The sequence below is a fragment of the Podarcis filfolensis genome (genome assembly GCF_964270895.1).
Source record: "Podarcis filfolensis genome assembly, chromosome: 1".
NCBI lineage: Eukaryota > Metazoa > Chordata > Lepidosauria > Squamata > Lacertidae > Podarcis > Podarcis filfolensis.
In genome coordinates this window covers 98062367-98206545 of record NC_139604.1, presented here as the reverse complement: position 1 = coordinate 98206545, position 144179 = coordinate 98062367, and the positions used below count along the sequence as shown (strand labels likewise).

The 144179-nt window shown below is 42.0% G+C and overlaps 4 protein-coding genes and 4 long non-coding RNA genes across 11 annotated transcripts; 2 read left to right on the top strand and 6 right to left on the bottom strand.

Annotated features, from left to right (window-relative positions):
- Positions 1-1206: 1206 nt before the first annotated feature.
- GJD2 (gap junction protein delta 2) lies at positions 1207-8079 on the bottom strand. The gene is made up of 2 exons (XM_083619491.1): positions 7774-8079; positions 1207-6104 (listed from the first exon to the last, which is right to left on the bottom strand). Exons 1-2 carry the CDS (start codon positions 7842-7844, stop codon positions 5261-5263), a joined length of 915 nt encoding a protein of 304 aa, XP_083475617.1. The 5' UTR covers positions 7845-8079; the 3' UTR covers positions 1207-5260.
- Positions 8080-13973: 5894 nt separating this feature from the next.
- On the top strand, positions 13974-20888 carry LOC310766621. Its single transcript, XR_014550284.1, has 2 exons — positions 13974-14732; positions 20266-20888. It is a non-coding gene; the product is annotated as an uncharacterized lncRNA (long non-coding RNA).
- Positions 20889-29521: 8633 nt separating this feature from the next.
- ACTC1 (actin alpha cardiac muscle 1) lies at positions 29522-39626 on the bottom strand. Of its 2 annotated transcripts, none has more exons than XM_083618746.1 (7): positions 39488-39626; positions 38084-38232; positions 35708-36032; positions 34207-34368; positions 33332-33523; positions 30039-30220; positions 29522-29866 (listed from the first exon to the last, which is right to left on the bottom strand). In XM_083618746.1, exons 2-7 carry the CDS (start codon positions 38210-38212, stop codon positions 29723-29725), a joined length of 1134 nt encoding a protein of 377 aa, XP_083474872.1. In that variant the 5' UTR covers positions 38213-38232; positions 39488-39626; the 3' UTR covers positions 29522-29722. The 2 variants fall into 2 exon arrangements, with proteins under 2 accessions (XP_083474872.1, XP_083474873.1); XM_083618747.1 differs by having other exon boundaries at positions 39195-39533.
- A 6832-nt stretch (positions 39627-46458) lies between these two features.
- LOC310766239 lies at positions 46459-54279 on the bottom strand. 2 transcript variants are annotated; one of them, XR_014549969.1, is made up of 3 exons: positions 54128-54279; positions 52386-52528; positions 46459-46824 (listed from the first exon to the last, which is right to left on the bottom strand). It is a non-coding gene; the product is annotated as an uncharacterized lncRNA (long non-coding RNA). The 2 variants fall into 2 exon arrangements; XR_014549970.1 differs by lacking the exon at positions 46459-46824 and adding an exon at positions 47999-48358.
- Positions 54280-54311: 32 nt separating this feature from the next.
- On the top strand, positions 54312-61880 carry LOC310766346. The gene is made up of 2 exons (XR_014550086.1): positions 54312-54409; positions 61567-61880. It is a non-coding gene; the product is annotated as an uncharacterized lncRNA (long non-coding RNA).
- LOC310766234 lies at positions 57266-63163 on the bottom strand. Of its 2 annotated transcripts, none has more exons than XR_014549967.1 (3): positions 62894-63163; positions 61108-61175; positions 57266-58004 (listed from the first exon to the last, which is right to left on the bottom strand). It is a non-coding gene; the product is annotated as an uncharacterized lncRNA (long non-coding RNA). The 2 variants fall into 2 exon arrangements; XR_014549968.1 differs by lacking the exon at positions 62894-63163 and adding an exon at positions 62155-62509.
- Positions 63164-71703: 8540 nt separating this feature from the next.
- Positions 71704-127664, bottom strand: AQR (aquarius intron-binding spliceosomal factor). Its single transcript, XM_083610681.1, has 35 exons — positions 127425-127664; positions 124892-124948; positions 124351-124391; positions 123242-123277; positions 121241-121361; positions 119603-119743; positions 118424-118492; positions 118018-118118; positions 117476-117552; positions 115708-115772; positions 113951-114067; positions 112676-112789; positions 111605-111708; positions 110766-110868; positions 107286-107406; positions 106643-106784; positions 106083-106261; positions 104425-104592; positions 103370-103539; positions 97466-97707; positions 96446-96586; positions 95559-95628; positions 94002-94112; positions 91941-92050; positions 88678-88813; positions 87627-87836; positions 86234-86371; positions 85265-85336; positions 84544-84731; positions 82779-82950; positions 82128-82298; positions 80537-80622; positions 79657-79831; positions 78902-79015; positions 71704-72222 (listed from the first exon to the last, which is right to left on the bottom strand). Exons 1-35 carry the CDS (start codon positions 127533-127535, stop codon positions 71956-71958), a joined length of 4440 nt encoding a protein of 1479 aa, XP_083466807.1. The 5' UTR covers positions 127536-127664; the 3' UTR covers positions 71704-71955.
- A 5759-nt stretch (positions 127665-133423) lies between these two features.
- On the bottom strand, positions 133424-138546 carry ZNF770 (zinc finger protein 770; the record flags this gene model as incomplete). The annotated part of the gene is given in 5 exon segments (XM_083590685.1): positions 133424-133545; positions 133548-133652; positions 135162-135318; positions 135322-135443; positions 138543-138546. Coding segments are annotated over 5 exon segments (510 nt in total).
- Positions 138547-144179: the final 5633 nt, after the last annotated feature.

The following is a 144179-nucleotide window of genomic DNA, read 5'->3' as shown; positions in this document are numbered from 1 at the left end:
ATATAATATACAGTCTGGGAAGTATATGGACAACTTTTGCCAAATGACATTCAAAACAGTTTTTTCTTATATTAGAGATAATACAAGAATCCTTGTACAGTTCCTCACTAATGTCTGTTATGACACGGGTTAATGTCTCACACAGATAATTTGATGGAGGTCACGAAAGCAAGGACACTGTAAAGACAAGTCAGCCTATATCCTGTCTGCTTTTCTTTCTTTCTTTCCCCCCCTTAATGCCAACAAATCCTTCTTTCCCCATTTTGATATTTTGTAAATTTCCTTAATCTTCTTCTCATCATAACCCTTCATCCTAATACATTTTCTGCAATCCTGACCAATTTTCAGAGCATCCAATTCAAAACACAGTACGTTATGCATTGATTATTCAAGCAGGAGATTGCAATGCTTTGTTGTTGTTGTTGTTGTCATTGCTTTATGCTACTTAATTATAGTTAAAGGCAAAATTAGTAAATCCCTTACAGGTTCCCAATAAAAATTAGCTTTAAAACAAACAACATAAGCGTTTATCAAACAATAAATGTTTGTCTGAAATTTGAACTCCTCTCTAGTTCAAGAAGCAACCTCTCCACCCCCACCCACAGCACACATTTTAAGGTTTTCATTCAACAGAAATGTACCATAAGCATAGCATCAAATCTGCTTAGAACAGATTTGTATTAAGTTATATTATGAAGCCTCCTCAGAGCAGGGAACATCACACTGAATGTAATGAATGGAGGAAAAAATGAATAGATCAATTTCATTGTAGTTTGGTATGGTAAACTTTTGAGTTAACTTTACTTGGAAGCAAGTTGTACTGATTTATATGTGCCTTCCAAAAATTGGTGCTGAAGCAGCTTGTAACAGAGCCTAATACCCTAACTCTTCCCCCCCCTTGTGTTCCTTCCCCCCTCCTTCCTTCCACACAGGCATCCCGCCCTCCCTATCACAGTTTCCAAACTAACCACGGTTGGTGTTATGTGGGTATTTATGGCCACCATGGTTAGCTTAACCCAGAATTTCCAAATCTGCTTCTAATCCCAGCTGCAACTTGCTATTGTTTCTGCCACTGAAATAAGATTCTGTTTTTGTTATATACATATGTATTTATTGGAGTTTTTAGCAAAATTTATGGGGTTGTGAGTTTCCATGAACAACAATACTGTAGTATTCCATGCACGCAAACACTTTTGCACAATTGGCTCATGTTAATATTCCATTTTATTCCCATCCATTTGCATGTTTCCAATCTCGTAAACAAGATGTGCATCGCCTATATAAAAGCTGCTGTAGTGAAAAATAAAAGTCACCGGCATTGCTTTTTAGTATTTACCCTTTTTGTGCTTTTCACTAAAAGCATTGAAATGTATCGTCTGACAGGTTTCAAGGCATGCCTTCACCATTATTTTCTACATATACTACCGAGAACTTAAAACATGGACCTAACACTATGGAATCTGTACACATTTAATTATGCTGAGCATGATCCAGAACTAGTGAAATCCATTGGTATTTAGCCACTGACGTCAGTGAGTTTAAGTAGGTTCTTTCTACACAGCCTATTGTTTATTGTGCATTACAGTTTACTTATTATTTTACTAATACTATTACTACCACTATTACTGTGGCTAGTGTTGCTTCTGTTAATACTACCACTACCACTGCTGCTGCTACTAATACTACTACTATTACTACTAGTACCAATAATGTAATTCCCATGTAAAGGAGCTGTTTAAGGTTATCCCAGTGGTGTATAAAAAGAAAATCAGATTTGCCTATGTATAAAAAATATTCTTTAGGAGTTTGTTATACTACCGATGGAGATCTTTAGCTGCCATGTTTGCCTTCTAAAAATAACATTCATGCTCTGCAGTTACATATTATTAGATAGTAGGAGTATGCACTGAAACAGTCACAAGTACTTTCAAATGGAGGGAAGGATCCATGATCAATTAAAAACCATTCATTTTAATGAAACGATAATGAAAAAGGCATGTTTTAAAGCAGCCCATATCCTTCCTCTACCTCACATGTTGAAGCAACCTCATGATGACCATTATTTATAAGAGACAGAAAGAGTTAAGCAGCAAATTGGCACTGCAATCCTAAATGCACTTACTTTAAAGTAGCACAAGCTGATTAGAGTGGATGACCTGATTCACACATGCACCACTTGTTGACTGGCTTGCATGTGTGAATAGTTCATACAACATAACACAGCTGCTGGGGCGTTTTAATACCACTTCAAAGCACAACACTTTTCAGTGGAGTCGGGTCCCAAACTGGTAAGTGGCCAGTCTTCAGGTGTACAATGTCCACAAGGGACATACACACATGTGTGAACCAGCCTGGCATTACATCCCAGCAAGTGTATTTAGGATTATTGATTTCAGACTCAATCCACCAAGTGCTGCTCCCACATTAGCTTCACTGAAGTAAGAATGACATTGTTCCATGGACTGGGATCCAACTTCAGCACTTCAGCTTTAGTCTGATAGAAGTAGCTGCCTACAATAAACAACTATGGCATTGAGTGGCATGCCCTGAATTTTCCAAGCATTTTCACAATTGCAATGACATCTCTGCACTGAAAGGTGGTCAGATTTTACAAGCGTAAAGCACAATACAGTGGTCAATGGGGTTTTGTTTCAGAATTCTACAAAGAAATGTACATTGAAATAAATGCAAACTGACTGCCGAAGCTTGTCTGTTTCAACAGGCAAGCATATGTTCATGTGAAGCAAACAATGAAGACCATTCTAAAATGGAAACAGCCTTGTTTTCATCAATAACAATAAAATGTGTTCAGTCTTAACAGTTTCCTATCCGTTAGTTATGGATTACTCAGCTGTGCCCTGAGCTTTTAAGACCAATCTAGTCCACTGGTTATCCCTGTCCTTTGTGCTTCCCAAGCAGCTCAAGTTGCCTTGAACATTTAAGGAAAGACACTGTATAAATAAATAAACAATAGCCCTGTGTAGTTAGTTACACATGGCTAGTTGCACCAAAACGCGGGTGGAAATGGCCGCATGTACATTCTATTGAAAGCAGACGACATATCCATATTCAAATCTGATTTTACTCCCACCCCAATCCAGAGGAGGAGATTCCTTGATATGGACTGGGCTGGGCCTGATTTTAGGTTGACAAACTAATGAGGATATAAAAGAAAGCTAGATGTGGATTAAAACCAATTTCACTCGCATTTCAAAAGTGTTCTGTCATGGAAAGCCTGGTGTGTCAGGGATAGTTCGTATGAAAGGTTGGGAATCATGTGCACCTGCTTCACACATTACAGTAGAAGCGGGGGGGGGCAAGAAGTGTGAGGCACTCCTTCTCCTTTCCCAACTTCCAGGCAATTTGTGAATTGGATCTCAGATCAAGATGATATGCACAGTTACTGCAATGCACCATGCATTTGATCATACAGACAACCCAGTGAAAATGGTCTGAGCCTTGAATAAGTGCCAATTTATCCAATTAGATTGTTTATGGGATGGCCTCCGTGACCTATAAAGTCCTGGTGAAAGCAGGGGAGGGGATCCCATTCACATACAGGGGATTTAACATAATGCAATCAATACTTTGAAATATTATGATTTCTGTAATCTAAATTTTCCAGGCTACTTAAAGTTGGTTTCAGTGACATTTTGGGTTCCCAAAACAAATTCCTATGTGTTTATGTACTTGTGTGTGTGACTGTGTGTGTGTGTGTGTGTGTGTGTGCAGACAACACTGTCAACGTCCAGGTAGTTGAAATTATATACTTGAAAAGCATACTTCTCTGTCCCTGAAGGGCTCACATTATGAAAAATGATAAGGAAGTTAAGGGTAAAGAGAGAGAGATTATATATAATATTCACACACACATGCATATACACACAAATAGTAAAACCTGCATTTTCTGGATCATGCTGCATCTCCTACTTATCCGAATCCATTGCCCTACTATAGCACCATGTCATTGTAAAAAACAACAACCCAAAATCATATAAATGTTTCATATCCAAATGTTTTGGATATTATCCAGGCCATGAATATAAAAGAGGCTGTAATATAATAATCCCTATGTTCTAGATAGATATCCATATAAATTTCATCTTCATATAACAATGCAATGCTAGTAATATATATTTATATATAGTATGTATATATAAAAGAAAGTTAACTTTCTATTTTACAAAAAGGCAATTATTTTATTATCAATATAGTTATCAGCTGCTTTTTTACACCATTGCAGTAACTAAAGGAAAGAGGAAAGGGAAAGCTTGATTAAAATAAAAAGTAGATATAAAACCCTGTGGTTTCAAGTTGGGATCCCTTGCCAAGCCTTTGACTAAATACAGTTAAATTCTTTAACTTCAAGTATGGCACTTATATAAATAAGAGCAAAGAGGCGGTGACATATATTCACAGTTAATAGCGATAAATTCTACTCCTTTGGTATATGTGTCCAAAAAAAAAACAAACCTGTCGGTAAATACATAACTTGGCTGAACTTTAGATCAATCATTTGTATGCATATAGCAGGGAGCTGTGGTTTATTTATTTGTTTATGAATTTGGTAGATCACAACTAGCATAATAATGATTAAGGTCTCTGGTGTAAGTAGGCAGGCAAAGAAAAAATAAATAAATGGCAAAAGTATTTTCAGCACTACCGTTTCTTGTGTAGTTGATTTTTGTACAAAAACAAGGATAGAAAAATGCTAACCATACACAGTAATCAACTGTGTGATGCTGACCATGTAAAGTCAGGCATCCATCAGATGAAGCTCATGGATGTACTAACAGGCTTTACGGTCAGATGCCTGGACAGTGCAAATCTCTCCCTCGGCTTTTATAGACATGCTTGCAAATGAATATTGCTATGACCCCCTCCCCAAACCCTCCCTCAAGAAATGGCTCCCTTGCCGTTTTTCAATATAACATTCTAGACACATTTCCCATCAATTAGGAAAATTTTCTTGTCCTCGTGACGGTTGAAAAGATGCTCCAGTCAACAAATAGCAATGGACCACTCAGGGGAGGAAATAACTGAGCTGTAAGGCCAGACTGAAGTTGTTGTATAGCTGTTCTCTTCATCAGTCTTTTATTTAGCACACAGTTTTGTATCTGGTTTAGAAAGTGCAGAACAAGTACCTTAACGGCTTTCTTGGTGGTTTGAGGAAATGATTGCTTCAGCAATGTCCTTTCCCTAACGCTAATGCGCGGTAGGTCAGTGATCCCCAGCAAAGTCTTCTGGTTCTGCCACAGCCTCACACGTAAGCAGAGTCACTGGACTGAGTCCTGCCAAAGTTAGGCACACTCATACGTGGCAGGTCTTTGTTTCTGATTTCATAAATGGATTTCCGTTTCGCTTGCACTCCCCTCACTGCCATTTTGATCTTTCTCCAGCCCAAGTGGTTGAGTTCGGCCAAGTTGAGCACCACACAAATGCCACTGACGGCAAACATGAAGACCAAGAAGACTGTCTTCTCAGTGGGCCTGGAGACGTAACACTCCACTTCCTTAATGCAAGGATACCTGTCACATTCGTACATGGATGGGACATTGAATCCATACAGGAAATACTGTCCCACCAGAAACCCAATCTCCAGGGCATTTCTGAAGACCACCTGAATGATATAAAACCTAGAGATGCCTTCTTGTCGCCTCATCTTTGACTTGGTGGTTCTAATAGCTGGGTTGGGAATTTCCTTTACTTCCAAGCAGTCAGGTTCTGCCTCCTTGGTGGAGTTCTCTGTGTTCTGCAGCACCCCATTGACAATGGTATTCTTGATCTTCTTGCTGTCATCCCTCTTCATGGAGTCCTGATCCCTGTCCAAAGTGAGGAAGACAGTGGAGTACCTCCTTTCCCTCTGCTTGGCAGATTGGTGAACAGAATACGTTATAAAGCATAGGCTAGGAGTGCACACCATGATGATCTGAAATACCCAGTATCGGATGTGAGAAATGGGAAATGCTTGGTCATAACATGCCTGGTTGCAGCCTGGCTGCAAGGTGTTGCACACAAACATAGTCTGCTCATCGTCGTACACAGTTTCTCCTACAATGGCCACAATAAGAATCCTGAAGATCACCACCACGGTCAGCAGAATCCTATAAAACAAAGGTTAGATGAGTGCACATTTACAGGGCAGAAGAGGAATACTGAAAAAAATCACTACTATTTTAAAGAAAGCACATAAATGGAGTATAGCTCTGCTGGTGGCCACTAGCCAAGCTAGTCGGAAGCACAACTTCTGTGTTCAGAGACAGTGTGATTATTATATGGTAAAACCATAAAAGTCACGATGGGTGTCATAATCTTGCTCAACTTGCTCCTGTCTGGCCACAGTCAGAGATATCCATTAGATATGTATTAGATGCCCTAGAAGGCATTGCTGATGCCCTAGAAGGGGTTCAGCAATCTGCCTCTGTATATTCTTCCCACAAACAAGTGTAAATATTTTTATTTGCAAAGACCTCTCCAGGATATTACTTGTTATCCCCCCCTTTTTTGCTATTTTTATTTACACTTTCTCTATGGCTGTGCACTAGCTTTTAGGAATCATTTTTATTCTACATTAATTTGGGCACTTTTAAAGTAGTGAATGTGATTCACAAATTTATAAAATAACCAAACCAATGCACCACCGGTCAAATCCAGCATGGCATTTCTTATATTCTTTGAACTTAAAGAGGTTAAGAAAACGCAGGCTAATTTCAATCATTATGGGGAGCTGTCCAGTGCTGATCGTGTATCTCATTCAACCTTCTCAAACTTCTCCGCTTTTCTTGAGTGGCTTGACCAAACAAAAAACAAAAAATGATTGCCTAAGCAATGTCCTTATCCATACGGATGTTTACAGCAAACAGAAGGAAATGCTTGCTTGGTTTATTTGAGCACAAATCTTACTTTGGCTTATACAGGGGAGAATCTATAACCACAATGACAGTTCTAAGCAGCCAGTTGTGTGCGTGTTTTTCTCCTGTACCTCAAGTGTCCGAAAACAGATGTCGGTCAAATAAAAGAGAGTGGCACCTCTCCCACTTTCTATGGTATGCAGCATATTGATCAAACCATAAATGAGAGGAGGGAAGCAAATCAAAGGTAAGGGAGCTCACTTGTCCTTACTTTACCCTTGCATTTTGCCAGCTGCAATCACCAGCTAGATAATAATATGACTCTTTGAAAGTGACTCATTCTAAATATTACTATTATTATTATTACTATTATGCCACCTAACAGCAAACATCATCCACATCTTCTGTCTCCTTTAAATGTGCATTCAGTCATTCGCTTTTCTTTTTTAATGAATAAGCCGACGGGGGTGGGAAGGGAAGTGGGGGGGGGGATGGATTATATCGAAGGTTAAGAGAGTCCCGTGCACTAGCAGTGAACTCTGAAACAAAGCAGTGAAGGGTTTGGAGGGAGTGGGGGGGGAGAGAGAGCGCAGTCCTGTGCGGTAGCAAGTTTGCCAAAGAAATAATTGGGAATGTCGAAGGGGGTTGGGAATGGGGGTTGCTGGGAAATCCGGTGCTTCAAGGTGTCTGGTTGGGCTGCGGCTTCTCCCCCCCCCCAACTCCCCCTTCCTGGAAGCCGGTCCCGCAGGAATCCAGGGGACTTCCTTCCAGGGCGATGCCATTTAGGATGGCGGGCAGGGAGCGCGCGAGGGAGCGCAGGGGAGCGCAGCGTCCCGGTGGAGCTCCCCCCGCCGCAGGAGCCCGGCAGGGTCAAAGAGGGCGACGGCGAGGGAGGCGCGCCGGGAGCCGTCGGGCCGCTTACCTCCCTATCATAGTGGAGTGCTGCTGGACGGCGGCTTCGAGGAGTCTCTCTAGGATGGTCCATTCCCCCATCGCGGTTCATCGGGAGGCGAAGGCTCGGGCAGCGGCGGCGGCGCAGGAGCGGCGGCGGCGGCGGCGGCGGCTGCGCTCCGTCAGCCACGGCGGCGGCGGAGACGCGCGTTCCCGGCCCGAGCCGCCCGGCGTGCGCAGGGAGGGACGCTGCCCCACGGCCGGGCGGGCTGCCTGGCAGGCGGGGCGGCTGCCGCGAGCCAGCCTGGGCGGCGATCGCCTGGCGCAGCGCAGCCCAGGCGGAGGTCGCCTTCAGTGTCTCGCCGCCCGCCTCCCGGCCGCCTTTAAGTAGGCTCTGCTTGCGTCACGGCCAGGTTGGAGGGGAGCAGCCGAGCGGCGGCGCCACAGCCCGAGAGGGATCGCCAAAGCCGCCCCCCACACAGCGCCGCCGCCGCCGCCCCCGAGGACCCTTCCAGCGGGCGGGGTGGAGTGGGGTGGGCGCCCATCTTCCCCAGCCCGCCCCCCGACGAGAGCTGCGCCTTTGGGGAGGGGACGGGCAGAGGGATGGGGGGCCCCGACGACGCGCCTCGCCATCCACGGAACAAGGAGGAGGTAACGAATGGCGCGGAGGGGACTGGGGCCTCGGGGGATCCCGAGACGCTTCGCCAGCCTCCCCGGGGCCGGATCCGGGCGCCTGCCTTTCTTCCGGGCGGCCGTTTCCCGGGGACTTGGCCTGCGCCGCGTCCTTGACAGGGGAAGGCGCGTGGGGAGGGAGGGAAGGAGGGACGCTTTCCTTGCTCGTCGCCAGCCCAGCTAGACGGGAAGAGGAGGCGAGTCGAAGGCGCAGCAGCCTCCTTTGCGCCGGAAGGGAGGGGAAAGCAAGATCCCAGCAGATCAGGAGCTGACACCCCCCCCCTCCCTCCCCACGGTTGCCGAGCAGGACGGACGGAGGGCCGCTGGGGACGATCGCTGCTCCGGACGCCAGGTCGGGGGGCGCCCTCGACGCCGAAGCGCCCTCTCCCCTGCGGAGAATGGCGCCTCTGCTTCCCCAGGCTGGGCGCGTGAGAAACCTCTCGCACGGTAAGAGCGCAAAGGCCGCCATCCTTTCCTTCGTCTTCCTTGGCTCTTCGCTGCAGCAGCTCTGGCAAAGGGAGACCCGAAGAGGACACGCGTTGAACGCGCAAGGAGCCTTCCTGCCCTGGGACTGGCTTGCCAAGTGGAAATGCCAGTCGCCAGCACCATCTGGGCACACCTGCTGAGGCCCCAGCAGCTAGGAAGGCCCACTCAGGAGGTACAGCTGGGCCTGGGGAGCTTGGGCCCCACTTGGTTGGAGGGGGTGCAACCTCATCTGCAACTTGCAGGTGAGGGCAGGTCCACACCGTGCGCTTTAAACGATCTTTAACAGATGCTGCGCCCCCCCCCCCAGAATTCTGCGCTCCATAGTTTGTTATAGGTACTGAGAGTTGGGAGGAGACCCTCACAGAGCTACAGTTCCCAGTACCCTTAACAAACTACAGCTCTCAGGATTCCTGGAAGGGGACTGTTAAAGTGATGTAAGTGTACTTTAAACGTGTGTGAATGTGAACTGAGTTTTGGTGGCAGCAAAGAATGGCCCAATCAGCCTGGATGTCGCTGAGCCCTCTCTGCACCACCCAAAGGGAGAGCACAGGTGAGCTCGAGAAGCCTCAACATCATAAGAGAATAAGGCAGCTGGATCAGGCCCAAGGTCCATCTGGTCCAGCATCCTGTTTCCACAGTGGCCAACCAGATGCCTGTGGAAAAACCTCTTGAGTGGGGAGGATGGCCCATTAGGAATAGGGGCATTGCCCCACCAATCTCAGTCACTTGCCCATCTTCTTCCTTGCAACCAGGCCAAGGAGTAGCACTGCTGGTCCACTTCCTCCTCCTTAGTCTCAGTGTTGCCCCTTGTAGAATTCAGCAGGGAGGAGAATGGGGACATTGCCTGTCATTGCTTCTGACTCCACCGACCTGTCCAGGTGTGGACACCAGCTGCTACTGCCTTGGCTGCAGGCAGGTGGAGGGATCAGTCACGGTTTGCCTCCTTCTCCCTCTGGGAGGTTCAACTTGCTCACACCCTCTGCCTCTCTGGGCGTGGTCTGCATGGGCAACAGGGCCTAGCAGGCTGCGCAGAGTGAGGAAGAGATCACCTGTGTAAAAGATCTGTGGCTGCTTCTTGCACCTCCTCTGGAGGTGGTGCCAACATCTCAGTTTGTTTACCATCTCCCTCTGTCTCTGGCTGGCATGGGGGGGGGCTGAGGGCTGCGCTTGCTGGGCCCAGTTTGCACTGCCATGCCACCAGGAGGAGAGAGCCCATGTGTGCTAAGCTAACAAGATGGTGGGCTGGCCGCTTTGGGCCATTTGCACACCTGCCTGCTCTCTCCCTCCAGGGACCTCCTGCGGAAAGATTAAAGGGAGAGCAGGTGGACAGAGCCTGCAGCTAGTGCTCTTATATTCTCTCGCTCTCCCTCCCTCCCTCTCTCTGCAGCGCCACAGGGCTCAGTCCCCTCACCCCACTGCCTAGAAAAAGGAGGGAGGAGAAAGCCACCAGCCTCTGCCTGGTGTGAGGAAACCTGGGTCCACTCAGGGGCCAAGAAGGAAGCCTCCATAGGCCAGAGAGAGAGCCTGGCAGGCAAGCATTTCTTCAGGTCTTCTTCCAGCTAGACTACCCACATGCCACCTACTATCCTGTGGGGAGGATTCCAGGAAAAAGGGGCAGGGGCATCATTGTCTCACCCCGTGGTGATACATCATCCACTGCCCCATGGAAAGGATGTTTTTTTAATATGTTGTTGTTTATTGTGCTTTCCAAATATGCAATTGACTGTTACTTGTAAGCTGCCGTGGTAGGATTTGTATCCTGAAAGGTAGGAGATACATAACTGTAAGAAATAAAGTAAAATTAAGGTTCAGCTAGCTCATATCAGCTTCTCCTGTCCTCCCTCTTCACACATCACATTTTAAATATGGATTTCTAAGCATGCACACCTCTTTTAGGTGCACATTTCCAAAGAGATGCCTAAAAAGGTAAAGTATGAATTCAGTAAATATATGTTTTGCTCAGTTACACATCTCACAGAGCTGTGATTGACTGAAGTTCCCTCCTGAGTGGACTTTCATTGGTGAACCCAGGATTGTCTCTTTGATGTGTGAAATGCTAGGGGCCAAAGAATCATTACTGAAACAGAGAGGTGTTTCGCAGGTCTGCTGCCATCGTTAGGTAGCCAAATAATATGCAAAGCACAAATACCAAGATTTAGATGGTATCATTTCAGTGTCTTTTAATAGCTTCATTTTTCTTTAAAAAAATGAGATTGGTGAGCTTCAGATTAGAGAATTACTCAGTGTACTCCATTTATATGGCACAGCTGTTTGCACTACACAAAATCTAGTAATTATTTGCGAAGGGGGCAGTTGTTTGTCCTTACAGGAGTGCAAAATGTATCTCACTAAGTCATTAGTAGTACAAATGCAACTAAGGGCGCATTGCAAATGTCATATTGTAAGTTTGATATGTACATAGCATGTACATATCTATGGGAAAGTGGCCTCATTTCATAATGTACTAGAGTGATGTGACATTGTTCCTTGTTATTAATGAACTCTCTCTGTGTGAGAGAGAGATTACTATATATCACATAAATAACAAGAAATAATATTACAATGCTTATCATTCCAGTGCATTAACAAGTACAATTTTTTACAAAAATGTTTGCAGTTATTTTCCACATAACATGTATGTGTGACCCTCCTTAATTAATTGCATTTGCACTACTAATGCATATTTATTTTCTACATCCCCTTATTACTATTATTACTTATGGGAGAATTCAACATAGTGCATAGCTGTCAATTCCCTTATTCCAAATAGGATTCCTTGCAAGAAAAGGGAAAAGTTGACAGCTATGACATAGCGCTAAGCAGATTGCTCCATCAGCGCAAGCGTTTCTGCTTTCCTGATGGAATGATCTGCCCTCTCCTCCCCCCTCCCCCCCCCCCGTTCTGGGGGTTCTCCCAACCTCCTGCCAGTTGGCGGGGTGAAGGGGGCACACAAGGAAGGAGAGAGGGGAAAGCCCTATAGTGCTAGTAGAAGTGCTTGTGCAAGCCTCTACTGCCAGGACTCACCAGCTGAATCTCATTCTTAGATTTCTTACCCACCCTTCCTCATGAGGTCTCGATATGTGTCACAACTATTTAAAAATGCAATCTTTAAAAAAGTTAAAACACACTGCAGGTAAGAGAAATGGGCGAGTCATAAAAAAAAATTGAGTCTCGGGTTGCAAGAGTCCAGCATACATCTTCAGCACCTGACCAAAACTGCATAATGAAGGTTCCAGATTCACCTCCCTGGGGAGGGAATTGCACATCTTAGAGGCTGCGACAGAGAATGCCTTCTTGTCATCCCTCAAACTCATGAGGGCAGCGGAACTGCCAAGAAAGCCCCCTCGACTGATCTGACCCTGAGAGTCTGGAGGGAAGGATCAGTCGTTCTGATATTTGGGGCCTAAGCCGTTTAAGGTGTTAAACATGAATGTGAGCACCTTGACTTGGGCCTAGAAATGAACTGGCAACCATCATTCTTTTCAACTAATTCTTTGAAGTCTGTAGCCACTTGGGACAGTTTGTGGCCTTTATTACCAGTGCTATTTTTTCTAGAAAAAGAGTACCAGAACTCACCATGAATGCCTCCCTTGTTCTCTTACAATGGCATTGGCGCCCACCTGAGAGGTGCCGGAACTGAGTTTTGGTGAGTTCCAGGTGGGGGAAAAGCCCTGGTTTTACCCATCTGTACAGTGGTACCTCGGGTTAAAAACTTAATTCGTTCTGGAGGTCCGTTCTTAGCCTGAAACTGTTCTTAACCTGAGGTACCACTTTAGCTAATGGGCCTCCCGCTGCCGCCACGCAATTTCCGTTCTCATCCTGAAGCAAAATTCTTAACCCCAGGTACTATTTCTGGGTTAGCGAAGTCTGTAACCTGAAGCGTCTATAACTCGAGGTACCACTGTACTTCTTTATGTGGCTCTTTTACATGCTTGTGGTTTCTCAGCTGGTTCCTAGTTTCACCCATTTACCTAATAGCACTGAACCACACGCACTAACAGACAATACAAATGAGTAAGTTACAGCTGGAAAGAAATGAGGGAAATCAAATCTAACAGCTTGCCGCAAAAACGCAAAATCAAAACTTCATTAGTTCTGAAAACCAGAAGCGGCAGATTATACTGTAAGCAGAGCACCTTGAACTCTACATGCCGGTTCCTACGCCATGGGGTGAAAGACTTTTAATGCATAGCCTTGCAGTAATTAAACTTTATGGAACCTAACGGAAGGCCTTTCCAAAAAAAAATCTCAGATCTTTATAGCTTTAACGATTAGAAGAATTTAATGTGCATTTTACAATACCTGTCACAATTAAAATCCCATATCTGTGCTACATCAATGCACCAATATACCAGTTCATTAACTTCATTAATTGAAAAGGTTTCCCTTTTAAAAATGTACGGCTGCGGATTGGCTGGAGTGTGTGCAAGTAGACGAAAGGGGGAAATGAGTCTGTTGCAAATTAGGCATTGGAGTGAGGGTGTGTTCCTGGGCACGAGACAGCATCAAACAGACCAACTGCCATATGGGTATCTATGTATCTGAAGAAGTGTGCATGCACACAAAAGCTTATACCAGAACAAGCTTAGTTGGTCTATAAGGTGCTACTGGACAATTTTTTATTTTTATTTTTGCCATATCAGTGGCAGTGGAAATGCTAAAAAAGACAGAGCACAGTGGCTTCAGGGCACCCACAAAGCACCTCTGACTGGCAATAATGGCCGAGCCATGCAGGTGCATAGTCTTATCGCTGGTCTGGAATGTCACTTTCTGACCATGAAGTTTTTAGTCTTTGTGGCTAACAACAACAATGTGAGGATTAATCAGTTTGCTGAATACTGTTAGGCTAAGTGTCTCCTTGGGACGCGGGTGGCGCTGTGGGTTAAACCACAGAGCCTAGGACTTGCCGATCAGAAGGTGGGCAGTTTGAATTCCCGTGACGGGGTGAGCTCCCGTTGCTCAGTCCCTGCTCCTGCCAACCTAGCAGTTCAAAAGCACGTCAAAGTGCAAGTAGATAAATAGGTACCGCTCTGGCGGGAAGGTAAAAGGTGTTTCCGTGTGCTGCTCTGGTTCACCAGAAGTGGCTTAGTCATGCTGGCCACATGACCCGGAAGCTCCCTCGGCCAATAAAGTGAGAGGAGCGCCGCAACCCCAGAGTCGGCCACGACTGGACCTAATGGTCAGGTGTCCCTTTACCTTTAAGTGTCTCCTTACAGTTCAGCAGTTCTCAACCTGTGTGTCCCCAGATGTTGTTGGACTACAGCTCCCATCATCCCTGAGCTCTGGCCTTGCTAGCTAGGGGTGATGGGAGTTGTAGTTCAACAACATCTGGGGACCCACAGGTTGAGAAAGGCTGGGTTAGATGAATATCATTCTTAGGGGAATCAGTGCCTTTTCACTTGTTCATAATTCTGGGCAGAATTAAGCCCCCAAAATGGAATCGGTCACTCTTTTATGTCTCTTATAAGACCTTCAGGTAAAGAGTGGATTATAAATGTTTTTAAAAAGAAAGAAAAAATGAATAAATCTATCAGACGTGCTTCTGGTTTTCTCCTTTCAGATGTGGAATCCATTCCACGTATATGAGGGTTTTCTTGTCCAGAGCTGCCCTCTCATTGCAGGGAATGGAAAAGTCTACTCTGACAGGAGCTTTGTATGCATAAGGACTTCTAGGTTGGAGCAAGACAAGGTGTAAGTTCTACATAGCACAGCTGTGGAAGCCAGACTAGGTCTGGAGAGATCCAGGTTCAGATTCCCCGCTTTGTCATGAAGCTCAACATTGCTCAGCCCAACCTAGCTCAGAGGGTTGTGTGAAGATAAAATTGGGGCAAGGTGAGATCCATGCATGCTACCTTGAATTCCATGGGAGAAAGGGAGGGCATAGATGCAAATAAAGAAAATTAGAGAAAGTACGGTAGGAGTTCCTCCTCAATGTCCATGAAATGAAATGCGACCTCTTCACATTTATGTTTTAAAAACCCCTTTAAGAGTCCCTCCGTTTCCTTGAACACAAGGAAACTGATCCACCTCTCTGACCCACCCACCCCCCAAAAAAAAATTGGGGAAGGGGGGTGGCAGCCTCCTCTGCTTCTTAAGTGGTTGTGGGCTTCCTTGGGAAGGATCCCTGTTGGCCACACTGGAGGATTGATGTGGGAGGGTGGACTGGATAGAAGCTCTTGATTCTTGAAAGCTTCATAACTAATTCATAATAATTATACAGTTTTAGAAATAGGTTTGTTGCCTTTTGCTTGCCGCAATATGTAGCCCATTGTATCTCAGAAAACTTTCGGTTGTGAAGCAGTTTATAAATCTGTAAATAAATAAAAATAACTGTGACTTTTTAAAAACAACAACAGCCTTTTAATCACATGTAACTGAGTCTCACAACTTGACTAGAGACATCCAGCTTATGACGTGGCCTTCTTGGATAAGTTGTGTACTCTTGCTTGTCATAAATAAATAAATCCCTGCTCATCTGTCTGGGTTTCCCCAGCCACTCTGGGCGGCTCCCAAGAGAATATTAAAAACACGATAAAACATCAAACATTAGAAACTTCCCTAAATAGGGCTGTCTTCAGATGTCTTCTAAAAGTTGGATAGGTGTTTATTTCATTGTACACCAAACACATCCTTGCTGCCTAAATCAGTTCAGTTCCTAACTGAAATCAATTCAAAGGGGTGTGTGTCTGTGTGTGTTTGTGACGACATGGTTCAAACACATCCAGAGGAGCACTTGATTGGCTCTGCCAATGAGTGCCACCACACCAAAGCCCTACTGGCTAGTCCAGCCTCTAGTGCTCTATACGTTTATCATTGTCTCTTAAATCATTGGCGTACATTCTGCGAGGACTTGGTTTAAGTTTGAATGTATCTGAAATCCACAATAAAATGGGAGTCAGACTGCCCTGCTCTGTAAGCTGCCAAGGTGAAAATAAAGGACTGGGAAAGGTGTAAGGCATGTGCAGAACGGAAGTGTCTATAAGCACTCCATAAGGATTTAGCAGCCTAAGAGCCCAAAGTTCTCCAACCTGCTGTGCTGTCCAGAATGTGTGCTTTGCTGAATGTGGCACTTTTGTCAGTAAATCAGCCTACATTTTATTCACAATCCTCTAGGATTAAGGTTAGCTTGATCTTCTCTGGCTTACAATGATCTGTTTCTTAATGAAGCAGCAATATTGTTTGCAGGGTCAAAGCAGTCCCTTTTAACATTTTATCAATTGTACTCATGCTGTTTAAAAGTCAAATCCTCCTTTATGGAGAGGGAACTGGCTCTGGTAAAGAAAAGGAGTGTGTGAGTGTGTGTGCATATGCCAAATTTGTGTTCCTTCCCAGATATCCAAAAGAAAGTGTATGTTTTGAATGTTTGTGATTCATAGAGGACGCCCAAGGGATTAATGATTATTTCTTTTTAGTGTAGATGCCAATGAGAGGTTGCTTTGTCTCTAAGGAGTTATGGGTCAACCTGCTTCAGAGATCTGGCTTATTTATGCTACCTTCATCAAACAGCCCTGTTTAGGGAAGTTTTTAATGTTTTATTGTATTTTTAATATTTTGTTGGAAGCTGCCCAGAGTAGCTGGAGAAACCCAGCCAGATGGGCGGGGTATAAATAATAAATTACATTATTATTATTAGTAGTAGTAGTGGTAGTAGCAGTAGTATTAGTATTATTATTAACAATTTTAGCCAAAGAGCAGCCAGAAAACCACAGCTGAAGATTCCCCCAACCAATGGTATCAGCATGAAAGCATATCTCATAGAATGAATGAATTTTCCAAAGCACTGACATGAACATTTATTTTCCCCAAATTTCACACATAAAAGGCACCTTAAGCTGTTCTCATGGCATGGAGAGGCTTGTATACAAGGAAAGCTGTGACTGAAGCACAGTGTCCCTTGATGTCGCGCATCACTGGTATTTGAGTGATCCAACATTGCAACGCTAAGCTATTTGTAGCTTTGAATATGAGTGGGCTTTGTAGAAAATCAGAATCTCTCTCTTGCACACATGCAGAACCTCAAGCGGCAGCACGGGATCTTTCCCAAAGTATTCTGATTTTGTGTAATGATTTCAAGTATTACAGCTTTTGAAATCACAGGAGTGTCAAAGAGTGAGTATGAGGGTCTAGACATGAAAGGATCCTTCTGTGCACCTTAAAAGTTTGTTAGCCTACCCTACCATCAAGGCTGTAATAAAAGGTACTAGATCCTTCAGTCTCCCGTATTCACATCAAAGGGGAGAGGAAACCCCATACATGCACAAGGAAATTCTATATGTGCAGAAGCTCTGTGTGTGCAAGCACAGGGGGCTCTAGATCAGAACAAATGGCTTTAACCTCCCAAATGCCTAACCGCTGCAATTTGTAAAAGTCATAGGATGTTATTCCTTTGTTCTAAACTTCTACTGGACCCAATATGCTTTATTTCAACTTTACCTCCTCTGAGGCTTTTGTTTGCAGTTATTTAGCACTTTGTGAAAAGGTACAAACCCTTTCCAAATATAACCCGTGCATTTCTTTCCTTGTGCTGTGTAATTGCACTTGGGTGCTTTAAAATAGCACCTCCAAGTGCAAGACGTGAAGTGTTTTGATGAACTTTCTTTCAAAGACTAATGCTAGCAGCTTTGCAGACAGTGTTTGGTTTAATCCACAACAGCTAAATAATTAGCTGCTGAACTGAAAACACCCATCTAAGATCTCAAAACCATCTGCTCTGCTGTGTTTTCATCTGGTGCCTGCGTGTGTATTAATGACATGATTGCATCAGATTGTACCTTTTATTCATAAAATCATATGAGGACATCTGCTGCTATCTGTGGGATCTCAGTTCTTGAAGAGAGCACATTTCACGACACACAGTGTTTCAATGCACAATGTTACTTACCTTGCAGAGGACCTGAGCAATTTATTCTGTACTCGTAAACTCTACTCTTGCACGCTAATGAGCTTTGAAGAACCTGAGCTGATAGCTCACAAATGAACTGTTGCAACAGTTGCATTAACCTTTGCAACATCAGAGCTATTAGTAGAGAGAGGGGAGAAATCTGATTCAGTTTGCACGTAAAGGCAAATTTACACTTTCTGAAGCAATATGCAGACCAACACTCAACCATCCTTTGAAGTGTGTGTGTCTTCAAATTTTGCAATGCAATTCTTCAGACAACAATGTACAAAATTGCACAAAATGCACATATGGGCTGAAGTGCACACAACCTTAGTTAAAATAACCTACAAAACCTTAGTTAAACCTTAGTTAAAATAACCTACAAAAATGCATTATATTAGTGGAACGTGTGCAAAAATGTGTAGATAGGAGTAATTTTTACTAAAATACTAAAGGTTTTTCAGGATGGCCTAAAAAAATGAAATTGCAAATAGATATGGAAATGTGGGGAACTGTCTTGCCAAATGCGAGGTGGTTCTTTAAAAAAAAAAAATCATAAGCAATGCAAAACACAAGTGGCTGAGAAGAAGATTTTATTCCTAGACAGCAAGTAATATATACATACCAGGTATACACTTCTATCTGCCACTTGAAAGCCCTCAAGCGTAGCCAAGTGACTCCCCCAGGTAGTCTTAGATTGCACAGCCCTGTGGCCAATCAGTCCATGCACAAGCTTCTAAATCACTCTGCCCAAGCCATCTGATTTTATAGATAGCCACCTTCTCCCAATGCCTCACTTTCCAGTAACAATTTCCAACATTAAAGAGGGTTCCCAACACTAGCCTCCCAGACTGATTAAGGCAGCTGTGTGGGGGGCTTCACCTCCTTCCAACTGATTAGGACAGGCATGGCCAAACTTGGCCCTCCAGCTGTTTTGGGACTACAGTTCCCATCATCCCTGACCACTGGTCCTGTTAGCTAGGGATGATGGGAGTTGTAGTCCCAAAACAGCTGGAGGGCTGAATTTGGCCATGCCTGGATTAGGACATCAGAGGAGGTTTTCACACCTCTAATAATAATAATAATAATAATAATAATAATAATAATACCTTTATTGTCATTGTACAACCTGTGTACAATGAAATTAAAGGAGCCTCCCTCCCATAGCTGTCAACTTTTCCCTTTTCTTGTGAGCAATCCTATTCAAAATAAGGGAATTTCCCTTTAAAAAAGGGAAACGTTGACAGCTATGCTCCCTCCCCAAACACTCAGTCTCGTTGCACTCTGTGTGCTTATCGAACAACACACCACCTCACAAGTCAATTTCACTATGTTATTTTCAAAAACTTAACAGCTGCCAGGAAGGGGGGAGGAACAGAGGCCGGAAGGGTAGCCATATTAGACTCACTACTTCCCCAATATACAATTGGTCTTCTGGTTGGATTTCCCATATAGGAACTGAATTTAAGACTAGAAAAATGAGAAATGGAGGCAGGGCTGGCTCATCCATGAGGTAGACTGAGGCTGCTGCCCCAGGGGGCAGAGTCCAAGGGGCACCTCCGGGGGGGTGCTCTCCCCCTGCCACTGCCTCCAGAGAAGCAAAGAGAAGAGGCAGCTGTGGCTTCCAGGTTCTGGCAAGATTGTGCAGAGGCCTCCGAACGATCTGTCAGGGCTCTTGTGAGATCTCGCCAGAACTGCAGCTGTGCAATGCCAGTGAGCACAGCTTCAACGGCGGAAGCAAGGGAGGCGGGCGACATGCAGTGTGTGTGCAGGGCAGCACCTTCCCGTTTCACTTCAGTCGGCAAAACGGGACTTGCTGCCCTGGCCCCAGATGGCTTTGGGCCACTCAACCTGGTCTGTAGCAATCCGAGCCTGTCTCAACTTGACTCAAATGAGGCCCCTATCCCTCCAAATAGGCCTGAATCTGGTGCACAGTCCTCAAAAATAATCCCATGGGTCATGAAATGCCATTTTAGAAGGGGTATTGTAAGAAAGACAGAGCTATTCTGCCTGGCCTTCAGTCTGAATTAGCCTGATTCTCTATTCCCTTTTCCCTTTTCTTTTCTATGAAAAAACCCTTCTGGGACTCCACATTTAAACTCTTCCCTGGTCTCCTTGCTGGCCCTAGTAGGACCAACTTGGCCAGTTAACCCTGGTGATCATTTGATGTTTACTGACTGCGGTTTTCCCCCCCAAGATGATCCCTGAATTTTTGAATTTTATTGACATTGATGCTGCATTTATGTTGTATTTTATGCTGTTTTTAAGTCACATTTTAATCAATGTTTTATATTTGCTGCTAGCTGCCCTGAGCCTGGTTTTTGAACCAGGAAGGGCAGGGTATAAATAAACATTATTTTATTATTATTATTATTATTATTATTATTATTATTATTATTATTATTAGGCATCTGTAATACTCACTGCTTTGACATATGGAACAACTAACTCTTTTTATTTCACTTTGATGGACCTCTCTCTCAGCATTGAGCTGAGAAAGCACAGGGAAATGTGAGAAGACACGTTGGGATATTTCAGTATGAATTCGTTCACACACAGCATTGCTTTTGGACCTAGCGCAATGCCCTGTCTCCTTTTGTCTTCATTCAAATGCTGAATCTTGTACATGCTCCAGGCAGTTCTTACTTCAATATGCTGATTTAGGGCAGTGCTTCTTTCCCTTGGTTTGATGGTAACACTACCATATGTCTTGGGTATTCCTGGTGCCCTCTCTTCTATCCCCACATCTCTCTTATCACCAGTCTCAGAAGAAGAATTCACATTACATTAAGTTGCAAGGCAGTGCTGAAGCAGTCCGTTGAAATTACTGGAGCCACACTGCGACTGATTTGAAAGTGAAACATCTGTGGTGAACAAGGAGGGTGGAAATCAGCAGCTCAGTAGGGGACTCAGTTTTTGTTTTATTTTAAAATCTCTATGCTGTTCGAGGCCCTGGGGGGTGGAATTCTGCAATTCAAATGTAAAGGAGCAGAAAAAATGTCTATTTATTTCAAATGAAATATATGTAACCCTGAAACACATGTATATTGGGGTATGTGAATGAAATGATGTTTGACGGACGAAAATAAAGGGAGTGTGTGCCTTTAGCTGGGGCTAAGCAATACAGCACATGATTTCATCCATGATCCCTGTTTGGCTAAATGATTGTTGTTTGGTAGATAATTGGCTGTCAGGATCTTTAATAGAGAGGAAAATCTCTAAATTGGTGCCTGCGGTAGATGCAATTCCCCCTAGGAAAGCATTTCACTTAAACTGGGGCTGGTGGACTTTTATTCTTGTATTTCTGTGGGGGGTTTTCTTTTTAACAGAGCTCAATCGTATTTCATATATTTCACAATTTAATTCTATTTTATCTCACTTTCACCTTGCTTTTTCTCACTCAGTTAACTGAGAAACTTATTTGACTGGGAAAGAAAACAAATTTTAGTAGCTGAACAGATTTGACCACCTAGTTTGTGTGTGCACATCTGCTTTCCAGGAAGAAGGACACAGACAACACTCCCTGCACCTTCTTCTCCTGGGGCACACATCCTCTGTCTGTATATGGGTGCAACAATGCAAAAAAAAAATTGAGTGAATGAGAATTGGGGTATCTTTATAACTAGAATAGCAGTCTGCAAGGGCTCCTTCTCACCCCTTTAGATGGAAAACTGGAGACCTTCCCATTTAGCAACTGTGCCCTGGGAAACAAACACATGTCATTTGTTGGAACCTTTCTTCTGGTTTAGAACTACTGGCTGGTAATAACTTCAGCCAACCATTTCAAGAGGTGAGTTAGAGACCCATATGTCATGTGTTCCATCATAAGAAAACACACCAGGTAGCCATTTCAGATATAAGGTCAAAGTGTTTAATTAGTGAATTCACAGTGAGTTGGGTGGGAGGTGAAGAGCTACAGCCTTCAGGTCCAGCCTTTCCCTAAGACCATAAGAAAAGCCCTGCAGGATCAGGCCAAAGGCCCATCTTGTCCAGCATCCTGTTTTCACAGTGGCCAACAAGATGCTTATGGGAAGCCTGCAAAATAGAATCATAGAATTGTAGAGTTGGAATGGACCCTGAAGGTCATCTAGTCCAACCCATTGCAATCTCAGCTAAAGCATCCATGACAGATGGCCATCCAACCTCTGCTTAAAAACCTCCAAGAAGGAGAGTCCACCACCTTCCAAGGGAGTCCGATGCAATGTCAAACAGCTCTGGAGAGCCAGTGTGGTGTAGTGGTTAAGAGCGGTAGACTCATAATCTGGTGAACGGAGTGTTTGTTGTGGGGGAGGAAGGGAAAGGAGAATGTTAGCCGCTTTGAGACTCCTTAAAGGGAGTGAAAGGCGGGATATCAAATCCAAACTCTTCTTCTTCTCTTCTTCTTTTCTTACCATCAGCATATTTTTCCTGATGTTCAGTCAGAATCTCATTTCTTGTAACTTGAATCCATTGGTTCGAGTCCTACTCTCCAAAGCAGGAGAAAACAAACTTGCTCCATCTTCCAGCCCTTAAGATATTTGAAGACGGCTAACACATCTCCTCTCAGTCTCCTCTTTCCCAGCTGAACATACCCAGCTCCTTCAAGCGCTCCTCATAAGGCTTGGTTTCCAGACCCTTGATCATCCTAGTCACACTCCTCTGCCCCTGTTTTATGCTGGCCTTAATGCAACACTTGAGAGAAGGGAGTCAGAAGACTATTTTCAACTATGATAGAAGTTTGACAGAAGCCCTGATTTCTTAATGTAACAGTGTAAAGCATGCACAAGCTGTTTAGCATCTTTCATGTATTTTCCTTGAAGGCCAGCTCTGTTATGTACAACTGGTGTTCAAAGCTACCCTGTTTTGTAGCAGAGTGGCCCATATAATCTTGTATATGGGTTGCTCGGAGGCTGAATTCATTTACACATTTCCAATGCAAATGCGCCCTCAATTTTTTAGCTGACTGATGAATTCCTTGCTTTGGATATAGAAACTTTCCATTTTAGATGGCTTTGAGGTCTTCCACACTTCTCTATAAGAAACCAGCAACTCCTAATTTATGACAAAAATAGCTGAACTGTGGATTCTATTTTTTAAAAAATGAACACAATCACTCTCCTGATACGCCCCCTCCTGGCAGACTAATCATCTGTCCAGTGGTACTTGTATTGTTCTCAAACCGGGTTGTAGATTGGAAAATAGCTACTGCTATTTATTTCTTTACATTTATATTTTGCATTTATTCTGTCTTGGTATCTTAGGAGTCTAGGACAGGGTACATGTGGTTCCCTGATTGTCTCCCTATCAGGAGACAGAGCCGGTTAGTGTCATCAAGATGGATCACAGCCTGGGACTAACTAGTGATGAAACTACAAGGGATAAATGTCAACCTTTGGCCACTCCTCTGTGCCTCTGACACTTAGAAACTTAATAAACCTTCATGGCATCTGTTAAGCCTCTTTCCAGGCGTTCATTGAATGTGTGGTGGGAAGGGCAGTGAGACTGTGGCCGAAGTCCCTGTTTTGGACCAAAGTGAATTCCTTTTGAAGAGCTCCATAGATAGACCCATGGACTGACTTTCAGTTGTAAATAGGTAGGACCTATGGATTCTTTCAAAACAAAAGCACATGGATTTGGGAGGGGGTTGCCACTACAAACCCACTCCTTCCCCCAAGTGCATTCATTAAACATTGGAAGGGGGCTTCGGGAAATTATTTTAATATATTTAAATTCTAACAATTTAAGAAGGAAGGTGGTGGAAAGGCATTGTATGGTTCCCGAAGGAAAGCATATGTTTTCGTTGTTTCGCATTACTACTCAGACAAGCCCAATGGAACAACCTTATAGGATGCATTGTGACAAAGTAGGGAACCCCCGGGATATACTCCCCAATCATTTCCTATCATGTCTACATCCGGAAACCAACTTTGAAAATAGTTCCCAATTTTATCTAAGGTACAGAATCTCCTGTGCGTTTAAAGAGAAGAGCCTGATTTGTCCATACAAATATTATTGATGAGATTATCGTATTCCTGGGGGAAAGAGAATCATTTATTTAGATCCTTTTTACATAAAATCCATGGGATGTGGCTTCCCACCTGCTGCATTCCAGTGCTTTTCTTATTGTCCTCATGTGAATTGAGGTTGGGCTTTTTTGCTTGTTTTGCTTAAATTAGCTAAGATGAATTATTATTCGGTCTGAAGACACTCAAAGCAGCTTACATAGTTAAAAACAATAGAAATGCAAACAAACAAAAACTATCATAAAAACTATACAGTCGTCCCTTGGAAGTTGAACGGAATCTGTTCTGGAAGTCTGTTCAACTTCCAAAACATTCAGAAACCAAAGTTCGGCTTCTGATTAGCCGCAGGACGTTCGGATTCCAAAGAATGTTTGCAATCCGGAACACTTATTTCCAAGTTTGCAAAGTTTGGGAGACAAAACGTCCGAGTACCAAGGCATTTGGGATCTATGGCACGACTATACAATTAGAAACAGCAGCAGATAAAATAGTACGTTAAAAGCCAAAGTGCAGTGTGAAGACTAGAGAAAGGGCCAGGGAACCATAAATCAAAGGCATGTTGAAAGATTTTTTCCCCAAAAAAAAGCAGCAAATGCTAACAGAGAAGAGGACCAATATGGGTCTCCAAGGGGAGCGAGTTTCACAATCTTGGTGCCATCACTGAAATGACCCTGTCTTTCATTTCCATTTGTCCAATGTCACACAAGGATGGGACCAAGGATAGGGCTTTTGAATCTGACTAAGAGGGGAACTCATGAAAGGGCAAAAGTTTCCTAAGCTGACTTGCCCCTAAGCCATGTATGGTTTAAAAACTAAAATCAGCACTTTGAGCTAAGCCCAGAAATGAATAATGTGCATTGATAATTGGGTCTTAGCCCAATTTTCACACCGCAAAATGATAAAGGGTTCTTGTAGGAGAACTGATGCACCCATCTTTCATAAATATGACCAGCTTCATCCTTTAAGACAATGGACAATGCCTCCAATTTTCAGCCAACTCTGGCAGAAAATTAAAAAGTTAGACACGTTTTCTTTCCTTGGAAAATAAAATTTAAAGGTTCCCTGCACACACAAAAACCTATTGATGGATGTGGAGACTCAATCCACTCTGAAGGGGCTCATTTGCCTGAAAATTTCACCCATTTATGCCGAAAGGAAAGGAAAATATGGCCATTTTTTATTCCTTATTACAGTGGACGCTCGGGTTGCGAACGTGATCTGTGCGGGAGGCACGTTCACAACCCGCAGCATCCGCAACCTGCAGCGCTGCATCTGTGCAGGTGCAGGTTGCGATTCGGCGCTTCTGTGCATGCGCAAAGCGTGATTTAGCACTTCTGCGCATGTGCGAGTACTGAAACCCGGAAGTAACCCATTCCTGTACTTCCGGGTTTCGGCATGTCCGTAACCCGAAAACGCACAACCTGAAGCATCTGTAACCCGAGGTATGACTGTATAGTCATTGGGGACACAACAGAGCTTGGATTTAACAGATATAATTTGAACCTGAATGGAATTGGAACACACAGCTGATCTGACACAAACTGAGCTGCTTCCAAACACTGCAGATACAAGGCAAATAATGTGGTTGCTGCACACACCATACTACAGCCTGAATTCCATGGAAAATACCAAGCTGTGGAGCATGTGTATTTTATGCTGGCTTGGTCATGTCCACAGAATGGAAGATGGCAGGATCCCCAAGGATGTGCTCTACAGGAAGCTGGCTTCGGGCACCAAGCCCATTGGCAGACCAAATCTGTGTTACAAATATGTCTGCAAATGTGACATGAAGACTGGCAACATCAGCCCCACCATGTGGAAATCCCTTGCAGATGTCTGCAGTGCCTGGAGACAGACAGTCAGATTGTGCATCCATGACAGTGACCAGAGGAGGAATGACCACTGGGAGGAGCACAGAAAGAAGAAATGCCATGGTACACCTGCAAGAAGAAGAAGAAGAGTTTGGATTTGATATCCCGCTTTATCACTCCCCTTCAGGAGTCTCAAAGCGGCTAACATTCTCCTTTCCCTTCCTCCTCCACAACACTCTGTGAGGTGAGTGAGGCTGAGAGACTTCAGAGAAGTGTGACTAGCCCAAGGTCACCCAGCAGCTGCATGTGGAGGAGCGGAGACGCGAACCCGGTTCCCCAGATTATGAGACTACCGCTCTTAACCACTACAGCACAATCAGACACCTTCAGCTGCCCCAGTTGCAATGAAACACGTCTCTCCCATATTGGTCTATACAGCCACAACAGGTGCATTAATCCTCCAACAGTTTGACTTCACCCCTGAAGGCACACTCTTCCACTGTCTCCCAAGACAGACCGATGGCAGCTGAGCAACTGATGCGTTTTGTCTCATATTTACAGTTTTGGCATTTCTTTGGGAAGAGTGGCATATGCATATTTATAAATAAATGAATGCCGTAAATGAATTTTTGTTTGATCTGTATCCTAGTTGTGCACTGTTTTCCTAACACAAACAATTCAATGGAACTGAAATAACCCACCACCTTTGGACCAGCCTGCCTAATCTCCATGTTGTCCAGCCACAGTATGTCAGTGTGTTTACTTAGTGCTGCTTATGGCTGCAGGGGGGCGGGGGGAATGGGAAGCTCGGAGCTGAGAGCACATTGAGAGCTGAGGAGCTGCCGCAAGCTTTGTCATTAGGTAGAAAATGCAGCATGACAGACGTTATCAGGCCTTCCAAGGAAAGGCAGCCACAGTGCCGCAAATGTGCCTTTCCCTTACCTTTCTCCTAGCAATGGACAGAATTCCCAGGGCAATGATTAAGTTAATGTGCTATGAATAACATAGCTGGAGAGAGGCTGCTGCTGAATAAGAATAAATACTTCATGCCAGATACATCAGAGAAATGTCCAGTCTGCTCCAACATTTCCCCACCTGTAGCAGCTTTGCAGAACAGAACCCCATAGCTTTTCCAGCATTCTGCTCAATGGAGAACTTCAGTGGTTTACAGTTAGGAGAAAAGAGATCTGTAGTACTATGAAGGGAGCAGTTTGAACACTAACACACACTGTATACATACAGCATACACATTATATAGTGTTGTGCACAGCCCAGTCTTGGGGTGGTGAGAAGCTTCGGCAGTGCAAGCACCTAGCAAGACTTCCATTTTCTTGGAATGAAGGTCAGTAGAGGCTGTTGTCTCTTTAGGATATATGGCTTATATACAACCTGAACATAGGATGGAGGAACTCATTCAGTCATTCTCCACAAAACTTGCCTTCCCATTAGGTTCCCAGGGAGATCCTCGAGCTATAGCTTTGGGTCCAGCACAGAGCAAAACAAACCTATGCATCTCCAGCATCAACCGAAACTCTAGTCTCCTTGGTACAAAATTTCAGGTCAGGGAAGAACCCAATGACCCCCTCGTCCCTCAGTTGCTTCTTTTGGGATTTTAAAAATTATCTCTGGCTCTTTTGTGTGTGTATCAAAAGAACGCTAAATGGCTGAAATTTGCTGACATTGGTTACTACTCTGCCATTGACAATATCCTAGAAGAACTACACCCTAAGTCTACTTCAGTGGAAATTTTACAATGAAATGTGCACCAGGGATGTAATTTTGCCCCCAGGTGTAACTTAGGGATGTGCAAATCAATGCCCCCCCTCTCTCTCTCTTTGCATAAGTGGCCACCCCAGAAAACACCAGTATAATCCCAATGTAACCATGGTGTACACAAAATTTCCAGATAATTGTGACATGACTGTGAAATAGTGTGTAAAATACTTCTGCTACTTAAAGTAAAACCAGAAAAGATGGTGGGGATTCAGGATTTATTTAAATACTGTTTTTGAAAGTAAAAAAAGCTCTGGTGAGCCCACATCAGATTAAGACTGCAGATTAAGACTCCATTGGAAGTAAAACACTTTTCCCACTGATAGCAGTATAGATATGTGTCTGATAGGGTTAGATCCCCTCTCCTCCAACACTATGGCCCATAGTGTTTAAACTCTTTCTAATACAGTATTTTTAAATTGCTATAACCCACCCTGCGGCCTTTTGATGAAGGGCAGGTAATTTATAAAATAACAATACTGTTGTTTGGGGGAGTTTGGGAAGAGGGAAATCCCCCCTAAACCCCAAAATAAATGAATCTATTATTCTAATCTAGCTAATATTTGGGATATTGTAGGGGGAAATGCAGGCTACAGCAGTCCTGGGTGTAGCCTATGCAAATGAGCCTGAATGGGCTGGTTGAATGTAAGTCATTATGAGACAATTGACAGTCCATAGCAGTTCAAGAGGAATCCCTCAGGTCTGTGCAAAACCGGTGACCAAGGTGATGGGGAGGGGTCTGAGGAAGGAGGTTTGGGTTTTAAAGCAAGGTGTGCTTTGGCAGAAGAGGAGGGGAACAAAGAGGAGTTCTCCATGAGCTGCTGGAGAGGCCAGAACGCCATGCATAGTCTGGAAAGACAGAACCATCTTGGCAGGCTAGCTGAAGGCAGGCTGTGAGAGATGCCTTGGACTCCAGTGCTGCACTGCTGTGGGGAACAAGCCCCTCTTGAGATGACCATGCTGTAAGATCTGGACAATCTTCATCTGAATTCAGGTGTAAATATGTGAATAAATCATATTTCTTAAAGCTACGACAGCCCCTGCTAAGCCTTGATTCTCAATGGAAACATGAGCTCCTGGAACCCCCTGAAATCTTTATACTGCTCTGCAGAGGTTGGCATCCTTTGCAACAACAATAATAATAATTCCAAATTTCACACACACACCTGTGTTTTACTAACATTTAGAGGTATATAGTAGATCTGATTGCTGATCTCTGTAATCATCTCCATTTCAGCCTCAGCTCATTTCAAAGACCTCCCTTTCCTTAAGACTGATGGTGTCTCTAGGTAAAACTCTACAGATGGCTGCTAAAACATTTGTATGCTGTCCCTTGTAATCCCAACAGATTGTGAGTCTAACATGTGGAACAGGAGTGTGGCAACTGTGATTAAAAACAGTATATAAACTGTTGAAAAGCATAAAGAAATAGCCAGGCCTTTCACCACCTACTTTTGCTATTTTAATAGCACCCACAGTGGGGTGGAGAATTTCCTGGCTTGGTGCCAGACAGGAATAAGAACTGGGCTGTAAAAGCACCAATAACATTTTGTTTAAAACTGTAACTACTCCAGACGTTTGCTTCAGCACATCCAAGCTTTACAGTTCTTTCTTTCAGGGTTTGGCGTAGGCTTGAGAAGGTAGGGGAGGGCAAGTTGTCAGAAGAGATTAGTGTTTTCCTTTGCTCTGTCTTGCCCAAAGAAAATAATTGATGGGTATTTGAAGGATTAAGAAATCAACCCAATTTATTATAAATAACTCTCTGATCTTATTAACATAACAGAATTGGTTTTGCTGAGCATTGCTTAAGCTTTCAATGCTTAGATTACGCTGAGCTTTACTGGGGGAGAAAATTTTCCAAATCTAGTGATTTAATGCAAAACAGATTGTCACTCCTGTCCTATATATTTTATTTACCCCGGGCTACTGCTTTTCAAATATTAGCATCAAATATTTATCTGTTCAAGTTTCAAAAGGAAAGCAAAAATACATAGACAGATTGAATTAATAGGAAGAAGCTGAGCTTCTTGTTCCACCAAACAGGATCACTCTGGAGGACAATGATGTCTTGAACGCTAAGTGCCACAAATATATGTATATATTACTAATCAGCTTTTGGATGTCCACACAAAAGAAAACAGCCTGAAGAGCATATTTAGGTTGCAAGTCCCAGATCATGTTTATTTATAAAGCAATAAATATTCAAAGAAGCACAAATAAATTGCACGGGTGTGTGTAAACAAACTGTACAATAACTGAACCAAGTTCAGGAAGGATTACTGGAAAAAAAAGACTTCAAGAAGCATGTTGTCATCCTGAGTGGGAGATGAGTGGAGGGGGAGGGCAGGGAGATACTTAGAAGCACTTGCGGTGGACAATTGATGGGCCAGCCTCATCATACTCCTGTTTGCTGATCCACATCTGCTGGAAAGTTGAAAGAGATGCTAAGATGGAACCACCTATCCAGACAGAGTACTTCCTCTCAGGAGGGGCAATGATCTAAAGAGAGGGAAAGAAGCAAGGTTCTCAGTTTCCAGACAATATAACTGCTTGCATCATTGTTTCTGCTGTCCCATAAGACATCGACACACAACATGCATACACATTTTCAGATTTGGGTAAAGTTGAAATTACTCTGATTTTCAGTTTGGAACATGAAAGATGTGCTCACCTTGATTTTCATGGTGCTGGGAGCCAAAGCGGTAATTTCTTTCTGCATACGATCTGCAATACCAGGGTACATGGTAGTGCCACCTGACAGTACGTTGTTCGCATACAGATCTTTACGTATGTCAATGTCACACTTCATGATGCTGTTGTAAGTAGTTTCATGAATACCAGCAGATTCCATGCCTTGGAAAGAAAAGAAAATGTGCAGTTGTTGAATGACAAAGGTAGAAGAGATTTTATGAAACACTATTCGTAAGCAGAAAGCTACAAAAGAGAACTGAAAATACAAAAAGTCATTTTCTCATCAAGAATTTGCCATAAAATTGGGTAAAGTTTTTTTAAAAACCCTAATATCTGGGTTAATAAATAAGGTATGAAAGGAAAGGAGGCAGGTGGGATAGTTTTTAATAAAATAATAATAATAATAATATAAAAGGTTCAGAATGTGGCATAATGCCAGTTATATCACAGAAATGTAGCTTGTTCAGAACTTCACAGGTGTCACTGTGTGACATTTGGCTATATATAGGGGCTGTGGAAACACAATCACTGTGTTCACAGAAATGGTTGTTTATTGTGTTGCACTGATCTGTTTTTACATTTTTCAAGGCAACTTTAGCACACCAAAGCTTTAAAGCAACGTTCCAGGGAATGTTAAGATTGTTTGCATGAACAAAAAAAAAAGTGCTGTATGAACCGTTTTTGTGTCAGCATGTTAGATGGATATGCACAGCACATGTCCTCATAAATTTATACACAGCACAGTTTTTTTTAATGACTGGGCTAATTTGATTTGACATGATGCAATGTAAGACTGATAGCCCACATGGTGAGAACTTCAAGGCACAGTGGGTTATGCTAGCAATTGCATTTGAAAGTGGAGAAATGCAGAGCCTGTGTTTATGAAGGCGACAGATGATGAAGGTATGAGCAGGAGCTTAGCTGTGAGCATGGGGAGAAAATACATCAGAAGTAAGAATTTATGGGTTACGTTCCAATGTATTAGTTGACAGGTGGCTGCTTAAAGTGAACTGAAACTTGATCCTTAACGAAACGGCAGCTGACGAGCAGCTGCATTTAAACACACAAAACTTACACTATAAACACTTGCTGCATCCATCAGATTTATTTGGCAGAACAAGGGGAGATTACTATCTCAATCAAATCAAAGGTTGGTTTTAGGGAATAGGAATCTACCCCAGCCTTTCTGGAGCTTCAAGTTATCTTTGGAGCATTTACAGGGTGCAGTTCTCAGGCACTGCTCTAGTAGATCAATGGATCTTATGCGGAGTTGTCCCTACAAACTCTATTGAAGTACAAGGAGGTAAAACCTCTGCAACACGGGGTGCATCATGTCCTTTGTCTAAGGTATATACCATAAACCCTCAGAACTATGGCTCAAATAAAACTCACAAATGCAGTCAATCAAAACCACAATGCCAAGCTCCTAACACACAGTCTTTCCTCAAGCATATCACTTTCCTTTATTTGAAACTCGTCACTTGGATGTTACTAACATACTGGATCTGGCATAATCTGGAGTGCCATTCTATATTTAATAAATCATTGTTGCTGCTGCTGCTGCTGCTGGGCACTGGAAGGGTCAACAATAAATTAGCCATGGATACAAGTTTCTGCAAGGCCAGAAGACCTGCTCTTTATTGCGTTCAAGATTAAATTGCCAAGGAAAAAAATATATTTGAGGAGCATTTATTGTGATTATTTTCTTTTGTTGAACATCGCAATGTGATTGGCACAGGACAATCACTCCGGTCTTTAAAGTAAATGATGTTGTGCCTTTGGCATTCATGCCTGCGACACAGGCACATCTAATAGTCCATGGCAATAGACATTCGGGACATAAAACTAGGGAGCTAGTCAGATATGTAGATATTCCTAATGGATGTCTCCTCACCCCTCCCCAACACCCCTAGTGTAATTAGTTATTTTGCTGATGGAGAGAACCCTCACATGGCTGGATAATTTAATTTAATTAACTGAGAAGAATAACCAAGAGGATAAAGTTATTAGGCCTCAGACGCACATGTTTGTTGGACTAGATGCAGCAATTCTTCAGGATACACATGTCTCCTCCTCCTCCCCAAAAAGAGCAAACTCAACAAATGAGGATTTTTGCTGTGTGGTGAGAACGTGTGCCAAAAAAAAAAGGAATGCAGCAGCAGCTGATAGCCAGTTCCAATGCTACATTTTACTCCTTTAGTGCCACAGTTTGCTAGACACTGTCTAAACAAAGCAGTCCATCTCCTTAGACTTTGTTATCACCTGCTAAATACAATAAAGCCCCCCTAAACTGGTCCTTGGTCATCAACAAGGCTTACAGTGGGGATGGGATGGGATGCCATTCCACACAGACATAACTATGCGGTGGAGCCAATGTGGTGAAGTGGTTTTTGTCAGACTAGGACCTGGAAAACCAGGGTTCAAATCCACACTCAGTCATGAAAGCTCACATGAAAGCCAGTCATTGTCTCTCAGCCTAAACTACCACAAAGGGTTGTTTTGAAGATAAAATGGAGAAGGGCAAAACCATGTATACTGCCATATTGATTGAGTACCTTGGATTAGGGGTGGACTTTGGTAATATGGCGCCCTGAGTAAGGTCAGAATTTGGCACCCCCACCCCAATACTACTTATTTTCACAATAATTCCTTTTGGTACAGAAATCCTCCTTTTAAGGAAGATACCATTTATTTCTTATGTAGAAGAGCAGGTCTATGGATAGTCAAGAGCAGGTGCCTATTATTTTTTGCGGCTATAAAGTATGTGTTGCATGTAACTTGTATATTATATACAGTGGTACCTCTGGTTACAAACTTAATTCATTCTGGAGGTCCGTTCTTAACCTGAAACCGTTCTTAACCTGAGGTACCACTTTAACCTCCCACTGCCACCGCACAATTTCTGCTCTTATCCTGAGGTAAAGTTCTTAACCTGAGGTACTACTTCCGGGTTAGCAGAGTCTGTAACCCGAAGTGTTTGTAACCGGAGGTACCACTGTAGATAGTGCACTAGTTGTTCTATAAGTGTGATATGCCATGTAATCAGTGAGGTGCTTTCTTCCTTAACTGATCTTGTTGGGGGGGGCAGTTTGTTACTAGAAGTTTTAGTTCTATGATTGAATCTGGCCTAACCATCCCACTACCTTCCCCACCCCCCAATCGCCACACACACTTCCTTCCGTCAGGCACTTGTCAGTAGTAATGATCCTGAAATTTGTGAGGGATTCTGTAACAAAGATGAGGTTTGCATGTGGCATGCTTCAGGACACTTACCAATGAAAGATGGTTGGAAGAGAGTTTCTGGGCAGCGGAAACGCTCGTTCCCAATTGTGATGACCTGGCCATCAGGCAACTCGTAGCTCTTCTCTAGAGAAGAGGAGGAGGCTGCAGTAGCCATTTCATTCTCAAAGTCCAGAGCAACGTAGCACAACTTCTCCTTAATGTCACGGACAATCTCACGTTCAGCTGTAAAGGCAAAACCAGAAATTAATGGCAGAGAAGAGGAGATAAAGGCCAAGGAAAGGCAAGTGGGAACCAAGACGAATGAAAATATATGGGGGAAAGAAACCATCCCTTTCTCTGAGATGTTCCCTGCACTCAAACAGGAGTATAGAGATCTGTCACATCCTGGAGGTGCCTACAGCATCACTCAATAAACTAGACGGGTTGAAGAATTGTAGGAGAAGCAGGATTTGCACAAAAGCAAAGTCTTGCAGGTTAAGAGGAGAAAATGGTAGTGGGTGTGGCCCATGTGAAATCTGGCAAGAAGCACAGCTCCAGTCAGAGGATTAAAAGATTTTTTTAAAAAATCAATTTTATGTGACTTCGGCTATCATTGAATTTAATTCTTCTGAGTTGCTATTTTCAAGTCTTCTAAAAGTGGTATGTGTTAGTGTAGAATGTAGCAGAACTTATGTTTTAAAAGAAAGTTAAGCAGAATATTTTTGCATTAAATGTGCACATTTTATAATCAACATGTTTGGGGAGGGTGACAATGTAGGCAATGTATGTAGTTTGTTCAACATTTTCTTGCTGTGCTTGTGTGTATATATAGTCAAAACTTCATGGACAGACAGAAATATATATTAAAACAAACCTTTGCTCCCCCCCCCAACCCGCATTTCCAAGTGAGCCTGAATTGTGCTTACCAGTTGTCACAAAGGAATAACCACGTTCTGTTAGAATCTTCATGAGGTAGTCGGTCAGATCCCTGCCTGCCAGATCCAGGCGCATAATGGCATGAGGGAGAGCATAACCTTCATAGATTGGGACATTGTGCGTAACACCATCCCCAGAATCAAGGACAATACCTGTGAGATAGTAATGGCCAAGATCAGATAAGCCTCTACACAAACAAACCTATAGCGATGTTTTCAGGAGTGATGGGGCCTTTCAACAAGCAATTTAGCAGGTCAGAAGAATTTGTATGCAAATAAAGACTCAAGTGGTATAACAAAAATGACTGAGGAGGGAGAGCTTTCTTATTTCAAATAGTTCTCATCATCATTCCACAGACCATAATATCCAAGGCAAAGACTTCCTGAAATTCATCTTCAGCTTACCTTTTCTACCAGTAATGGTACTGTCTTCCATTACAACTATGGTAAGATATTTATTTTTTAATACTGAGAGTATTTACTACAGATTGTTTTTCCCCCAGCATGGCGTGCCCATGCTGTATTCACAAAATGGTGTCATTTATCCCACAAAGCTGCTATAACATATAAAGGGCCAAGAGCACCTGATCATCATCCTTCATCTTGGCTAGGCAATGGCCAGGTGAGAAGGAATCACATGACTGGCCTGCCTATATGGTAGGAGAGCCTTCTCTGAAGTGGTAACCCCTTTATGGAATCATCTTCCCTTCTTTGTGTTTGTTTTGGCACCCGCTGAAGACCTTTCTGTTCACCCAGGCCAGGCTTTTTAAATAACTTAATCTGGGGCTGAGTCTCTGTTTCTTAAAATCTGTTTTTAATTTTGGGAGTTTTGTTGTACTTATGTTGTTTGTTGTTGTTTTCCTTTTCAATGGCTTTATGTTTTATTTTGCATTTCAGTTGGCATTTTTTACTTGCATATTGTGAGCCATACAGATAATTTCATATTATGGGGTGACATTCAAATAAATTAGAGGAATCATAAAGAAAAAATGGGAAGGCGCCAACTGCAGGAAAAGAAGGGAGGAACTTCCCAGGTGCTCCTAAATATGTTTATTGGGCCCTTTAGTCTCCAGCTTGGTTGGCCTCCAAGATGGCGCCAGGCCCTATAGGATTTGGAATACATATACTGATGCCATAATGTTTACAGGGCTAAACCAGTGGGCTATTACCATGCCTGCAAAGGAAGAAAAAGATGGGGGGCTCTAATGTGCAATAGAGACTGAGCAGTATTGTAGGAACTACAGCTTTTTGAGAATCTAGCTCAGGGTTGGAGAAGCCATGGCAACTCCAGATGTTGCTGCAGTTACAACTCCCATCATCCCTGATTACTGCCTGGTGTTGGTTGGGGCTGATCCTAGTTGTGCTCCAACTTCTGTGGAGTCGCTTGTTCCCCATCCCTGATCTAAATTTAATGCAGAATACAAGGAGGGAGTGAACTTGGTTGGCTTAGGCGTAGAGAGACTGCTAAGCCAAACAACCAGTTGCTTTTTACCTGTAGTACGTCCAGAAGCATAAAGGGATAGAACAGCTTGGATGGCCACATACATGGCAGGCACATTGAAGGTCTCAAACATAATTTGGGTCATCTTTTCACGGTTGGCCTTGGGGTTCAGAGGAGCCTCGGTGAGCAGGGTGGGATGTTCTTCGGGGGCAACACGCAGTTCATTATAGAAAGTATGGTGCCAGATTTTTTCCATATCATCCCAGTTAGTGATAATGCCATGTTCAATGGGATATTTCAAGGTCAAGATACCCCTCTTGCTCTGAGCTTCATCACCCACATAGGAGTCTTTCTGGCCCATACCAACCATGACACCCTAGAGGGCAGGAGAGACAAGAAAACAATACCAGGCATTGTGAGACAGTGTAGCATAAAGGACAAAATGATTGACTTCAGTGTGAGACAAGCAGAGGAAACTTGATGAAAGATGGTGTCAACAATTCATCATTTAATTCATGTTATTAAAAGGTCATTTTCTTCTTTCACTTGGTTATGAAACAGGTATAAAATGTGGGTGAATGAAAGCTAATATATAAAATGTATTTAGGGTGCATTTGCATCACCTGTCATTTAGTAGTAGTTTACTAGTTTGTTCCAGGACTAACTGCCATAGTAAAAAACAACAACTTCTCTAGTCTCCTCACTGGCAGCACAACGTGGACATTACTCCTGTACAATATTTCCACATACTTCCCAAGATGAAGTAATTGATAGTTGGTTACTGTTGAAGTAAACTACTGCTGTTTGGCAAATGCAGCCTCAGAAATTTAAGGAACTGTGTTAAAGCATTTTGAAATTATACTGATGGCATGCTTCAAGTTCTTTCACTTGAACTGGATAGCTGGGTCTGGGTCATGCCTGTTTTTCATTGCATCCATGAACCTGAATGGGCCAACATAGTTCAACACATCACATTTATTAGCAAATACATCCAATGTTATGTTCCAGAAATCATCCCAAGTTAAAATTTAACCTTTCTATGGTTATGAGGAAAGTGGGTTTTTTAAGACTTTTACAAAATTTGCAGATCAAGGGTAGCCCTTCAGAGGACGGTGGACTACAACTCCCATCATCCCCATTCAGCATGGCCAGTAGCCAGGGATGATGGGATCTGTAGTTCAACAACGTTGGGTGAGTATGGAATAAGGATTGGCACTGCTACTACTTATTTGAGGAGACCCAAAAGTCATGTATTTATCATAGGTATGAGTTTGTTGCCAATCAACATACAAAACTTTAAAACTATTTTTCAACGGAAAGTGAATAAGAGAAAGTAACAACCTGGGAGGTAACGCAAAAAGGAAAGTAAGCAAAGGAATAAGATACAAGTGAGAAGTAAATACAGGATAGAAAAGGAGAGAAATGGAGCAGAGGATTAAAAGCAAAAGAAGCAATAGAATGGAAGTTTAAGGGGCCATGGAGTAGTAAGAGGACTTGGACATTATTGTTCAAATCTCTGGGTGATATGGAAAAAGTCACTATTTCTGATTGTAGTCCATCTCACAAGTCTGTTGTGAGATATGGAATAACCCCATTGACATTGACCCAAATTCCTTGGAAGGTGATTGGAATGCAAGTGAGGAAAATAGGATTATAGAAGCAGGGCATGCAAAGTTGCTTTGCAGCTGCAAACTACTGGGAGAGAAGGTTACTATTAATGAGCATTTATATAAGGTGCCAACTTTACATTTACATTTACAACATGCGGCACTGTGGAAGTGGCACTGTGCCAAACGGGAAGGTTTAGTTATGTGCAGCAACTATGTACAAGACAGAAACGGGGAAGACCGATTTATATTAGTTTTCAAATCATTTCCAGTTTAAAAAGTTGGAACTCGCCAATGGGGAAGAGGAATAGAAGATCAAAGCAAAAGGGGGGCAAGGAATTGAAGTGTTACTAGCAAGTAAATGAAGACGGAGCGGGGATTGGAATGTCAAAAACTGGAACATGAATTCAATCAATCTATTGCGGTCAATGACCAAGTACTGTAGAAAACGAGTTTGAGGAGCGCTGTGTCTCTTTATGCCCAATGCTACAAGTTTATGATTTGTGGGAGGCACACAAACTGATCTGCCAAACAGATAAAGAAGAGAAAAGTTTGCGGCAAGGGGATGGGGAGATTCACTGCAGCAGGCTGAAGAAGAGAAAGTGAGAGAAGAGAGGATTGCTGAGGGAGAGGAAAATCTGGAGAGGGAAAGATCGGAGTATACAGTGGAGCTAGGACGGGCTTAAAAGGAAAAGGCAAAAAGGACGCGTGTTCGCGTACACTGCACATGTATGCATTAGTTTGACAGTCCCCCGGCCAAGTCAAAGGAAAAGACTGGTCTCTCCTTGTTCTTGGGTGTCGTCGGGGGTGGAAAGTTTACCTGGTGCCTGGGGCGGCCGACGATGGAAGGGAAGACGGCGCGAGGGGCATCGTCTCCGGCGAAGCCTGCCTTGACCAAGCCCGATCCATTGTCGCACACCAGGGCGGTGGTCTCCTCGTCGTCACACATCTCGGGAAGGAATCAGGGAGCTGAAAAACACAAGATCGGCAAGTAGGGCGCGTCGTCCGGGCCGGGGGGCCAGACCGAAAGCGGCGGCAGCGCTAAGCAGAGAGCCCCCGAGGCTGGGTCGCTTCGCCCCTCGCGATCTCAAAAGACCCTTCACGTCTAAGCACGAAGAGACAAAACAAACAACAACAAAACTCCAGCCAACCGAAAGTTCCCCGCTCGGGCCGGTTCCAGGCTCCAGGCAACGGGCTCCCTTCCCCACATGCCACCCATGATATTCCTTGGCTGCGCTCCTCTAATTCATCCGGCGGGGCTCCAGTTACAACAGGTCAGAATGCCTTCGCGCCACGGGAGACACGACTGTAGTTGGCGCGGTCTACACATTGCTTAAGCAGGTGTCGTGTTTGGATCGCTTTAGGGATTTAGCCCCTCTCGAATTCAACACCGCCCGCCTCAAGCAATTTGTGGATCGCAGCGCTCTCCTATTTTCTTGTATTGACCTGTCTCCAAACTCGGGACCCTCATATTTTTGACTGAACGCAAATTTGGAATCCCAGTAAGGTTTTTTTGGGGGTGGCAGTACTTTCAAAAGTCGTTATTTCTTGGGATTCCCCTCCCTGCAATTGTACAAGTGGAGAGGGTGAAATGTAAAGTTAGAAATAGCGCTAATGTGGCGGCTAAGAGAGCAAACACAACATTTCTTTGTTCTGTCTCGGGCAGCGTGCTGCAAGCAAAACAAAACCACCGGTCAATTTTCCGAGGGAGACCAAATAGCTCAATCCTACACAGTTAACTCTGAGAGTAGTTGAACTTAAACCTGTTACTCTCTAGCCATCTCTTCCGTGCGCGCAAGCCGCGCAGCGCACCCCAAAGGCGATCCACAATCCGGATGGGAAGAGTAAATTTAAACCGGTCTTGCCTGGCGCTTCATTGGCTGAAACAGCGCGATCCTAACCGTAAGTAAGTCCTATTGAATGGGGCTTACCCCCAGGTAAAGCGGGGCTAGGATCGCAGCGCGAGGCTGCAAGCGCGCACAGCCCCATCGAACAAAGTGTGACTTGCTTCCAGGTAGATCTGTGCGCAGGGTTGCGCAGCGGATCCAATTCAATGCTTCGTAGCCCACCCAACCTCTCTGGATCGCACAGTCGCGCAAACACACGTCCCGTCGAAGGCAACCGAGGTGCTTGGCAGGGAGGCTGCCCTGAGGATGCCCAGCGCGGCTCCTGCCTTGCCGCATCCAGGCTTAGACGGCCGGGCTTGGTCAGCTGCGCTACTCACCAGCTCAACACTTAAAACTGCGCGGGGGTCCTGAGCACCAGGCTGGGTCCCGACTCGCAGGGAGCGCCACCCATTTATACTCGGCGGAGTGGCGGTGTCACTCTCCGGCTCCTGAGGGACCGGCCAGGCACCTTGTCCTTATTTGGTCGCCTTCACGCCATTGAGGAGCAGCGAGGCCATTAATGGAGTAGGGAAGGCAAAAGTCACAGCCCGGGCGAAACACTCGGGGCCCCACAGCCCATGTAAGGTAAGCCGAGGGGGTTTGTAGCCCAGCTGCTAAGGGGGATGGCCAAATAGGGAACCCTTTTGAAGGGGAGGGGGGCGAGTCTGTGTGTATGTGGGTGGGGGTGGGGGGGGGGGAGACTCATGCCAACCCACTTCTGGAGGCAAGTTAAAACACATATGCCTCCTCAATGAATGGAAATGGCTTTCTCCATCTTGGTGCGCTTAAAGAATCTCAAAGCTGTGGAAAGATCAATGAATTAAGCTCTCGCTGCCACAGTGTCTGGCATGTGTCACTGCAGAGGGTGGGGGTGTCGGCAACTAGACAGCGGAGGGAGAAGCTTTCAAAGGGCAGGGATGGATTCCTTCAGCAAGATGCGAGGAGCTTCCCCTCCCCCAGCCTAGGCCCCATTGCCTTCTGTGTGGGTTCCGAGACCACACATCATCTCTCTCCTCCACCCCGATTTTTGTCCCCACTGCACAACCCCACCCCATAAGGGGTTGTTAATCTATAACATTCCTTAAGCCGAAAGGAGGTTTCACCAAAATCAATTTCTGCACTTGGGGTGATCAGCCGGCGAGAGAATGTTTCAAACTGTCTATTAGACTGTTTGCACTGTTTTCAGAATGCTTTGGGAAAAGTTTTATTATTTATGTTTTTGCTGCCTTGCGTTCCTTTGTAAGGAAGGGTGGGGTAGAAATTGAATAAATACCTATAAGGAATGAATAAGTGGGTTCTGCAGCTGAATGTTTTCAGCATTTTCATTTCTCTGAGATCATTCCCTTCCGTTCCCACTCTACTTTCTGTCATTTGTCCCCAGCCAGCCCCCAAACAGCCAACCAGTACCCCATGCAGGGCTGTCTTAAACATATGCAGCGCCAGGGTGCAAAGATCTGCCCAGTGCCCCCCCAGGTTGCCCAGTCCTAGACGCGCAGGAGCATGGAGCTGGCCAGCCGCCTCAGCATCTCGCTGGCTCAGTTGCCCCTGAATTCGCAGCGCAGAGCCGCCCACGGCAGAAGAGCATGCCGCGGCACTCCAACCGATGGATGGGCTCTTCCCCGGACTTATTAACTCTTGGGCCCTGGACTCTCTGCCTGGTGCCCCTGAGAGCCCAGCGCCCGGGTGACCCGCATAGGCACTATGGGTAAGACGGCCCTGACCCCATGGCCACTGAGCAAGGTTTGTTCCCATTTGGCTGTTTTCAGGGTTCCCTCTCCCTTTGGTTCCTCCCCCCCAAAAAAGCACTTTAATTTGTACATTTGGAAACTTTGGGGATTCCCCCAGCCCTGCTAGCTACATAAGGAATAGTCCTCACATCCTGAACATTTGAAACACATTGACCCATTAACAAAATGTTAAATAAGTGCAACTGAGTATTTGATTTTGATTTTGTATTGTAAACTGTCCTGTGATCCTTGGATGAAGGTTGGTATAGAAATTCTATGAATAAAAAAGTAAATAAAAAGTGATGAATCACAAGTGGCTAAAATGCAGGTGAGTTATTTCCACGACCATCTGTGTTCCATTGCTATTAAATATTTTCGTGTCAGTGCGACATTTCACCTCATGGTGCTGGGCATTCCTGGCATTGTGGCAATGACCCACCCAGTGAAGGGATTTTGTGACATCATGCAGTGGCCATTAGAGCCAATGGTAAGTACATATTCGAGAGCTGATGTAGAGCCATGGCTTTTTAGTGCATGGTTCATTGGTTGAAAAGCCCCTGCTTGAAAGTCTAGGTCAGCCACAGAACCAGAGGCTGGCTTTGTGCAAACTGGGATGTCTCAGATCCAGGTCTGTAATAAGGGAGTGATCATCATATTGCTTTACCTTGCTATAAAGTTGATGAGGATGATGATTAGGGTGGTTAATGGAGTAAAAGACTTCATTGGCTTCTTATCTAGACCAATTTCCTATTCAGCGATCACATCCATACAGGAAGCTGCATGTAGTTTGTCAAATGGGACAGATGAAGGCATGAATTGATAACGTTAATTGAAAGTTTTGTCATGCCAGAGTAGAGTTCCATACAGGAAATTCTGTATTATGTGCAGCAGCTCTTGGAGTTAGGAAGTCCATAATCTAAGCCACAAGCTCATTCATCATAACTTTGCAATGTGTACAAGGAATTCATGAGGAAGGGAGAACAGAACTGTTTCACTAGCTTGGTTCCCAATGTCATGCGCTCCTTGGTGCTGCCTCTGACCTTCATGCACAGAGTGAAAGATCTGAAAAGTTGTGTGGACATAGGTGATTTTTTCCAGACCTGTGAAAAGGTCATCAGGGTGTCATATGATGTCAGAGGTGGTGCCAGTAGCATGGCCAGAGTCCCCTCTTATCCATCTGCTTATTATGCACACAGAGAGAAGGTCTCAGCAAAATCATAATGTATTTGGACTGTGAGTCCCTTGGGGACAGAAGTGTCCACATTTGGAGAAACTGCTGTAAGCTGCTCTGAACCCAGGGGACAGAACAGGAGATACATCTAATAATTTTTTTAAAATGTATTGCTAGATTTCAGAAATTTACACAGGACGTTTTCAACAGTACCATCCACATCAAATAACCTTTCATGGGGTTCTTAAAGAAAGAAAGAAAGAAAGAAAGAAAGAAAGAAAGAAAGTGTGTTTTGGAATTCATCAATTTCTTTCTTTTTCCTCTTTCTTTCATAGCCAGCTCTTATTCAGTAACAGCAGGTGAGCAGGCTGATTACTGAGACTGTCATGAAAAAGTACCTAACTAAGAGAGAAAGCAGCATATGTTTCTGACACAGAGTGCACTAGAAGTGTCTTTAAGCTTTGATAAACATGGGAAGAAAAATGCTTGCCTCCTGTAATTTGGCAAATAGGCAAGATGTGTGTGGCGGGGGCATGTTTCTGATGGATTGCATTAGCACATGTTCATTTAACCTTCCAGTTTTTGTCCTTTTTTGTGCACGTTTGATTGTTACTGCATAGTAATGCACACAAGGAAGATGAAACAGCTTGAACCGCGAACAAACAAACAAACAAACCAAAAAGCGAGCTCTGGTATTAATGAAATGTGGCAGTTGCTTCCCTGCTCAGTTGTTGAAACATCTAGATTCATAATTTGCTCCAGCGGTGGAATCTCAAAGATTCATCCCAACAATTTAAGGATTTTTTGTTGTTCTTTAGTTAAAAATAGAAAGACCGGAGAGGCAGTTGTTGAGTGGGCTTCGCTTGGTATGCAATGGCCCAGATTGTCAATGTGTATCCTAGAGGAACTTCATTATATGGCAGAGTACAATGTCCTTTGGGAACTCAGACTTTAAATTATCCAGACATGTCCATGTCTATGTGAGATATTTGGAAAGCAAGCATCAGGAAGGGGGAGAGGAGGACTCTGCTAGCTACTTCTAATTAAAGGTGTATGCCACAATGCACTTGTATTTTGCTGTTTTATCAGCATTTCCCACACAAAAATCTTATGTACACAACACACCAGATGTTGCAAAGCGGTGTGTGCTGTCATAAAAGAAATTACAAAACTTGCAGCTTTTTCAGATTATTTTCTCTGAAATACAATCTTACTGGGAACCTTAACAGCATTGTTTTGGGGGTATTGTAACCAAATAGAGTAATTAGGTGTTCTTTGACCTTATAACTGATGAAACACTGGGTGTGTAAATAGTCAATGAGGAATTTAGCTCAGGATGCTAATCCTCCTTTGGTTTTCTCCTCAGCCTATCCTCAGTGTTGGAGCTAATAACAATTTGCAAAGTATTAGAGAAGTTGTAACAAAACCCCAAGCACACTGGCTCCCCCTCAAAGCAGAATTGTATGGAGAAATGTTTTCAGTCTCTAGAAATATATAGATACCAAACTTCCTCTCACCCCAATGGAATATAAGCAATGGAGCCTTTCCACAGCACACAAAGGCATTTCTGTGGGTGTGTTATGGATGAAGATGGTGAATTTGAACTTCTAAAGCCATCACAGTGTATTGCAGCTGACAAATCAGTGAGTTTTAGTCTGTCCAAGCTTAATTTGCTTTACTGAAAGGACAGCAGAAATCAAAACTATCCATTTATTACCTTCAAACCCTTGGAAATATCCACTTATTGAAACATTCATTATAAAAGCTCTGTTGAGTAGAATGGTAAGTTAATGTGTGTAAATAAAAAAAGGGCATCTGCCCCCTTACAGCCTTCCCCAAAGGACCCAAATAAAACTCATTCCAAAATCCTACGGCTTCCTGCCATAAAGTGATATTACAGTGGCTGGTGAGCAGGAAACAAACAAACAAACAAACAAACAAACAAACAAACAAAAACATTACTTGAGGGTTATATAATGTTGGGATCAAAAAGGCACTGGAAGAGTCAGGTTTTTCAACTATGTTGTTGCATTATTCCTCTCACACAACAGGGCTTTCCCCCCTTTCTCTCCTTACCACCCCCAGGGCCCCCCTAAATTTGCTCTGAAGGGTTGGGAAAAACCCAGAAAACATTTAGGGGGCACACAAGGGGAGGAGAAAGTCCTGTCGTGCAAGCAGATCTTGTTCCCCTCGAGCATACCCCATTTAGCGCTACGTTGAATTCCACCCTTTGTTTTCAAAAATACCAGATCAGCTCTTGCCAATTCAGCACAGAAGAAGTTAACCTGATCATAAGGAGGTGAATGATTAGAGATTGGAATGGCCTGGAACATCTCCCAAAAGAGCTGCTAGGCATTTGTAACTAAAGTGTACAACTAATGTACAGCTTCCCTTCTTCCTGTGAGTTCTGAAGTGACAGATATCCACAAAGACAGCTGTTTTATTTATGGAGCCATAGGGCCTCAGGTGCTACCAGAAGCAAATCTTCTGTTCCATGGGAAATGCGGAAAAGCTGACGGCATACATATTCAAACCAACTGCTTTGACATGTCTGTATTCAAGAGTACATGATGAGGTCATGGGGTTTTGTCTACAAGGGACACTTTGGGGCATTTCCACTTGGATATCAGTATGAGAGTGTTGTATTGTCCATATTGGATAAAGCAGCCACATGTCGTGCCCAAAAGTTCTCCAGTGCCTAACAAATCCACCCCCCTTTTCCTGACACCTCCTACATGTTGAGGCCCCATAGCTCTGCATTAGTTCAGTTAATCACCTGGCAAAGATAGCATTTCTAAGAAAGCTATCTTGGGGATTCTGACTTTCAACTTCCTACCTAGCCACTAAATTTTGTTTCCAGGACTGTATATCTAAATTACCCTACCCTGTCATTGCTAAAGAGCACCATGACTGTTGACTACTGCTCGGCCTACCTTGATAGAGCATGGCATCTTGAACCTTCACATCAAGCAGGCAAGTCAGCAATGCAGTTTACATCCCCCTATCTCACATAAAGCTATTTGCCACCCCGGGCTCCTTTGTGAAAAATGGAGGGGTATAAATTAAATTAATAATGAATAGATGTAAATAAATTGATTCTTCTAATGATCAAACCACTCACTTCCAGGAGCCCCTAAATCTCCACCTACCCACCCTCAGAAGCCTATTCTCAGCATGAGACTCACTGTCCCTTATAAGGGATTATTCCCCTCTTCTTTAGAGCGACACTCTCCTTCTATGAGACATTAGATGAGTTGTCATCTTGGGGGCAGGGTTCCCAGAGGTGCCCTCCACAAGCCTCTCTCATCTTCTCCAGATCAGCTACCTTGACTAAGAGTTAGGAGTTCACTGCACTACTGCAAGACACCCACAACTTCTATCTAAATAAATTTCTTGTTAGACGAACTTCAAAGAGACACCACATCTGGCTTGGATTTTTCCTGCCTCTAGTTCTCATCCTTGCCATCTGGGACATTATTTCAAGACTGGGGGCAGAGTAAAGACTCACAGCATGATTCAAAAGGACCTACTCTCATGTATAAATAAGATCAAACAGGAGGAAATGGTGTATTTTAAGATGACTTGTTGTTATGGCAGGGATGGGGAATCTGCGATCCTCCAGATGTTGCTGGACTACAACTCCTTTCTTCTCTGACCATTGGCTACACTGGCTGGGGCTGAAGGCTGTTGAAGTCCAATAACACCTGGATGGGCAACAGATTGCCAATGCTTGACCCATGGTCTGGAACACAGGGATGTCTCTCTCCCTGAAATGGTCCCCCTATAAAATATAGGAATGCACAAATTCTTCTAGATACTGGCATAATCTCTAGCCCAGTTCAGGCATTTCCCCTTGCATGATTACAAGCTTCCAGGGATCTAAGAACCTTAGTTGAGACTCCTGCATTGCAGGGGGTTGGAGTACATGGGCGTCGAGGTCCCTTCCAGCTCTACAATTCTATGATTCTATGAGCTTTTGTGCTTAAAGCAAACTCTCCACTGCAGGTGGTTTCCTTAAAAGTCATGGAGAGGTGTACTGATCGGGCACCAATGATGCACCTGAGAGGCATCAGGAAATGTGTTTGCATCATGCATTTGTAATTGTGTGAGTTGGATTGGCAAAATAGGGCTTTCCAGTCCCCATAATTGGGGACTTGTACAATTTAGGGACATTGAATTTTCAGGATTTGGACCAACATTTACCCTTGTCTCTAAATTACTAAAAGGGACTCAAGCCCAATAGAATTGGCTAATTGCAACACCAACAACCAGTAAAGAACCACTTCACAGCCAGCATGTGTGCTTGTGAAGACCTTTCAGGGTAGGGTCCTAGTTTTTAAGTTATACTGGTTAGTATATTTACATGCCAAAAGCTAAAAGGATGGGTCAGGTAAAAATATCATAAAGCCACTTTTATAATGAATTAAGTACTTTTTAATGTGAATGGTCAAAAGAAAAGATACAGGTGGACTGTTAGTGCTAAATACATATAAAGGATGCTTGTGAAAGAATGGAATGCTAAAATGCTGTGAGATCTTTTCTTCAAATGATGGGCTTGCCAGTTCTGATGTTCTGAGCACACTCTCTTCCCAAATTTACTGCTTGCAGCAAAGATCCAGTGGCATCATCAAATCCTAACAGGGTAACCATTGGTGATGCAAATCCATAAAGGGCTGCCAGAGCCACACTCAGGGGCCAAGCAAAACAAACCAACACAGCCAACCAGATGATACTCCACAGAAGACAGCAGTAGTGAGTTGTGGGTGGTGGTGCTGGGCTGGCATAATAAAGAAACAAAAAGATTTCAGTCAGAAGCATTTTAAAATACATTTCTACACTGAAATCATGTAGCATTTTTTTCTTTTTTCTTAAAATGCTCCAGCAATGAAGTTTTTCTCAGGGTCCACACAATACCCATCCCTATCAAAATGCCATCCCATATTTCCTTCCCATTTAATCTGGGTTTACTATTTCCCAGGGATGGACAAATCTGTCAGTCTCAGTGTCTCCTTTTTCTAGTTTTGAGCTCAGTTCTCCACATTTCTATGTCAGCTGGCAAATTATTTTTCTTCATTAAAAGTCCTCATTAATTTTTTTCACAATTTTAGTTCAAATTCTTCCTGCTATGCACATTTTTGTGTGCAATTTTCCTGATATATATGTTTTTGCAACCAATTTCCCAAAATATAATGCATTTTTGAATGTCACTTTCAAAAATATGTGCATTTCTATTCACACTGTCCCTAATATAACATTTGTATAGACATTATTTGGTTGAAGAACTGCACCCCCAAATTCAGACAACTGCAAACTTCGAGGGATAATTGTGTTTTGGTTTGCTTATTGCTTTAGGAAGTACGAATTAGGAAGCTCTGTATTAAAATGTAAACTAAATCTAATTTCTTCCCCACCCCTGCCACTTAAACATGTTTCACTAGTTGGCATGAAAATGGCAGGTTCTCTTCTTGTGTTTCTCACTTCCTGGATTTTCTGCAGAAATGGTAAATCTGGATTAAATGGGGAAATAATGTAGGATGGCATTTTGATGATGACAATGTCACATGGACACTGCACAAAGCTTGCATCCACAAGCAGCACCAAACCTACTAGAATCTGCCATGTGGAAATGCTCAATGTCTCCAACAGAAGCTGGTTCTACAAAAAGATATCAACCCTCCCCTTTTACCAGTGTGGAGCCAAATCTATTACCAGTGTGGAGCCAAATCTTGTTGCTTTTGGCACAGTCCACACAATACTATAATGTATTGTAAAATATGTCCTCTTATGCACACACTAAAATCCACTTTGGTATTGATCAATTAAAGCATCAATAAGCAAATTGCCCATCTCAACTGATGATGTCTTTGCAAGAGTTTAAGTTGCAGTGGTTAGATTATTTATATAGTGGCGATGGTTAAAATGGCGGATAGGTAAAAATATCATGAAACCAATTTTATAGTGAAATAATAACTTTTTAATATAGATGGTTGAAAAAGAAGAATTACAGATCAGCACTCGTGATAAGATACAGGTAAAGGGAAGGGACACCTAATGCTGCGAGATCTTTTCTTCAAGCAATAGGCCTGCCCATTCTGACGTTCTGAGCACACTCTCGTCCCACATGTACTGCTTGTAGCAGAGACTCACTGATATCATCAAGTCCTATTAGGGTAATCATGGGTGATACAAATCCATAAAGGGCTGCCATAGCCACACTCAAGGGCCAAGCAAAAGCCACCAGCACCACCAGCCAGATGATACTCCACAGAAGGCAGCAGCAGTCCATTCTACCAGCTGGCGGCTGTGGGGTGCTGACACAATAAAGAAACAAAAATATTTCAGTTTGAAGCATCTTAAAGTACATTTCTACTGTGATTTCACATAGGGGGGAAACAGGTTTTCCAACCAAGAATACGCTAACATATTATCAAGCAGATGAACTGCTTTTCCAGCAGATTCAGACAATTCAAAGCTAGGATTCCTTTTGTAGTCTGCAATAATCTGATTTAAAGAAGTGACTTCTTGATAGATCATCAGTGTTTTGCTTCCATGAATTCCAACTGCCTTGTCCCTCCCTCCATGTTTTATTTTAATTATATTTACATCCCATATTTTTTCCTAGGAGTTCAGGTTGGTACATATGATTTTTCCTTCTGTCCATATTACTCTCAGAACAATCCTGTGAGAACAGTTAGGCTGAGACAAAGTGGTCATCATTGCCATGTGATCTTCATAGCTGAGTGGAAATGTGAAGCCACAGCCACAGCAATCCTTCTCTGATACTCTAACCCTGCATCACACAGGTATATGTGAAATATATGGGCTAGGAAGAGGACTAGCGGCATTCACTTGACACAAGTGGTAAACTGTGTTTGGGCCCAGGTCTCTTCCCAACTCTTATAATGCTTCCTGGGCTGCCACAGGTAAAGTTCAGTTCTGCATTGCCAAGGCAACCAGGGACTGCGCTCAGCTGTCGCAGTAGCTCCTTCCCATCTCTGTTTCTTGGTGGCTCCATCTTCTTCTGGATCAGGGCACCTGTCCCATTTGGCAACTCAAGGGTCGAGAAAAAGTTTAAAGAGCCTCTGTAAGGCCATGCCCTGGACACATTATCTAGGAATGCCACCAAGCTGAATGTAGCTCAGGGTTGCAGAATGTCTGCTTATAAGGGTCAGTTCTGGCAGAGACTCTGACAAGCTTCAGAGTTTGGCTCGTGATAATAAAGGGGCTGTGCAGAGGATTGTCTCCATAAAAAAAGATGGGCCTAGATCGTTCCTTTTCCATTTTAAGGAGGGCATAATCACGCAACATCAGGGAAGACCCCACATTCAGATAACAATGTTCACTTGTCTACTGCTCCTTGAAGTGAGCAGGGTCCTACCATGTGGGCAGGGTAAGGTGTGGAGAGGAGTCTGGCTAAGGGTGCAATATCATTACTAAGGTGTGTGGGGGGGGGGAGAAAGGGTAAATTGATTATTATGCTTGAAGATGTTTCTAGGAACTGATTTCCCTTTATGTCCCCATTGTCTGGATTTGCTGGGGTGCTAAGAAGCAGTGCAGGCAACATTCTGAACAGTGAATTGTTGTCCTAGAGAAAGTATGTTTGTGCAGTTAAACCAGCCCTTGTCTTGTGAGAGATAGAAATGTGTGCTTCCCCAGGTGACATGATCTCTCAAGACCTACCAGTTCAAGAATTCTAAGGTGGCCACTAGATACTTTAACCCCACCCATCCCCCACAAAAAAGAGGACACTTATTTGCATCAAAATTGCATATGGTGATATATATTTACAGATGCAAATTCTTAAATAATTGCAATCATTTAAACAGAAAAAGAGTACATCTTACCCAAATGGGCAAGACTGTGAATGTGTTGTATATAAGTTCAAGGTCTCTGCTGCTTTCCCTTGATATGGTTCTTTGGACAATACAATCCTTCAGAAAGAAGTCACTAAAGAACTGGAAAGTAGGGCAGAAGGCCACTCTACAGTGTTCCTTGTGCACAGACAGAAAGGCAGGACAAATTGCCATAATAATAAGGGTCACTCATCAAAAAGACCAATAAGAGCCAGTGTTGCTATAGCCTGCCATCATTCGCTAGCGGGGCAAGAATGGCTAAACCACCTATTTTGTTTTGTTTTTAGATATTTCATGATTGTGCAGTGGGAAAATGCTTGTGTTCATATTGATTCATTAGAACAAAACAAAATAAAAGCCTAACTGTTTTAAATATATATATTAATGTTTTCATTACAGCTACACATTATTTTCTTTTAAAAAACACTAAATAATATCATAAAAGACATTTGCTTGTGAAATATATAACAAAGAAGAACCAATCAAGCAAAGTTTTCCAAGCAGATACACCTTTTGCCATCATCCTTGATGAAACATTGACAGGATATTTATTTATTTATTTTGGACCAGCCAAAAGTTACAAAATAGTCAGCTAAGGGTTGTTGAACTCTTCTTCAAGCCAGATTTTTTTTTTAATTAAGCAAAAAGAGTGTGGTGTTTTTTGGGACATGGTTTACTTTCAGATATGTGGAAGATGTAATTTTAGAATTTTTAAATATAAACTTTTCTTTCCTGTGAGTAAAGAAATTCTATGTATTGGATGGAATCATTGTGTGTGTCTAGGAGGGGACCCACATTACAATTGTGTACTGAGCTCTCCAAAATGATGCTTGGGTCATGGCAGTGAGGGGTTTGAAAAGGAGAGTGGGGGAGGTAGATGTGACCCTGAGATTCAGTCCTAATCTCTCTCTGTGAGACAACTATGGCTAGTTGCCCACCTACTGCAGCATCCTCTTCTCACAGTGTCCAACCAGATGACTATGGGAAACCTGCAAGAAAGACTTCATAGCAGCACTCTTCCGATATCTTTCCCATGAATGGAATTCAAATGTACAAGGGTAAATAAATACCTGTATCCAACAAGAAATGCTGCTGTTATGAGCAAGCTGTTCTGTGCAGGATTTATTTGTTTATTAAAGCCATTTCCTTGAATTTTATCAATATTAAGCCAAAATAACCTTTTCTATCATTGAACCAAGAAAGGCACACAAAATACTGGAAGATACCAAATAGTTTTAACTAGTATTTTATCTTCTTGACCATTCTTCAAGTTATGTTCCTTTTACATCTTGGACACCATGCTCAGCATACACACACATCATTATGCATTTTTAGAAGATTTTTGCTCCTGCTCTTTCCATAGCACATTCTCATAGAATCATAGAATTGTAGATTTGGGAGAGGGACTGCGAGGGGTCACCTAGTCCAACCCTTTGCGTCGCAGGAACCTTTTGCCCAACATGAAGATCGAACCGACAATCCTGAGATAAAGAGTCTCATGCTCTATTGACTAACTGAACACAGTGAGACTCATTTCTTAGTAGACATGCACAGCTTTATATAGGCTACTCATTATTTCTCCCTTTGCTTAAACATATTTCAGAAATGGGATCCAGGTAATGAGAGTCATAGCCCAATTCTATGCATGATGAAGGTAATTAAGAATGTAAGAGAAACCTCTGCTGGATCAAGCCGGTGCCCCATCCTGTCCTCACAGTGACCTATCAGATGCCTGTGGCAAACCCACACACAGGACTCAAGCACAAGAACACTCTCCCTGTCTGCAGTTTCCAGCAACTGGTATTCAGAAAGCTGTTGCCAACTGTGGAGGCTGAGCACAGCCATCATGACTAGTAGGCACTGCTAGCATTACCCTCCATGTATTGGTCTACTTACTTCACTGACACTTTCTCCCAGCTCATAGGATTGCAGATTTTGATCTACAGTTTATATCACAAATTCTGCCATTTCCTCTAGTAATCCAGGTAACGTGCAACATGTAACTTGTCTAGAAGTACTAAGATAAGAACTTTATTTATATTCTATATACATTGCAAATTATACAGTCTCAAAATGTTTTGAAGCCCCATAGAAGTCAGCTAAAAATGAGAAACTCGTTTTCCTCTCCAGCTGCTTAGGTTTCCATCAGTGCAATCTGATATATGTCTACTCAGAAATAAACCTCATTGAGTTCAACGGGACTTACCCCAGGTACATATGGATAGAATTGCAGTTCAAGGCACATTTGCCATATATAGCTCTTTGCCAGGAGGTATTAGTAGAGCTTACTCCTGAATAAACATGCATAAATTGGCACTTTAAATCCTGAAGACATGGCATTCTGATTTGTCTTTAAATTGCTTGGAATATGGTACTTACCTTCTTGCCTGAAATATATTGTTAGATTAGCATTAACACATCGTTCTGTACATGAAATGGAATGCATTAAATGTGGAGATTCTGTACCAAAACTAAGAGCCTATACCTTGGAGGAGGTTCAGGTTCCTTAGGCAGGAGTGATTCAGCAGCAGCTGATTTTGGCTCGGTAATGTCCTCATATGGGTCTCCTTCCTCTTCTCCTTCATCATAAGCAGACATTGCTTATCAAGCACGCTCCTTTCAAATCTGCTATTAGTGTAACCAAATTAAAAGCAGTGTTAGTTCCAGATGAAAATAAGCTTTGAACCTTTAAAAACATACTATTGCTATCCGTCAGAACATTCCTGCAAATGAAATTAGATTGTGAGAGGGCTCATGTAGTTGTGGTTTATACAAACACATCAACCATGTTATCTGCATCCTTTCTATCCCCTTTCCCTGCTTAGCATTGCTTCATGATAAATAGACACTATCCTTCTTGACCAAGCAACCCACACTATTTCTTGATAGTTTTCTTTGGGGGGGGGGTTTAGTCAATGTGAATTATGGAGTGGAAAGAATTGACACTGCATTGTTTGATAGCCAGTGAATTCTTGTAACTGGCATGATATCTGGGCTATTGCAATGTTTTGTACAAGAGGCTGCTTTTGGTGATGGTTTGAAGATGACCGTTTACTTTGCTTGGGGGTGGGCAGGGGTGGCTGGTTGTAGCCCCCCACTGTCCCCAAGGGGTGAAAGCCAGCTAGACCTCTCACAGCCAGCAGCTTGGGCTGGCAGGATAACCACCCACCCTGGAATTTTGAACTGCTTAATCATGGGGTGGAGCCTGGCTGGCAGATGGGAGTCAGGAAGTCTTTACTCTGGTCCGCCTCAGAATAAAAGCTGGCTGCACCTGGGTCACTCCAGTTAAGGACCATGATGGTCACATGAACAATGCCACATCAAGTCTGACCCTAGGTAAGGGGGAAGCCATCCTTCTGCAGGAGCAAGGCGCTTGAAAAACTCCCAGATTATACTCCTAAACAATCTTTCTGGGCTGTCTTGCCAAGATGGGACTCAAGAGGCATGGAGTTAACTTTGCTTGGATCCTTTTTGAATGGTCGGGGGACTTGACCTTTGGGATGACTTAGGGTTCTATTTTGTCCCCTGACATCTTTTTGACCAGATTTCTTTTGACATCCCTGTGAAACTGCTGTAAGAAGTCATCTGGAGCCTTGGGTTAAAATGTCAACTATGTGGATGACACATAACTCTACCGTTCATTTACATCTACCAAATCCAGGAGACTGAAAATTCTGAATGGAGGCATTTTGGGATGGATCATGAGGGCAAAGAAGTTGAAACCTGAGCCAGGTATGATGGAAGTATGTGGGTTGGCAAGCCAATTTAGGCAGTGGTTTGCAATTGGTTTTAAATGGTGTTTCATTCCCTATGAAAACCCAAGTTTAGTAATTTTGGGGGGTTCCCTGTCCCCCACCCCCCAGCCTTTTTCATTTTTCCATTTAGGTCCTTATGGGGGGAAAGGATACACACACAAAATGGCAGAGTAGTTATAGGGCTTCACATCTCTCTGTGTTACCTCTCTGCCTTGCTAATGTTGAAATAAAATGTTGGGACTATATTCCTTCAAGCTTATGGTTCCCTAAGCAACTACAACATTCATGCTTGCTGGTCTTTACAGTTTACCAGGTTACTAAATCTCACCTGGTCACTGCTGGAAACAGGGTTACTATATCTATTATGAAGGGCACAACAGACTTGCAGACCACTTTGCCACTATTTGTTCTTATTCTTTACTCGCCCATTTAACTCAAAGTACATTTCTCATCAAATAAATAAATGGCTTACCTCGTATATATATAAATATCCCACAATTCTCTTTTGAAATGGCTCATTTAGTTTTCAGGTGTTCACTGTGATCTGAAGACATCAGCAGGCTTTTGAAGAGAAGGACTTTACAAAAAAAAATCCAGGCATCCCCTCATAGAATGCTTACAGGCTGCTCAAAGCATCATTGTTTCTAAGTAACCAGTATGATGTCACACTTAGGGGAATCTAAAAGACTAGAGTACCACTCCCCTTCTCCTGTTCAGCCTTACTAGGGCACCTGCTCATGACAGATCAGAATAGGTAATTATGTAAGATGGGGACTAAAACTGAGAGTAATGTGTGTAACTGAGGTGTGGTGTGTATGTGTGCATTATGTTACCTAAACATCTTTCTGCTGCCAAATATTTGGAGGGGGTTAAGGTAGGGGCAGGCCTTATAACCCCTCTTTCTCCTTCCCCAAACACCCCCCAATTTTAGCCAAATCAACACAGTAGCTGAGGGAAGCTGGTACAAAAAGAAAGGATGTCTGGAGCCCTCTGTCTTCTCTATAATCTAAGCACGGTCTTGAGAGTTATTTTATTCACATGAACACTGGGTGTTGTTGGACTCAACTCTCATCAGCCCCTGCCAGCACAACCAATGACTGGGGATAACTGGAGTTGTAGTCCAACATCTGGAGGGCCAAAGATTTCCTATCTGTGCCTTACTCTGCAATGTCATTGACTTTTTAGAGTGGGCTGTGTCTCTTTTCCAGGGGCGCTTGGACAAACCTCCAGTCATGGGTGACTTTGGGCCAGTTCCCATCTCTCAGCTTAACCTACTCATAGAGTTGCTGTGAGGGTAGAGTGGGGAGCGGGAGAGCCATGTACAGAGCCTGGAGTCATTCAGAGGGGAAGTGTGATATAAATTGAACAATAAATAAATAAAAATATGTAGTGGAAATTTCAGTATGTCATTTGACTTCTGTAAATTAGATTAACACAGTCCATTAAGACATTAAGACTTCATGCTCTCTTAAGCTGTCCTGAAATTCTGTTTCCCTAATGGTTTGTTTATAATGATATACTTTCACATTTATTTATTTAATAAGTTTTTTTCCCCAGTTGCATTTGTCATTTCAAATAATCTCTTTTTTTTTGTACCTAAAGCTTATTGATGAATATCAGACCAATTAAAATGAGAATACGTGCTTATATTTCCAAAGGAATGTGAATTGCACCCAGACTAAATGTTTTTTCTAATAGAGATCACGCCTATTGTCCAAAAGAAGAAATATACTGCTACATGCAATCTATTATCTGTCTAACCTTTTGATGTTTCTTTTTGAGAACAATCAGAAGAGGGTTAAGACTGCTGGAATGGTTGCACTATGCCTTCCTTTTGCAACTTCAGTATCTACACTATACTTTAAAAATAGTGGTATACTACTTTCAACAGTCGTGGCTCCCCACAAAGAATCCTGGGAGCTGTAGTTTGTTAAGGGTGTTAAGATTTAGGAGGAGAATCTTATTTCCTTCACTCAGTTATAATCCCCATAGTGGTTTATCAGTCAATCCCTCTTCCCAGGAAACTCTGGGAACTGTAGCTCAGTAAGAGGAATAGGAGCATCCTAAAAACTCTCAGCACCATTAACTAGTTCCCAGGATTCTTTGTGGGGAAGTCATGAGTTTAAAGTGGTATGATAGTGCTTTAATTGTGCTTTTCAGTGACAGGGCAGAGAAAGGAGAAAAGTTGTTAAGTATTTAAATATTTATAAACTGCACTTTCATATAAAGTATAAAGGTAGTATATACAGTTCCCCTGTGTTAGCATGGAGGTAGAATTAATGACATTAATTGTTTTGAGAACAGCTGCATTAATCTTGGAATGCACATGCAGACTGAAGTGATGCCTGATGGGAGGTCAAATGTAATAGAACTACCTCTACGGTAAGCATGTTGTACTATCAGGATGCATAAAATGGAACACTACCGTTGGATAAGCAGGCTTTGATAGGGTCCAATAATATAGTTTATCAGCTTATATGTGATACCTTTTCCTAGACAATCAGAAGCTTGCAAAAGTTAACCATGCTTTACAATTTCAAATTATGTGTTCTGTCATGTGAGGCTCTCCTTGAAGATAGTCTGGAGGCTGCAGTCCAAAACCTGCAGCAATGTCCAAAAAGCCCTAGCCTTCCTTTTGGCAAGCATAGGCAAATGAAAACACACTGCTGCTCAACTGTGCTAGCTACTCAGACATTTTCAGACAATATTCAAAGTGATGTTGAGAACTTTAAACCCCACTGTCACCTGAAGACTACATCAGATATCACCTCTCCCCATATAGGCCCATCTATCTGCTGAGGTCAACTTCAAAAATTCTGCTTCAGGTTCCCTTAGTTTGGTTATTAGTTTGGAGTATTAGAACTTCTGCAACAAGAAGCAGAGCTTTCTCTGTATTGCATTAATGTTATATTAAGGAACAATTCCTACAGATTGTATATGTAAGTTTATCTCCAGCTTTAGAAATTTGCATAAGCCTCACATTTTTGTGAAGGCGTATGGATTGGAGAATCTTGTGGAGGTTTGGTTGTTATATTGTTTCAGGTTCTTCTTTTTGTTGTGCTGTTCTGGTGATAGGGAGCCCTCCAGCTGGTGCCTGACATACAACTCCCATCAGCCCCAGCCAGCATCATCAATGATCAGGGAAAATGGGAGCTGGAGTCCAGTGAAACCTGGACAGCCACAGATTCCTCATCCCACCCCCTTTGTGATTATAGTTTTTATATAAGAATTTATATAATTGCTTTTAAACTATGTTGGGTGCTACCTTGAGCACTGCAATTTTGCTTTATCAAAATATTATAAATAAGATACAATATGTTATGAAATATCCCAATTCCTATTTTAGCAGGAGCATAAGCTAGAATAACCATTGTTTGTTCTAAGAGGTCAACAGACTGGATGACAAATAAGGAAGAAACTCTCCTCTGCAGCTTAGCAAGGGACACAGAAAATATAAGAGACAATCTGATAACATTAACCATGATCTGACATAGATAATGGCTTCTGAGCTGATTATCTTGTGTATAAATGTGTTCCTCCTAGATAAATAGAATGTAGGATTTATCAGCAACAACAGTAATATGAATTTAAAATACAGTGTGCACAAACAGAAAGTTCAGGTAGTTTTATTATGTGTTATGGTGTTAGCATACCTAAATAATTACATTATAGAGAACCAAAACAAAAACAATGGCTTCTAAAGCATATTCACAACCAAGTATAATAAACAATTAATACAGATTGATTTATACATTAGTAACTGTATACAGAGATGCAAAATTCGCTTTAGTGAGAGACACAATTTTAAACCTTAGATAATTTGTGGCACAAAGCAAAAAACAGAAAACCAGAGAAATACAAATCTCATAACTCTCTCTCTTTCTGATTAGATATTTACAAGCTGTTTGCACCCAAGTTTCTGAACATTCACAGTTTGAGAATCTGAGGTTCTGATTCAGATCTCTCCAGTTGCAGTGCATTACAGACAAATGCAATATACATAGGAACTGCAGTTTCAAGTACAATTTGGGAACTTTATACTTTACTGATGAAAACCAAATATTCATATAAAACCTCATTGCCACTGGACAACAATACATGCTGGGTAATTATGGCAGTCTCGTTGTTAACAGAGAGGTTTTCCACTGCGTACATTAGTAGCACACACTTTCCCCACATTCACCCCCTTCAACAAAACTTCACCAACATCATCTAGACCTATCAAAGTAGTTAAAGGAACTATAAATCCATACAGTCCTCCTAAGAATATGCTTATGGGCCATCCAATAAAGTACAGTATGACGAACCAAATTATTCCCCAGATGACACAGTGACAATCCATCTTCACCCTAGTAACACAATTAGTTGAGTTAATTCAGTAAGTTTTGATACAGAGGCATTTTATTTACTAGACTGTCAGATTACAGATTAAATTTCCTTTAATATTTCAGCATCCCTACAAAAATACACAGAACTATAAAGGAATGTGTTGCAAATAAAATCCAATTATCAAAACATGAAAATTGAAAGTGTAAATATATAGTTTTTGTATATGGACATAATGGAAATTGGCATGTAGACAGTCAACTACTTTAATAAAGCTAGGATATTATGAAACAGGGATTTTTTTTTGTATACACTCACATTAGGAGGGCATACATCACCAATAGACAATAGTACCTAAAACCACTTTTATGCTGTTTATTAGCTGGTTAAAGGAGAACAAAGACTGCTCCTCATGTTTATTTTTACTTTTATTTTCAAAATACAAGATTGCATTTGAATAATACTAGGCATAATACAACTTGTCTAAGAAGTGATATACAAGCTCTTTCCAAGGGACGAAAATAAAAGCATTTCACTCCACAGCTCAACACAACTTGATTCCTACAAGTTTCAAATGCAGTGTGGGTGGGCTTCTGGTTTAAAATGGGCTTCTATAGATAGCTGTGTTATTATTTCATTGGTTATGCCTTTGGGGTCTGCTATCATGCAGAGTTGCCATACGTCTAGGAATCTCAAACATGTACTCTTTTTGGGGAGCTACATGCTAATCTGGGGGATTTTTACAATTTAAAGCAAATGTGCTTGTTTGGGGGGGTTAATTTTTATGTGTGCGTGCTGGCAACTTGGGTTCAGGCTCAGGCTTGGGTGTGGGCAACCTAGGCTCTATCTCTGTCTTGGGCTCTGGCACAGGCAACCCACTCTCTGGCTCTGGCTCAGATTGTTCAGGTTTGGCAGACGGCTGGGGGATGAGTGGGCAATTGCTGTCCGGATTTTTACCTCTGGAAATATGGCAACCCTGCTCTCATGATGCTGTTTATTAGCTGGTTAAAGGAGAACAAAGACTGCTCCTCATATTTATTTTTACTTTTATTTTCAAAATACAAGATTGCATTTGAACAATACTAGGCATAATATAACTTGTCTAAGAAGTGATATACAAGCTCTTTCCAAGGGACGAAAATGTGGTTTAGACCTTCAGTATTGTGGCGCATAAATTTATATTTTCTTAGTACACCTGTGATTATACATAAGACCACATTTAGAAATGATTACTGCATAGGAAGACCCATAATTATGAAAGCATTTCGAAAGCAAGCATATATAACTATAAAGGTAAAGGGACCCCTGACCATTAAGTCCAGTCGCAGAGGACTCTGGGGTTGCGGCGCTTATCATTTTACTGGCCGAGGGAGCCAGTGTTTGTCCGCAGACAGCTTCCGGGTCATGTGGCCAGCATGACTAAGCCACTTCTGGCGAACCAGAGCAGTGCACGGAAACGACATTTACCTTCCCGCCAGAGCAGTACCTATTTATCTACTTGCACTTTGACGTGCTTCGAACTGCTAGGTTGGCAGGAGCACGGACCGAGCAATGGGAGCTCAACCCGTTGCAGGGATTCGAACCGCCGACCTTCTGATCGCCAAGCCCTAGGCTCTGTGGTTTAGACCACAGCGCCACCCGCGTCCCCATATATAACTATACCTTTTCATAATAATAATAATAATAATAATAATAATAATAATTTATTTATACCCCACCCATCTGGCTGGGCTTCCCCAGCCACTCTGGGTAGCTTCCAACAAAATATTAAAATACAGTAATCCTAGAGTTACTTTTTTAGAAGGAGTCAATTTAACAAACTCTTCTTGATGCCAGCTCAGATATCTAATAACAGAATCCAAAAAGTGTTACTTCAGTCCAGGAACAACATTAACTTTTGCAACTATGGAACATTATATCCAATGTTTGGCTATCTTTGAATCTGGCCTGGAAGTTAATTGACAATCCACATTGTTTTTTCATCAGGGCAACCAAGGCTTATTTAGGCCTGAACCCAAACATAGGTCCAGATAATCTGTTTCATCCAAGAGCACTTGCAATTGCTGCACTGAAACCTTCTCAATCACCTTCCTTAAAAGGGGGTATTTGTGACTTTGTGGTAGTTGTCACAAACTGATATGTCCAGGTGTGCTTGTATTTTCAAGCGTGGTTGAATCACTGCCACTTTCAAGGTGGCCAGGACCACACCCTACTGCAAGGATGTGTTGACCACACCCTTGATCCATCTGGTCATACCTCCTTGGCAAACTTTAATAAGAGAGTCAAGGGTTGAGGAAACAAATTGTTGGCCACACTGTTGCAAGCACCTCATCCATATCTTCAAGCCAAATATATGGAAACAGATTCCATGGTGTTACAGCAGATGTTGCACTGTACACCTCATCTGAGACTTCAGTGAATGTGGATGTGGTGTCAAGATTATTAATTAACTTGAAGATTCCAATCTGGATGAAAAGGCCAGATTTAGATATAATTATTTTAAAGAATAATATACATGAATGAAATCTTTAGGCAGCTTTATCATCATGAACCTAAGCCAGAAATCCAAGGATATATTCATAAGAATGTATTTACTTCAATGAAAGATACATTCTGGAAAATCTGAGTAACTTAACCTGGTTGTCTCCTATGGAGATATGAAAGGTCTGGGGAGGGGGGATAGAGGCCGTGTGTGTGTGTGTGTGTGTGTGTGTGTGTATGGGCAGACTGATTTCTATGAAATACGCTAACAGATAAGATCAAGCATAATTTTTTTAATACCTTTGTTGCAAGAAGGCATAAACTGTAGTGGACTCTCAACAATCACTAACTTTTTTATTATTTATTATCTAAATGTCTCTGTTCTTCCTAATGAATCCCACTACCAACTCACTTCTTTGCTCTCTGAGAATATCTGATTCAGCACAGATGACACTTGTCTCAAAAAAGAAACAATTACTACCACTGCTGGTGATGATTGAAATATGTACTTAGTAAGGAAAATGTGATTTATTTATTAAAATAGGAAAAAAGATAACCAGCAGATAAAGTTAAATGGTCCAGTAATAAAATAAAGTATTCTGCTTAGCTGTTAAGTGCAAATAATAATAATCACCCCAAACTTACCTTTATGTTGTATGGAATTGTTGATTATAATGGCTTTTGAAAATTGGCCTTATTTTTCCAAGCAGTTACTAAAATAGAAGTAAACAAGCAAGCTAAGGCAACATCCACAAGCAAAATACCAGAAGTATCTTACAAATATGTTTCTTTCTCCTCATGCAAGTCAGCTGATTTGACCAGCAAGGCTATGCTAAGCAAAATGAGGTCATACACTGTGGCAACAGAAAGAAATATAATATTCATTAGTTTTCAAGCATTTCTAGTTGTAAGAAATGTTATGGAAATGTCTGGGAAAATGCTGGCAACTACGTAAGAATTAGGTACACACACACACAAAAGCATTGTTCTTAGTTATTTGAGTTTGTCTCCCGTATTCATGTAAAAATACACATCTCTTTTCTCCATTCTCAGTAACACCCCATATCCATCTCATTCTCCCTTGTCGTCATTTTCATGCTCTAGAAGTTAGTAGCTGCAGCTGAATTGAACGCATGACAAATCCCGAATTCAGTCCCCATCATGTTCACAAGAAGCAAAAGCAAAGGAAGAAAAGGAATACTTCCCTCCCCTCCTCTGTTTAAAGGCTTAATTCCCCGATACTTTCACTATTTGTGTGGATAGTGGATAGAAGCAGGGCCCGTTATTTCTCTCATGAAGGAGCCTCTGTACGCTGAGATATTGAGATGTTCCAGAGGAAAATAAAGTTCTACTGGACTCCTGTGCTCAACAATGCAAAGAGCAAGTACACTGAATAATAAAGAGTCTTTGCCATCCTGGTTAATTGCTTATATTTTTGTTTCTATCATATTTTTGCAAACAGCTCTCTTCCCCGAGTAAATTATTTTGTGTCGCCTTCTCCCTTCTCTTCAAATCCCATTGCCTCAAAGACAGGCCTTTGTTTAATTCTCCTCTTGCCCGGCAACCGAGGAGTCTCTCACAAATCATACCTGTCAAGGCATCCTCCATCTTACCTGTCCAAAGCTTGTGTTAAAGTCAGGCGCTTTTGTAACGAGCTTTTGCTTTATTTGCTTATTATTATTATTATTTTACCTCAGGTAAACACACAAAGAAGCTGATTCTGTAGAGAATTCCTGCCCTCAAAGAGAACATGTGGTAGGCTGTGTACAGGCTACAGCTATGAAGGACGTTCCTTCCCTCAAAAGATTCTGGGCCCTGTCGTTTAGCCCTCACAGAGTCACAATGGTGCGTTTCTCTTGGCTCTGCCAATTCAAAAGTTTGTGGCTATAAATACGAAGGGCTGCAGGGACAATGGAGACTGGGTTGCCTATCCTCCACAGTAAAGCTTATTAAGCCGGTGCAGGAGGACATTAGTATTTGTAACGGGCTCAAAGTGTTGCTAAATCAAACACAGGCCGTCATTTAGAGTCAATACAGAGGCTGCTGCCTTTACCCTGAAGAAACAACAGGCCTCCCCTCAGACAAGACTGAAGCAGGCCACAGGCCCTGTCTCACTCACTTATCTTAGGCCTCAGCTAAACATCCTTGTTTTGGAAATATTCCTAACCATTTGGCTGATCCTGGATACAAGGCTAGAATTTGAACCAAGAATTTAGGTTTTTAATTCTCTCTTCCTCTCTGCAGTCTCCTCATAGTTTTGGTTCAGACCACATGGTGCAATTTTAAGAACAACTACTCTCTCTCCCCGCCCCCTCTCTGTTTTGCTCAGTTTTTTTCAGGGGAAATGGTTGCAAAAAATAGCTTTGTAATTCCACACACACACACACACACACACACACACACACTCAATGTCATAGAGTATATATAATACCTCTCCAAAAGTGAAAGGGAAATGAAATTTAGGCTCACAAACATATACGCAGGAACAGGCCACATCATTTATATCAATTGTGGAGGAGGAGTGGAGGAGTTTGGATTTGATATCCCGCTTTATCACTACCCGAAGGAGTCTCAAAGCGGCCAACATTCTCCTTTCCCTTCCTCCCCCACAACAAACACTCTGTGAGGTGAGTGGGGCTGAGAGACTTCAGAGAAGTGTGACTGGCCCAAGGTCACCCAGCAGCTGCATGTGGAGGAGCAGAGACGCGAACCCGGTTCACCAGATTACAAGTCTTAACCACTACACCACACTGGCCATGGGTACAAATTAGGCCCTCAGTGATTTGATTCAGACTGCAATCCTTTGCACACTTACTTGAGTAAAAACTGTTGATGATAGGATATACTTATGAGAAATTATGCATAGGATTGCACTGTTGGGCTATGGTGCTAATACTATAGAAGGCAATCCCATTGAAACAAATTTGGCTTCCTCCAAAGAAGATTCAGGATTGGAGTGTTATACATTATGAAACACAGTATGAATTCCTTGTTTCATTTTTTTGAAACCCACTTCATTCTCCGATTCCTAGTGTTTCTATGCTGCTGCTGCAAATGATGATGATATTAGTATCAAAGAACAGAGAGGGGAAAATAATGTGATAGCTAAAATAATACTTCTGTTGCAAGAGGGGAGAGAGAACTGCCTCCTAAAACATTTTTTTCTGTTTGAAAAATTGCTGTTTAACATTCACTGTCCCCCTCTTTGAACAGCCCTCAGCAGCTGAAAGTTAAAAACTGCTTTACTCTATGCTTATTTGCAGTATCTTTCCAGGAAGTTGTTAAACTGCCAGAGGTCACCTACACTGGGAAGAAAGTCAAGAGAGAGTCCAACCATACCGACAACATATTTGTCAGCAATCAGGGCAAGCTCAAACTTGCGGCTTCACTATCCTTCTATTACAGAATAGCATAAGAAGGTTGCAGAACTGCACATTTCAGTCAGAAAATGCACTCACGCCTTGGCAGTAACATTCCAGTTTAGTGTTTTAAACCTGCTCTCACTCTACCACAGAGAAGCTGGAATGAAAAAGCACTGTAGAAAGATATTCTAGTGCTCTCTCTTTAAAGATCCTAGAACGCAGCTTGTGTTTGTCAGCATGGCTGAGTTCCAGGAAGGTTTTGCTGCAATGTCATTGACAAAGTCTTGACTCCAGAAGTTCTTTATAAAGGCATGCAAGTGAAAGATAGGGAAATATTTTCCAAAGCACTCATAAAAAGGATTGTGTGAATAGAGAATAGAACAGAATGTTTCTGAGAGGCAATTTGCACCCTCACATCTGGCAGTGTGTTCATATATCCTCAATTTGTGCCTCAGTAGGGACCCCAAATTAAGAATCCATTTCTTCTAATTAACTCTTTTACTACACCTGTTTTTTATGAGATGCTTCCACCAAATTCAGTCTCAGAAATTTACAGAGTCAGGTCTGCCACTCATTACATATCCTATGTCAGGTGCATATTGGGAATGGCAAAGACCAAGACTTTGAACATATGAAGTGCCTGACTCCTTTTCGCTCCTGGATGAAATAATGTTTCCGAAATCTAAACTGGGAGGGTGAGTTTGCGTAAAGCAGCTCCAGAACATAAGCAGAGTGCAAAGCAAAACACAAATAACAACAACAACAATTTATTATTTGTACCCCAACAACAACAACTTATTGTTGTATACCCATCTGGCTGGGTTTCCCCAGATTATCACACCCACTAGAATTCCCAGGTGCTCCTTATTCTAGTGAGCACATCACAATCCATTTGAATATCAAAGGGGTTCCAAATTCTAAATTTCATAGTACTTTAACCGTAATATGTTGACATGGCAATGATAGTGTCCTGTTTTAAATGTAGGTGGCTTGTCTACATCTTCTGTGCTTCTTGTGGAGGCATATACTATCTGTCACCCCATACTATCTGAATTAGGCGGAAGATGAGGTGATAGACTTGTACCTGGAGCTAGAAATGGACTGGCTGTGTGTTTCAAGTTCCTAAGTCTGCTATGTGATGAGGCAGCCTGTTTTGTATGGGACTGCACTTAACTGGAAAGACAACATGCGGCCTTAGTAAACTGCCTACTTTCCAGCTATGACTGGTTCACCACTGTGTTGCCTCCTGTTCAGAGCGGTCTTGGACACTTAACTCATGTTTTGTTAACACCTGGATTAGACTATTTAGAGGTGCAGAATATGGAAGCCAGGATAATGTCTGATATTGAGGGAGGACCCCAAGGGCAGTGGCGTAGTGTGGGTTGTCAGCACCCGGGGCAAGGCAAGTAATTTGCGCCCCCTAACCCATGGATTTGCGCCCCCTAACCCGTGGATTTGCCCTAACCCCCAGATGTTGCGCCCGGTGCGGCGGGCCCCCCCTGCACCCCCCACGCTACGCCACTGCCCAAGGGCCACAAAAATTGATAGTATATCGCTTTAAGAAAATGCTATATTGCTTTGAGAAAAAGCTCTGAAACTGTTAATGCTAAAGCTTTGAAACTGCTGAGAATGCAAAAGGCCTTTCCCATGGGAAGAGAAGCAGCTAACATTTTTATCACAGAACACACGCAGCTAAACACACAGGTTTACAAAGCACAATAGCTCTGTGTAAGACAATGTATTCCTATATGAAGGCCATAACAGACACAGTGGGAATCAAAGCCTAGTCAGCAGAAACAGTCAGTGCTTATTGCGCGAGCATACTAAGCTGAAATGTATCCAACAATTAGGATGGGGTAATGTGAAATACTTCTATACATATGATTGGATGAAATTAAAGGGCTTTGTGTAGAAACTTATAAACCCAACCCAAGTCGTCCATGACTGGACCTAACGGTCAGAGGTACCTTTACCTTTACCTTTAAACTCTTAAAAGAAGCTATATGCCTTATCAGATTCTAAGTGATAGATTAAATGAAGATTTGCTGCTTTACTTCTCAATAAGACTTTACTACAGTTCTGTATTCACAAAATGCTTAAAAACTGGTATATCAGTGGACTACAAGTTATGTTAAATGTGTAATTTGGTAATATGTGATTTATTTACTTTTGGAAACTTCTTAGCCACCTTTCAAAGCACAAAAAATTCCAAAGTGGTGTAAAAATATGAAATAATGTCATTTTAAGGTACTAAAATAGAAAGATATAGAAAGATATGTATAACCATTTAATCTCAAGCTAGCAATCCCATTATAAAATACAAAACCCTAACTCACAGCCATTAAAAACAACATACATTAACAGAACCATTAACTCCTAATTAAAAGCAAACTGCAATAACTGTTTTTTAGGACCAACCTGAAAGGAAACAGGCAGGAAGCCAATTGTACCAAAGAGGAGGCATGAGGGAGGCAGTAACAAAAATGCAAAAGAACAGGGGGTGGATCTTGAAGGTATCATTGGTTAGCTATTTGAAGGGAGCACGAAATTGAATTTCTCATTCTCTTAGAAGCGAATGGATTCAGTGGGTCATCTAAAAGCATGCTGGCTGGGCCTGATGTCATGCCAACCTCATCCTCTGTCCCCCGATAAATAGCCTGTTGCGCCATTGGAACAACATACAGGTGTTAAGGTAACAACTGGATATATTCCAAACTGTGTGTGCAAGAGGCTTCAGCATCGACTCCAGCAAAAATGCCACCTTCTTTAAAACATGTAGGCATACGCAATGGGGGTGGGAGATAAGCACATTTGCATGCTCATAGGAAGCCACCCACTGTTCCTCGGGTTTTCTTACTAATAAGTCTACATCAGCAAACTTACTCTCTTCATCTAAAAAATTATAGTAACATTCTTTATAGTAAGGCTGGGAGAGAGATGAGTCAGAAGGAGCAGCTGTTGTCAACGCCTCCTTTTATTGCATAGTTTAGGCTGACAGGATGCCAGTGGGTGAATGTTGTATGAGTAGGGAGTAATTTAGGACAAATGGCTCACCAATGAAATTTGACCTGCATTTATAATTGAGACGAGATGAAGGCATAGTATACGCATTACTAAAAATATTGAAAGGTAAGGTGGAGATACAACAGGGAAGACCAGAATCTCCCCCAAATTAATCTGTTTAGATCCATTAGTATTTATAACTGAATGAATATAGTTCAGTGAGTAGTTATCAAGGATGAATATTATAGTTAGGAGTCCCACAAAAAAAGAAAAAGATAGCAACAGCAGAGATTATTGTCAACCTGGCTGCACTTTTTCAGGTTATAATGCAACATGGCAGCAGTTAAAAGGGCAAGTTCTCCCGCTGTGACAATTTGACTTCTCTTTAAAGGGTCACAGGAGAGTGAACAGTCATTAAACCATTTTTACAATCCCTTGATTTTCAGCCATCTGTAAGTTACACAGGCTGCAACAGGACCAAAAGACGAAGGCTGCTGCTCTAGCTGAAGGTTGTGTGGAATTCAGTTAAGCTTTCTGCCATTAGAATGAGGAAAACTATGGGGGGGATTAAAGATAGAGACATACGTCATATTGACAGGAATTAATTTTGGCAAAACATGGCTAACAGGCAAAACAATTACCATCTATCCCATGCATGCATAGCACTTAACAGATTTTTTTTCATGCAAATTCAGTTATTAGTCATGCTAATGCTTACCTGCTAATTACATTCCCAGATAAAAACTGCTTGTGACACTCTAGAAATACCCATTAAGAATACCTCTCCGGTGCTAATATGTGGTGCACATAAGGATGCATACCCATCTATCTACTTTATATTTTAGAAAATGGTCTGTCTGCCTTCTGTGTGTGTGGACCCCGCTCAAGATAGCATTGCCAAACTCAGCATGAGGGTTTGTGAGGTTGGGGCAGCAGCCTTCATCAATGATTGGACACTATCCACCATTTTGTATCAAGAAGGCAATCTAAAAAAATCATATTGGTGTGACTTTGCCCATTTTGGGGCATAGGTTTGGTCACCTCTCCAGATATCACTGTCAAACTCAGCATGAAGGTTCCTGAGGTTGGAGTGGCAGACTTTGTTGCCATTTGGAAGCCAGGTGCCAGTTTGAATCAAGATGGTGGACCGAAGTTTGACTTTGGTGTGACTTCACCTGGGTTTTGGAGTGAAGAGTCCAAACTCAAAAATTACACCATCCATTTAAAAATCACAAAACTTTATTGGTGTCTACAAATTCCCAGACAGCACCGGGCACTCTCCACTGGTATTATATATGCCATATATGTGAAAAGAACACACACCATTGATGTTCTATCTTGAAAAGGGACAGTGGAGAAGTTATTCTTCCCCAGCCTTGGGTCCTCCACATGTTGGACTACAACTTCCAGAATCCTTGACCATTGCCCATGCTGGCTCGGATGATGGATGCTGTTGTTCACATCTTTTTATTATTAAAATAGGTAAGTAAAATATATAGCATGATAGTCAACATTAGGCCTACTCAGAGTAGGCCCATTAAAGTTAATGAACACGACTAACTTAGGTTCATTAATTTCAGCAGGTCTCTTCTGAGTAGGAGCTAGATAAATACAACCTGCAATACCCAAGCATGTTCAGAACTGGAGTAAAGGGAGCTCAAAAAGCCAATTACATACGTCAGCACTATTTTTTTTTAAATTTTTTATTAAAGATTTTCTTGTTTTACAGAAGTATGTGTAATGTCTCTCGTATTTTTCCCATGTAACATTTTTACAAATCAGTTTCATTTGTTGAGACATTAGGAAGAAAAGGGGTGGAGGGGGGGAGATGGGTGGGGGTGGGGTCAGGTGGTGATGTTTCTATTTTGCTTAATGTATGTAGGGTTTGGTGTCAGCGTTGCTCGTGCTGTTCACTTGTGTTCCTTTGGTGGTGAGAGAGGTTGGGGTTGGCCTTGGGTGTGGTTGTTTGTTTGTGATTGGCTGTGGTGATCTTTGTTTTCGTGTGTGAGTGGGGTGGGTGGGTGTTTTGGATCAGGTTAGCCATATTGATTTGTATGCTGTTGGTGGATTATTGTCATTGTCTTGTTGGGCTGTGTATGTGATAAAGGGGAGCCATACCGGGGTAAAGGCATCTTCTTCTGTTTGTCCCCGTGTCAGTTTCAGTTTATTGGTTAATTTTTCTAGTAGGGCTGTTTCCCATACTATTTGGTACCATTGGTCCATGCTTACTCCTGACAGGTCTCTCCAGTGTCTGGTTATGGTGTTTCTGGCTGCTGAAAGTAGGTGGGTTATCACTATTGTGGACTAGGAGAACATCTAGCATTGTGCTGAGAAGTGCATGTTTAAAGGAAGCTTTTCAAGGGATCCAGCAGGGTGCATCACCTCCATGAGGGACAGCCTCAGGGTAGCATTTCTTAAACAGCAGCCATTCACTTACATAGAAGAAAGTAAAACAGCAGTAAAAGGGACCCCTCTGGGGTGAAAACTACATTTGCTTCTTATCCACCAAGAAATTATCACCGACGTAGTGCACCAGTCCTTGGGTATATTTACTTTATTTAAAATTTCTTAACCTCTCATGCCAACAAGGCAACTTCAGTTAGGGTATCTGTTGCTGTTAACGCTTCACTTTAAGAAAGTCCCTTTTAAACAGTTTGCCCTGCCACCAGAACACTCTTAGAAATGCTAAAAAGGAGCACTCCCTCCTCACAGTCCATTCCTTTCCCTGTACAGTAATTAGTAAACATTCCATGTCCCCAGACTATCAATCTAAAAATAGCTCTCCTGACAACAGAGATGTCAAATTTAAGCAGCAGGATGCTGAAGCGCCTTGCGACGCATAACAGGACTGCTCCAACGCGGCTGCTTGGTAATTCAGGAATTTATAGCTGATAAATGGGCCCTGTCACATTTATCTCCAGTAAAGATTGACGTGCCAAGACTTTTATTATCAGTTTCCCACCTGGATGGTGCATAGTTCCCCATAATCTGAATACCATGGTTGATAGAACATCGATGACCGGGCCAGTTTTCAATTTTAGGATCCATCTTTGGATATTCTATATAGCAGATGATGTACCTATAAAACACTTAATAAAATTTTCTGTTTCCAAGTGGTGTCTCTGGGCACTTTTCCCATATGCCTCACAAGTTATGCCCACTTTACCAGCTTGACAAATGCCAGTGCAGGCACCTTCACACAGCTCAGTGTCCCCAAAACATGTCCAAGAGCTGGCCCCCACACTTTAAGAGGTACCAATTGCCAAAGGAATCTGCAAAATATCACCAGCTGCTTATTGCACTCATTTGGGCCATGTACTCTTGCTATTGAGACTCTTATCCCGGCACCAGGTTAAAGTATGAGCAAAAATATCTCAAGTTGCTTCATTAAATACATACAAACTACCAGCAGCTGTTCCTGCCAGTGTTGGGATTTATTAAAAAAAAAAACCAGCAGAAATAAGTTGTTAGATACTAGAATATTTTTAGAAAATAGGTTAGAAAGCAGACGATCCTTAGCTGAGCTGGTCACATGTTGCCTGAAGGCCTTGTACCATTCATCCCTGATTAAACATATGAATGTTAGTTTATGAAACTGTATCACAGTGTCTCTAAGCTGTGCACCATTAGGTCTCTCTCAGTGACAGGTTAAAAAGCTGCAGTTTATTTTTGTGCATGGTGGAACCTATGGAACCACATATTTCCCAAGCAATTTTATTTTCTTCTGGCAAGGCAATTCAAGAATGTAAATGAATAAGTGTCTAAATTAGCAAGTGTAGATTCTGTGCAATTTACAATGCAAGGAAGACTGAGAACAAATTGATTCTCATTAGCGGAAGATATCTCTATCCTATATCTGATGTTGTGAGGGAAAAAAATATTATGCTTATTTTTGTATGCGGATAAACTGCACCACCAGAGGCAAAGCTAATGGAATATATCTAATATAGCTTGAAGATTGAATGCTATTTTAATGATCTATATCTTTTTGTAAAGCAATCCTATTGGCAACTTTACAAGCAAATATACAACATTGGCAGCAAAGAAGGTGAAATTCGGATGATAGTTAACTTTGAAACATACTGCTTGTCCAGAGGATTTATAGATGTAAAATGATCTGCCAAGATGATTTCTCTCAGCTGTAAATTTGGAAATTTAAAGAAGGATATTCAATTGAAAATGATTCTAGAACACCTACTCTGGTAGAATTTTACTGATCTATTTAACATTTTGCCTGTGAAATCAAAATCAAAGGCATATTTGCTTTTTTCACATTTATTCTACCGTTACTCCCGCTAGCTACAAACCAAAGTGTTGCAAGACACCATGTTGTCAATAGAGTCATGAACCTCACAAGGCAAATGTAATTATTAGATTTTGGATTTTTGTTTAGTTTTCTTTTGATGTAGCAGAACTATCACCAGCTATCTAGAAAATCCAATAAAAAAACTGCAAATAGTGTTTTTTTTTTAATAGTTCCGAGTCACTAAAACATATAACTATGAGCTTATGGCTGGCAAGATGCTGGACTGGATGGGCCAAGAGCCTTACCCAGCAGGGTTTATGTTCTTATAACGTCATCCCTCCCTCAAGCTAAAGAAACAATTAATATGTCTTCGATTATAAACAGGTCATGTGATAAAACTTCCTGGGGTGTACCACTTCAGATGCAAATACTGTACAGGACATGACTGCAAGCTTTTCCAAATAAAAGACTCCATTGCTAGCAGAAAAATGGGGCAACCCTGAGCTAAGTTGTACAATTTCTGGTGTTCTTTTCCAAAGCATCAAATCAGGATAAGGACTAAATATTGTGGTCTATGCTCACCCCAGCTATCTACATTGTATTTGATTAAAGAAAATACTTGACTGGAAATCTCTCCAAATTGAACTTTATAGTATCAAAAAAGGGGAGTTACACAAAGGATTGATAAAAAAACCCACTTTACTAAATACACAATACAAGTATAAAAACCTCCTTTGCTAACGATTTGTTAGTCATAAATGATACTTAAAAGTATCATTAATATTTACTCTTGGTTAACAGTTGCTTGTTTTACCGACTAACACGTTTCGTGGATATACATATGATTGGTCATCTCTGTGTGTCCGCTTGAAAAAGAAAAGTTCATTTCTCTGTGCCATCTTCAGTTTCACTGTCTTCACTATCACTGTCTCTTCCAGGATGCTCAGGCATTTTCCGATGCTCCTCCTCAATTTCCTCTGCTTCCTTTTGTTTCTCATTGAAAACTTTCTCTTCTGCAGTTTCCATTGGTGTGGGTTTGACTTCAGTTTCTGTTTCCATTTCAAGATCTTTGCTCTGAACTTCTTCACTTTCCTGAGATTGAAGTGTTTCGATTTCTTCAACAAGTGTTGGAGGAGGCAGCAAGTTTTGCTAGTAAGAAAATTAAACAATTCATTATGAAAATGCCTGCTTTTTGTTTTATGAACAGACCCATATTTGGATGCAATTCAGGACAATCTAGTCATCCTAAATCAGAAGACTTCAATACAATTCAATAATATACTAGCATGTGAATACAGGTGTTGCTGCTCAAGAATCCATGTGTACTGCTTGCTGACTGTAATTACAATTAATCTACTTAATAGCTGTCATTGGTTATAAGATATGTAATAAAATATTCTTTGACGTGAGATTCTACAAGTGAGAGATGCAATTTTAAAAAGGCTAGCTACAAATGAGGTGATTCACAGAAGTCTTATAAAGTCTTATAAAGGAATCTGATTATTAAAAGAATATTGAAGAATTATTGGAGAACAGGTGAAGTCCCTGCAGTCTGGAGGTGGGAAAATGTTGTCCCCATCTTTTTTTAAAAAGGGGGGGAGAACACCTTGGTAACTACTGACTGGTCCTAGAATGGATAATTAAATGGTTGGTTTGTGAGCACTTAGAAAGAAAGGATGCTGTGATTACGAAGACTCAGCATGGGTTTCTAAAAAAACAAGTCTCATTTCTTTTTTGATTGAGTGGATCAGGGGAATGCTGTGGACATAGTGTTTCTTGATTTCCTTAAGGCTTTTGACAAAGTCCCCCATGATATTCTTGCAGAGAAGCTGGTAAAATGTGGGCTGGAAAAGAAACTGTTAGATGGATTTGTAGCTGGTTGACTGACCAAACCAAAAGAGTATTCACTAATGGTTTCTCATCATACTAGGAAGAAGTGACAAGTGGAGCGCTGCAGGGTTCTGTCCTGGGCCTATTGCTGTTCAGCATTTTAATAAATGACTTTGATTAAGAAATCATTGGATTTCCAGATGATGCCTAACTGGGATGGGTAGCTAATGCCGCAGTAGACAAGACTTCCGGTTAGCGCCAGCGCGTAATGGCGGATCTCCCCCGGAGCTCCGGGAGAGATCTGCTTCGTGGGTTCGGGTCCTGCCAGCTACGGCGGAGCGGGGACCCTCAAAAATCACAGGCACGTAGCCTGTGAACCGGAGACTCGGCGGGCACCTTTGCGCCCCCCCGACGCTGTGAAATAGCCTTTTTAAAGGCTGCGGATCAGCGGAGGGTGTGTGGAGCGGTGCCAAGAGTCGTTTTCACCCAGCCTGCGAAGCGAAGCTGCGTCGCCATTAGCGGAGAGCGCTGATTTCTTCCGGTGATTTCGGACTAAAAAGAACAACTATCCGTGAGTAGGATTGACCTCTAAAACATAATTGGACATTAAAATTAAAGAAATTGGGCACCGAGACGGACAAGCATCAAAAAGGAAGTCTGCTTTCCGTTCTGTAGCAAGATCAAAGCGAAAGACATTTAAGCTGTAACTGTTTGAAAAAAGAGCTGTGGGAACTAAGGAATCCACCACCAAGCAAAGAACTCCCTCCCCGAAGGCAGGAGGGGGGGAAAGAAGATTTTAAAGTGTTTGCCTGCCAATTCAAAAGAATTTGAGCTATTTACCACTGCTCTTATACCTGGGGATCGGACTGCCGGAGAAAAGGAACCGGCTAAGGACTGTTGCTATAAGAAGGTAAAAAAGTATCTTTAATTGACTTTGGCTACTCTCAACCTGAAGTATTTACTTTGTTACATAGTAAAGTTACTTGCAGGAGATTACTGTTTTGGATCCTTCAGAAAGAGAAAAGAATAATTGAAAGGAACTAGGAGGACTTTTGTTCTCTTCTGGAGAGTGGGGGACTAATTTGAAGGAAAAGAATTGACTTTACGCCCTCTAGAGGATTTATAAATTGTTTCAACAACAAGTGGAATTTAAAGCTTGAGAACTTTTGTCTGACAGCTTAAGAGTGTGGGAATGACCTTGACTAAAAGACTTTGTTATGGCAGATGGTAAGGAGAAAGAGGATTCACAAGAAACAACCTTGAGATCTGGCAGACAATACAAAGTGGATCCTTCCATGCAAAGAAGGGCTTCTGTAACAGGAGCCTCTGGAACTACAGTTGTCGCAAAGGCAAAAGTGAAAACAATGTCTTCAGAAGAATCATTTGCCAAGGTACTGGCGAGGATAAATGAATCTTTGGAGGAACTAAAAAAGCAAGGCGCAGAAACTAAAGTACAAGTTGCTGAAACAAATAAGAAAATTGAAGAAATCTCTGGGAAAATTGACTTAAACACAAAAAGTATAACTGACCTTGGGAACAAAGTGAACTCAAATGCAGAAGCAATTGGGAAACTACTGGAAGATTCATCTACAACACGAAAGATAGCTGAGGAAGCTAAAGAAATTGCAACTGCTGCTGAGGAAAAGTTTCCACCAGTGTACAAGAAGCTGGATGAGTATGAGCTGGCACTCTCTATGCAGGATATGCAACGTAAGGAAAGGAACCTAAGGATTAGACTTGTGCCGGAAAAAGAAGGAGACAACCTGGTGGACTATCTGACAAAAGAATTTTCTGACTTTTGGAAGCAGGAGCTGGACAAAGAAGAATTTAAGATAGAAAGCGCATTCAGATTGGGAGCAAGGCAGAGGAAGAACAGACCCAGAGACTGCTTAATAACTCTAAGATCAAAGGAGGAGCGAGACAAAATATTGAACCTGCATTTCCAAACAACCCTTCGAATCGAAGATTTTCATATTGAGATTTTTAAAGACATTCCCAAAAGTATTTTGGACGCAAGAGGATTCTATAAAGACTTTCCAAGGTGGCTGTCGCCAATGGAAGCTAAGGCAGTTAAAAAGTTAAACATGGAGTCGAAGTGGCCAAGATACTGGGAAATTTTGGAAAAGGAAGGGGACAAATTGAGATTGCAGAGTTTTGAGAAATTAAAAGGGAAGGTGAGAGACTGGTTGCACTATCATCAAATAAATGAAGCGTTTAAATTGGACAGCAAAATTGGCTTCCAGGTGGAAAAATCAAAATTGGAGACAGAATTGTTAGAACCCAGTACTAAGAATTTGTCAAAAATGTATAACTTGCTGCTGAAATGGAATACACAAGATGAAACGGTTAAATCAGCTATGATTAAATGGGCTCAGGACATTGGTCATAATATTTTGTTTGCTGATTGGGAAAAGTTGTGGACCACCGGGATGAAATTTACGGCATGTAATGCTCTAAGAGAAAACATTATGAAAATGATATATAGGTGGTACATAACCCCAGTCAAGCTTGCAAAGATTTACCATTTGCCTGATAATAAATGTTGGAAATGTAAAGAAAAGGAAGGTACATTCTTTCACCTTTGGTGGACGTGCCCGAAGATTAAGGCATTCTGGGAAATGATCTATAATGAACTTAAAAAGGTATTTAAATATACTTTCCCTAAGAAACCAGAGGCCTTTCTCTTGGGTATTGTCGGACAGGGGGTGTTAAAGACGGACATAACTTTCTTTTTGTACGCTACAACAGCAGCTAGAATACTTATTGCGAAGTACTGGAAGACACAAGAACTACCCACACTGGAAGAATGGCAGATGAAGGTGATAGACTACATGGGCCTGGCAGAAATGACGAGCAGAATCCGAAACCAGGGAAGAGAAGCAGCGCAAGAAGAATGGAAAAAGTTCAAGGACTATTTAAAGAAATATTACAAAATTAATGAAAGTTAGAATGATGTTGGATTGGAAAGTAAATGGTTACTATTAGCAAGGGTTAAGACAAGGAGAATAAGGAAGATTAGATTAAATTTAAATTAAAATAAGGGAAGATTTGCTGAGCAATTGATAAGAATTTGGAATACAGAAAAGGGAGGCATGAGGAAGTCGGGGAAGAAAGGTATAAGAAATTAAGATACGAAATGGTACATGTTTTTTGTTTTGTTTTTGTTTTTGTCTGTTTATGTATTTGTTATATGTTTGTTGTTGTTATAAAAACCTTTAATAAAAAATCATTTAAAAAAAAATAATAATGCCGCAGTAGACAGAATCGGGATTCAATATTAGTTTAACAGATTTGAGAACTTGGTTAAAACTAACAAAATGAATTTCAGTAGGGACAAATGTAAGGTTCTGCACTTAGGCAGGAAGAACCAGATGCACAGGATCCAGGGGTCTTAGTAGATCACAAGCTTAACATGTCAATAGCGTGACACAAAAAAAACAACAAGTGAATGTTATTCTAGGCTGTATCAACAGAAGTATAGTGTCTTGATTGAGTAATACTCCTCTATTTTGCCTTGGTCAAACCATGCCCATAGTACTGTGTTCATTTCTGGGTACTACAATGAAGAAGGATATTGACAAGCTGGAACATGTGCAGAGGAGGGTGACCAATATTATAAGCAGTCTGGAAATCAAATCTTATATGGGAATTGGGTATGTTTAGCCAGGTAAAGAGGAGATATGATAGCCACATTCAAATATCTTAAGGGCTGTCACATGGAGGAGGGAGCATGCTTGTTTTCTCCTGCTCTGGAGGGTAGGTCCTGAACCAATGGCGTCAATTTACAAGAAAGGAGATTCTGGCTAAACATCAGGAATAACTTTCTGACAGCAAGAGCTGTTCCACAGTGGAATGGACTCTCTTGGGAAACCTCCTTACTTGAAGATTTTTTTAGCAGAGGTCGGGTGGCCACCTGTCATGGATGCTTTAGTTGAGATTCCAACATTGCAATCAATGACTCTATGTGGGGGATGAGAATGGTGTAAAGAATTATGTAATTTTATTTTACTTATAGTACTTTTGTGAAGAGAATGCATGGCCTGCGAGTTTACATATCTCCCACTGAGTTAGACTTTCTCTCTGAATTGTGCTTTTGCAGCAGGAATCCCACCACTGTGAGACTCCAGAGATGTTAACCCTCCCCCTTCCATCAGTACACTGACTGGGGGAAAGTCCTGGAGTTCACAATTCCTACCGCCTCCTTTCATTGTATGTAGGAAGTAGCATTCAAACCAAGAAATTCCATTTGAGACTCTTGCTTCAGATGTTACATTCTAAGGACAATACAGGGAACAAAGGACAGGTGGGGGGGAAACAGTGGCTGACTCCCAAGTTGCTGCTCAAGGTACAAGGCAATATAACATTTGAACAGGCTCTACCAGCACTGGGAAGAAAATGTCAATGTTTATTGGGTTTGTTGACCTACGGAGCAATGTAAAGCGACCTGAGATGCCAAGGGAAGTTGTATGAGTGTTGTTCTGTTGTAAGAGATGGAGGTATGGCAGAAGAACATAAACAGAGATGTTCTGCTGGCAGAAGGGGAGGGGGAAAGTGCATGTGTGGATAATCCATGTCCAAAGTCTGCTCATTTCCCCAAAACCCTCACAGAAATGCCACAGCTCTCTGCTAGCTCTGGAGTTGGCTCAACTAATTTCTTCTCATAGTAGTCAAAAGAAAAATGGTGCCACAATGAAACAGCATGGCAGTGGATGTGGCACACATTCTGTAGGCTGATCACCAGGGTCTTATCCCCTGACCCTGGTGTAAATTTGAGTTAGAATTGCTCTGGCCAACTAAGAACAGACATATCCAGTAGAATTCTAGTATTAAAACACTGTTATTGTTGTTTGTCTGGATTGTGGTATATGTGTTGCATGTATTTATGAAATAACAATGGAACTTTTTTAAATAAAAAAATCCATTTCCAACTCTGGAAAGATAGCAGAGAACCCCACCCAACTTCCTCCACATCTCTTCCACTATTCCATTTCGTTGTTCCAATGAGATCTTTCACACTAGCATTTCCGCACACTATTAAACTGAAATTGCATCTGCTATTAACTCATGTTTCTGACAGCCATGTCATGGAGAGGAGAGATTTCAAGAGCGACACTCAAACTTTGAAATTACTATATCTGGATCTCTTAATATGTGGCCAAAATGCTATTTTGGGGAGACTAATTATAGGGATTAAGGAAAGCTGAATCTCTCAAATAAGGGATTCCTTTGTCCCTGGAAAAATATATATTTCATGCTGCCGGATACAAAATGAGACTCCTTCTGCGATGCAGCTGGTATCCATGCATGATAACGGTTATTCGATTCTATTTTGTAAGTATGGACTAATGTGATGTTAAAAATAACATCTCAGTAGTGCTACAGAGAATACATACCAGAGCATTTGCTGCAAGTCTGCATACGTTATGGACTTACAAGGTTATCCAGTCATTGCACTATAGCCTGTAAGTGTTCGAATATAAACTGAGCATGCAGACTGTTCTTCAGAGAATGTAGCCAGTGCAACTCCTGTTCATATCAACAAGCCTGTTCTAGCAGAACAGTAGAGCCAATATGCAAAAGGTGTTTTTCATGTCACAGGATGATCAATGGCATCAAGTGGTTTATTTTTCTCCCAAGAGAATATTTTAAGACACCCCCCACCTCAAAAAACTATCCAGATTTATATCAACATAATCAGCCAGACTTCCAAATGAATGCTTTTTTTGTTTTGCTAAACATGAGGACATCAAGGCAGTGGTAAGGCCTTATAATCCTGTTTTACAAAAATAGGTTTGAAATTGTTATGAAGACTCAAATTAATGCTGAAGGTATGAAACCAATCGTATGACAGATTTCAGAAACACTGCTTTTGCAAGTTCAAAGGAAGAGGTCAGACATTTACTAACTTACTTGTTATCAAAGATTTATTAAGAGTGCTTTCACTCAAAGCATTCCCAATTTTTAAAAGTACGTTTTCTCAACTTTCAGTAATATTTACCTGTCTGTGCTGGCGTGTATTCTGTATCATGTGCATATACATGTTGTACACAAAGTTGGCCATCTGAGGCATATTCTTTATAACATGGACTTGGTGAGATGGGTGTTCTCCATTCTAGAGTAGGGGAAAAAGTACTATTGAGATATTTAAAGCAAAAAAATGAACATAAGAGCACTTTTGTAGTGAGATAAAATATTCAAAATCCTACCAATAAAAGTTATGCCTTAGGAAGGAAAAGGCGAAGCCACTGGTCCATCTAGCTCAGGATTGTTTACACTGATCCCTATGAGTTTAGGCAACAGGCATTCCTAGCCTTACCTTACTTAATAAAAACATATATACCACTTAACCTCTAAGCAGTTCACAAAAATATAAAACAAACTATTAAAACTCTTGAAGAAGTTAAGAACGGGTATTCAAACACATTCAAAAGATGAAGATAGCTGAACAATGAAACGTGGTCTGCATGCAATGCACATGCTCTACCACTGAGCTATACTCCTTTGGTAGCATGCAACCCCCTGTGCTGTTCAGACAACCAGACTTCCACTTCTGCAATGAAAATTCATCTTTTTCTCCTCCCCCTCCTGCCACCGGTGCATGCTCAAAAATTGCTCCAAAGGATTGGAGATTTTGTGGGCGCATGGTCGCATGGTGGGAGCAGAAGAAGGGGAAGTCTTGTTGTGTGAGTGCAACTCTGCTTGGATACAACCCACTGTTACTGTATTTACGTAATTCAAGACAGCTCTCCATACCTGCCGGGCTGCTGGAAAATACTCCGTAGGGATTATATGCAGTTGAAGAGGGCGAGCAGTGAGCTGGCTGAAAGCTGGAGTCAGCTCAAAACAGTTCTGGAATAGTGATACTCGGGCAAAAATATAAAGCCCAAGTCTTGCTCTTGACATAGCAACCACCAAACGCCGAACATCCCTTCAAGAAATAAGAATGAAATTGACACACTGTTAGAATAAACTACAATTGCTACAAACTTTGCAGAACTACCTGAATGCTGAGAATTAAAGCTAGGATCTCCTGCATGCATGGCTTGTGCTCTACTCCTGAGGTCATGGGGATAATATATTAAGCACCATTAGGTGGCAGTTTGATCTGACATAGGAAAATCTGCAAAACATTTTATTTCCTCTTCAACTGTTAAAGGTACTTAATGGTCTGCCTCCCCACCACTGCACACTTTCTCCTACGAAGCTCTGGAGATGCCATTGATCACAATGACCTCACCTTTTAGATACAATATCAACAACTCCAATTATTACTTGCGGATCCGTATGCATATTCAAATACCACAGGAATGATAATTTACCGTTATGGGGATTATCGTAATCCACATCTCACTAAGGCGTAGGTTGATCAGTCATCCTTGCAAGAGTTAAATCCAGTTGAGGTTTAGCACCAATGATACCCAATTAAATTTATCACAAGATGGTGTGCTTATTAACGAAACACACAAGTGTAGTGGATGCAGTTTGGAGGATTCTACATGCAGGAAAATACATTCTGAGTAATGAATGGGTGAGAGATAAGCAAGGCTCTACTGAGCTCTGCCTGAGCCATCTTTATGACTACTACACGACACTACTTGGACTCTGCCCTTTGCGAAGATACATTATTACTTACCTCAAGTGGCCAACCGCTTTAGTTCGCACAAGTGAAAGGATGATATAATCATTTTGCTGACCTTGAAACCGGTCCACAGTTGTCACCTAGCAGAAACATGGGGAGTGTTAATTCACTGGCATCTCACTGAGATTTCCAAAGAACATTTGGAAAATTAACTATGAAGTACAGCTTCATAGGCTAGTGAAAGCAAGCTGGCCTTTTGGTGCTAAGCTGAAAGGCTTCTTTCTGAAAAGATGGTGGAAATTTACTCCATTGCAAACAGGAACGGGGCAACGGGGAAAACACCCGTCTTTGTAATGGAAACTCCTAGACATAATCGGAGAAATCCAGATTACTGTGCATGCACAAACACAGCTTCTGAGTTAGGGATGGAGGAAAATTTTGTTCATCTGCATTTTTAAGCAAACTGACCTGACTTATACCTCCCGACTAAGATACAAATTAGAATGTAATTATCCTTTGGATTTCTCACTTTTCTGAATTTTTCCACAATGTCTATTTTAGGATAGATTTCTCAAAAAATGTGTACACTGGGACAAAATACATATTTAAGTATGTACTTCAATACAAATCTTGTTTATTATTTTAAAAATCCACATATTAATGAGGAAATGGGATGTAAAAGATTTATGAATAAACAAATGTGCATGTCTGGGAATCAAGGAGGCTGTGGTCCCTGTGGATTCTCGAACCACAACATATTACCAGAAAGCATGTGCAGAGGGAGGTCCACAGTATCCTACAGTGTCTCAATGGCCTTCCTGGGGATCAAAGGGTTGCCTGAGAACACCGTCACCATTGTTAGATCCAATGTTTCCAAAACTACGCCTGCAAAACTGGAGCTTTTAGTTGGTGACATATGCAGTACCTGGTACTGTTTTATTCCTGGAATATATGCACCAAAGGCCATTTATGCAATAAAAATGATGAAATATGCACTAAAACCAGAGATGTGTGCCTTAACTACACTGTTTTCGGAATACAAAGAAAATGCATACTTTGCTTATTTAAAATTTAATGTTTTCATCAAAAAACATCTGTGCAAAATTTAAGAGGCGCCGTATATCATGTTCTTGCATAGTAATGTGATTCCTGAAATGTAGCTACTAATGGTTACAGTTTTCCTAATCTTAATTGATGTTGCTTATAAATACCGCTATGGGGCAAGCCTTGGCAAAAGCCTATGCAATGTAATTAGCCATTATAACATCTTGTGCTCTATTTCCGGGCTTATTTTTGCTTTTGAACAAGTCTTGAATAATTAAAATATTCTCCTGCAAGATACAAAGCTATGCCTTTTGTGAACTAATGACTCAAAAATCCATTTGCATATAAATCTGACATCTAATTATAATTTGCTATATTATCTCCTGCAATTCACCAGCTAGAATCTCTGTGCCTAATTTGCTTTTTAGGCTCAACATTAGACAGGAAAAACAACAAATGACATAGTGGCATCCAATCCAAGGGCGGCAATCAGCTCAACCAGTGAACAAACTAAAAATCCTACTAGTAGGTTGGTTTATAAATATATGAAAGGAAGGAAGGAAGGAAGGAAGATGCAAGTGAATAGTATCTGGAATGTTACCTTGTTTGGTCTTCCAATCATTGGGTTATTCCCACAACGCTGATTAATAATATCCCGAATGAGGTGTTTCTGGCCATTATAGGTTGTCAAGATACTTATCTTCTCTGCAGGGTATCCTAGCAGGCACATGTACATGAACAGTGCAACAACATATTCTGCCTCACCAAGATTCTGCAAAGGAGAGGAACTTGTTTTATGCATTTGGTCAGATAATATTCATGCAGCTAGGATAGAGCAAAACCACCACTTGGGAGAACATGACTCCTGCCTATTAAAGACATTTCCTTGATATGACTTCCTGAGAGCGAAAAAATGAAATTTAAATGCTATTGGCATCTGTATAGTGACAATTTTTTAAGACACTATGGTAGTATACAGATGTATATGCACACGTATTTACATATACCTCTCAGAAAGGAACATTCCCACTTCCAGCCAAGTGGCACGAACTGCAACTGGTCTCCATCACCCGCAACCCATAAGATATATTTTTTCTGTACGCTGGGGTGGTAGTGATGGAGGGAAGATTTCTATTGCCCAGTGCTTGCAATTTAACTTAATATTACAAAACTAAAACTTGCATTCTGTTTTCATAGTAAATACACACCCTGATGTGAGTACCAAAACTATTATGAATTGTTTCCCCCTTACCTGATAAAAGTAAGGATTGGGTTCAGATTCTCCTACGCCATGGAAATCTTCTACATTTATGAGCTGGAAGTCATACAGGAAACCAGCATTTGCTGTTCTGAATTCTGGCAAGAGCTGCACATGTGGCAAGTTACCCAGGTTCTTGTAACGCCAGTTGTAGAGATTGCATAAGCTTTATGGGAAATAGAGTTGAAGACAATTATTGTCAATTGTCAACATGAGTGAATATATTCCTTTACTATTTATCCATGTCGCTTTTAAAATCAATTTCATGCATGAAAAGCAAATACATTATTACAAAACACGTTTGTTGGATCACAGTGAGGAGCAAGGAAGGAGAACAATTCTGCAAAATGAGAACCACAATAAAAGGAGAACACATTTAGAACAACCAGACTCCTGTAAGGTCTGAAATATTTAAATTGCTACAGGTAATCGCCAACACTTGGAATTGTACCAATAAGTAGAATAAGATGCAACACAGATTTCAAAGCACTTAAAGGGGTTTGCAGTGAAACAGCTGAAACAAAGGAGGGGACCTTCCTTTAAGCAGCATCTTGCTGCCTGTTTGTGCTTTGAAGTCCTGACTTTGGGACTTCAAAGCGCCAAATCCCTCAATTTCATTTGTGACACCATGGGATTGATAGTGTTACGATATAGAAGCAATGCAGCTGCGAGCTGCTAGCTTGAAAACATCACATGATGGAATGTTGGGACTGTTCCGTGGGAAACATAGGGACAGTCAATTCACAGTGCGAAGCACCGGAATTAGCTCAGAGTGTAATATGAGCTCTTCCTATTGTTCCTGTACAGGAAGTACAGGAAGTGTTTCTCACTCGACTGCTGGAGCTTGAAGAGAGCAGTCATGTTTTTTGTAACGCTGCAAAGACAGAAATAAAGGCATGTAAATATGTTTCTGTCTATCTCTTTCCCCTGCCGGGGGGGGGGCAACAAAGAGGGGGGGTGTTCTTCTCACGCTGAGAAGAATTGCCTATCGCAACCTTGCCTGGATCTTGCTGGGGAATGCAGACAGGGAGGTCAACAGGAGATCAAGCTGGGTGCCTGGAGAGTTGCCAGTTACTACTGATATAGGCTTGAATCCCGACAGATAGGTGGGTGACCCTGCCCAACGGTCAAAATCTGGCCGCTGTGTGAGTGCAAGGATTTATGCTTGCTCAACAGAACTTTCACTCTATCCTCTCCCATGCCCCCCCCAAATCTGTTCTGGGGGGTTCACACGACCCTCCAAACCAGAAGGTTTCAGGGTGAGGATAGAATGCTCCATTGCACAAGCATAAATATTTGCAATAATGGGTTAAGTGCACTGGATACTGATACAAAATTCCTTTCAATGTTTCAAGGGGGCTTTAAAGAACAGAACTGATAGTCATTATTCACCTACAAACAATGTTCACTTCAGGTTGTATTTGCTGATACCACTGCGTATCACCTGAGTGAGTCACTGAGCACAATTCACAGCATGCTCCTCCTCCATCATTATAGCCTAGAGAAGTAATGCATGATTTGAAATGGCTTATTTGCCTTCTTCAGTTCATTCAATAACCTTAGCATTACAATCTGAACACTGTAAAAGGTGGAGTGGCTACTGTTATGAAACTGACAAGAGAGAAAAGTCCACCGCTATGAAAAACTAGTTATAGTAATCATTAGGCATACATAGCCTTCAAGACAGGCTTCAATATCTGTATGGATAGTTTTCCTTCATACAAGACCTCCTATAATTTTTATTTTCCTGTTGCCTTACCTTGCCCTTGCTCTTCCTTGAGCGTCCAAGTCAACAGTTGGCACTCCCACACGGACAAAACGCGTAAAAAGAGACTGCTCCATGTTTGAATATTTTTGAAAAGCCATGTTTTTAATGACTGGTGGCAACTGATGATGGTCCCCAATCATAATCCACCGCTTCAGTCGACTGAATCCATCCTGGGGATTCTATCGAAAACAAGCAAGATGCTAGGGTTGAAATGCTAGAACTATTAGTGACCACTATTTTTGAGCTCTATATTTACTGTACTGTGGTGAACATTACTTTCAAAGCTAGAAAAATGTATAGCTTCATCTTTATTCTGTATTCATAAATGAAGAGGTGCAAAAAAAAAAAACACCTGTTAGGAAGAATAGATTCTTCTGTACTACAACACTGTCACTTGCAGTCTTTTCTTCTATGGCCACTGTGTGTTAAGAAGCAAGTAATGTGGTCTTCTTCCCTGTGCAAATCATTCCTACATAAGGCAAATTCTTGAAAATAAATCTTATTTTAAATCCAGATAAGCCCAGCTACATTGTTAGGTTCCTGATATGTAAGGCTTTCCAACATTCATAACAAAAGTGTCAATTGGAATGTTTCTTTTTTCACGCATGGTAAAAAAATTAATGTTATTAACCAATACAATCTTAAGGACAAATAGTAAAATAATTACATTGAAATAATGGTCATAAACTGAAGTTGCTGCTAGTGTTCTTACCTGTAAGAGGAGTGGTATAAAAGTTTCAATCTCCAGTATCTGAGCAGCCTCTTCCATTAAGATGTTGTCATACTAGGAGGTTAAAGAGAAATATGTTAAGTTTTTGTTTTAATGTGGGAATGATTAGTTCATATCGGAAGCCATTTGCTTACTGGTGTGCACACAGCATCTGGTAATTTATTAAATAATATAGTATGTGCATAATGTATTTTGCTCATAGTAAAACTTGTATAATTTGACTTTCTGAGTAGTGGTTTCTCATTTTTTTGCTTGAATAAACAGAGCTACCTGAAAGATATGAACATGTCTAGTCAGGATATAGTGAAGCTACACCAAGCTCAAACCTGACAGGATGCTGAATGCAACCAACATTTGAATGAGTTTTCTATGTCTTTGAAACGTATGTTCTTGGCTTGGTATGCCTGCAATTAGACTTCACAATGTGTGTGGTACCTGCTAACAGATCCTGAAAGTAAGTAGGTAGGGAAGAGCAGCAGGCTCATAGATTGGAGACTATTAGAAGGTATCTTGGCACAAGAGAACATTTCAGAGTTGGGCTGCTCTGGTAAGTTTCCCTCCAGGATGGTGAAGGTGTGAGTCATCCGGGAGATCTGGGTGGCTTCTGGGTCTACGACCAGCTCTTTACCTATCCATATGGTGTAGTACAGATCTTCATGGCTGAGGCTTGAGCCATGGTACTCAAGGGACAAAAGAGGTTGGACAGGCAAACCAGTTCCACAGTCCATATCAGGTAGAATAGTACTGATCTTCTGCCACAGTGTTCCTATGTGTATAACATAGCTAAGTAACTAAATAAAGCTGTGGCCAATTGAATCCAGCATCCACCCTTTTTGCCAACTTGCAACGCATTCCTTCTCCTACCTGTTGCCTTTATAACCCTCTTAACAGCAGCAGATGACACACAATTAATACAAGGAAGCCTTAGCATTTTGTCCACAGTGGAGTTACCTTGAAACCCAACTCAACCAAGTCATGGCGTTTCAAAGCAGCATGCGTGCAGGTCATGGCAATGATCTTTGCTTCCTTCACAAGCAGGTATTTGGATCTGTCCAGTCCACTGCGAAGCAGTTCAAATGCTCGGAATTCCTACAGAAAATAGTTGACAGCCACACTTTTGTGAAACAATGCAGAATACTCACGCTTACAATAAAACAGTGTGACTTTCAACTTGCCACCAAAGAAAACAGTTGCAAAATCCAGGGGTCTGTGGGTGCTCTGAAGCGCAGATGGAACTCACACACACATATTTTCCCATTCATTTGAATGTCAGAGACAGATGTTTGGGCATAAAGTTCTTCCCTACTTTAAAATCAATCGCAGGGTTCCACAGATGGGCATAGACAACCAATCTGTCTTACTATACATTTGTCTTTATGCAGAATTTCAAAATTGGCACATTTGGGAAAATTAGGAGAATCCCTAATCAACAATGATCTATTGATCCCTGATCAACAGAAAAACACCTCTAAGCACAAGGATGAGCAGATCAATTTTCTCTCCCCTCCCGCCCCCAGGTTTTATTATTAATTTTGAGATACATTAAAAACAAGCATCATATTCACAATACCACCAGGACAGGCTTTTTTGAATGCCTATGAAAATAGTAACATAAGACAAAATACGCAAACATGCAGGGTGTTCCAGTAACATTTCATCATAAATGGATTTAAATATTGCTTGATCTATGCTTTCTAACCCACATCTTACAAAAGGATCTTAGAAAAGTTATAGCCTCTTATTAAACTCTGCCTACTTTGTATATATGTTTCTAATTTCATTCATTTAACTGAATAGCATAATCATTTAATGAAAAAAGATATTTGCTTTTAGAAGCAAGCACCCCACCAATTGTTGATTCTATTTTTGCATATGGTTTTTAGTATTTCCAAGATTACTGTTTTAGGCTCCATCTTCCCTTTGTTCAACCCTATTCTTCAAATAAGTCTTTATTTTTTAGGACAATCTCATCAAAGTAAAAAAAAAAAAGCACTTTAATACTGCTATATCTCCAATGACTTACATTTTTAAAAATAAATCTTTCTTATCATTTCAGGTGTTAAAACACTCCTGATAGGATACGTTATAGTAATAGAATTTAACACACACAAATGCAGCTGGATCTTTTGTACAACCGTTTCTCTTCAAAGAATTGCAACCCCAAGAAAGTTTCCAAGTTTACATTATTTACTGTTTGACAAGTTTCAATTTACAGGACCTTATGAAAATTCAGTATACATAGTGTGTATAGTATATGAAGTGCTACTCATTTCATTATCAGAACTTCCCCCCCCTCTCTATAACAGAAAAAGGAATGCCACAGTTAACTTCTTATAAACCTTACCTCGAGCTGAGTGAATATCTTTTTAATATGTCTAAAACATCCTTCAGCGATTTCCATATCTTCATTGTAAGATCTGCCTTTAAAAATTGGCTGAGGGGCATTTGCAAAATACTGATGGAAAGGAAAGAAGCTGCAGATATCAGCAACATCTGAAGGCTTGCTGCCTTTAACTTTCACTTTGCTCATATACTCTTCCCAACGAGACATTACCTGGAAAAAAGTGATCACATTAACATTGCTATTTTGCAATCTCGTATTTACTATGGCCAGAATCCGAAGCGTTTTGCACAGAACACTAGGCCTTTTTCTCCATACTCTACTGGATCGTCTTGGCCCTCCAGATGTTTTGGGACTACAACTCCCATCTTCCATAGCTAACAGGACCAGTGGTCAGGGATGATGAGAATTGTAGTCCCAAAACATCTGGAGGGCCGAGTTTGGCCATGCCTGCTCTAAAGTCTCCCCTCTCTAGCGTGGGACTCAAGACATCCAAGGAGATGTAGCTGGAAGACAGAAATCAGCAAACCCATTATGGGGATGTGAAAGTACCTTTCACTTGTGCATCCCTGGACCCTAGTCTATGAACACAAGATCAGCATTTTAAATTGCCATTGTAAGTCCATATTGTAACATATCTACAAATACACTGAAATAACTTTTTTCATTAGGAAATATGAAACATCTCACCGAGATCCCCTGCAAATAATAAAAAAGTATTTTCTTTTCTTTTAGAATGCATCTCTCAACATTCAAGGTGGGTTACTGCTTATATAATATATAATCAAGGCAGAGAGGGTACGCCAGTTCAGACTCCTTGCCAAAAGTCACACAAAGCAAGAACATTGGCCTTTCTAATTATGACTCATCGCACACAGGGTGGAAACAATAGGAACAAAAAGAAGTAACAGCATAATTATAGCTTCAGTTGCCATTTGCATTTGAGAGTGAAACAACGGGTTCTTCAGTCCAAGTTCTGAGAACTTCATCCCAATTCCCCATCTAAGTTCCTTAAAATGCTATGTTCACGCCTGATCTTTATTTAATTTCTTACTTGATATAAGAAGAAGTGGCCAGCTGTTTCACAAGTATAGGAAACATCACCAGGGACCCCCAAACTCTCCTGTAATCGGCCAACTTCCCGCAGAAGCTCCAGTCTCCGTGCTAGAACATAGTTTACTCTTCCATACCTGCAAATCAGATTAATACAGTGAAGAATGAGGTACATGGTTGATTCAGTTTTGCTGACTACCAATTTGATTCTGGACTGTGAAAAAGCTGCATGGACGCAAACACACAAAGTATCTTGTGATTAGTGTTAAGCACCTGAGAAAGATTTGAACTTTTGTTTCGCAAACAACCACCTTCCAAAGTGAATGGCAAGTTACTTCTGAACAAGGGAGTTCCTTCATAGTTTTCAAAGCTGCATTGCAGTTTAAGAACACAAGAAGAGCCAAAGGCCCATCAAGTCAGCATCCTGTTCTCATAGTGGCCAACCAGATGCCAATGGGAAGCCCACAATGGGACATGAATCACAGAACTGTAGGATTGGAAGGTACCATGAGGGTCATCTGAAAAAGCAGAGACATCACCTTGCCGACAAAGGTCCGTATAGTTAAAGCTATGGTTTTCCCAGTAGGGATGTATAGGAGTGAGAGCTGGACCATAAAGAAGGCTGATCGCCGAAGAATTGATGCTTTTGAATTATGGTGTTGGAGTCCCATGGACTGCAAGAAGATCAAACCTCTCCATTCTTAAGGAAATCAGCCCTGAGTGCTCACTGGAAGGACAGATCCTGAAGCTGAGGCTCCAATACTTTGGCCACCTCATGAGAAGACTCCCTGGAAAAGACCCTGATGTTGGGAAAGATTGAGGGCAGAAGGAGAAGGGGACGACAGAGGACGAGATGGTTGGACAATGTTCTCAAAGCTACCAGCATGAGTTTGACCAAACTGCGGGAGGCAGTGGAAGACAGGAGTGCCTGGCGTGCTCTGGTCCATGGGGTCACGAAGAGTCGGACACGACTAAACAATGAGGGTCATCTAGTCCAACCCCCTGCAATGCAGGAATCTTTCTGCCTAACATGGGGCACAGACTCACGCCTCTGAGATTAAGAGTCTCGTGCTCTTCCAACAGAGCTACCCCAGCTACTTGAGTACAACAGCATACTCCTGCTTGTTGTGATCACCAACAACTGGTATTATAGAAGCACACTGCCTCTGATGCTGGAGGCAATATAGCTATTGTGACTGGTAGCCACTGAAATTCCACCATAAATTTGTCTAATCTTTTAAAGCTATGCAAATCAATTACTCATTCTTGGGGTAGTAAATTCTGCAGTTTAACTAAGCATTGTGTGAAAACGTTTCTTCTTTCATTTCAATCTCCCACCATTTCCTGTTCAATTTGTTCATAAGCGACATGAGGACTCCCCTAATAGAGGCTCAAGAAAAGATTCACGCACCACGCCTAGCACTTTATCGCTGCCCTTTGTTACTATATGCGGATGACGCAGTCATCCTTTCTTTTTCTAGAGTAGGTCTTATGAGGGCCTTAAAAGTTTTTGGATCATATTGTAACGCAAATTCCCTTACAATTAATTATGGAAAATCTAAAGTCCTAGTTTTCTCAAAGAGCCGGAAACTCCATAATTGGAGAATTGACGGGAGAGTCATCGAACAAGTCTATAGATTCCAATACTTGGGAGTTTGGTTACAACATAACCTTAGATGGAAGGCCCATGTAACCTATGTTACAAACAGAGCCAAAGCTATCTCCTTGGCGATCTTGCGATTTTTCTTCACCGATGGGGCCCTTCATATCCCATCGGCGCTGAAAGTCTTCAAGGCCAAGGTGATCCCGACAATTGCTTATGCCATCTCAATTTGGGGGACTTTTGTCAACTTATCTCACTTAGAGGTTATTCAAAATCAGTTTTTAAGAGGGATATTGAAACTGCCCAACTGTGTAAGTAATTCAGCGCTACACATAGAACTTAATATTGTATCCCTGGAAAACGCTCTGTGGAAGCACATACTTTGTCACTGGCTATCTCTATGGCACAGTCTCCCAAACTTGTACTTGATACAATGTATGTGGAGAGATGATTTCCAGAGCCCATGGGTAAAAAATTTACAACTGAAAATTACGGCAATGGGAATCTCCCCATCCAAATTACTAGAGCAGGATATAGTTCCAGCTAAAAGAACAGTAACCTGTAAACTAGAGGAGATGGACTTGCAGCAGAAAATGATCTTGGGCAATGGTACCTGCTCACCTCTAAACCTTGGTTTATTACCCCTCTTAAGGCTCCCAAACTATTTGAATTCCTTGACTTCTTCGGCTCATAGATATGCCTTTGTAAAGGCAAGATTCAACACCTTCCCATCGAACGTGCTGAGAAATAGATTCTCCAATGGACAGATATCGCTCTTATGTGATTGTAATTGTGGGGCACCGGAATCATTGCATCACATAATTCTTGACTGTGCTCTTCACTCATCGGCCAGGAGCAAGTTTCTCGCTCAATATCTAAAGGGAATTGCCGATGATACGAATGAAGCCAAACTGAGATATCTATTAAATGATGATGACCCCCTAAGATCACTCATGGTTGCCAGATTCTTGATCAGCGTCCTATCCCTAAAGAAGAGAAACGGACTCCTGTGCAGCTCGGATAATCCCTTTAAACTATGATCTATGTTTTAGGTTGTATTTAGGTGATATCACCATGGATGTCTTTTACTAATTTATAAGCAGAGGGCGATATTTATGTTACAAATTTATTGTAATGTATGATGTTGGTCCTTTGTTTTTTATTTTGCTTTGGTTCTTGTCTGCTGTTTGTAAGTTTTTGGCGGTTTTAAATTTGGAGGTTTAAGTACATTATGTTGGTATGGGAAACTGTCGTGTGATGGGCCAATGGCCGTAATAAAGATCAATACAATACAATCTCCCACCACTCAGCTTTCACTGGATGACCCTGGGTTCTATTACTGTAAGGCGGGGGGCGGGGATTAAATCCCTTTTGTGAAATGGTTTTGTATTTGGTTTTTTGTATTTTGGTTATTCACAGCAACTTCCCTTATATATTCAAGGGAAACAGTCTACAGGAGTCACTCTGCTTCCATTACTCCTGGAGCTTTTGGACAAGTTGCAGGACTCAGAAATAAAGTACCCTTCAGCTGTTCAGAGAAATCAAGCCACTCAACAGAAAACCACCCCCATAAAAACAAACGATTATCAGGTCTTCTCTACCCTTCTTCCTTATGTGCATACATTTTACATGGTTCTGCTTCTTATGAGCTATCAGCTCACCTGCTGAAATCTTTCTCTGTCTCCAGCGCTTCCTCCCCATGACCAAGGCGCAGGAGGTGGCGCTCATCAATGTCGAGAGCCATGATTTTCTCAAACAGCTGGTTCAAGGCCTGGAGATTGACAAGAGCAACAGGAAAGTAGATTTTAGGAATCCAGATGCTATTACGGGGAAACCCTGGATGTTAGAAAAACCATTCCTATTTTGGTAGAAATTGAAACGAAACAAATATGAAGAGGCTATTTGCACTGGGGACCATAAGGAAAGCTTGCCTTTTGATTCCAAAGGACCCAACCCCTCTTTCAATCCAACCTGGGCCAAGCATACACCTATGTACAGTCATAGCTCGGGTTACGAACGCTGCAGGTTATGGACTGCGCCAAACCCGGAAGTACCGGAATGGATTACTTCTGGGTTTTGGCATTCGCGCATGTGCAGAAGCGCAAAATGATGTCATATGCATGCGCAGAAGCACCGAATTGCATCACGTGCATGCATGCACAGACGTGGCGCTTCAGGTTACGAACGCTGCGTGTTGCGAACGTGCCTCCCACACGGATCACGTTCACAACCGGAGGTATGACTGTATAAGATTTAAACCTGCTGATAAAAACCCTTCTAGAAAAGAGCAATGTTCCTATCTAGTCCAATGCCTACTGACATTAGGCCAGTGCCCTCACTATATTGTTTTTAGACACCTGCTGTTTTATTTAGTTATTTCAGCAAGCCTACTCAGATACATAATTTAGCTATTTATTTTATCTGTGATTTATTAATTATTATGTATCATATAAAACGATAGTTAAGCCACTTAGCAGGGTTCACACATAATGCCAAAACCCTGGTAAGTGGCTTAACTATGGTTCATTTACTGCCAACAAACCATGAGCTGAGCTGAAGCCATGGTTTGTTGTTGGCTTACAAACCTTGGTTTGTTTTAATGATTAAATGTAAAAACAGGACACTTTCTTTATCACAGTTTGTTTTGACCACGTAACCACAGGAGTGGAACAACTTGTGGTTGACTCATGTTTTGTTTGTTTGCTTTTTTGTTTGTTTAAAAAAGCAAACTATGGCTAAGTGATACAGTGGTACCTCAGGTTAAGTACTTAATTCGTTCCGGAGGTCTGTACTTAACCTGAAACTGTTTTTAACCTGAAGCACCACTTTAGCTAATGGGGCCACCCGCTGCTACCGCGCCGCTGGAGCCCGATTTCTGTTCTCATCCTGAAGCAAAGTTCTTAACCTGAAGCACTCTTTCTGGGTTAGCGGAGTCTGTAACCTAAAGCGTATGTAACCTGAAGCGTATGTAACCTGAGGTACCACTGTATATGCAAACTGGGCCCATGGTGTGTTTCCCCAAAGTCAATGATGCAGAATACATGTGAAGACATCATACAACATGATGGCAGCATCTCTATGTGGCATGGAGATGCTGTCTTAAGGCTAAAATCTTGAGTCTAAAATGCAGTACCACACGGTGCTTGCTGAGACGTTGCTCAGCTTCACCAGAGCCTAAAGCCTCCCATTCCACAGTGGCACATAAAAAGGCTAGATAAAAAGGTAAACGCAGGGACGCGGGTGGTGCTGCGGTCTAAACCACTGAGCCTCTTGGGCTTGCCGATCAGAAGGTCGCTGGTTTGGATCCCTGTGATGGGGTGAGCTCTCATTGCTCTGTCCCAGCTCCTGCCAACCTAGCAGTTCGAAAGCACGCCAGTGCAAGTTGATAGGTACTGCTGCTTCGGGAAGGCAAATGGCGTTTCTGTGCACTCTGATTTCTGTCTCAGTGTTCTGTTGGGCCAGAAGCGGTTTAGTCATGCTGGCCACATGACCAGGACAACTTTCTGTGGATAAACTCCAACTTCCCCAGCCTGAAAGTGAGATGAGCACCGCAATCCCATAGTTGGCTTTGACTGGACTTAACCGTCCAGGGGTCCTTTACCTTTTTCTTTTTATTTTAGTTAGATAAAACTCTTTGAAGGACCGCCTGCAAGCTGCATTACATGTTCTGAAACGGAAGTGAGGAACAGTCATAGGAATAACAGGGCACAACGTTCATTTACCTGATTGGAATGTGTAACGATCAGGGTCCTCTGTTCAGGGAAGTTGTGATAGAGATTAGAGATTATCTGCACTGCCACGTCAGTTTTGCCTGTACCAGGAGGCCCCACCACCTACAAAAAGAAAAGGAATTTCTCATTGGGGGACAAACTGCTGAGAAAGTATACATTAGGCAAGGACAGCGCTGTAAGTGGTTTTTTTAAAAAACAACAACACTACCCATAGGTAAGGAGTAAATACAAACATACATGTGAATGCATGTGAAGGTGAGAAGAAATAATTGGCAAGGGAATCCCAAGGACCCGAATGATAATTAAGTAGATTCTGGCCATCTGGGCATGGGCTGTATACATTATCATGTTGAAGACACATTTAAAGAGTTTAATGCAGGGGTGGCAAACAGCATACAGCCCACTGGCTGGATCCTGACCATCCCCAATGGGCCACCTGGACAGGTGGCTGGGCCATGCAAGCCCTGCTTTCAGCAGGCATTGGCAGAACTCCTTAATGTACCCAATAGCCAAAAACAATCAGGAGTATACTTTTAAAACTGCTGATTCTACATTTGTCTTTACTTGCCCCAAAGCTAGCATAATATGACAGGGTGTGGCTTAGGGAAAACAGCCTCCCAGGACAAATTTGGCCAGTAGGCTGGAGGTCCCCAACATCTGATTTAACGGTTCTATTGTGAACATGGCTCCCAGTACGTTTCCGAGCACAATTCAAAGTGTTGGTGCTGACCTTTAAAGCCCCAAATGGCCTCGGTCCAGTATATCTGAAGGAGCATCTCCACCCCCATTGTTCTGCCCGGACACTGAGGTCCAGCTCCAAGGGACTTCTGGCAGTTCCCTCACTGCAAGAAGCCAAGTTACAGGGAACCAGGCAGAGGGCCTTCTTGGTAGTGGCGCCCGCCCTGTAGAATGCCCTCCCACCAGATGTTAAAGAGAAAAACAACTACCAGACTTTTAGAAGACATCTGAAGGCAGCCCTGTTTAGAGAAGCTTTTAATGTTTAACAGACTATTGTATTTTAAAATTTTGTTGGAAGCTGCCCAGAGTGGCTGGGGAAACCCAGACTGATGGGCGGAGTATAGATATTATTATTATTATTATTATTATTATTATTATTATTATTATTATTATTTCCTGAATCTCCAAAAAGGGAAAACCTCATAGAAAAACCAAAGAGAGGAATTTGCTCCCATAAAAGCCATTAAAAATGCTTTTGATCTAATAAAACTATTACTCTGATTACTGAAACTGATATTGGCCTTGCCACATGGAACAAAAATTTCCAGTCAAAGGAAATGTTTTGGTCAGCGGGTAAAGCTTTATTTTTTATGAGAAAAAATCCATTTCCCCCCTCTCCTTCCCCACTTAAGCGTCTAGTGAAAAATACAAATCTACTCAATGTTAAGGAGCACACCAAGCTTTTGGCACCATTTAATTTTACACAGTGGGCAGAAGAAATAAGAGTTGCATGTACTTCAGAGGTTAGCCAATATTAAAAAACATAATTTGTTAATAAAAGAGGAAACATGTAATAATATGCATCATTACCATTGTCAATCCAGGTTGCATTCCTGCACGTATAGCTTCAATCTGTGTATGGGTAAATTGAATTGTATTGCTGAAAATTGAATTAAAGTAAATTCAGTTAATCCAGAGGATGAGACAATAAACTGAAGTTATATGAATTTATTCAATATAGTCTTCATGAATATTTTCCTTCATGTTATTTTTCTTTGCAGTCAAGGAGACCTGAACTTGCTTAAAGAAAATATGCTTTTTACATTATTTGGGTAGATGAAGGAATTCACAAATATCAAGAGAAATCAATTTCTGCCTTTAGGGCTGAGATAACACTACAGTACTCCAAGTCATTACATGACTGTTCTGAAACTATTAAGTGATGGTTCATCACGTGTAATTTAGATATTGCAAAGCCATTGACCAAAACAGCTAATTTGATCAACGTCAGAAGGCATATTTTATCACCGAGCTTGAAAGGACTAGATACTTACTGCTAAATGTCATTTTAACATGCATGACTCCATACAAAACAAAAATACACCAACAATATGTTGAGGAGCTGCTCACTCAACAATGCAACAATGATAAGAACATACTCTTTACCAACAAAACTGACTTAGGTGTATAAATATGATTTGCACATCTGAAGATCATTTTAATACTCTGTAAGCAGTACATTGTGATAACCCACTTGACAATTACCTCAAGAAAATGATTCTTCTCATTTGAATATATATATATTTATAAACTAAATAATGACATCTGAAACATATGGAAAGAACGACTTACAGAGAAAGCAAATCCAGACCTATAAACATGATTTCATGTTTTAAAAAACTGTTTCACTGACAGACATTTTGTAACGGAAATGCGCTCAACACTGATCCCTTTAGAAAGATGTACATGGATATTACCGTTTGGGTTGATTATATGGGTAAGGTCCTCTGTTGGGGATGACATGGGGCTCAACAATCAATGTTTTTGAGCCATCAGCTTTTTCTTCATCACACTCTTTCCGTTTCTTTCCTGCTTCACTTCTGACTGGAAATGTTATCCTATTGAGGGAAATCATTGTTCTTCAGCTTCATGTTATTTCTTACATGAGACTGTTCTTCCAATGAACTATTTTCTACCACAGACTAGCTAGCCCCGGTACCCTCAAACCTTGACCTTTATAACAAAATGAAGATGACAGCATGATGCAGGGAAGATTAAATCTGAGGTGACTGAAACCCATGAGAACACAGTATGGTGTGTGTGCTTTCCTTTTCTTAATTTAAGAGTTGTTGTTTTTTAGGAGAGAGACTAGATAAGGAGACCATTTGATATACAGGACAGCAATTGCTGCAGGCAATGGCAGGACAGGCATCAAGATATCAATAAAGTAGATTTCTAGAGCCATGAGACAAAGGCAAAAAAATAAAAACAGGCTACATACAATACATTAAAAATTGCAAAGAAGGAAATTGCTGTTAAACAGCATTCTTAAAATCATGAGGGAAGAGATGGAAGATGGAAGAAACACTGCTATACAGCGTTTCCCAAACTTGGGTCTCCAGCTGTTTTTGGACTAAAACTCACATCATCCCTAGCGAGCAGGATCAGTGGTCAGGGATGATGGGAACTGTAGTACAAAAATAGCGAGAGACCCAAGTTTTGGCAACGCTGTTGTAAAGCTACCAAAGTCAGGAAATCAGTCAAACAGAAGATGGCACCTTATGAATTAGCAGTGTGAAAGAGCCCTTCTGGAAAATTCTGTGTGGTTCCCCCACAGTGCAACACATGCAAATTCCACAGAAACGTAAGCTGTCCACCATTAGCATGCTTTTCTATGACAGGCATGCCCATGCATAAGAAAATGAGAATCAGATGGGAGCAGGCCTGACTTGGAATGAACATGAGCAGTATTTGAGCGGTGGTGTTTCTTAATTCACCTGAATGGAGGAATCTGCATTGCAGGGTCTTCAACTGTAACTTTAATGCTGTATCCAGGAAAGCTGGCTCTTAAGTGATCAATGGAGAGGAAAGTATCATTAAAATCCAGGGAGGCAATCTGATTCGGCATTTTTGAATAGTGAGCACTACTTGGGTCTCCATAACCAAGGATAATGTCATGTAACCAATCAGGAACCACACAGTCGGTGTTCATCAAATTCCTTATAGTCTCCAGAACAGCCTAAAATAAAACAGGACATGATTTAATGCCAGTTTTGTACTCTGGTTTCAAACAGATTTGCACTCAACTTCACGAGCTATTTCAGCCTTTCTGTTTCAGAGAAAATAAGTTTTCTTCCAATGACAGGTGTTTGGTCAGACTGAATCAGTAACTAGATTTTCAGCTGACGTCAGCCCACAAAGAGCTAGTTCAGCAAGACAAGAAGTATTTATGGACAGCCTCTAACAACCAAACTATCCCATTAGAATGAGCAGATTCAGTGCAGTTGACAAAAAATAAAATAAAATTATGATGCTGATCTTTATATCATCTGCAGGAACATTAGCCAGAAAAGGGACGTTGCTGTAAACATGAAATCACAACAAACATGCTATTCACTGCAGAGTGAATATTCTGTAACAGAGGTGGACAAAATAGATTATATTCTATCTTCTTCATCCTGCGCAGTACTGGTAGCTGAATTCTTCAGGGCATTCATGGCCAGGTTACAATGTAAAAACAGTGAGAAAACACAAGGTGTGGGGAATAAGACGCAGGAGGGGGCTTTTAAAGGATTGCTTATCTAACAAGCTTAAGTGCTGTTACCAATCAAGCCCCAATTTAACTTCAAGGTTAATCCACATAAAATAGTTCTATTAAACCAATTCTGCCCCTCCTCAATCAAAGAGTCAGACATAATAATAAACTATGGTTTATTGTTATGAGAATGAGCCTAGGAGAGCTTTATGTTTGGCCATGCCCCCTTGTCCTCCAGTGGCTCCATGAGGAGACTGGAAGCTGTTTGCTTAACCTCACTTTAGCATCCTACGCTGCCATTAAGAAGCAGAGGTTCTCCTGTTAATTAGAGCTTAATTGGACTAAAGTACAGGCACGTGCTAGAAGAGCTGAGATCACAAATTGCGGAACAGAACCAACTGCAAGGTCGTTAAGGTTTGAATTTGAGAGAAGACTTCGTTCAGTGCAAAAGACGGTGGGGGGCCGTGGAGCCTACAGTTTGGTTTCCTCTCTATATTTATGATTTGGCAGCCCTCTCCTGAATGTTAGTTCAAATTATACTTGTACAAGTGAGGATGGAAGAAATTGAATTAAAAATATGGATTATAACATCAAATGGAACTGTGTGTGTAAAGAAGAGAAAAAGGAAGAGAAACTCAAGAGCTGATTCTTTCCCATCCTTTATTATCTATGAAGTGAACTGAATAACGCTAAAGGACTTGGAATTTAATTTAATTGGAAGGATAATTGGCCATATATATCCAGCTGGAAGGATGAAAGGAGTCTGTGTGCTGCCAAGGAACTGATAAAGGTTTCTTATTGAGACATCTGTAGTTTGACAGACCACACTTCCTTCCAGGCTGAGGGCGGGGGAGGGGGAATGGTGACAACAGTTTATTTACTGGGACAGAGCGACTTTTGCAGCTATTGTTAAAAGTTCTTGGTGCAAAACAACAAAGCATGGGATGGAGTGATGGAGAAACTTCTGGAATAACAATGGGATATCAGCTCTGCCCAAGACATGATGGATAACAGCAACAATCAGGAGAAAGACATAACATCTTATAAGGACAGGAAGAAACATCACAGCCAGAATAATTGCTATATACAGGAAAGAACAATGATAAGGTTTGAGTCCCTCATTTTATGTTTTATAAATCACTTAATGTGTCAACACAAATAATTTATTAATATTGCAGTTGTTGTATAAGGGATTATTATGATGACTGGTATGTAACTGAAACTAGTAAGATTTTGGAATGCAGAAATAAAGAAAACTAGAAAGCCATCAAATCTAGCACACAGGGGGCCACTTTAATTAAATTATATTAATTGGTATTTGAATGATTGGTATTAATAATTGTATTATAAATTTGCATTGTTATAATGAGGTTCTTATTGGGATGTAATTGAAAACTACTTAAAATATTCTACAAAATAATAATAATAAAGGTTGCGAAATTCAAATCCTAATCAAAACAGACTACTTTGTCACTTTCACCCGGATCTGATTCACGGAGAAACCATTCCAGAAAGAGCAGCTTTAGGGCACAGCTGTGCAAAGGAAGTAATGTCTGAGCAGGATGTTCATAAAATACAGCAGCTGCTTCCTGGCAGAGACATACATGAGGGCAATGGCAGAGGGAAAAATGTGTCAGTGCAACCACATGAGTCACCACCAGAAAACAGTGGCTTTATTGGTGGAGACACCAGGTTAGTCAAAGCAGCCCCAAGGCCATTCAGTGCTCCATGTGGAACAATATATACAAACGTGGCCTGCAGTATTATTACCATGTTATGAAATACAAGATAAATAATGAATACTCTTTTAAAAATGTGTGTAGATGGCTGCACAGAAGTTAATGGACTATGCTGAAATGGTTAAAATGACTGGAAGAGTCAGAAATAAGGAAGACCAAAATTTTAATAAGGAATGGGGAAAATTTATAACAGGCTTCCTCAACCTCAGCCCTCCAGATGTTTTTGGCCTACAACTCCCATGATCCCTAGCAAGCAGGACCAGTGGTCAGGGATGCTGGGAATTGTAGTCTCAAAACATCTGGAGGGCCTAGGTTGAGGAAGCATGACTTAGAACTTATCTTAAAGACCACTGTAAACAGTTAAGATCGTTAGTAGGACTGGAATAGCACTGGTAGTTTAAGGTTGATTCTGAACATAATGGAAGAAGTAAAGGGTTTGGATTATCATAAAAGATGAAGGAGGAACTGATTAATAATAGGACCCACACAGGGGAGGATGGAAGTCCAGGAGATTCCTTGGAGTCTTGTTTTTATGATCTATGTTTGATATATCTCTGTAAAATTTTAAGTTGAAAATTCAAATAAATAAATTTAAAAAAATAAAAATGTGTGTACATACTCTTTAAAAAATCCATTTACCTGCTTGACATCAGCTAGCATCCCTCCTTCCCTGGTGACAGTCCCTGCTCAGCACGACGTGAGTAGCCTCTTTGAGGAAGGGGTCTTCTTATACCATGCAGAGCTCTGAAGCAGGCAAAAGCAATGCAAACTGCTTCTGCCTGCTCCAAAACTCAACAAGAAGTCCTCTTCCACCCAACTGCATGGAGATTGGCCTGCTCTAAAGTCCAATATGCTAGGAAACCCCCTCAGTCTGAAGTCTCCTGCATATGGCAGAAGTCAGTAAGTGATCCCAGACTGCAGCCGTCTAGTAAGCAGAGTCAAAATTTGTGGCCTCCTATGAATTATTTTTTACCCTATAATATTCTGGAAATGTCTCTTTAGATATGTACAGAATGGCACTGTTCTATCTAATAAACAATAGTTTGGGATCTTCATACTTAAACACAGCTTAGTTCCCTGTCTCCCTTCCTAACTGGATTAAGTTGTGAAATTTCTCTTAAAACAAAATATGTGGCCTCGCATCTGAAGGATGGCTCCTTTACTTAATCCTCTGCATTGAGGTTATTTACTAGTTCTAATGTGTAAGTGAAGAGCAGGACATAAAAAATAATGTCCACCTGATCTCTTGCTGATCAACATACTGTTAAGCTTGATCCTGAAGTCAAGACCGGTGCCAGGTTTGTCAGGGCACTTGGCACCTTCAGGGTGGGCATCTCTCCTCTTACCGTGGATGTGACTAGTATGTGTGCCCTGGCAGGGCTTTGTTGATGCTTTCACCTTTGCTACAGCAGTGACAGTGGCAGCCAAGGGTAGCAGCAAAAACAGCAAAAAGAAAAGCAGTCAGTCTAGCCAGCCAGCATTACTGCTGGCGCTTGCCATTTCCTCACAATACTTCTGGAGCCCCGAGGCCATATCACTCCTAAGGAACGCCAATGAGGTATTGTGGGGAAATAAAAAATGGCAGCTGCTAGCATCAGCCACATCTGTCTGGGCTCCAGCCAACATTTTGGATCAGTGATGGGTTGCTCCTAAAGGCCTGGGCCATCGGGAAATGCTCAACTCTGGATGACAGCCTTGCAAGTAGTAAGACACAAAAATTGTCCTGGGCATTAGAAACATAGGAAGCTGTCTTACACCACATCAGGTCACTTGTCCATCTAACTCAGTATTGTATACTAGCAGACAGCAGCTCTCCAGAGTTTAGGACAGAAGTCCTTCCCAGTAACCTTGATCTCCAAATCGTTTCAGACTTAGACGCCCTTTATCTCATAAAGACCTCGGTGAAATTTGAAAGCTTCCAGGCTCTTACATGTACAGATCCAAATATATCACCTTATCTTTTCCGAGACTAAATGCAACTGTGCTGCCAATTATAAACTAATTAACATTGGCCGAGTACATGTAAAGGTACTCGGCACAAAAGGAGATTTCAGGTAAGTCAAAGCAACCAGGATTCTAAAAATTGCAGCAATAATTGCAAAGGACTCCTTCCTCTTTCTAGAAAGTCCAATCCATTTTTGAAAAGCACTAGGCATTAATCTTCGTTTCACCAATTCAGGACAATTGGCAACTCCAACAGTAAAACAGGTTATCTGCTCAGCTGATAAAACTCTTTTAAGTGCCGTAGCAGATGGACATCACCTCATGATCAGACAGGAAGAGCGGAGTTTTGCATGGATTTGCATAATACCTGATCTCGCCAATCGATGAAGCAGCAGCTGTATTTATGACACACAAGGTTATTTGAGGTGATCGGTTAAAAATGGCAACATTCCGTCTTTGAAAAATGTATTTATTCAACAGATGACTAGTATAAAGGGAAACAAACTCCAAAATACTAATATTTCTTTGATGTAGTGGCCACAAGCAATAAAAGGCAAGAGGGCAGACCTACCATGGCGAAGTGCCGACTGTCATATTTAGCTATCGCTTTATGTTTGTGCTTCTACAGCTGTCATGTTTGCTTAATTTAGGAGACTACATAAGATTTTTGCATCTTTCTCCCTACAGGCTCAGCAGAGAAATCAAGCTGTCTGCTATCTGCTTGACACACTACCAACATTTGTCATTAGTGAGAATGACTTACCTTATTTTCTGTTATGTGAGCAAGGAGGCATAGAGCAGATAGGGATAACCTATCCTCCGGGATAGAGCAATCCCAAGAAGCAGGCTGAGCCTCATCAATTGGTTTAACTTTTAACATGAGAAAAATGTGAAATTAAAGAGACACTGCCAAATCATTTCTGTATTATCTGGTTGTCTGACTGTCCTTTGCTTGCAAATAACCTTTTAAAAACTTTGAAGGCAAAACTTTTGTTTTCAGCAGAACACTGAGCAGTCTTTTCAGCATTTGATGCAGATTTAAACTGTTTCACTCAGGGGGGAAACCCCTAATACCAGCATGCTCTGGTGGCATATTCTTAATTTAGCCATTACTACATTATAGCTTATAAAGCAGAATCACATTGCTTGCAATTCTGAAAGCCGACGCACTAACCACCTTTTGTCCAAATTTAATGTTGTTTTGATAATAAGGTGACCTATGCTGTGGATTCTATCTGAAACTTGGTGAGTCGAAGATCCAATAGATTCATTTGGAAATTTAGCTCTTTAGGTGCATGAAGTTTCACCATGAATGGGTTTAAGATTTAAGACAAACAATTAAACAGTGGGAGGAGGAGGACCACACAATTTTTAATGGACATATGGCCCACATTGACACAAGTTCCAAAAAATACTCTGCTTTCAACATTTATTTTTAAACAGAAAATTGCACCGTGACTTACTTTAAAGTTGTTTTCTTTTGGCTTTCTCCTCATTATTATGTTAAATGTCTCATAGACATCTTCTCTTCCACTTTGGATGGTATTGGTCATGTCCTGTTGATACTGATTGGGATCCAAGAACACTCTAAACGTTCTGGAATCACCTTTAAGTCTTGGTTTCGGTTCTGGTCCTGTTTGCATTGAAAGGCAAATAAAGTTCCAAGTTGTTGAAAGATAAACTAAACAGAAAATGCCTTGCAAAACAACTACTACTACTACTTTTGAGTAATCTGTTCACACCATGGCCAATCCTCTCCAACTGATTCCAACTTTCCTTGCCCCTTTCTCCTCTCCTTGCCCCTGCCTAACAAGACTGTCCCTTCCTGGCTCACATCTGGTGATCCATTCTGCCAAGAACAGGTGACTGGCATTGGGACTATTTAGGTCAGCTCTACATACCAGCCAGTGTCACTGAATGGATCAGGTCAACCAGCTCTGTTCCTACCATCTCTAGAATAAGCACTGCTACAGCCTGGCAAGAACTGGCATATTCAGGGTTTCTGAGCTTGCCATCCTAGGCAGGCTGCTACAGGGAGGGAAACATTTACCATCTTAGAGCCACAATCACATACATGCTGTTAGCGGGGAAATTATGCCTACCATTAAGTGCAATGTAGATTTCACCTTCATATTTCAACTAAATATATTCAGTTGTTCTTTATTTATTACCCATCCCTTAACCAGCTAGTCACAGTTACAATGATTTAAAATTCAAAATTTAAAGCAGTTGAATCCGATTACAAATCACAAGAATAGGCTAGGCTCTGCAAACAGATATCTCAGACATCTTTGCCAGGGACAGAGAGGTGTGTCTTCAGCACTCACCAAAGCTTTATAGTGAAGAAGACAAGTGCACCTCTGTGGGGAGGGAGCTTGATAAATTATATGCCACAGCAAATGCCCTCCTCCCAAACTTCTGAGGCAGCTGGAACTACCAAGAGGGCCTCCTCTGCTGATCTTAATAGTCAGGAGGGTCTGCAGGGAAGGAGACGGTGTTCCAGATATCATCGACATACCTTCTTCAATGACGCGCCCCTTATCATCCAGCATTCCCTGGATTTCGCATCCTCTCACATATACCAGGCCTGTCTGCTCAACAAATGGCTGCCTTCTGTCAAACTTTGTACCATAAGGCTGTGTGGGTCGGACAGTAATTAAAAAGCAAACATCGTGCTTGCGCAGACCTAAATGGGGGAAAAATGTCAGTGTGTTCTGATCATTTGCAGGTGTAGTGGGTATTTTATGCTGTAGCTTCATAAAGTTGGTCCCCCACATGGCTCAGATCCAGAGCTTGTAACAATTAGAAGCTGTGTAATCAGTGTAGTGGGTCCAAGCCTGGGGAACCCCCTACCAATTGAGATTAGACAGCCACCCTCCTTGCTAAAGTTCAGAGATATGATCAATACTGTCTTGTTTCAGCAGGCCATTTAAAGTAGTGTTTGGTTTTAGGATACATTTTTACTGTTTTATTGTCCCATTTTCTGTGTATTGCTTTTATGTACACAGGTTAGAAATGTAAATAATTAGGTGGTATATAAATGTCTTGAATAAATGAACGATTTAGGTCAGTGAAAAGCAAAAGGGAGATTGTACAGAAATAGTTTTCGAAGGACATGCATATAGTTAAGCCAGTAGCAGCTTTATCTCTGTCCCCTGTGCTATCATTAATATGTGATTATCTTATTCATATACATTTGTAGACCTTTTCCAAGTCTAAGATCTTCACTAGGAATGTAGGAACATAGGAAGAGAAGCTTATCTGAGGCTTGAAGCCAGGATCCCAATCCAAACAAATGTTTTAAAAATATAAAAATTCACAATACTTTAGTGCATGTTAGTGCAGGCTCTGCATTTTGAATCGGGACATGCAACCAAAAGGATTACACAATCCCATCATATTTTAAACACGTCTGTTGCTGAATTTCTGAACTAACCGTCAGTGTCCCCCCAGAGCATGAATAGTTGTTCCTATGCATCTTGCCAAAAAGGTCAATCCAAGTATAATCCCCCAAGCAGCAAAGCATTGCCTTGAGATAATACACTAGGGAACACAGAGAAGACTGTAGTGGCATGCAAGTCCTGACAACACACAGAAACCCCGTCAGAGAAATGTTCATTTCAATAAAGTCAGAATCTTTCTCACCTTTCATATCTATTACCCAAGTAGACTTAGCAGGATCAGACTATTTACTGATGCCCATTGATTTACAGAACTGCAGCTCTAAGTAATATTCCCATTTTAAATGACTGGCATTTTGTAGATATAGGAAAACGGGTGGATGGTGACACAGAATGAATATTGCATATTGTTACAACAGTTCCAGATCAGTCTCACAAAGGGGGTCATAGGTTTCTGAGTCAGAATATAAGGCTCACACCCAAAAATCTCTCAGAGGAATTAGCTATCCCCATACCAACCTTTAATCACTCCTGTCATAGAACGGCTAAACCAATAAAAGAATGCTTTCTTCCCCCTTTCAAAAATATGGAACTAGGAAGAACTGGTGATCCCAAACTATGTGCTACTGAGAGCACTAGCATTCTTCCTTTAAGCAGCAGGACTTAATAGGGAAAAGATACATTTTAAACCCAACAAGCATACAAACACTTAACATTCACCCCAAATAACCGGGGATGCGACGTCACACTGCTGTAGCTACACACATATACATACCTTCCCATTCATCTTTGATGTTGTCTCTAACATTCAAGTTAATTGTGACATCCGCTCGGACTCTCATGGGCCAGTTTTCTCCAATGTTGGGCTTTGCCACCTCTATGACTGTGAAAGAGACAATGGGCTGTGCCATTCGAGCCCACCCACCAAAGACAACGCCTCCATATTCAGACTGCCTGAAGAGCAAGATCAAAACAAGAGACTTTTGCATTCAGATCTCTAACACACACCAAAGCTAATGAAATCATTTCAAATATATACAAAATTATACCACTGGAAGGGACCAAGGGACCGCCAATCCTACAGCTGGGAATAACCAACCCAAGGTACGGCATCACTTCCTGCAATTTATCCAGGAAATTCAGCCCAAAGGAAATTGTTCGCTGTTAGCAAATAATCTGTCCAGACCCTGTTTGAGATTATAACTCACCCTAGGGAATGCCAACACCTTTCTAATGGCCCCAGAAAAACCAAGGTAGGGAAGGAGTAGAGAAATCACACACAGAGGAAAGTTTTTCTTGATCCAACAACTTCAAGGTTATAGTTGCATCCATTACCATGGTTTCATCCTACTGACACTATCCTCAATGTCCTGCCTGATTTCATAAGTAGACTCTAGGCGGAAGAGGTTGAAATTTCTCAGGAGGTAGTCATGGAGAGTAAGAAACTGTAGATTCAATTTTGGGAGGGCAAGGCAGCCTAAGGAAAGAAAAAGGGGAGAGGAGGAATGGTTTGTTTGTTTGTTTGTCACATCAGACTTGTTCAGCCATTAGCTTTATGCAATTACAATCACATGGAGCAGGGCCACACTTCATTAAAGGGCACTTGTGTAGAGGGGAACCTACTCTACACAAGGTTTCCTTTTCAGACCGCCCCCCCCCCAATCAAAAATTATATAGCTAGCAGGAACTGGTTGGTTAAGCCCCATGCTGTTTTTCTGCATCAGTATGGGAACTTGGGGAAGCCATCTCTCTATACAATATTTGCACTAGTCCATCACTGTGCAGCCCCCACTGGAGAGTTTTTTAGCACTACATCACAATCCTGGATTTGTATAAAGACATTTGTATAAACCTCCTATGGGAGGTTTTAGAATGCATCATCACAACTATTCCAATCACATCAACTGCACCAATCCATGATTAGGCAGAGCGGCAGACCAGAAATATTTAAAATTTAAGCATTTTCCAGAAAACATACCTTCACCAGAATAGTACTCAGTTGGGACTATATTTTCATCCCAAATAATCTTCTCGGTGGGATACAGAGGCATTTGATTGAGCTGTTGAATTTGAGAAATTCGACATTCATGCCGGGACACCTAGAAAAGACACAAACATCTTGTCATGTGCCCTAAACAAAATTACAAATATTTATAGAAGGATACTCAAGAAGACTGAAAAGACTATTTCTCACCAACTGGTTTAAGAGGTAAATTGCAAATAAAAAGTTAACCTTTTTATTTTATGCTGAACATGCAAGTTTCGTTCACGTGACATAAGCCAAACAAAAAACAAGTGTGGACAATCCTAAATGAGCATCGGGCTTGCACAATCCTGTCCCATCCCCTCCTCTGATGCAACCAGGAAGACACTCTTCATCAGAATTTAGTCTCACTTTTAAAGGATCCTGGCTCAGCTTTACAGTCAAACCAGCGATCATGGTTTAAAACATACTCTGTAACTTCAAATCATGGATTATGAGGCTGGCTTGCTAAACTATCCAGTTTGTTTTAAACTAGAAACCCCAGTGACGCCCTCCTCCACGCCGCACAAGGGGAGAGCATATCAGACCGTCACTTTGCTTGGGTTTGCTCAGCTTCATCCATACAGCACCAAATCATGTTTTAGTAATATCTGGCCACATTGTCAGTATTTAGCTCTGAATACATTTTTATAAGTTTGTTGAAGGCGCTCCTATTTGTTGTTTTGTTTGGTTTTCCATTTTCGCCAGGACACGCAACAAAATGAAAATTTGTGCCTGATCACCACACTCATAAAAAAACACCCTGTTGGCGGGCGAGGAACCTTTGGCCCTCCAGATATTGCTGAACTACAACTCCCATCACTCCTGGACATTGGCCATGCTTGTGGGGCTCATACAAGTTGTACTTCAGCACCATCTGGAGGGAAAAGTTCCCCCTCTCTGCTGTAGGTTCATGAATTGTTTTACCTTGATGCAGGCATTCCCTCTTCTCTCTTAATTTTGGATCCAACAATGGTTAGCATTACATGTGCATTAGGTTGTTTGCTAACCATGGTTATTGAAAATGTTAGGACACATACAACCCAGTTTAGAGAGATTTGAAACTGAAAGGAGGGTGATGTCTATGGGCTAGGAGACTGTGTGAGAAGCACGGAAGTCTACAACGCATTCTCAGTTGTCTAACTATGGTTAGGCAGTTGGGCAATGTGACATTTGCACCAGGCTACACACACATTCTCCTGCCAACCACCAGTTCGAAAGCACGTCAAAGTGCAAGTAGATAAATAGGTACCACTCTGGCGGGAAGGTAAACGGCGTTTCCATGCACTGCTCTGGTTTGCCAGAAGTGGCTCAGTCATGCTGGCCACATGACCCAGAAGCTGTACGCCGGCTCCCTCGGCCAATAAAGCGAGATGAGCGCCGCAACCCCAGAGTTGGCCACGACTGGACCTAATGGTCAGGGGTCCCTTTACCTTACCCACACATTTTACAACCTAAGTCCCAAAACTTGTGGAATATAAAAAACCCCAGATACATTGCTATACGCGACTGCCAGCACCCAGTTATGTAAGTCTAAAAAGTTGTGATGTATTTGGGACATTCACAGAATTAACAAAAGCCTATCTAAGCTGCATATTACATATTTGGAGGAGGGGAAGAGGAAGGGAGTCCTGAATAACAATTTTAAAATGTATTTCTTCCCCAGCAGTCCACTGGTCGGCTGAAAGACTACACAGCTTTGAATACAGTTTTGAACAGAGCCTCAGAGCACATGGCACACGTCCAGCGACGCATTAGCAACATTGCAGAGAGCTTGAACCACCACCCAACACAAGTAAATCTTCATGGCATCACACAATAGTTAGCAGCGTGACCTCGTTGTGACACAAAATGCAAAGTTCAAACCAGACATGTTAGGATGTTGCCTCCATCTGTTTGTGAGTCTCTTGAGAGACACATGAATAAATAAATGTAACTGCAAATTAAAGTTCAGTAGCGCTAGCTGAGTGGGCAACTAAAACAGAATGTAAAGACCTGAAAATACACAAGCACTGCTGGAATAATGTTGACAAATTAGGAACTGTGATGAGCACAACTTCACTGAACAATTTTTCCCAAGCAAGTGCATTTTTAAAAACTCACAAGATTGATATTTAAGATGCTTGGGTAAGATCATATAGTAATGAATACCCTTCATACTAAAAAGGTCTTAATGACCATTCAGTTAGAAGGAAGAATTTATTAAATAGCTTAAATATCCATGCTATGCCACAAATATAAATCTTTAATGCAGTGTTTCTCAAACTTGGGTCTCCAGCTGTTTTTGGACTACAACTCCCATCATCCCCAGCTAGCAAGCAGGGCCAGTGGTCAGGGATAATGGGAACTGTAGTACAAAAAAACAGCGAGAGACCCAAGTTTGAGAAACACTGCCTTAATGTGTCAACTAAAGCCCCATTCACTCCAACAGTGCCCAACTCTTGACCATGAGGTTATGACTCCTTTAATAATGTCAGAAAAAAATCCTTGCTAAATGGAAGATTTTTGAGGGGTAAAGCTGGGGGGGGGGGGAATTGAAGGAACAGAGTCAGTTAAAATTTAAAAATGGTCTATAGGAATTAAGTTTCACCCCCCCAATCGCTGCTCTACATTTATGTTTTCCCCCCAATTACTACATTTTAATAAATGTGAACACAACACAGCAAAGTTAGGCATAAATCTTAACCTAGGAGGCCTATGCATGCCTATACCCAGTGCTTTTTTTCTAAAAAAATGTTTAGGGATACTCTCATTTTCCTACTCATATTGAAATACTGCCCCTCAATGAGGCCAAACTTAGATTCACAAAATGCACTGCCTATACCCAACCCTATTTCAGCTAACTAATTCTTTTTAGTCACATTTGAAATCTACCATGATAAAAAGAAGCTGTCACCTTTCTCCTTTCAGGTCCTAATACATACCGTATTTTTCCCCCTATAGGACGCACTTTCCCCCCTCCAAAAATGAAGGGGAAATGTGTGTGCGTTCTATGGGGCGAATGCAGGCTTTCGCTGAAGCCTGGAGAGCGAGAGGGGTCGGTGCGCACCGACCCCTCTCGCTCTCCAGACTTCGCGCAGCTCTCCACAAGGCGTGGGAGCCCGGCGCCAGGCGTCCTATAGGGCGAAAAATACGGTAACTTATTGAAACTTTGAATTCATGTACTCTTGACAATTCTTTGTGCTATTAGCAGGATGTGAAAACACAGTGCATAGGGTTTGGAGTGCACCCCAGGGATTTGCAGCCCGACCCAGACTATTACTGAGTCTCTGGTCAGAATTTGAGGTAACCCAAGGGCAGAAGGGGGGGGGGGGAATCCCGGCCTACCCTCTAATGCCTAGATAAAGAATCATGGTGTCTTATTCAGCATCATAGATATCATTGTACAGAAGGAAAACAGTTTGACCCAGCAAAGACAGACATAAGGCTGTTTACCAGCAGCTCGAGCAGAAACTCTTTGTCATAGCTTGTATTTTCCTCTTCAGGTAGGGCTGGCAATAAGCAGAGATAGGATGCCACCTGGTGGAGTGTTTCTGGACTGAAGAAAAAAGAATAAAGCAAAAGTCACATAGCGCTTGAGCTTAATAAATGGAGCTGTTTGCTTTGAATTTCTGTCAGGGTCCTCCCCCAAAAAAGTACAATAACTATTTGTGTGGCCTACTGACCAAGATTTTGATCTAGGCCATTCTGCATTTTATCTAACACTCTTTGCTCTTAGGCAAGGAACCTAACACTGAAAGGATTCTTGACAGATATCATTATTCATATTTTTCTAATTAAAAAAACAACCTACAATCAGACAAATTCAACAACTTCTTTTGACATATGAAACCCTCAAACAGTGGTGTTAAGGCTGTAAACCAGATAGCCTTTACACATATACTAAGAGACATTGCCTTTCAGAAGCTGCCTTTGCTCTCCCTCCCTTCACCCCTCTTAAAACTCGGTTGGGGAGTTATTATTTGGATAAAGTAAACAAGAGCTCACTCATGATTCTCTGAATCATAGTTTTAAATTTATCTACTGCTTGGTTACTACAGGTGGCCACAATTTCTATTTAGGCAAACATTTCAGGGTTTATTTAGGCAAAACATTTACTAGAATAACCAAGCTGTGGTGTGTTGTTGTTGTTAAAGGGGGCTTCCAATTCTAACTGTTGCTCAAACAATCAGCAACTCACTGTGAACTTGTGGGATTTCCTACTTCCCGCACCAAATCATTCACACCCAGAAGAAGCAAATGATGAGAATAAAATAAATTAAAATGTAACTTACCTTAGAGGCCCAAAAAGTTTTATGAGGGAGTCCCGTGTGTCTACAGCAGATACATTTGAGAGGGCAAAATTGTAGAGTTCTGGAAAATGTGCAAAAGCAGCTCTCTAGAATCCAACAAAGAACCAGGATGAGAAATCAAATGCTATCTTTACTCGGCAACGTGACTTATGCAACACTCTGCAATTTAACAGGCCAAGTACAAACCCCCACAAACAGCGTAAGGCTAGCTCACAGCAAGGACTACTAGATTTTTTTTTGGGGGGGGACATTGTTAGTGGATCTGAGTTCACACATGAGAACTGTGTCACACTTCTGTAAGCAACAAAGCCGTCCCATTAGCACAAGGACTTCCACCTGCACAACAAGACTTCGTCCGTCCCCCCCCCTACTTTCTGTGTGTGACTCCCAAATCTGCTTTAGCGGGCTGGGGGAATCCCCAGAACAGACTTGGGGAAGAGGCATGCAGGAAGTGGAGAGGATATCCCAATATATAGGCATGAATGGGGCAACTTTGTTGGATGCAACTCAATGATGTCCATTTTTTTCTGAATACTGGTTAGGATAGGGTGGTTGATAAGAAAACAGTCGGAACAAAAAAGACACGGCAGCTATTTTAATTCTAACAGAAGCTGCAAATATTACAAGGGAGGGGGGCCAAACATTTCAAACCCTACTGTATCTGTATGTATAGACTGCCTGCTATGTTAACATGAAGCTTAATGCAAACATCAGGAGAGGGACAGCACACCACGCTGTGGGAGTTGGGGAATACCAGCATGATTCAAATTCCCCCCTGCCTGGACGGATTGGCTATCTGCACAGGGCTTTGGCAGCTGACTTTCAGTACTATCCACTTACTAAACCAAGGACATGCCCCCAAACATCAAAGTTTCCTGAATGATCACTTATTTACCAACAGTACTTTATTCATATTAAGAACAGACATATCCACCCATGAAACCAGGCCTACAAATGAGGTGGGTTTATTTTAAATCTGTTGTCACCCCTTTTCTGACAAGCAATCTTACACCTATGGCAAAGCCTTCAGTTACACCGGAGGCCGTTAAATACCTGGAGGGAAGTAATTCTGTCATAGTGAATAGTAGTCATCTCATTCTCTGTCAATGCATTTCCAGTCTGGTCATTAATTTCAAAACCAGTGTAGAATTTGAGCATGTCTAGAAGCTGAAACAAAATGGTGACAAATTAGATATACAGAAAAGCAGGGTCTTCAACCACCACATGGGGCCCAATACTATATAGTCGAGGGATATTTCATTTTATTTCCAAAATGTAAAACAAACAAAACAAGTTGTATCATTTCATTGCTTAGAGAAGGCAATTTCTTTTTTCAGTCCATTACAAGCCAGCTGTAAGAGAACATAGTGAAGAAAAGCTGGACCCTTGCTCCTCATGTTTTCTCTCACCCTTCCATTATTACTCTCCCACTACCAAAGGGGAAGTAAAGGATGTATTATCACGTCCATAATATGCACACACCTCATGAGTGAGCTGACATCTAACATTAGTCATACATACAGTAAACATTTGTTTAAATGTATTCTGACATTACACTTCTGTGTGTGTTAGATGAGGCCCAGCAGGCCAGATTGTTATCTGTTCCCACCCCTGCGAGGCAACCCTGACCTGACAACATTAAAGCGCAAGAAGATGGACAGGTGGGTTGCCATTTGCCCCTGCCAAAGTCCCTTGCACAGTGCTTCCCAATTGTTCAAAAGGAGGCTGGTTGTCAGGCACTGAAAGTGTAGCATGAGGGGCTTTGCCGGCCCAACGCTCATAGAGCTGGCAAAGCTGTTTTGTGCAGGAATCAGCTGCACAATCAAATTCTCCAAAAGGAACTCAGTGATGCAGCTGATGGGCGGTGGGGGAACTCGGTTGCACAGCTGATCCAGCCGCATCTCTACCTGCTCCTTATGATCTCAGGTGTGGGCAGGTGGTCATGGTTTGAGGAAGATGGCCTTGCAGTTTGGCCCCTAGTCTAGGTGCAGTTTCCTAAAGCTCATCCATACTTTTAAAATTGGCTTTTTAAAAAACCCAAATATAAGCAGGCTTAACAAAATTGCTTCAGCCATAGTTGCTCTCCATCTAGTGCCCCCCCCCCAAGTCAGCAATGTTTAGCCATTGTAGTTGCACTATGCTGCCTTCCTGTATTACATGCTTCTCATTAAGCAACACAACAGGGGCCAACAGCAAGCAGTGGTTGCCAACCACCACTTTCCAGCTGCGATGCTGTAATTTTTTTGGGTAATAATGTAGTGTTGCCTTGGCTAGCAAGGATTTTGAGGTGCTGGAAGAAGTGCTCTGCAAAATCAAAGCGAGTCGTACCTGGCAGAAAAGATGACCCTCCTTGCCCCTTTTGGCTAGGCTGGATAAGTAACAATGCACAACGAGGTGGGAATCATCAAGTATCGTGTTAAACCAGCGTCGTGTTGGAAGTAGGGCCTATAATAATAATAAAATAAACAAGCACATATATGTCAACATTTGGGAGGCTGTTAGTAACTAGAAAACTCATTAGAATTCAGTGCTTTCGAAAAAAAGGTGGTAGTGGTAGTGATTAGGTGTCATGAGGTCCTTGCAATATCCATTTTGATAGTAGTATCTGTGCAATGCCCACAGGGCTTGCCCAATGGGCTAATTTAAACAAAGATCAGAAACAAAACAAAACCAAAAACAGAGAAGTCCCATTGAACTCAATGGGATTTACTCCTGAGCAGCCATGTGAAGAATTAAGCCCTTTCCTTCTCATTTAAACAACAATTTCTAAATTCTTCATTAATAAAAGATTACAAAAATGTTTCTTTTCTTTAAAAATCCTCCTAAAATATCTCCTTGTCAGATGTCAAAAACTGCAGCAGAAACTGGGGGTCAATAGACTATTGCAATACAGCTATTTTGATCATTACAGCTCCATACTACAGAAATACATAAAATAAGAAATGCAAAATACCTTATATAGCCATAACTGTCAAAAGGTTATAGACAGACAGAGCACAGTTAATGGCAATGAGAAGCCTGAACTGATTAAAAAAAGGGGGGGTTATATTCATTGCCAATAAAAAAATGAACTGGTGGGAGCACATGGCTCACTTCCACCAAAGTCATGCTAATCGCTGAAATGCTCTGGCAGTTTAGCCTCAATCACAATATAGATGTAACTGAATACAAAACCCTGAACGCCCTGGGGGAAGAAAAGGGATCTTAAGCATAGGTAAAGACACTCTGTTCAGATGGGACAAGCTACAGGAGAACAAATGTGATGGCTTTTTATAGCCGATTTCTGGTTTGCCAGTTCCAATCAGCACAACAGGCTTCAGAAACTATCTGAACTCCTTTAACTCTCCTGTAATGCCCTTAGCGCAGAATGAACCTACATGAAATGTTCTGATGCTTGGCATTTTGGCTACGATCCAGCAGCATCCCAGCTGAATATCTTGCATACCCTCTCTCTGGGGCCAGAATCCTGTTCAGAGTGGATAGGCTCAATGAAACCAACCATGTCCCTCCTTGGAAACATTTGAGTTTTTAGCAGAGCAAACAAATATGAGAACATTATCACATTTCTATTGAAGATTAAAGCTGTGGAGCTTCGTAGCTAACTGCATCCAGAGTGGGTGACACAGCCACACTTTTTTACAGAGTCTCTCCTGCTGAAATAATTTTACACATTTTAAAATAAAACAAAGGCAGTCGTATGTGATATAATTCCTGTCAGTTACCGATGCATGAACTAGTTTGCTATTCAAAAAGGAAATTTTCAGGAAATCCAGAAGAATGCTGCTAGGCATTTTAAAAAATAATAACAATGATTTTGAAAGCCTTGCTAGGACCTTCTCACAATATAGATACCATAGGAAGGCTGCTTCAAGTCAGCGTGTAGATAAACCTGAGCTATACAGACCGATGATCTGATTCAGTGTAAGATTTGATTCAGCGTAAGAGGACTTCCTATGCTCTATGTGCGAGTTAAACATACTTCAGTCAGCTGCTTCAACACTAGGACTAACACAGCACATATTTTAGTTATTCAAGAGGCTTAGATGCTACAGTAGATCACTATATTTATCCCGTATTTGGCATACCTCTAGATCTATCATGAGTTCAATGAATCTTTCACAGTAATGCACTTTATCCATAGAGAGAGGACCTAGAAGTAAATACAGGTAATTAAAAAGGTAATCCTGGAACTGATGTATAATGCATCCAAATCAATTTTTGCTGATGCTTAAGAGTTATTTCAAGACCCTTGGTTCTAGGCAAAGATGGCCAAACAATTTCTATTTTTGTGCCCCAACTGCAGTCCAGTTTGGCAAGGAAAATGCATTTTTTTCCTTCCTCTGGCACATCAGGGACTGCCACAACTATTTTTTATTTTACTTTTTTCATTGAATTTGTATACCGCTCTTCATCCACAGATCTCAGGATGATTCATAGCATAAAAATAAAAGATAAAACCACAAAATACATAATAAAAACAGAAGAAAGCAAAAACCACCCCTCCCACACATTTAAAAGGATATAGGGTGTTGGTCAGCCAAAGGCCTGGCTGAAGAGGAATGTTTTTGCCTGATGCCTAAAGGTGTCTCCAGCTGTTTCTGGACTACAGCTACCATCATGCCTAGCTAGCAGGACCAGTGGTCAGGGATGATGGGAACTGTAGTACAAAAGCTGCTTGAGACCCAAGTTTGGAAGGTCCTGGTATATAATGGCGCCAGGCAAACCTCCCTGGAGAGAGCATTCCACAAATGGGGAGCCTGAAGCTGAACAGAGCACCTTAAGGCAATGGTAACCAATGTTCCAACTGACCTGGTATTTCTAGAAGGGAAGGTCAGACAGGGTGAGAGTATGCAAGGTTGGGAGCAGGTATCTGAAGGTGCACAAACCACCTTCAGGCGACAGCTTCCAACACTTTTCCCACATGATTTTCACGCTGTGAAGCCGAAAGGCTGGGCAGGCAGTGAAGAGGTTTCTTAGGGCTCCTCAGCCAAAGAGGTCCCTGGCATTCTCCTACCTTACTTCCAACTCAAAAGCTTAGGAGGTGGCAGCGGCCACAAAAAAGAAGAGTTATTATTCCCTGTATAAGCAGAAAATATTCAGGCCAAGTTTGTCTATTCTAAAAATAAACCCTCAGTGGAGAGATATCCTTGAGGTGTTGGGTCTTTCAGCAGTGAGAGAAATCCTGGTGGATATTAAAAAATAATCACCAAATAATATTTAACGAGAAGCCAAGTATGTTTAAAGTAGAGAGCTAATTTGCAGTTGGGCAAGCACAGACTCTTAAGTTATGCATGAATAAGACTTGCCATTACTTCAAACTTACAATGCGATGCTGAATCTGAAAGTAGTTTTCTGAGAATTTACAAGTGACCTATTCATTTGAAGAACTGAAGCTAGTTTTAAAAAAGACAGTTCCCTTTCGATATTTAGCAAATCTGTTTGACTGCTTTTCAACTGAATCACTTCAAAAGTAAAGTCACTACGTCAGTCTAGCAAATTTTACACAGTGAAACAAGAACAAAAACTCCCCATAAAAGGGTTCAGAGAAATCGCCCTTTGTTTTGCATCAGAGAAACAAAGTCGTGTAACGAGGATAATTTTTCAAATAATGTGTTCTACAGAATAGAACTCCTGTGTATTTAATAGTATGGTGATTTTGCTCCCATTCTGGAGCGCGCGCTCAAGGCAGGAATGTACTTGCATGCCCTCCCTCCAAGATACTATAAGCTGCAATAGGCTGAAACAGGACAAATCACATTTTCATCTGGGATGCCTAAATTTGGGCAAAGGGCAAGGTAAAAGAGAAGAGGGTCTCTTGCATAAGCCCATACACTTACAATTTGCTCTACATACCTGAAATGGGTATTGATTTTAATACAGAGATGAATTTCTGGATCAGTTGCGAAAGGAATCTTCTTTCTTGAAATGCCCTAAAAAACAACAAGACATGATTCCATATCCTGCTTATGAACTTCCCAGATGGATCTGGTTGACCATGGCGGGAAGCAGAACGTTAGACTAGATAAGCTTCTGTTCTGACCCAGCAAGGCTCATCTTATGTTCTCACATAAGCAATTGTCTTACTGCATGTCTTTCAACCTGGCTTACTTGGGAAAGGTTCCTGGTCAGTCTATTTAATGTGTCTGTACTGGATGAATAAACCAAATATGCCAGTATAATATGCAGGAACATATTGTGGTACAGCTGCACTGTATCACATCCACTATCCACTACACCCAGATGGCAAGCAGATGTGGGGTCTTAGTCAGCCCAACTCCTGTTTTCCCCAAGCAGCATGAGGTACAAATGGGCCTTTGCCAAAACAGCTTTTCTTCACAGACAGCAAATTACAATCCCCACACATGATTTTTTAAAAGCAATACTATTAAACTTACTGTGCCCGAGTATTTTCATCCATTTTCTCATCATTCTTCTTGATCAAATGCCAAAATTTTCTAAGCTTTGATGTCTTTTTCAATTCGAGTGCCAGACGAGCCTAAAAGGGTGAGACGATGAATTCTTAATAGTATGATGAGCTAGATCTCTAGTATATCCATCCATCTAATTTGGGTGCCCCAAAGGTAATTTCAAAACCCCAAACTGAACAAGAACTTATGCTTGCCCATTGTAAAGGCAGAAGGTTTTAAAAGTCTCCAAAACCGCTGATTAAAATAGCAATAAATCTCTGACAGCAGAAGCTGTCATGCAAAGGTTCATTAGAATGCAGCAGAATTGGTCCAGTGAACCTCCATGTCCACATGATGCTTCAAAGGTTCCCTGCATTCTTTATGAAACACTTACAGGCTGCAGTCCCATCCACATGGGCAGGGAGATAAGCTGCTGGACTTGCCCTCTGATCAAATCTACTTCCTGTTGCAAGAAACAGAACAGGCTATTAGTATGGTTGTGAGGCTTGGATTCAAAACGACAGTTGCACAAATGGAAGGCACTTCTAGTTGCACAAGGAGGAAGGGGTGTTCCCAACTTTTGACAATTCCCTTCCCACTACAGCCTCAACATGCCACCTCCCATGCTCTACTGGGAGGACCCCCAAACCCTCCAGAATGGCTTTTGGAAGGGTGCAGTGGTAAGTCAGGAAAGCTCTATTCCATGAGGAAAGGGGAATAAATAATCTACAGCCGGCCAATATCGCTAGTATTCCATCAAACCAAACACGGCCCGTGAGCCACGAATCATGGCTTGTCAGTTCTCCAAAAGCAGGAAAAAGAAGAAAAATCCCAGCTAAGGTACTTTGTTTGGTGGGTCATTTTTTTTGCAGATCTGATGTTAAGGGGTTATCATCTGGTTCTATAGAATTTTCCATGCATGGAGTGGCTTCCGAGTCATAACCCCCCTACTCTGGAGAGGACCAGGCTATATAAAGCCTCTACAAAGCCAAATGCTAACCAAAAGGAAAACTTAACTGTCCATTTGAAGAATCATATATACTAAGAGCAAACAAAAATGCAGAGTTCTATCGGCTATGTAGCCCAATGTGGCTACTGAGAAAGAAAACATCTGTGTGGAAGGTGGGGAAGAGGGAGGCTGGAATAGCCTGAAAGAGGACAAGACTAGCAGGAACACTGATCAAAAGTTACTCTGCAATAAAACACTTTCATGCAAGTCCCACTACTAAATCCTAGGGCTTAGCTACTGAATATTTGCCCAGTGAAAAAGGTTTTGGAACACCTGCAGAACCTGCTCAAACCTAGGCACTGATTTATCCTTAAGAGAAATACAATCTCTAGTTGAGGAGCAGGCATTGGGAATGGCTCTAAATGGATCTTTGGAATCCTAGCGTAATAAATGCCACTTAAGAGGTCTCCTTCAGAAGAAAACTGTGACAACTGAATGTGGAGAGGCACAGCATGCTAACAAGAGGAGGCTGCTCTGAGTAGACAGGACTATGGACACTACTGCCGTATTTGCCAACGCACCATAAATGACAACAACGATAAATCTCTGAAGAATAAAGCTTACCAGACTGTTGAAGCAGTGGTCAAGGAAGAGCAGGAGTATGGTCTGCTCCTGCAGAGAGAACTCGCTGTCACTCTCAGCCAAGGAAGCATCCAGCACACGTTTGAAAAAGAATGGAAAGTGCTCTGGCTTCTTTTTGAATGTCTAAGGGGAACATAAAAGTCGGCAGTGAGCTCACATGGAGCATCTTTTTCATATTTCTATGCTGAGTGGATGCATAGTGGGGGATTGCACTCACTGGACATGACAACTGTAAGCTGTTGGCAAGCACAGACTGGCCATTTGCTCATAGGTTTACTGCTGGAACTAGCTATGTAGTAGGAATCGTAGCATGGTAGCATTTGTGCTTCACAGTAAGCAATTTGGTGATGAACACCAACAGAACAGCTGTATCTTTGAACAATGCAAAAGACAATGAGTGATATTCAATATTAGTTATACTCAGAGTAGATCCACTGAAATCAATGGACTAAAATTATTTAGGTCCTTTAATGGGTTTCCTTTTATTAAATACTGGATATCATGAAGTGACTACATTGCTGAAGAGTGTTAAGGGATAGAAGCAGGAGTCAGACCAATCACTTCTATATTCTTGAGGAGAAATAGTTGGGCAGTACCCAAATACAATACCCACACAACATCTTTTTTCTGAATAAGAACAACATCTTTTTTTCTGAATGTACAAAGGATGACAATGGGGGCAAACTAGCAAATAACAGAAGTGATTCACTCACAACAGACCTGTATCCTGCAACATGATAGAAATCGGGTTATCAGTGAAAACTCAAAAAGTAAAAGTAGAAATAGACCGTGTACAGAAAATTGAAGGCTTTTTATAATAAATAAATAAGCTGAGACCCAAACAAAATGTGCTGACAGAGGCTTTCCTTGAAATGCAGCTTCAGAGAGGCATTTTTTAATTTTAAAAAATCAGGAATATGACAGGGAAATAATTAGTTAAAACTTATTACTTCCCCTCTGGAACTCTCAAGGCTGCTACTTACATAACAAAAATGTGTATTATCCAACTTCATCTCCTTTGGCTCCAAATGGAAACCAAGACCCCATTCCTAAAATCATAGCAGGATTGCTGCTTCCTTCCTCTGCCTCCACCAAGGTCACTATGCTCCCACCCCCTGCCCAAAGAACGCTTCATTGCATTACCACAGGCCTGCCTCTTAGTGTAAGGATGTCTCTTAGCATGACTGGAAGATGGAGCCATGGAGACTGGAAACTATTGATAATGTAAAATGGCCCCAAAGCAAACTTGTTCTCCAGTTTCCAATAAAGCTGTCCTACAGAAACGAACATTTCTCTTGCCATTATCTTTTGACAGCACAAAAAACTTCGCCATTAAGTGCCAGACATTGTCAAGTCACAACGCAGAGAAAACACCTCCAATCACTGAAACAATTCTGTTCACATTTCTCCTGCTTCCACTGTGAAACCTTTCAACTGTCCCTTGCTATTCTCTAACAGGAGCCTGCTGTTGTTTTAAAAGGCCGTGGCAGACGACTTCAGACGAGGCAAAGTGACAGCCGGTATTGCGCTTTCTGACATGCGACGACACTTTAAGTGGGCAATGTGAAAGTTGCAAATTGTGGCTCAAAGTTACTGCAGGCTATAATTGAAGTCTATTACCTCCCATGCGGGAACGTTCTCCCTGAACTTTTCATTCACCATACAACAGATTGACATCAAATAAGCCTTGCTGGACACCTCGGGAGAATAATTCATCCACAAGTAATTTTCAAGGTACTGGCTGTGAAAAGTGAAAAGACAAGAGAGTTACCACCCATCTAATATGTCATTCATCAGGGGGCAAGGAACATAATGATCTTTTTTAAAAACTAAAAAAGTCATCTATATGATTTGTACGTAGCTTCCAATGTCGCCTCCAACACAGGTCACTGCAAGAAAAGTTACCAGGGCCATTTAAATCAATCTGAGTGAGGACAGCACATGAATTAGTCCTCTGGAACACTCTGTACATGTAAAGAAGTTTTACATGTACTTGGTACAAGCACTACATTAGTCTGAACACTAATTCATGCTGATTTTGTAAGGAGAATAAGAATAAGCATCCTTCTTACTTGCGACACACACTTCAGCGGACACTTGCTTTAGTACTCAAAGGCAAATGCCTCCTGTCTCTTGAAATAAAAGCCATCAGCCTAACATAGAAAGGCTTTAGAAAAGTCATTACTACACCAAATAAAACATGAATTGTGGAAAAAATTGAATCGACAGCATGGACACTTGCGAATGCGCTAAAAAGCAGGACAACTTGGTTTCACAAGCATAAGAAAAATCAAAAACCTATTTGGGAGTTGAGGATATTCAACCTAGAGTGGCCACAAATAACTTCCATGCACTCCCCCTCCTCCCTACAGCATCTTATAACTTGCTTCTCCCTAGCCCAGGGTCTCCTAAACTGTGGTCTGTGGACCACCAGTGATCTTCAAGTGCCATTCAGCTGGTCTGCAGCATGTCCCCCTTAAATATTCATACTGATTTTTCAATTTTATTCATATTGGGGTTTTAAAATTTCCTATACTGTATCTTATTGTATTACAATTTGAATTCTTTGGAATGCAAGTTGCAATACATTGAATTATAATATAATAAACAGAAGAAGCAATAACAATAACACTGCCTCTATCCCTCTGCATTACGCTTGCCACTACCAGCAGACCATGGGAGAGGGGTAAGTTTGGGAACCACTGCCCTAGCCAAAACAACAAACCCTTTCTACATCTAGCCCATGTTGAGGCTCCTCCAAGCCCCATTATGAAAATTTATTTGTGTTGCATCCAAAGACCTATTTACCCAGCCCATCTCCATTCTTCCAGCAAAGGCTCAGAGGTTTTTCAATCTAACTGGGCAAGGATCACATCCCATTAAAAGATTATACATTACAAGCTCAGTGCAAAAGCAAAGGTTTCAACAGTTACATAAAACACCCAGAGTGTCATCACTGCTTACAGCAAAAAAAACAAAGCAGAAGGAAGCTTTGAAGTTTGGAAGAGTTAAACAAAACCTATACTTTAGCTGGCATAACATTGTATTTCCTGTAGTTTCAACTCTACAGCTTATGATATGGCCAAGTGAAGGAATGAGCTACATTATCTTTCTAAACAGCTACGGTATTTCATCCTTGCCTTAGTAATGGTAAATAGAAATATTATTTGTACAGAAATTAGAATGTTTGAAGCATTTCATATAAATTATGTCAGCAATCCTTATAATGACCCTGTAAGATATGTTCAGAGATAGAGCCAGCATTGCACAGTGGTTAGTGTTAGACTAGGGAGCCATGTTCAAATCCCCACGCAACCATGAAGCTCAGGGGTGATCTTGGACCAGTCACTGTCTCTCGGTCTGTCCTACCTTACAGGGTTGTTGTGACAATGCCTTGAGTTTTCTGGAGAAAAGGTGGGCTATATATGTATCAAACAAACAAACAAAATTATCATCTCCATCTTGCAGATGGAGGGTGTGAAGATTAAGCTGGGATATAGTGGATTGCTAATAGCTAATTAGTAAATTTATGGCAAAGGAGATTTTTGAACCAGTAAGCCACTACCCCACACGGGTCAGATTATCATTTTAAAGTGCATTTCTTTCTCCAAAAACACTTACCTAAATTCCAGAAGCATGATTTTTCTAATCGCAAATCTGAAATCACAGGCAGGGGGGAAAAATTAACATTTCAACTCTTGCCTAAATTAGTTTACTTTATGTTGTATATTTGAACTCAAGGGGTACTGTGCTTCGGATGGCAGATTCCATATGGTGCTGATGATAGACTCTTGATTGCTCCACATCACTTGTGATATAAAGCACTGCTGGGTTCTCTGCTGTCTCCCATGCTATATAACATCCAGCAGAGGCTGGTCTATTAGAATGAATGGACCATCAATATCAGTCTGCCTCAACCAGCTCCCACCTGTCTGTCCCCATTTACAAATAGTTCAGCAGGTGGCATTGGCTATCAACCTTCTCCTCCTTAGCCTTAGTGTTACAGGGAGAAGGATGGGGACAAAACCTGAATTAGTTGGTTCTGAATATCACTGTCTATGGCTGGTGACCTCCTTCCCTTCTTCCCTACCAGTCGTGATGGGCACCAGCTTTCACTGTTAACATGAAACTGCCATCAGAGATGTCATCAGAACACTAACAACTCCCAGCTGCATTTCTCTTTTTCATTCAGTCCAGATGGCATTGGGATATATGAAGGTTGCAAGTCTTATATTATGGTTTTAAACTGTATTTTTCTCTCTTATTGTATAAGCCACCTTGAACGAGTTTTACAGTGGTACCTCTGGTTGCGGACGGGATCCATTCCGGAGCTCTGGTCGGATCCCAAGGTTTCCACTAGAGGGACCGCTTCTGGGCATGCGCACACAGGGAAACCCGGAAACATACATCCAGGTTTGTCATGTACGTATCCTGAAGGATGCGTAACCGGAGGTGAACGCAAGTAGAGGTACCACTGTACTCATAAAGACAGAAAAAGACAATAAATCTTTTAATTAAATAAAAATTCTAGACAGGTGCCCAGGTCTGTGGCCTGTATTTCTTCTAAGAAATAAAAATAAAATTGTCCTTGCAAGACAATTTATGCAAGAAAAACATATACATACACAGAATTCAGATACTTATTTTACGGAGACTTCATTGTTTGAAAAATCAAAAATGTGACTATTATAATACTGATATGGATAACAGAGAAAATGCAGTATACATACTTGGACCTAACAATTTCTTTTCCATACACATCTTCAATAACCTACAACAAAGGAAGAGAGAGGGTTTTTTGAAAAAAGAAAAAGATATGCAGCACAATTCTTGCTCCACTTTATCTCCTCTTTCCAGTAACATGCATTTTCAGAGATGAATTCTTTAATACCATCAACACAGTAGCACGGTTTTAAAACTACAATAATGTTTCATGTTTTCAACAAATGAAATCAGAAGTATTAAGAAGACTGTGCAGGGAAGGAATAATAATCTATGTACTGAAATCAAACTGGTTTTTAAAAGAAACTTCAAGGAACCTTTAGAGGTTTGACAATATATTCCATTATATAAGCAGCAAATATAGAATAGAATGTAAAAGCTGTTGTCAGGGTGGCTAATTTGTACGGTTTTAAACAAAGCGCTGAAATCAAATCAACATTCTTCCTGTTCTGTAATCCAAAGTAATTTTTTTTTTACTTTAAATAAGAGTTTCTAGGATTTATTGCACTACCAATTTAAAATAGAACTAACAATGTTTTAAGAATTTACCTTCGATTCAAAAGGTAGTCTTTTCTTGACATATGGTGCCCAGTACTTGTTTGCCAACTGTAAGATAAAAGGTCATTTCATTAAAATATACAATCAGAAGTCCTAGCCTACTATAACCAAACCTCCATTTTATAGGACATGAGAATATTTCCATACTTTCCCTCTGTGTACAAAAAGGGTAAGGATGCAAGGTTTTATACAGTCGTACCTTGGTTTTCAAACAGCTTAGTTCTCGAACATTTTGGCTCCTGAACGGCGCAAACCCAGAAGTGACTGTTCCGGTTTGCGAACTATATATGGAAGCCAAATGTCTGACGGGGCTACAGCTTGGCTGCTTCCTGCAGCCAATCAGAAGCTGCTCTTTGGTTTCCAAACGTTTATAAATAATAGTTTAATAACTTGAATATTCAAAAACTGCTCAGCCTTTGCCCTCTAGATGTTTTGGCCAGTGTTAGCTGGGGCTGATGGACATTGCAGTTCAATGTCAAAGGCACCAGGTGGGTAAAGGCTGAGCTAGCTACTCATTATAGGGCTAGCTTGCAGTAAGCAAGTTGTTTCCTCTAGGTGAATGGCAGGCACACCAGTTTGTTGAAAGCTATTTTCATTTTTAATAATGAAAAAGGACTGGCAGAGATTCTTATTTTGAGCCCTGATTTATAAGGCAAAATATCTTACAAGTATAATGGACTGCTTTGGGGGCACAGTCCTAATCTCTCCTCGGTGAGTACAGAGAGTAGAGCCTCTATGTGTGGTCCAGCCATTCATTTTATCAGTCAGCAAAATGATGGTGCCTGTCAAAAGGCTTAGTACAACTATCAACAGATCATAATACAGTGGTACCTCGGGTTAAGTACTTAATTCGTTCCCGAGGTCCGTTCTTAACCTGAAACTGTTCTTAACCTGAAGCACCACTTTAGCTAATGGGGCCTCCTGCTGCCGCCGTGCCACCAGAGCATGATTTCTGTTCTCATCCTGAAGCAAAGTTCTTAACCTGAAGCACTATTTCTGGGTTAGCAGAGTCTGTAACCTGAAGCGTATGTAACCTGAAGCGTATGTAACCTGAGGTACCACTGTAATGACCATTCTTTATGGTGTTAATCGTTGTCCGTGGGTATTTAGAACAATTCCTTTCCTTTATTATTAAATACAAAGTTCAGTGTTGGGAGAAACAAGTCATATGTGCCTAATGGCCAATACACCCACAAATACAATACTTTTGACACTGAAGACAGAAAGTCTTTTGGACGCATGATGTTTTGCAGGAAACATGGTTGAGGTATCCTGCCTTAGTGTGATCATCAACAAAACCTCCATGTTCAGGGGCAGTGCACCTAGTCTAACTGTACTACTGATTCCATATTTTACCAAGGCTTTCCCAGAGGCATCTATCCAGCTTTTGCAGAAAACAGGTGCTGGATTAGAATATGAAAGGTTGGTCTGATTCAGCAGCACTGTTCCTATGATAGCATAAAAGGAGTGCTGCTGGATCAGACCAAAAAGGCCAATATAACCCAACATTGTGTTCTCACTGTGGTCAACCGGGTAGGTACCTATGGAAAACCCATGAGCAGGACATAGTTTTAATTCGACCAGTGTTTAACTGCTTTTAATGGTTTCTCGTTGTTCTTATTTTTATCTGTAAGCCTCCTTGAGTCCCTGTCAGGGGGGAAAGCGGGGTATAACGAAATATAACAACAACAACCACAACAACCTAGATGTTTAGAAATGCCGGTGCGAATTATAATCTATTTTAATGTTTTAACTTCTTGTATACAGTGGTACCTCAGGTTAAGTACTTAATTCATTCCAGAGGTCCGTTCTTAACCTGAAACTGTTCTTAACCTGAAGCACCACTTTAGCTAATGGGGCCTCCTGCTGCCGATTTCTATTCTCATCCTGAAGCAAAGTTCTTAACCCGAGGTACTATTTCTGGGTTAGCGGAGTCTGTAACCTGAAGCGTCTGTAACCTGAGGTACCACTGTATTTCAACGCACCGTAAACTTTTCCTGGTTTTATCTTTTCGTAAACGGCTTTTGAGGTGTTTTCTTCTTGCAACCAACAAACTTCATGAAACAAACAAACAAACAAAAGGACAGCATCCTTGGCCATTGATTACCCAGAGACGCAGTGCCTCTATAATCATAACAGTGGCCTGGTGGTTAGTGACAGACCGAAAACCTGGGAGACCAGGGTTCAAATACTTTCCTGGGCATTAAAAACTCACCGGGCGACCCTGGACCTCCCACCTTAGCCTACATCGTAGGGTTGTTGTGGGGGGTTTTAAATGAGAGGCGAGGGAAGAACCTCCTTGGAGGGGGGGTAAGAGAAGGTGGGAGACAAGAGCAATCAATAGATGAAGGGATCCCCCTAGTGGGGGTGGTGGCCTCCTTCATGTGCCCCTTCAAAGGGGGAAGAACCCTAGGGGGGGCGTCTGTGGACCCCCCCCCTCGCCTCTCTCTCCACCTGAGCCCAGCATCTTCCAGATCCCTTTGCTCCCTTCGGGTATGAGGTGGGTGGGGGTGGGGGGGCTCACCTGCGTCACGAACTCGGCGTTGATCTGCGACACGGTGGGAGCCACGATCTTCTTGGGCGCAGGCGGCTCCTGCTGGGCTCCCGCCGAGGAGATCGCCGGCGCCGCTGCCATGTTGCTTCCGCGCAGCAGCCCCTTCCACGCCTCTCCCACGAGGCCAGCCTCCCCCCTCTCTCTCTTGAGAACCACGCTTGGTATCGCCCGTTCTCTCCCCCCCCCCCGGTAGTATGGTTTCACCCGCCCGGACTGAAGCCGCTGCTGCCCCGCCGCACACGCTACTTCCGCTTCCTTTACAGATTCCGTTCGCCTCTTCCCTTTCCCCTCGCATTGAGAAGCTGGGACACATAGAGATAGAAATGTCAGCATGACGTCCACTCCCTCGAGTGACTCCTTGAGGGTTCCATTCCATACACACTTAGCAAGGAGGAAGTCCCATTACACTCAACGGGGTTTACTTCTGAGTGGGCAGGCGCAGCACTGCCCTGTGTTTAGGATCTGCGTTATACACTTGGAAAGGTTGAAAGCGCCAGGTGTCCGCGTGCAACCGAATAGTTGAGAAGGGAGGGGATTTATCTAAATTATTTTTTATTTTTGCTGCAAACAGAGGGGCGGGAGCTTTTGTTTTGTGTCTTGATGTCCGCTTTCGGAGGAGAAGTGGCCGCGTCAAAAACGAGGAAGAGGCTTGTTTTCAACGAAGAGTGCAACCCTGATCTGCAAGCAAACCCTGTTTAATTTAATTTAATGACAGCAGCGATCCTGCGCGCGGTTACCTGACAATAAATCACGTTTAACGTGAAGTTAGGGTGAAAGTTTCTGCTATGACAAGTTACAGTGCAATCCATACCTTCTCTACTCAGAAGTAAGTCCCAGTGAATTCAATGGGACTTACTCCCAGGGAAATGGGGTTAGGATTTCAGCTTTGTTAGGATAGCTTTCCTGGACTGCAGCCCACTTCCTCCCGTGCAAGAAGTGTTATCCACAGTTGACAAAAGTGCGTGCGTGCGTGTATACACACATTCACACGTTATACACTGTTGGTATGGTCATGGTTTTAAGTTAGTGGTTTAAGACCTGCTTGGGCTCCTATAATTCTCTCCCAGTCTTTGCCTCTGAGTGGAGCTTTTCCCTTAGTTTAAGTCACGCTGGAATAAAGTAAGCTTGTGCTTGTTCTCTCCCTGAACTCAGCACGACACACACAAGAATATAGGCAGAAAATCTCAATAGTTATACGCATGACACTTAGCTATGAGAAAGCTCGCTTGATATTATCATTTGATTTCTATACTGCTTTATGTAAACAGTAGACTGCTAAGAGCTGTAGCTCGCTTCATCTGCGTGACTTAAGCGCATCTTCATAACGTGTGTACGGTGTGGTATTGTGCGGCAGCTCCCAATGCCCTTACTTCGCTCTACCAGCCCCATCCCAAAAAAATGTGGAGAGCATCACAATAGGAGCTTTGAGCCACAGCGTGCAATGGCTTCAGCCTAAATGATTTAAACTGGAGTGCTTGCTGCTCCCCTCTGCTGGACGTTGGATGTAACAGCAATATAAGTACGGATTTTATTTCGTTGCTTTACCAGGGGTCAGCCAACTTTTTCAGCGGAGGGCCGGTCCACTGTCCCTCAGACCTTGTGGGGGGCAGGACTACATTTTTTTGTGGGGGGGGGGAATGAACGAATTCCTATGCCCCACAAATAACCCAGAGATGCATTTGAAATAAAAGGACACTTTCTACTCATGTAAAAACACACAGATTCCGGCCGGATTGAGAAGGCGATTGGGCCAGATCCGGCCCCTGGGCCTTAGTTTGCCTACCCATGCTTTATTCGGTCATTACTGTATATAATTTCCTACTTTACATGCAGCACAGCATTTGTCAGTGCTTGTATATTGTAATGAAATCCCCCCTCCCATCATATGAATCTGCAGCAATGCTTGCAGGATATCTTTGGGACCAGGCCATATATGTCTGCTATCCCTGGAACTGGATTGTGTGGGATATAAGGCTTTATTTATTTATTTAAAATGTAATTAAACATAAACAAAAAGAGCCCAACTGGAATGCAGTATTATCTTTGCACAATTGTTATTGACTATGACACCTTCAGGCAGCACTTAATCGTATTCTGGTATTCTCTTGTCAGGCTGGGACATTCCTTGACTCCACAAACTTCTACTGTACTGCATTGGTAAACACTTCCTCTGCTTGCCTGGAATGTGATGGGAACATAGGAAATGACCTTATTTGGCCCCCTGCTACTGGCTCGGCTTGGTCAGGCAGAGGTCTTGCTCCTCACCTGCTAGTCCGATCCTTTTTCAGAGATAGCAGACTTGTGGCCCTCCAGAGGCTGGATGCTTCCAGACAAGCTGCTTATGGAGCATTCACTCTGATCTGTATGCAGGAAGGGCTGATGGCATTGCATCACAGCAAGTGTAACCCCAGTGCATTTCCCCCATCACTTGCCTTATTGCAAAAAGTCCAGTCCTTTGGGGAAATGGGTTTGTTGCACAATGCCTCCCAATCTGCCATAACTGTGCAAGTTGAATTTGCTGCCATGGGATTGAATTCCACCTGAAAATTGCCACAGTCTGGAAGTACCCATCATTGGACAACCTCGCCCCCTGCATCGCCTCAGACCACTGGCCAATGCTGGCTTGGAGTTGGAGGTCAGCACAATCTGAAGGTCCCTTGGTCCCTGTTTAACCAAAGATGCCTGGGACCCAACCTGGGATCTTTTGCATTTAGAGCATGTGCTCTACAGGCTGTTCTGTAACTTCCATTCTGATCAGAAAGGGTTTAAAGATGCTCGGGTTATCCAGACCGACCTTTTATGGTTCCCTTTCCTTCATTTTCCAGCAGAAAATTAGTGGCAAGAAGAATTTCATAGCCACCCTTATCCCAATTTTGCAGACAGCTACCAGGATCTAGTCCTGCCAAGAACCATGGGAAATAATCTGTTTATTGTTGCATCAAACCAGCCAGTAGTCATGCTCCAAAAGTGAGTTGGAAATGCACGAGTGCATCCACAACTCTGCATACGTTTGTGTTAAAGGATTGAAGGCCATTACCAAGTCAGTAATTCAAGTCTTTCCAATCCAACTTGAGTATATTTTCCCATTTATGATGCTGGAAATGCTCAGCTGAAAGTTCCCACTGCAAGCCAAAAGGGCCTTAAGTAAATTAGACCAGGTATGTGGAAGTTGTCTATCTAACCAGAACATCAGCAGATTGTAAAGACAGGATATGTATGTTTTGTTTTCATTAGCAAACTATTATGCTAGCTGGCTCTATTTCTTGGATTCAGCCGCCTCAGATGAATTGGATTTGTCGAATGTAGTGGTGTGTATTTCTTTCTTTTTCTTTTTTTACATAGCAGAAGTTCCTTTCTTTGTTTATCTCATTAAACAGTAATGATTGGCTGTACATGATGCCTCAGTTTAGTAACAGATGCTTTCTGAAATATTCAGGACTTTAAAAGGAGCCTTCTGTGCTGTTCTGGTTTGTGTATAAATATTTATTCAGGACAACTTCTGAAAAATGTTCTACCGTCTATGTCTGTAAGTAAAATGCACAGTAAACTTTGTGGACGATTTATCTTGGACTAAGTAGGACTCTGCAGGCCATATTCTCAGGCGAACCAGTTGCCTCATTTGAGCCCATGCTCATATGGTGGGCTGAGTGTCAAAGGTGGTTCCCCCACCATTTTTCTTCACACCATCCAAAGGACCTCCTAGCACATGTGTCCAGTGTCCAAACTATATTCATAGAAGGGAAGCCAACACCCCACCCCTAACCAAGCCAGCCCTCTATCTGGCATGTGAGAATTCTCCCCATAATACGTTGCCAAGAGGAGCAAGACTGCTACCATGTTGTGGGAATAAAAAGGCAAAGTTCTACATGTACTTCACCTGCTCCTTTCTTTACCTCAGGACTGGGGAAACATGTGGCTCTGCAGATATTGTCGGTCTCCCAATTCCCATCAGCCACCAACCCCCCAGGGATGATGGGGTCATAGTCCAAGCAACATCTTGAGGACTCCAGGTTCCCCATCCTTAGAGGGAGCCATCCATTAATAGTAGGCTTCCTCAAACTCGGCCCTCCAGATGTTTTTGGCCAACAACTCCCATGTTCCCCAGCTAGGAGGACCAGTGGTCAGGGATGATGGGAATTGTAGTCTCAAAACATCTGGAGGGCCAAGTTTGAGGAAGCCTGATTAATAGGCTGAGGGCTATATTTTGAATTTAAAATGTCCAGCTCAGATTAGGTTAGTCTGCCATCATGTTGCAAGTGGTCAACAGATTGACACAGAACAGCTACAAGCATACTAGTCCAAAGGTAGGCTACAGTTGGTGGAAGAACAGTGATGGCAGCTGCATAAACAAAGACTTGAGGTGAAATTTAGGACTAGGATGGTTCGGCTAAGCTTGAAAACCTATTGGAAGAACTTGGGGAAGACTCGTACCCAGTGGTAACATAGAGGTCAGGATAGATGCACTAGTGTATCTGCACCACAATCTTTCAACACGATTGGGCTGGTATCAGAGAAGGCTTGGATTTAGTTTTCAAAGTGAAACTAAACACACACAAAGTTAAAAGACTGCTCAATAAAAGGAACGTTCATTACAAAAGGAAATATAGAAGCTTCATTCAGCAGTAAAATATTTAACTCCAGTGAAGAAAATGTGATTTTTGAGGTTTTTTAAAAAATATAAACCTTCATTAATAAACCAAGATTAGGCAGATATGTGATACAGAGGCGCTTGAAAACACTGGGGAAAAATACTAATACATGAAAGTGCACTTTTAACAGGACTACCTAGGTATTTTTCTGACACCCATAAAAACATACTCATCTCTGGCTCGTAGAAGTAAATTGGGGGTATGCTTTTGAGAGATTTGTTAAACTCAAGATGGAAATGATCTCTTGATGTTAACAGTAGGAAAGTTGCCACTAATTTGTAAATCCCAAGGAATAATAATTTGATTGATAGGCAGGAAACATATCACTACAAATGCTGGAAGACCATAATTTGTAAATTGATGGTTCGCTAATAAGCCAGAATGATAAGTTGATGTTTCATCAATGGGAGTTAATGACAGATGTTCTCCTGGTAGCCAGGAACCCAACTTTAGCCTTTGGAATATGATGTTACATCAGAGTTTGAGGATTCGAAGGCCCTTCTTCAGTTTGAATGCAGAGAAAACCTAAATTGTGCAAGCTAGCAGAAACATCATTGGGATCCAGTTGTTCTCTATAGGATCCTGATGCAGAATTAGCACTGCTGCTAATTAGCCCAGGAGTCTATTTGTCCCTACCAATGTACCAGTCACTAGCCATGGAACAGCTTGACTTTTCTCTAACCATCAAGCCAATTCAGCTTCTTCTCCTCTTCTGGCATAGTATATGATATGGTTCATATACTAGTATATGATATGGTTCCACAGCTACATCAATCATTGAAGAATGCACAATTGTATAAGCAACTAATTTTGTACAATTACATTTCCAAGAATTGTTTGACTCTCTGACATACCTGAATTGTCGTCTTCTTCTTCTTCTTCTTCTTCTTCTTCTTCTTCTTCTTCTTCTTCTTCTTCTAGATAAAGTGATGCCTTCTCAAGTAAGAGACTTGCCTGAATATTTTGCCAGAAACAACATTCAAAATGATTCTGCTTGGCAGACTTTAATGGCGTATTTCAAGTTTAAAGGGTGCTTTAAATGTCTTAAATGGTATTAAAGCTTTTTTAACTTTTCTGCTTCGCTGGTTTATCTTGGACTTCACTGGTGGAGAAATCATCACTAGCACTTTGCTTCCTTTCCAACCCTTTATTATGCAAATAGAATTAAGTTATCTTTGCTATCAGAATCCATCCACAAAGTTCTATCTCCAATTTGATTTCAGTTACATGGTTTGACTGTGACTCTCAAAACTTAGAGGACCAAGGAGGATGTCTGAAAATAAGCTGAAGATTCAAATTCAATCTCCCAGGCAAGCAAATTCAAATTTTCAAATTTGCGCAGCTTCTACCTAGGCTCTTTTCAGTATGGGTGAGCTGATGTCTTTTAAAATGGGCCGACTGTCTAAATGCCTTTCTGTAACGAGTACAGCCAAAGGGCTTCTATCCTGTGTGAGATAATGTCTTTGAAGCTTGGAAGAAGGAGGAAAGGTTTTTCCACATCTGTCACACTGGCATACTTTATGTCTATTATGTATATTTTTACTGAATGCTAAAAGAGTGCATTGAAGTGCTTCTGGTTATCAAAGAAACTATCATCTCATGAGCCATAAAGTGAGTCATCTTTATAATGCATAGAATCATCCATGGCGGACTTTCACAGCATACCTTTCTGATTAATTTCTAAATAATGGGTTTCTTCAGGCTCTTGCTAGGATAATGCCAGAGCAAACATCTTTTCCTTTGGATTGTTCTTGCAAATGTCCAAGCTTCCTGGGTCCAGAACTCTGCTTGCTTGATGGAGCCAAATTGTGACTTCTAAAGTGCTGCATTTCCCCATTTTTTTCTTGTATGAAAAGGGAAACTCGGAGACATTTTCTCCACCATGTTTGAGTTTCCTCAAAGGCTGGTTTTTTCTTAATGTGGGCTTTGCAGTGGTAAAGCCACTCACCTGCTGTTGATACTTGTGAGTTCTTAGAGTCAAAGCTATGGTTTTCCTAGTAGTGATGTATGGAAGTGAGAGCTGGACCATAAAGAAGGCTGATTGCTGAAGAACTGATGAATTATGGTCTGGAGGAGACTCTTGAGAGTCCCATGACTGCAAGAAGATCAAACCTATCCATTCTTAAGGAAATCAGCCCTGAGTGCTCACTGGAAGGACAGATCCTGATGCTGAGGCTCCAGTACTTTGGCCACCTCATGAGAAGAGAAGACTCCCTGGAAAAGACCCTGATGTTGGGAAAGATTGAGGGCACAAGGAGAAGGGGATGACAGAGGACGAGATGGTTGGACAGTGTTCTCAAAGCTACCAGCAAACTGCGGGAGGCAGTGGAAGACAGGAGAGCCTGGCGTGCTCTGGTCCCTGGGGTCACGAAGAGTCGGACATGACTAAACAACTAAACAACAACAACAACAATACTTCCTTCACATTTGTGCAAACTGCACATCTGTCCTGTTTCAGAACGTTGTTCGCACTCAGAGCACTGCTACAACATAAATGCAGTGATGACGACCCAGCTGATCTCCCTAATGGATGTCATATGCAGTAACAGTTTCAATACATTTCTGTGCACTTTGCAATGCTGTCTGTAGCATTTGGCTCCTAAGACTCTCTCTCTAGTGCAGTATCCAGAGTAATGTTCGGAGCATGAAACTATTTGTGCTCCAGAAGTTTGTTCTGGGGTTTAAAACCCTGATGACAAAGAGAACATTCAGAAGTATTCTCTTCATTGGGTTTCATCTCTTGATATTTTCTGGTGTGTCAACTGGCAAAAAGATTTAACACATACTTTAATGGCTTTTGGGCAGTGTGGATGTGCAATAGTGTGGATGTCTATTTAGCTTAGATGGCGCACGAAATATCTCGCTGAGAGTCTCACACATATGCATGCTCGTCCCCCTTCTGGCATCATGCAGATAATCAGATCTGGTGCGCAGATGCTGCACACCCTTCTCTTTCTCTGTAAAATGTTTTGGGCAAAGAGAACATCCCATGACCCAAGTCTCTTTTGTCTCTTTTGCTTGGCACTCTTTGATCTTTCAGCTTGCTCAGCCTCACCCTAGATGTTCTCACTGTGAAGCTGTTGGTGTCTTTGGAGTGCAATTAAATGTTTGAAGTTTTTGTGACAAATGTTACACTTGAAAGGGGCCTTATGGGTGAGCCAATGTCTCTCCAGATGGACAAACTGCCTGTAAGTTTTGCAACTAGCATGACATTCCTATGGCTTTGGGCCAGTGTCTATAAGATAACACCTAGATAGTTTGGATGACGTTTCAAACTGTTTGTAGCAGATGTCACATATATATATGGCCTTCCCCCAGATATTTGGCTGGTTTTTACATCCTGGTGAAATTTTAGCATTTTGTACATCAAGCTATATGATTCATATTTTGTCAAAATCTTTGGCAAAAATAAAGCCTTTCAGCTGGAACCACCAACGCCCCACTGGGTCTCTCTAAACAGTGCAAATAAAATGTTTTAAATATATGCTTTGTTTTCTTTAAAATTGTGACATGTTAGTCTGCAGCAGGGGAGAAAGAAAGAACAATGCCTTTTTTCTGCCCCTCTCCCTGATGTTTGCTGTAACATGAGCAGAAATAAAACAGCTTATGGCAGAAAGCCATTTCCGAACTGGAGAGGAGAGGGGGTTGCGGGCTACCCCCTCCCACACACGCGGGGGCTGGCCTTTTTGCCCCCCGCGAGAACAAGGGAATCCCCGGGTGTGCCTGCAACCCTGCCCGCCAATCGGCGGGCTAGGGAGGCGTGGCCTGGCCCATTTAAGGCCAGGCACGACCGGGGACCGCCCTCTTTGCCCTGTTCCAGCTGACCGGTTTTCCCATCCCACCCACCCTTTAGGCTTAGCTAGCTATGACCTTGCTATGGACTCCGGTTGGTCACCGCAAGGGGCCTGGTAGGATTTTTTCCAACTTGGCGCACTTCCAGCCTTTTGGTTTTTTCGCCTACCTCGTAGCAAACGTCACAACTTCCTTGGTATTGGCGGTTAGGCATTGGCAGGGTTAATTGTTATGCAAATGAAGGGGGGAAGGAAGCGCCATCACCTTCCCCCAATGAAAAGGGTAGTCTGGTAGAGGACTCCGGGGGGCATTGCCTTGTCCGAAACCTAGGGAGATAAGGGCCTCCGGCACACTCCCGAGCGGTGACACCCGTGGGATCCTAGTTGGCATACTTCAACAGGACCCCCACGGCTTGTGGATAACCCTTCCCGGTCTCCATGCCGGGTAGTCGATAGGAGCCAATGCCTAAGGCCAATACCTTCCTATTCCTGTAATCAATAAAGTTGTGGCCTTTTTATGCCCATTAACCTTAAATAATGTGTCCTGTGTCTTCATTTCACATGGGGGAGGGGACTTGCCACGCAACCCATGAATAAAATGACCTGTAGTTTTGTGAGATGCTACCCCGCGACGGGGTGAGCTCCCGTTGCTCGGTCCCAGCTCCTGCCAACCTAGCAGTTCGAAAGCACAAAGTACAAGTAGATAAATAGGTCCTGCTCCGGCGGGAAGGTAAAAGGTGTTTCCGTGCGCTGCTCTGGTTCGCCAGAAGCGGCTTAGTCCTGCTGGCCACATGACCCGGAAGTTGTACGCTGGCTTCCTCAGCCAATAAAGCAAGACGAGCACCACAACCCCAGAATCGGCCACGACTGGACCTAATGGTCAGGGGTCCCTTTACCTTTTTACCAGTGTTATGGGTGCTTTGAATTATACCAATGTTAACTGATGTTTCGTATGGCTTTTTCCTTTATAGTATAATGCATTTATATTTATATTTTTAAATGTAAGTCGCTGGGAGACCTACTTAAGCAACAAGCTACTAACAAGTCCAATAAATAACAACAACAATAAAATTGTTTCTTGCACCTTAGCAGATGCACCTACTACCAAATATGTGGTTTTTTTGTTAACCCGCCGGTACCCAAAACTGGAAAAGGCAACAAATTGCTCCTTCAGCTCTCTTCCCGTTGTGAAACCCGCATATCCAAGTGCCCATTTCTAGATGCGCATGCAGCAGTGCCATTAATTAGTGTGCATGCAGAAAAGCAAGGAAATGCATAAAGCTTCTGCACTCCACTCCTAGAAAGAGAAGGAAGCACCAGGCGCATGCTTACTGGAATAGTCTTTCCTTCTGCACAAAAGGCCCCAGGCCCTACGGGAAGCAGAACATGGTCTCTTCCAGGGCACTGCTTCATTGTGTGCTTGTGAAGTACAAACCTGCCCATGCGCCTCAGCACTTCCTACTGCAAGGCTCAGTTTTGTGGAACTTGGTGCATGTTTCGTGAGAGAGAAAGTCCTCCCTTCCCTGTTTCAGTGTGGCTTGCTCCCAAGGCAGACAGTGTTGGTAGCACTTATCTACCATATCAGCTTTCAAAGGCAGCTTAATGCAAGTTTTCTTGGACTCCTATCAGCCTGGGGACAATGGTCAGGGATTGTGGAAGTTGTACTCCAGGAACATCTAATCCAGAACTACAATTAATCCAGAATGCGGCAGCTAGATTGGTGACTGGGAGTGGCCGCTGAGGCCATATAACACCGGTCCTGAAAGACCTACATTGGTACATTTCTGAGCATAATTGTAAGTGTTGGTGCTGACCTTTAAAGTCCTAAATGGCCCAGTATACCTGAAGGAGCATCTCCACCCCCAATGCTCAGATGAGGTCCAGCTCCGAGGGCCTTCTGCCAGTCCCCACACTGTGAGAAGTGAAGCTACAGGGAACCAGGCAGAGGGCCTTCTTGGTAGTGACGCCTGCCCTGTGGAATGCCCTCTCATCAGATGTCAAGGAAATAAACAACTATCTGACTTTTAGAAGACATCTGAAGGCAACCCTGTTTAGGGAAGTTTTTAATGTTTGATGTTTTATTGTGTTTTTAATATTCTGTTGGGAGCCGCCCAGAGTTGTTGTTGTTGTTGTTAAAACAATCTGACAACTAATCTTGGGTTTCAGATAGTACATGGGTAGATGAATCTAAAGAGCCCCGGACACAAATTTTCACAGCCCTCTAGCTGCTATGGGGGCTCATTTACCAGAAGTAATGAATTTAGCGTTAACTCTGGAAGCATATATTCAGTTCTGACCAAACTAAGCCTCCCACCCCACTAGCTGGGAGAGTGAAATAATTTGCAATGCCTGAAAACATATGATTGAAATGGCTTTTAAATAAATAAATAAGAGGAGCACTTTTGGGGGGAGGGGAAAATCCAGTCTTAAGATGTGTGACAGCTCAACACAAGTGCACTTTGGATGCCTTTTTGAAATTGCTGTGAAATATAGAATAGATATGCTCTAATGAGTGGATTATGAAACCCTGTTAGCTCTTTCAACAGTTATTTATTACACTGTGGCTTGAACTTAAATCTCTTACTTAAAAAGCAGATCCCTTGCTGATCCAGTGAAGATTCTCCTACAGAAGGACTGCAGGGTCTGACCCATAGCGTATGTCTCACCTGTGCATCATCACTTACCCTTTATTGATGCCAACCACCTGCAAGAGGAAGTATTAAGAGGAGTAGTATCTTGTCCGGCAGCAAAGGATTAATCAATCAGAAGCAACGCATCGTTTGATTCCCATGAAATCAGGTTATCCATTTGAGAGCTTGCTCAAATATCTTGCAACAAAGAAATAGCTGAAAATACAGCAACTGCACTCCCAGTTATTCTCTGCCCTTTGTTAAGAGGGCACAGGTGTGTTGTTTGCGGCTAGTGTGTGAAAATTCACAGTAAGAAAGGGAACAGGAAATCCTGCAGGCATAATTTACAGGCCTAAGCATATGATAATCATCTTAAAAAAAATTCAGAAGTCACATCTCCCGAGGACTGTCCTTAGCAGGTGTTTGGAAAGCATAGAATTTATTGCCTCTGCGTATCCACCATTCTTTAGTTTGACAGTGCTGGAAATCAAGTCAGATCCTCTTGTTTGCAGATATCCTAAATAACGGCTAGTGCAAGGTAGCAGAACATACATCAAGCGACAACACTGCCATCCCAAATTTATTTGCAGAAGAATTTAAATTAGCAAGAAACACAGCCAAAAAATATTTATGAGCACTAAATATAGGGAGTGTTTTTTGTTTGGCTTTTTCTTTTTTTACTTATTCCGCTGCCAGAAGCACAGGGATTTAGAGGGAGGAAAATCAATGAGAGCTAGAATCCCTATCCAAATAGTGAACTGATGAATTACCATGCGGCTTACCATGGGAAAATTTAAGCACTCTGATCAAATGATATAAGCCTGTGATGGGGAGTTTGATGGGAGCAGTGGAGTGGCACAGGGAACCTAAATAGTTTTGGCCATGCTACAAGATGCAGTGATTTATTTCATGCAGTATGGAGGCAGCTAGATCAAAAGATGGTGATCATGCCAACTTCTTGCACAAACCACACCTATGCTTTGTGATGACATCTTTCAACAAGGTTTAGGGGATGAATTCAAGCCCCTACGACAGGGGTAGGCAACCTAAGGCCCATGGGCCACAAGCGGCCCACAGGGGTTGTTTAACCAGCCCACAAGCCGCCCCCAAACTGAGCCGCCCGCTCGGCGAGTCCCCATCCGCTGTGCTAAACCGGTGCGGTGCGGTGTGGGGACTCGCTTCCACAGTGCCATAAATCGCGTCTGCGTATGCTCAGATGCCGGAAATTGCATCTGCACAGACGCAGGTGCTGGAAATTGTGTCTGTGCAGACGGAGACACCGAAAATTGTGGCCGCGCGCGCTCACGCACGCACACGATCCAGCCCATGGAGGGATCTCCACTGGAGTGAACCGGCCCAGGCGAGGTAAACCTTGCCAACCCCTGCCCTATGAGATAACAGATGTCAGTAGGAGAACATATGGAGCAAATATAGCAAATCTGAGACTATAAAACTAGTTGTTGGGTAAATACAAATACTGTTCAGGAAGATGCTTAAGTTTTTTTGCCAGTTGGTTGCTAGCAACGCCAGGTTGACATCTCTACACTATTATATATTGATGATGCTGACTCAGTTCACATGTCACACAAAGCCAAATCATGGCTTAGCATGAGCGTGCAGGCTCCCAGAGAGGAGATCAAGACTGCTTTACTCATCCCTTGTCTTTGTTGTGCTGTGCTGTGCCAAACTAGGCTTAGTTTTTAATTGTTAATTTATGGTTTTATTTTGGTCATTAGTCGCCCTGAGCACTCTGAAGGAAAGGTGAGAAATAAGCGTTTGAAATAAACAGAGACAGAGTCAATAATTTATTCACTGCATAAGCTAAAATCCCACAAAGGGATCATAAAGTCATAGAATTGTAGAGTTGGAAGGGACCCGAGGGTCATCTAGCCCAACCCTCTGCAATGCAGGAATCACAGCTGCTTGAGATGAGATCTGGCACCAGGTTGGGCAGGTTTCTGGGGGAACAGCCTGCATGGGCCAGATTTAGCCCACAGGCTGGAGGTTCCCCACACCCTGGTTACATGGCTGTACTGAGACAGAGGAGTTGTTGTTGTTTAGTCGTTTAGTCATGTCCGACTCTTCGTGACCCCATGGACCAGAGCACACCAGGCACTCCTGTCTTCCACTGCCTCCCGCAGCTTGGTCAAACTCATGCTGGTAGCTTTGAGAATGCTATCCAACCATCTCGTCCTCTGTTGTCCCCTTCTCCTTGTGCCCTCAATCTTTCCCAACATCAGGGTCTTTTCCAGGGAGTCTTCTCTTCTCATGAGGTGGCCAAAGTATTGGAGCCTCAGCTTCAGGATCTGTCCTTCCAGTGAGCACTCAGGACTGATTTCCTTAAGAATGGATAGGTCTTCTTGCAGTCCATGGGACTCTCAAGAGTCTCCTCCAGCACCATAATTCAAAAGCATCAATTCTTCAGCGAGACAGAAGAGACCAAGGTTCAAATCCCCACTCAGTCATGGCCCACTCACTAGGATCAAATGGAGGTTAGAAATGCCAGGAGCACTGCTTTGAGATCCTTGGAGGAAAGGCAGGATATCAATGCAGTAAATACTGCCTGAAAGAGGAGCACGTTGCCTGTGATGGATAGGAGCACTGGGTAGCCTGTTTAGTCTGTTGCATTTGGCTCTAATGGAAGTCTATTTCCAGAAGGAGGTCTATAGTACCTGATGCATTTTAATGTGTGGCATCTGTCACAGACAGTTCAACTAACAGTCCACAATCAACAATTTAGTTGCCATGTCTGTTCCGTTCTTGAAGGGAAAAGCAGAAGCCATATCCGTTAATCGCTAGAATCCCTGAAGGGTTCCTGCTTTGAAATTAGTTGCAGGCACTATCAATTATATCTGTTTAAATGGACACATTTAATTACTACAGAAGAGAAATTGATTTTTAAATTACCACTGATGGCACTGTGGGTATCTCAGTGTTCCCAGGTACATCCAGGCTTTCAAGTGTAATGAGTGTATTAATTAATCTCCCATTGGCAGTAAATGTGAAAAGTTTCTCTAGTGCTCTTCTCCTACATCCATTGTTTTCTGCTTAAAACAAATAGAGAGTACTATGTGGCCCTGGAATCATTGAGCTGGAAGGGATGCAATGGTAGCCCTTTGCCCCAAGAGAGGATATCTTATATTCCTGCCTGGTGCCTGGACACACTTTTTGCTTGTTGAAGAATTCTCTGCTCGGATTCTGCCTGATGAACAGTTCTGTGTTACTCAGCACAGAACAACACACCCCTATTTCAGCAGTATTTGTCTAGCATAACACATCAGCATCTTGTATTGCTTATTTTGGGGGGGGGAAGTATAACAACAACTAAGTACAGTGGTACCTCGGGTTACAAACACCTCGGGTTACAAACACCTCGGGTTACAACTCCGCTAAACTGGAAGTAGTACCTCAGGAACGAATTAAGTTTGTAACCAGAGGTACCACTGTATATTGGGGTGGCCAAATCGATGCGCATGGGACCTCCGGAACGAATTAAGTTCGTAACCAGAGGTACCACTGTATATTGGGGTGGCCAAATGGATGCTCATGGGAAGCTCACACGAGGCTCTGAGTGCAACGGCACACAGTACAATGGTACTCTCCCCTCCTGTGATTCCCAGCAACTGGTATTTCGATGCCTACTACCTCCAACCATGGAGGCCAATCATAGCTATCATGGTGAGCAGGCGCTGATAGACTTATCCTCCATGAATCTGTCTAATCCTTCTTTGAAGCCACTCAAGTTGGTGGTTATCACTGCCTTCTAAGGTGCCTCCTAGTCATAGGCATCTAGGGTGGGACAGTTGAATGGATTGATTGTATTATGCTGGATCAGGGATGCAAATGGGGCTGTGGTCTGAACCACTGAGCCTCTTGGGCTTGCCAATCAGAAGGTCAGCGGTTTGAATCTCCATGATGGAGTGAGCTCCCGTTGCTCGGTCCCAGCTCCTGCCAACCTAGTAGTTCGAAAGCACGCCAGTGCAAGCAGATAAATAAGTACCACTGTGGCAGGAAGGTAAACAGTGTTTCTGTGCGCTCTGGTTTCCGTCACGGTGTTCCATTGCACCAGAAGTGGTTGAGTCATGCTGGCCACATGACCCAGAAAGCTGTCTGTGGACAAACGCCGGCTCCCTCAGCCTGAAAGTGAGATGAGCGCCGCAACCGCATAGTCAGGTATTCATTGCCTTACCTTTTACCTTATTATGCTGGATAATTTTAATTATATATTGTATTTTGTTGGTCTGGGTTTTTTTTTAATTGTTGCAACACTTCATGAGATAATTCCTGATGAAGGGCAGGATAGGAATCCAGTCAATCATAAAAATTATTGTATGTATGACTTATGTAAGTGTGCACTGATCATTATCACTCTGTTAACTGGGCTCATGGCCCCAAAATTAGTTTGGCAGAAAAATGCAAAGCATATAAGCAGCTGAAGAACATTCCATATAAAATATTCCTGGGGCAACATTTAACACTAGAGAATCAAATAAGCTATTTTTACCTTTCTTTCCTCATAATACTTTTTGGCTCTAGCAATTTAATTAGTCCATGCCATCAGTTCCAGTCCTACTTCATAATGAGACCAATTTGTCAGTGTTTAATACATAAGGGACTGTTTTTTATGATCTATACCCAATAACCACAATACCTGAGTTGACTTGCCAGGAGGGGTTTCATCATTCTGTTAACTGAAGTGTATCATTTGCATGAAATCTGCATAAGTCTATGTTTTCATTTGCTTCACTTCAGTACTTTAATCATTTCCCATGGTTGTTCAAGTAGTATGTACAAAGGAGAAACTCTTCTATTCGAGAGGGCTCTGGATCTGCAATGAAGGGTCCTGGGTGCTGTGCCGCTGTGAAATTTGGGGTGTTTTGTGATGTCGTATTTCAGTCCAAACAACTTTGTGTGCTTGGGCTGCCTCACTAAATTTCAAAGGAAGGATTAGATATGCACAGCTGACTTGAACCTAAAAATAAAAGCTGCCTTCTTGGATTGGTCCAAAGTTTATTTAGCCTAGCATTCTGTCTCCAACAGTGCTCAGGTCAGGCAAGCATCTGGGAAATTCAGCGGTGATCTGACCCTCTCCTAGGAGAAGAGGGGAGGAGGGAAGAAAAAGGGGAGCAGATAAAGGGTGAAAGAAGGGCTGTCCTGCCCCATACTGGATGTGACTCTACCTATGGCTGGCATCCAACCCTTGACAGGTCCCTGACCCCAAATTTACGGGGTGAGAAGAAAGAGCCTCATACTGACACAACTGAGGTTTTATAGGCAACAGCAAAATATATGTGGTCCTTCGTGGTAGCAAATCATAAGAGCAAAGGGCTGGATTTTACTTTGTTAACTCCCCCCACCTAAAAAAAAATGTTTAGAATTCTTAATTAGGACAACTTTCAAAGTTTGGTAAGTGGCCATCAAATTTTATAAGAGAAATTTAGCTTCATGTTTAGATAAGCATGTAGAAAGTGACACAACATTGAAGGAAATTTTAATAATTTTATGCAGCTTGGCAAACAATATAAAACCTGCTAATCACAGGGAAAAAAAGATTTTATTTTCACGACATTCTTAACCACTCGTGGAGTACTTACCAAATGTGTCAGACAGACTGAAGCAATCCACTTAATGACTTAATGGAGGAGTTACATTGTT

Coding starts and splice junctions, on each gene's coding strand:
- AQR (XM_083610681.1), bottom strand. CDS start 127,535: ATGGCAGCGGCGCCGGCGATCTCCTCGGCGGGAGCCCAGCAGGAGCCG. Junction 103,540..104,424: donor GGGGCGCGTCATTGAAGAAG/GTATGTCGATGA, acceptor CAATGCAAACAG/GACCAGAACCGAAACCAAGA. Junction 95,629..96,445: donor CCATATAATCAACCCAAACG/GTAATATCCATG, acceptor TTCAATTTTCAG/CAATACAATTCAATTTACCC.
- GJD2 (XM_083619491.1), bottom strand. CDS start 7,844: ATGGGGGAATGGACCATCCTAGAGAGACTCCTCGAAGCCGCCGTCCAG. Junction 6,105..7,773: donor CACTCCACTATGATAGGGAG/GTAAGCGGCCCG, acceptor TTTGTTTTATAG/GATTCTGCTGACCGTGGTGG.
- ACTC1 (XM_083618746.1), bottom strand. CDS start 38,212: ATGTGTGACGACGAGGAGACCACCGCCCTGGTGTGCGACAATGGATCG. Junction 33,524..34,206: donor TTATTCCTTTGTGACAACTG/GTAAGCACAATT, acceptor TTGCCTTTACAG/CTGAACGTGAGATTGTCCGT. Junction 30,221..33,331: donor CTTCCAACCATCTTTCATTG/GTAAGTGTCCTG, acceptor TTTCTTTCCAAG/GCATGGAATCTGCTGGTATT.